This window comes from Apodemus sylvaticus, chromosome 20 (assembly GCF_947179515.1).
Source record: "Apodemus sylvaticus chromosome 20, mApoSyl1.1, whole genome shotgun sequence".
In the NCBI taxonomy this organism is placed as follows: Eukaryota; Metazoa; Chordata; class Mammalia; order Rodentia; family Muridae; genus Apodemus; species Apodemus sylvaticus.
Window position 1 is genome coordinate 55,488,769 of NC_067491.1, and position 144,179 is coordinate 55,632,947.

At 37.8% G+C, this 144,179-nt stretch overlaps 3 protein-coding genes across 3 annotated transcripts; all 3 read right to left on the minus strand.

Moving 5' to 3' along the window:
* Positions 1-17,045: 17,045 nt before the first annotated feature.
* LOC127670574 (vomeronasal type-2 receptor 116-like) lies at positions 17,046-34,439 on the minus strand. The gene is made up of 4 exons (XM_052165075.1): positions 34,017-34,439; positions 32,535-32,759; positions 22,867-22,990; positions 17,046-17,674 (listed from the first exon to the last, which is right to left on the minus strand). The coding sequence occupies exons 1-4, from the start codon at positions 34,437-34,439 to the stop codon at positions 17,046-17,048; spliced, it is 1,401 nt and encodes a 466-aa protein (XP_052021035.1).
* Positions 34,440-43,715: 9,276 nt separating this feature from the next.
* LOC127670575 (vomeronasal type-2 receptor 116-like) lies at positions 43,716-72,658 on the minus strand. Its single transcript, XM_052165076.1, has 6 exons — positions 72,453-72,658; positions 61,741-62,017; positions 60,548-61,354; positions 59,552-59,776; positions 49,697-49,820; positions 43,716-44,620 (listed from the first exon to the last, which is right to left on the minus strand). Exons 1-6 carry the CDS (start codon positions 72,656-72,658, stop codon positions 43,716-43,718), a joined length of 2,544 nt encoding a protein of 847 aa, XP_052021036.1.
* A 38,171-nt stretch (positions 72,659-110,829) lies between these two features.
* Positions 110,830-139,529, minus strand: LOC127670577 (vomeronasal type-2 receptor 116-like). Its single transcript, XM_052165077.1, has 6 exons — positions 139,324-139,529; positions 135,454-135,733; positions 134,269-135,075; positions 133,139-133,363; positions 120,060-120,183; positions 110,830-111,734 (listed from the first exon to the last, which is right to left on the minus strand). Exons 1-6 carry the CDS (start codon positions 139,527-139,529, stop codon positions 110,830-110,832), a joined length of 2,547 nt encoding a protein of 848 aa, XP_052021037.1.
* Positions 139,530-144,179: the final 4,650 nt, after the last annotated feature.

Below are 144,179 nucleotides of genomic sequence, written 5' to 3' on the forward strand. Positions count from 1 at the left end.
GAAGAGCAAGTTTTGTTTTGTATCCTTTTGTATTGTTAAAATATATTTTATTCACAACCATGTATATTGCAACATGAAATTTTTAAAAATAAAAAACCATCAATCTCCCCCAGAAATAAATTTGTAATTACTAGCACCTTTACTAATATTATTTGTCACCATGCTGTTTAAATATTCCTGAATTATCTTCAACTGCCGTGATTACGTGTTCATTAAACCCAGATAGGGTTCATGGCTTCCTGTTACATGTTCCCCCAAAGTCTTGTTCTCATGAATATATATATATATATATGTATATGTATATATACATATATATATGTATATATATATGTATATATACATATACATATATATATATATATTCATGTATATATATATGTACATATATATATGTGTAATGTGTAAATAGATTTATTCAGTTTGTAACCTAGTGTTGTGCTTATTAAAATTTATTTTTAAGGGTTATAAAAATGAAAACACAGAAATAAAACCACACACTTATGGACACTTGATCTTCAACAATGAAGCCAAAAATATAGAATGGAAAAAAGAAAGCATCTTCAATAAATGGTGCTGGTCTAACTGGCTGTTTGTATGTAGAAAAATGAAAATGAACCCATATTTGTCACCATACACAAAGCTCAAGTCCAGGTAGATTACGGACCCCAACAGAAAACCAGATACACAGAACCTATTAGAAGAGAAAGTGAGAAAGAGCCTTGAACTCATTGGCACAGGGGGAAACCTCCTAAACAGAACTCCAATGGCTCATGCTCTATGATCAAGAATTAATAAATGGGATCTCATGAAACTGGGAAGCATCTATAAGGCAAAGGATATAGTCAAGAAGACAAATTGGCAACCTAAAGAATGGGAAAAAATCTTCACTAACCCCACATCCTATAGAGGGCTAATATACAAAATATATAAAGATCTCAAGAAGCTAATCACCAGAAAACCAAACAACCCAATTTAAAAAATGGGGTATAGAACTAAACTGAGATTTCACAACTGAGGAATCTTGAATGGCTGAGAAGCACCTAAAAAAATGTTCTAAGTCCTTAGTGATCAGAGAAATGCAAATAAAAAAGACCCTGAGATTCCACCTTACACCAACCAGAATGGTCAAGATCCAAACCTTAGGTGACAACACATGTTGGAAAGATGTGGACAAAGAAGAACATTCTTCCACTGCTGGTGGGATTGCAAACTCTGGAAATCAATCTGGAGGTTCCTCAGAAAACTGAAAATAGATCTTCCTTAAGACCCATGTATACCACTCTTGGGAATATACCCAAAAGATTCCCTACCATGCCACAGGGGTGCATGTTCCACTATGTTCATTGCTGCCTCATTTGTGATAGCCAGAAGATGGAAAAAGTGTAGATGTCCCACAACAGAAGAATGGATACAGAAAATGTGGTTCATTTACCCAATGGAATACTACTAAGCTATTAAGAATAAGGACTTTCTTAGTTTTGCAGACAAATGGATGGAACTAGAAAATATCCTGAATGAGGTAACTCAGACCCAAAAATACATACATGGTATGTACTCACTAATAAGTGGATATTAGTCAAAAAAAGAAAAGTAGAGAATCCCCAAGATACAGACAGAACTCATAAGGTCAATAAGCTAAAGTCCCACTTGGGGGGAAGAACAAAGCAATGACAAGTGGGGAGGGAGGGAGGGATGTGGGATGGTAAATAAACAGGGTGGGGAGGGGGGAGAGGGCAACCTGATCTGAATTGGGGAAGGGAAAATGACTGACGTCCTGAGGGCCAGCCGAAAGAATGGAAACGGGCAGCCTCTAGAGACAAGAGGTTGGGGTGACTCTCCAGAATGCACCAGAGAGCTGGAAGGTGATTGACTCATAGGATTAAAGGGAAGGGCCTTAGATGAAATGCCTGACAGTAGGGAGAGGGACCTTAGAGAGCCTACCTCCAGCAGCAGCATCAAACGAGGGAGAGGGAGGTCTTCTCACAGTCATAACTCTGACCCATAATTATTTCTGACTGAAAGAATTACAGGGATGGAAGTGGAGAGGAGCCTGAGGAAAGAACGTCCAGTGACAGGCTCAAAGTGGGATCCAGTGCATGGGGATGTCCCAAAGCCTGACACTATTACTAAAGCTAGGAGCATTCAGAAAATGTAAACTAGCATGACAGCACTCAGGAAGTCCCAACAAGCAGCTGAAAGGGTCAGACACAGATATTTGCACCCAACCAATGAACAGAAGCAGCTGACCCCTGCTCTTCAATTAGGGAAGGCTGAATGAAGCTGAGAGTGACCCTGCAGGAGGACCAGCAATCTCAATTAATCTGGACCCCCAGAGATCTCTCAAAAACTGGACCACCAAACAGGCAGCATACACCAGCTGATATGAGGCCTCTAGGACACATACAATAGAGGACTGCCAGGTCTGTGTTCATTCTGAGATGAGGCACCTAACCCTCAAGAACCTGGAGGCCCCAGGGAGTTTAGCGATTAGGTGGTGTGGGGGGTAGGAACATCCACGTGGAGACAGGGAGGGGAGGAGGTATGGGACGTGGAACAATCAGAGTGTGGAAATAGTTTAGATGGGTGAGGAATAAAATATGGAGGATATAAAAATAATTAATAAAAATTTTATTCAAAATATCTCCCAACCAAAAAAAAAAAAAAAAAAAAAAGAAAAAAGAAACCCCAGGGCCAGGTATGTTTAATGCAGAATTTACCAGACCTTCACAGAAGATCTAATATTAATACTCCTCAAACTAGTCCACAAAATTGAAAGAGAAAGATCACTACCTAATTTATTCTCTGAAGACACAGGTACTCTGATATATAAACCACACAAAGACCCAACAAATAAAATGAACTTCAGACCAATTTTGCTTATAAATATTGATTCAAAAATCAACCCAAGCTGTGCCCACCCTTTCAGAGAAGAAGGGGAGGGAGAATAGAAGGAGAGACACTACTGTGAGGTGGGGACCAGGAGGGAGGTCAGAGATTGCCATGCAAAAAAATAAAATAAGGACAGATATTTAATTACAGATAATCTTGCTTAACAAGAAGTGCAATGAAGAGAGTGTGGACAAGAAAAAAGAAACTCAAATCATATATAGCATATATTAGATTGCTGTGGTCTGTAGAACCATGTAAGGATAGTTGGGTATATAAAAATAGCCATATCTCCATCAGTGTGAAAATAGATTTGGGATTATACAGATATATGGTATTTTTCTAGAGCTACATACTGATAAGAAAAATAACCGTGCCTAGAGACTAAAGAGACTTTATTCCTTAAATCAATTCTAGTTTACTGAAAACTTAGCAACTATACACAATGTTGTCAGAGTTTTCTAGAGAAACTGAACATGCATGTGGTAATATATTATATTATATTATATTATATTACATTATATTATATTATATTATATTAATATGTATTATATTATTAATTATATATGATATAAGTCTTTATGTATATTTGTAGTATAATGTATATATTATATATAATTGTATAGTTTATAAATATTTATTGTATATTGTAGATATTGTAAACATATTTATATTATATAAATATATAATACACTGTATATTATAATATATTGTTAAATACAATTTTATTCACATGTATATATCCAAGGTTCATTTTCTCTTTTGCTCCTACATGATATTAATGCAGCCCATCTAATTATAGTTAGTTACGATGCTGAAACATAACCATGAGGTAAAACCAATGTCTAGAAACCTATGATAGACATTTGTCCATTCTTCTTATTATTTGTGCAATCCAAACAAAAACAATCCAACCATAAATTTGCTGTTCTCCCACAAATGGGTCAGCAATATTGCTAATAAAGGCATTTCAAAAATATAGAGCCATAATTTTATCATACTTTAAAAAACATTATTGTCAATTACTTCATAGTATCAAATAACCAGGCCATGTTCTAGTTTCTCCTATCATCTCAAATGAACTTGCCCAGCTGATTTGAGTCAGGGTCAGAGCCACACCTGTATCCTGTACTTCTAATATCAGTATGGACTCAAGGATACTTACTTTATACTGTGAGCTACAGAAATGCCTCTTTATTTATTCTCTTCCTCCAAGTGTTCAAATTTTGGCTGTAAAGGGCATTATTTTGTTTGTAGTTGGATACTATTTCTCTTTTATATAACCTCACTGTTATTTTATTAAATGTGTTTTACAGGTTTTACATTCTGCCACCATAAGGCACTCCAGATTCATCTTAAATAATGTGTGTGCTGGTCCTAAAATCAGTTCTTTCCCAAGCCAAGCAGGTTTATTCAAAATACTCCAGGCATGCTCATTGTCTCTGAGTTGACATTGCTTCAAGGTCCCCATGGCTGACAAAGCAAGGAAACATTTGGGACACTAGAGAGATGGTTCAGTAGTTAAGAGTACTTACTAGTCTTCCAGAGGACCTGAGTTAAGTTCCTCACATCTACATGGTGGCTCACAACCCTATGTAACTCCAGCTCCAGAGAACTTAACACTAGTGATCTCTGCAGGCACTAGTACTCACATGTATACACACAGAAAGAAAGAAAGAAAGAAAGAAAGAAAGAAAGAAAAAAAGAAAGAAAGAAAGAAAGAAAGAAAGAAAGGAAGGAAGGAAGAAAGAAAAAGAAAGAAAGAGAGAGATAGAAAGAGAGAGAAAAAGAAAGAAACAGAAACAAAGAAACAAAGAGAAAGAAACATACATTAACATACATTTAAAACATAAATAAAATATATTGGTGTATACGCTGATATTATTACCAATAAATATAAAGAGTTACACTGTGGGAAAAAGTAAAAAAAAATAAAGTAAAATTACACAGTATACTTGATTCATTTATAAAGATGCATGCACAGAATCACAAAATTTCACAGTATATAACTAGTTACAAAACTTAATAGGCTAAAATTTTTTATACATGTTTTTGGAGTCTGAGGTAAGTTGCAATTGCCTTTAAGTGTCCATGGAAGTCAGAGGCACTGGATCTCCAATATCAGGACTTACACCAATTTGTGAAAATCAAACGTGGGTGCTTGACTCTGTCACAAGACATGAAGTTGTTCTCTAACCCACTAACCCATGACCCAATGCCACAAAATTATATAAAATAAACATGCAGAAAAGAATAAAATTTATAGTGTACACACCGGTGTTTCTCCCATGGCCCACTTCAAGTCTTCAGATATGTGCAGTTGTTGAGTCTGTGGGAAATAAGGGAAGTAACCTCCTATTTTCACCTTTAGTCCAAAGCCTTGTGGGAAATTCCAGATGTTGAAAATCTCATATTCTACACACAGGTTTTCTCTTAGATTCATGTTCACCAGTTCTCCAACGGGATTAGTAAATAAAGCAAGCTAAATGAGATGCATCATTAGATGATTACATATACCCACACACTAAGGCAAAGTGACACTGTGAATGTCCAATAATGTATAATATATTACAGGAAAGCAACTGTATTAAAGGTGTCCTACCTAGGGAAAAACAAGATACCTTATGGGTAAAAGAAAAAAATACTCTATATATATTTCATGACAGAAACTGACAGAATAAATGCTTACCAACTATTGAGTAGCATGACAGAGATGTGAACATTTAATAATTATATCAAAACAGTCACACAGAAGCCATAAGATTAGGAGATCTGGAAGTTGTTAAAAGGAAGACAGGGGGATTTAAAATCATGTAATACAGTACACATTTATTTAAAAAAATAAATGTAATAAAAACAGAGTCCATATAATTGTGTATATTATTAATTGACATGTCACAAAATAATTATGCATGACAATGACCAATGTGAATTCTATTTCTTAAGAAAAAATTCTACTTGTCACTTGAAGATTTTATTATAAAAAATTCGAGTTACTATTTTAAATATTAAACTAATTTGGCTTCTTTCCAGCATCTGGCAATTATAAATAGGGCTGCTATGAACATAGTAGAACATGTATCCTTATTACATGGTGGGGAGTCTTCTGGGTATATGCCCAGGAGTGGTATAGCAGGATCTTCTGGAAGTGAGGTACCCAGTTTTCGGAGGAACCGCCAGACTGATTTCCAGAGTGGTTGTACCAATTTCCAACCCCACCAGCAGTGGAGGAGTGTTCCTCTTTCTCCACACCCTCTCCAACACCTGCTGTCTCCTGAATTTTTAATCTTAGCCATTCTGACTGGTGTAAGGTGAAATCTCAGGGTTGTTTTGATTTGCATTTCCCCAATGATCAATGAAGTTGAGCATTTTTTAAGATGCTTCTCCGCCATCCGAAGTTCTTCAGGTGAGAATTCTTTGTTTAAATCTGTACCCCATTTTAATAGGGTTGTTTGGTTTTCTGGAGTCTAACTTCTTGAGTTCTTTATATATATTGGATATTAGCCCTCTATCTGATGTAGGATTGGTGAAGATCTTTTCCCAATTTGTTGGTTGCCGATTTGTCCTCTTGGTGGTGTCCTTTGCCTTACAGAAACTTTGTAATTTTATGAGGTCCCATTTGTCAATTCTTGATCTTAGAGCATACTCTATTGGTGTTCTGTTCAGAAACTTTCTCCCTGTACCGATGTCCTCAAGGGTCTTCCCCAGTTTCTTTTCTATTAGCTTCAGAGTGTCTGGCTTTATGTGGAGGTCCTTGATCCATTTGGATTTGAGCTTAGTACAAAGAGACAAGGATGGATCAATTCGCATTCTTCTGCATGCTGGCTTTCAGTAGAACCAGCACCATTTGTTGAAAAGGCTATGTTTTTTCCATTGGATGTTTTCAGCCTCTTTGTCGAGGATCAAGTGGCCATAGGTGTGTGGGTTCATTTCTGGATCTTCAATCCTGTTCCATTATTCCGCCTGCCTGTCACTGTACCAATACCATGCAGTTTTTTAACACTATAGCTCTGTAGTATTGCTTGAGGTCAGGGATACTGATTCCCCCAGACTTTCTTTTGTTGCTGAGAATAGTTTTAGCTATTCTGGGTTTTTTGTTATTCCAGATGAATTTGAGAATTGCTCTTTCTAACTCTGTGAAGAATTGAGTTGGGATTTTGATGGGTATTGCATTGAATCTGTATATTGCTTGTAGCAAAATGGCCATTTTAACTATATTGATCCTGACAATCCATGAGCATGGGAGGTTTTCCCATTTTTTGAGGTCTTCTTCCATTTCCTTCTTCAGAGTCTTGAAGTTCTTGTCAGACAGATCTTTCACGTGTTTGGTAAGAGTCACCCCAAGATACTTTATACTGTTTGTGGCTATTGTGAAGGGGGTCATTTCCCTAATTTCTTTCTCAGCCTGCTTATCCTTTGAGTATAGGAAGGCCACTGATTTGCTTGAGTTGATTTTATAACCTGCCACTTTGCTGAAGTTGTTTATCAGCTGTAGGAGTTCTCTTGTGGAGTTTTTTGAGTCACTAAGGTAGACTATCATGTCATCTGCAAATAATGATAGTTTGGCTTTTTCCTTTCCAATTTGTATCCCTTTGACCTCCTTATGTTTTCAAATTGCCTGAGCTAGTACCTCAAGTACAATATTGAAAAGATACGGAGAAAGGGGGCAGCCCTGTCTAGTCCCTGATTTTAGTGGGATTGCTTCAAGTTTCTCTCCATTTAGTTTGATGCTGGCTACTAGTTTGCTGCATATTGCTTTTACTATGTTTAGGTATGGGCCTTGAATTCCTGTTTTTTCCAAGACTTTAAGCATGAAAGGATGCTGAATTTTGTCAAAAGCTTTTTCAGCATCCAATTAAATGACCATGTGTTTTTTTCTTTGAGTTTGTTTAAGTAGTGAATAACATTGATGGATTTCCATATACTGAACCAGCCCTGCATCCCTGGGATAAAGCCTACTTGATCATGGTGGATGATCGTTTTGATGTGCTCTTGAATTCGGTTGGCAAGAATTTTATATTTTTGCATCGATGTTCATAAGGGAAATTGGTCTGAAGTTCTCTTTCTTTGTTGGATCTTTGTGTGGTTTTGGTATGAGCATAATTGTGGCTTCATAGAAGGAATTGGGTAGTGTTCCTTCTGTTTCTATTTTGTGGAATAGTATGAAGAGTATTGGTGTTAGGTCTTCTTTGAAGGTCTGATAGAATTCTGTACTGAAACCATCTGGTCCTGTGCTTTTTTTGGTTGGAAGACTTTCTATGACTCCTTCTATTTCTTTAGGCATGATGGGACTGTTTAGATGATCTATGTGGTCCTGATTTAATTTTGGTATTTGGTATCTGTCAAGGAAATTGTCCATTTCCTCCAGATTCTCCAGTTGTGTTGAGTATAGGCTCTTGTAGTAGGATCTGATGATTTTTTGGATTTCCTCAGTTTCTATTGTTATATCCCCCTTTTCATTTATAAGTTTGTTAATTTGGATACTTTCTCTGTGTCCTTTGGTCAGTCTGGCTAAGGGTTTATCTATCTTGTTGATTTTCTCAAGGAACCAGCTCCTGGATTCGTTGATTCTTTGTACGATTCTCTTTGTTTCCAATTGATTGATTTCAGCCCTGAGTTTGATGATTTCCTGTCTTCTACTCCTCCTGGGTGAATTGGCTTCTTTTTGTTCCAGGACTTTCAGGTGTGTCGTTAAGCTGCTAGTGTATGCTCTCTCCATTTTCTTTTTGGAGGCACACAGGGCTATGAGTTTTCCTCTTAGCACTGCTTTCATTGTGTCCCAAAGATTTGGGTATGTTGTGCCATCATTTTCATTAAATTCTAAAAAGTCTCTGATTTCTTTCTTTATTTCTTCTTTGGCCAGGTGTCATTGAATAGAGTATTATTCGGCCTCCATGTGTATGTGGGCTTTCTGTTGTTTTTCTTGCTATTGAAAACCACGCTTACACCATAGTGATCTGATAGGAGGCATGGGATTAGTTCGATTGTCTTATATTTGTTGAGGTCTTCCTTGTGACCAATTGTATGGTCGATTTTGGAGAAGGTACCATGAGGTGCTGAGAAAACGGTATATTCTTTTGCTTTAGGGTGAAATGTTCTATAAATATTAGTCAAATCCAATTGGTCCAAAGCTTCAATTAGTTTTTCTGTGTCCCTGTTTAGTTTCTGTTTTCTGGATCGGTCCATTGAGGAGAGTGGAGTGTTGAAGTCCCCCACAATTATTGTGTTAGGTGCAATGTGTGCTTTGAGCTTTAGTAAAGTTTCTTTCAGGAATGAGGGTGCCCTTGCATTTGGCTCATAGATGTTCAGCATTGAAAGTTCTTCTTGGTGGATTTTTCCTTTGACCAGCAAGAAGTGTCCTTCTGTGTCTCTTTTGATGACTTTAGGTTGAAAGTCAATTTTATCTGATATTAGAATGGCTACTCCTGCTCGTTTCCTGTGACCATTGGTTTGTAAGATTGTCTTCCAGCCTTTTACTCTAAGGTAGTTTTTATCTTTGACCCTTAGGTGTGTTTCCTGTAAGCAGCAAAATGTAGGGTGCTGTTTACGTATCCAGTCAGTTAGTCTATGTCTTTTTATTGGGGCATTGAGTCCATTGATGTTAAGAGATATTAAGGAATAGTGATTGTTACTTCCTGTCATTTTTGACGTTATTTTTTAAATTTGATTGGTTAACTTCTTTTGGGTTTGATGAAAGGTTACTATCCTGCTTTTTCCAGGGTGAAGTTTCCCTCCTTGTATTGGAGTTTTCCTCCTATTATTCTTTGCAGAGCTGGGTTAGTGGAAAGATATTGTGTAAGTTTGGTTTTGTCATGGAATATCTTGATTTCTCCATCTATGGTGAATGAAAGTTTTGCTGAGTATAGTAGTCTTGGCTGACATTTGTGTTCTCTTAGAGTCTGCATGAGATCTGCCCAGGATCTTCTAGCTTTCATGGTCTCTGGTGAGAAGTCTGGTGTGATTCTGATAGGTCTTCCTTTATATGTTACTTGGCCTTTTTCTCTTACTGCCTTTAATATTCTTTCTTTGTTTAGTGCATTTGGGGTTTTGATTATGTGACAGGAGGTATTTCTGCTCAGGTCCAGTCTGTTTGGAGTTCTGTAGGCTTCTTGTATATTCATAGGTATCTCTCTCTTTAAGTTAGGAAAGTTTTCTTCCATAATTTTGTTGAAGATATTTGCTGGCCCTTTCTGTTGTAAATCTTCACTCTCATCTATACCTATAATCCTGAGGTTTGGTTTTCTCATTGTATCCTGGATTTTCTGGATGTTCTGGGATACAACCTTTTTGCATTTTGCATTTTTTTTGACAGTTGAGTCAATGGTTTCTATGGTATCTTCAGCATCTGAGATTTTTTTCTTCCATCTCTTGTATTCTGTTGTTTATATTTGCATCTATGGCCCCTGATTTCTTCTCAAGGTTTTCTATCTCCAAAGTTGTCTCCCTTTGTGATTTCTTAGTTGTTTCTACTTCTGTTTTTAGATCCAGGATGGTTTTTCTCAGTTCCATCATTTGTTTGTTTATGTTTTCCTGTAATTCTTTAAGAGATTTTTTTTTCTTACATATATTATATTCTGTTTGACTTTACATATATTTTTCTTTTAGCAACATTTAACAATGTGTCCAAGCAGTTATACTTAAACTAATATAATTCAGTTACCTCTCCCAATAAGAATATGTGAATCATTTTAAAGGACTTTAAAATCACAGCTGACAATTCGAAGCCTATCTCAGCAATGACATGTTACATGCAAAGAAAATGAATTGAGTACTTGACACTTGGCACTTCTCAGCTTCTCTTGAAATGATTTTGCCAGAAAATGGCATAACATTGAATTCACTGATAAGGAAGGCCATGAATTTTCATAAAATAAGCATACTTAAATTTAAAATACATTTAAGCTTTCAAGTAACAAAGAGAAAATTTTCCTTGAAGGTTTAAAATTTAGTGAGAATTTAAAGTAAATGTCAACTAATCACAAAATAAACTAAGCCATATCTCAGATTCTATGTTCATATTTATATGATTATGTTTATATCACAGTTAAAATATTGTGTTCCTTCATTTCAAGAAAAATCTAATTTTTTTTATTCGATATAATTTATTTACATTTCAAATGATTTCCCTTTTCTAGCCCCCCCACTCCCCGAAAGTCCCGTAAGCCCCCTTCTCTTCCCCTGTTCTCCCACCCACCCCTTCCCACTTCCCCGTTCTGGTTTTGCCGAATACTGTTTCACTGAGTCTTTCCAGAACCAACACAAGAGATTTTGTGTTTCCTCTTTCATGACTTCTGCCTGTTGACTCAAGTTCTCCTGCATTTCTTTAAGTTTTTGTTTTTTTTGTTTTTTTTGTTTGTTTGTTTTTGTTTGTTTGTTTTTTTGCCTTTCTTTTTTATTGGCTTCTGTGTCTTGGGCCTTATTCTCCTGCATTTCTTTAAGTGATTTTTGTGTTTCCATTATATGGGTTTCTAGCTTATTCATGTTCCCCTGTATTTCTTTAAGAGATTCATTCATGTCCTTTTTGTGTTCTTCTAGCAGCAGCATGAACAGTGATTTTAAATCCAAATCTTGTTTCTCTGGTGTGTTGGCATAACCAGGACTTGCTGATGTTGGAGAGTTTGGTTCAGATGCTGCCATATTGCCTAGATTTCTGTTAGTAGAGTTCCTGTGTTTGCCCTTTGGCATCTTGTTCTCTGGAGCTGGTTGGTCTTGTCTCTGGCTGGTGTTTCGGCCTCCTGAGAGGCTCTAGGGCTATTTCTGCAACACTGGATGGCAGGGTTTTCCCTGTTGCAGATTGCTGATGTGCTGTCCTCCTCTTGGGTGCCCTTGCAGCCCTAGTGTTCTTTGCCCCAGATGTGTGTCTGTGAACCAATGGTGCCCGTTTGCTCCTTCGGGGAGTGCTGAGGGTACATGCTGCAGGGACCTTTTCTGTGTGCTGATCACTCTGCTGTGCAGCGGAACTCCCAACCAGGTTGGTGCACACAAGGCTAGCCTAGCTGCTCAGGCCTGAGTCTAGGCAAAAGCCTGGTAGGCCAATGTCCGAGCAAACTTCCTCTCAGCTGTGAGTGTTAATTGGGTCTGTCAGGTGGCCAGGATGGCGGCGTGCGCGTGCTCCCTGAGAGTGCTGGGAGAGTCTGCTGGGCTAACAACCTCCTGGCCAGGTTGGCACACAGATGGCCCACCGAGCAGCCCAGGGCCTGAGGGCAGTCCAGGGCCTGAGGGCAGTCCAGGGCCTGAGGGCAGTCCAGGGCCTGATTGTCTTAGACCACTGCTATGTCAGCCTCAGGCTATGCCTGTTAGCTGGTTTGGTTTTGCCTGCTAGGTCTCTCTGGCTTCCAGTAGGCAAAATGGCAGGGGTGCGGGAGCAGCCGGCCCGGCCCCGGCCCCCCCCCCCCCGACCAGCCCAGGGCCTGGGTGCAGGCCAACGCTCCTCAGGCTTAGACCCCCCCGCAATGTTGGTCTCTGGTTGCATTTGCATACCTCAGTTTGTCTGATCTCTCTGGTGTCCAAGAACCAATATGGAGGCCTTGTAACTGGCTGGCTGGAGGCAGAGTTCTGATGTGGCTTCTGAGTGGTGAAAGGCGCCATAAATCCTCTGCTGCTTGCAACAAGGCTAGCCAGAGATGGCCAGTGGTCATGGGTGCAGGGTCTGCCTGGACCCTGTCAGCTGGGTTCTACTGCTGCTAGCCCTTCCTCTGGACCAGCCACTGCTGCTGTTGCTGCTGCTGCCTCCGCTCCCATGTTCCTTTTATTGATATATTTTTATTTACATTTCAAATGATTTCCCACTTCCCGCAAGTCCCATAAGCCCTCTTCCCTCCCCCTGTTCCTCCATCTACCCCTTCCCGCTTCCCTGTTCTGGAATTCCCCTATACTATTGCACTGAGTCTTTCCAGAACCAGGGGCCACTCCTCCATTCTCTTTGGACATCATTTAATATGTGGATTATGTCTTGGGTATTCAAAGTTTCTAGGCTAATATCCACTTATCAATGAGTGCATACCATGATTGATCTTTTGAGACTGGGTTACCTCACTTAGTATGATGTTCTCCAGCTCCATCCATTTGTCTAAGAATTTCATGAATTCATTGTTTCTAATGGCTGAATAGTACTCCATTGTGTAAATATACCACATTTTTTGTATCCATTCTTCCATTGAAGGACACCTGGGTTCTTTCCAGCTTCTGGCTACTACAAATAGGGCTGCTATGAACATAGTGGAGCATGTGTCCTTATTGCATGCTGAAGAATCCTCTGGATATATGCCCAGGAGTGGTATAACCGGGTCCTCAGGAAGTGTCATGCCCAGTTTTCTGAGGAACCGCCAGACTGGTTTCCAAAGTGGTTGCACCATCTTGCAATGTACCTCTTTCTCCACATCCTCGCCAATACCTGCTGTCTCCTGAGTTTTTGACCTTAGCCATTCTGACTGGTGTGAGGTGAAATCTCAGGGTTGTTTTGATTTGCATTTCCCTAATGATTAATGATGTTGAACATTTCTTAAGGTGTTTCTCAGCTCTCTGAAGTTCTTCATGTGAAACTTCTTTGTTTAGCTCTGTACCCCATTTTTTAATGGGGTTATTTGGTTCTCTGGGTTCTACCGTCTTGAGTTCTTTGTATATATTAGATATTAGCCCTCTGTTGGATTTAGGGTTGGTGAAGATCCTTTCCCAATCTGTTGGTTGAAGTTTTGTCCTTTTGACAGTGTCCTTTGCCTTACAGAAACTTTGTAGTTTTATGAGGTCCCATTTGTCAATTCTTGATCTTAGAGCATAAGCTATTGGTGTTCTATTCAGGAACTTTCCCCCTGTGCCCATGTCCTCAAGGTCTTCCCAAGTTTCTTTTCTATTAGTTTCAGTGTGGGAGATTTCAACACCACCCTCACTAATGGACAGGTCATTGAAGCAAAAACTGAGCAGAGACACAGAGAAACTAAGTTTGAAGTTATGAACCAAATAAATGTATTTAAAAATACATACAAAAACATTTCACCCTTAAACAAAACAATACATCTTCTTCTCAGTACCTTATGGTACCTTCTCTGGTACTGACTATATAATCAATCAAAATAACTAGCCTCAACAATACAGGCAGATTGAAGTATTCCCATGCATCCTATCAGATCACCATAGATTAAGGATAGTCTTCAATAACAACTAAAACAATAGAAAGACCACATAGTTGTGGAAATTGAACAACTCTCTACTAAATAATAACTTGGTCAGAGAATAAATACAAAAAGAAATTAAAGACTTCTAGAGTTCAGTGAAATTGGTGACACAGCATACCCAAATATATAAGATACAATGAAGGCTGTGCTAAGAGACAAATTCATAGTGTGAAGGCCCCTGTAAAAAAGGGAGTTTCTACACTAGCAAATTATCAGTACACCTGACATCTCTAGAACAAAACAAAGCAAGCATGGTTCTCCTTCCCTAATTACTCTGAAATTCTCCTCACCTCTAGGACAAACCAAATCCACATCTTCACTCCCGCCTCTGGAAAATAAGCAGACATTAAAATAGAATACATTGTATTAACATACAAAGTGCTAAAGAAAAGCATAAGACACACATCTTTCTGTATAGGTATACACCTATAGGCGTGCACAGAAACTCCATAAAAGGAAAAAAATTGAAAATCCTGTTATAAGAGGAAAAGTACTACTGAGTTTGCTTTCTGTTGACCATCATCTACTGCTTGGCAGAAGACCTGGTCTCCTCAGTAGCTTGCATACTTAACAGGAATCAGAAAAACAAGCTGATTTTTTTAAATTTTTCTTTCTTTCCTCTCTCTCTCTTTCTCCATCTATCTATCTCTTTACCTATCACCTTAATTTTCATTTGGACATAGCTTCTTGATTAGGATCCAGGTTTTGTAATGACTTCCATACTTAACATTGGGAAGCCATCAACCTCAAATATATCCATGCTGTCATACTGTCTATAAATTCTTAACTGTAATTGTCCTACTATGTTTAGAAGGATGTGTTTCCTTGGTGTTCTCTATCCACTCTGAAACTTACATCTTCCTAACAACTCTCTTCAGGGTTCCCTGTGCTATGCAGAAAAGGAAATGATGGAATCATGCAATTCATTACTGAGCCTTCCAAGGTCTCTCAATATGTGCGCATGGAGAGTCACTGTAATTACATTCAGGCATTTACTGCAGAAGGCAATTTCTCTTACTATGTCTAAGCTTGAGAATGATCTATGACTATAGTAGAATGTTGTTAGGACTCATTTTGTGGCTATATTCCATAATAATATGTGATTGCCCAATATGTGAATGGCCGATCTAGTCTCAAAACAATATCCACCCCAAATGTATATATAACAGGTCCATCTCAGAGGGTAAACCTTAAACCAAATCCCATGGGATTTGTTCCAATTTTTCACTAGTGTATGTTGTAGGCAGGGTACTATAGGGGATTAAAGGGTTTTTACCTGATTTGATGTTTACCTTTTTCCTCTGGAAACATGCAAAATACCATTGATTACCATGAAGACTACTTAGTAAGAGTGAAGTTTTTATGTAGGTACTTGCTCAATAAATCCATGTTTCAGTGTTTTGTGTGCCTGTTGTCTTCAGCAAAACAGCAATACAACATTAACATAAGATTGTGTGAATCCAATTTTGTCTTAATTCTTTTCCATCTCTTAAAAAATGTTTATTTATTTATTTTTTATTCAATATATTCTTTATTTACATTTCAAAAGTCCCTGAAAGACCCATAAGCTCTTTTCCTTCCCCTTGTTCCCCCATGCACCCCTTCCCAGGCAACTATACAAACGTTTAAAATGGAAATTGTAATAAAAAAAAAAAACAGAATAAGATGAAACGATGCCTAAAGGAAACAAAGAAAAGTACCCCACAACATGAGCAAAAGAAAATTTGTATTGTGTTTTCCTTTTTTTTATTCGATGTATTCTTTATTTAATTTCAAATGATATCTCCTTTCCTGGATCCTCCATCCCTGAAAGTCCCACAAGACCTCTTTGCTCCACCTGCTCCCCAATCCACCCCTTCCTTCTTCCCTGTCCTGGTACTCCCCTACACTGCTGCACTGAGCCTTTCCAGGACCAGGGGCCACTCCTTCTTTCTTCTTGAGCACCATTTGATATGTGAATTGTGACTTGGGTATTCCAAGCTTCTAGGCTAATATACACTTATCAGTGAATGCATACCATGTGTGTTCTTTTGTGATTGGGCTACCTCACTCAGGATGATATCCTCCAGTTCCATCTATTTGTCTAAGAATTTCATGAATTAATTGTTTTTAATAGCTGAATAGTACTCCATTATGTATATATACCACATTTTCTGTATCTATTCCTCCACTGAGGGAAATCTGGGTTCTTTCCAGTTTCTGGCTATTATAAGTAAGGCTGCTATGAACATAGTGGAGCATGTATCCTTATTACATATGGGGAATCCTCTGGGTATATGCCCAGGAGTATTATGGTGTAGTCCTCTGAAAATATCATGCCTAGTTTTCTGAGGAACCACCAGACTGATTTCCAGACTGGTTTTACGATCTTGCAAACCCACCAGCAGTGGAGGAGTATTCCTCTTTCTCCACATCCTCACCACGACCTGTTAGCTCCTGAGTTTTTGATCTTAGCCATTCTGACTGTGTATTGTGTTTTTCAACTACAACACAAGACATGACCCGTCTCTGGAATGTGGGTGTCATGACCACAACAACTACACTGTAGAAAACTGATTTTCTCTTGTAAACAGATATGAATAGAAAATATTTGTTCAGGGATAGGACTTGGACTACTAGGATATTTTGTGGCTTGTACCTGTGCATATATTATTCATGCTTCCAAAATCTCAGAAATCCTTCTGAGTCTTCAGCTTCCAAAGCACTGGTGACACAGTTCTCTGACACACTGCAATGCATCCTCCATAGCAAGACTCAAACACTATTCTGTTTGCCCTAGTAAAACCTGTTTTGTCATCTCAAGTTCTAAGAGCTAAGAGACACTCCTTCCACTTGGTGTAATGGCCATTTACTTACAGTACAGGGGGCAATGTCTGAGTCATTTAGCTCAGCTGAGTCTGATTCCTACCCAGCTGTGGAACTGAGCATCTCCTTGTATAGGAGAATGAATGCTTTCTCTAGAACGGGAATATCTTGAGGGCCAATGGATTATAAAGCTTGGTGTGAGAATATGTTTTCAAGAAATAGAAGGAATGCAATGACTGAGCCTTTGTTGCACACAATGGTGATCTGCCCATGTTCAGACTGTGTATCTGTATCAATAAAAGGAGGTGATACTGCTAGCCAGATTCCACAGAGAACAAGTTGGATCAGGGTACAGAGGGGAATGACAAAGTTAGGTGCCCCTGATATCAACATTGATCTCATTCTTCTTCTTGGAGTAGTAATCTTGAAAGCCAGAACCACAGTAATTGTCTTGGCCAAGACAGTAGATAAAGCCACTGTGAAAAAGACACCAAATGTGATCTGCTGCAGTATGCAGGTACCCATGTTAGGATGCCCAATAAAAAGCAAAGCACAGAGGAAACAGAGTGTGATGGAGATTAGTAGGATGTAACTGAGATTGCGGTTGTTGGCCTTCACAATAGGAGTGTCACTGTATTTAACGAAAGTACCAAATAAAAGACTTGTGAGTACAGAGAAACACAGGGACATGCAAGCAAGAGCCATTCCCAATGGGTCTTCATAGGCCAGATAGGAGAGATGCCTTTTCAGGCAGTGTGTGTGCTCTGTGTTGGCATACTCATCAGGTAGACAGCTCACACACTGTTCCAGATCTGCTGGAGAACATTAACAACAAACCTTAAGAAAATTTCCTCATTATACACTCGATCATTTAGTATCTGTATTAATCAGAGGATATCACAATAAACATTTTGTTGTTCAGCAACAATTCTCTTGTTTGATGTTGTAGGGAGCAGTAAGATCATGCTGCTCTGAAGCAGTTCGTCCCTGGCAGTGTAACATACCACTTTCAGGATAAAGAGAGAAGACACTTACTTATAAGAATTATCTCTGATATTGATAAAAGTTTTTAAAAATCATAATTTAAAAGATCACAAATTGGTGAATTTCTTGGACACTAAATGTTTAAATGTATAATCTGCTTTCTGATTTTTATTTTAAAGTTTTGAAATTGATATATCATGAGCACTTATGAAGCTAGAATAACTTCATTTTTTGTTATGGTATAACAAAAACTGTAAGACACCAAAAGGAGGTTACATGGGTTGTTTGAATGAGAATGACACACATAGGGTCAGATTTATCTGCTTGTTATTTATTATTATTATTATTTATTTATTTATTTATTGAGTACCAAAATTTGAAAGAACTAGAAGCTGTGTCCTAGTTGAAGAAAGTGGGCCAATAAGCGTAGGCTATGAGATTTTAAAACCTCTACCAATCCAATGGATTTTTAAATCCTGCTGCCTGAAGATGCTGTATAAAACTCTCAGTTACCTCTCTAGAAACATGCCTTCTCTAAAAACATCAGCATACTCAACTCCCCAATAAATAGACACTGGCTGAGAGGCTGGGTTATGTAAAGAGGTTCCATCATTCTGTTTCATACAAAAAACATACTTAAAAAACAAAGACAAAAAAATGTCAATACTGAGTTGTATATTTTAAAATAAATTTCATTTGTTTGATTTTTGAAAAAAGCTTAAAAGGGAGTTAATTCCAGAAAAAATGGCTCAGCAGTAAAGAGCATTCATTGACAGCTCCTCCAGAGGACCAGGGTTCAAGTCCCAGATGCATTGTGGGAGCTCACAGATTCCTTTAATTCCTATTACAGTGGATCTGATATACTCACATAGACATACATGTAGGCAAAACAATAATGAGAATAAAATAAAATAATTACATATTTTTAACTTGAAAAAAAATGAAAAATAAAAATAAATAATAAATAAATAAAGTTTTGAACAGATCAGAAATTCATGGCACATGTGTAAACATAATAAAAAACATTATACACTGAGCCAACAGGCAACATCAAATTGGATGGAGAGAATGGTGAAGCAATCACATTAAAATCAGGGGCAAGACAAGGATGCTCACTATCTCTCTGCCTATCTTTGAAATATACTATTTGAAATTATTGCTAGAACAATTAGACAACAAATGGAGATCAATGGGATAAAAATTGGAAAGGAAGAAGTCAAGGTATTACTATTTGCAGAAATGATCATATATATAAGGGATCCACAAAATTCTACAAGAGAATTTCTAAAGCTAACAAACAACTTCACCAAAGTGGTAGATATAAAATTACACTCAAACCAGTCAGGAGCCTTCTTTGTAGAAATGCTTAGTTGCTGAGAAATAAATTAGAGAATCAAAACCAGTAACAATAAACACAAATAACATATATCATGGTATAAATACAACTAAGCAAGTGAAATATCTGTATGTCAAGAACTTCAATGCCCTGACAGAGGGCATAGAAGAAAAACTCAAGAGACAGAAAGATCCCCAATGTTCACAGAGCAGTAGGATTAACAGTGAAAATAACCATGTGACCAAAAGCAATCTGCATGTTCGATGCAATACCCACCAAAATTCCAACACAACTCTTCAAAGGCATGGAAAGAGCAATGCTCAACTTCATATGGAAAATAAAAATTGCAGGATAATCTCATAATTCTGTAAAATAACAGAACTTCTGGGGTGATCACCATCCCTGTATTGCAACTGTAATACAGAGAAATAGTGATAAATATCACATGCTATTGATACAGAGACAGACAGGTCAATGTATGGCATAGAATCAAAGACCCAGAAATAAATCCCGACAGGAATATACACTTGATATTTGACAAAGAATTCAAAACCATAAAGTGGAAAAAAGAAAACATCTTCAAAAAGTAGTGCTGGTCTAACTGGTGATTTACATGTAGAAAATTGGAAATCAATCCATATTTATCATCCTGCACATAACTCAAGTCCAAATGTGTCAACAACCAGAACATAAAACCAGATACACTGAATCTAACAGAAGAGAAAGTGGGGAAATAGCCTTGAACACATTATTGGCACAGGAGAAATTTTCCTGAACAGAACACCAATGCCTCAGAGTCTAAGTTCAATAATTCATAAGTGGGACTTCATAAAAAACCTGAAAGACTTTGGTAAGGCAAAGGATATCATCAATGGGAGAAAATAACATCCTGCATATTGGGAAAAGATCTTCCCTGAACAAGGATTATTATCCAAAAATACAAAGAACTCAAAAATTTAGACTCCAGAGAATCAAATAACCCTATTAAAATTGGGTTGCAGGCCTCAATAGAATTGTCAAGACAGGCGTCTTGAATGGCTGAGAAGCACTTACAGAAATGTTCAATATGCTAATCCATCAGGGTAATGCAGCACAAAACAACCATGAGATTTCACTTTACAGCAATCAGAATGGCTAAGATCAAAAACTCAAGTGACAGCACATGCAGGCCCCAGATATGGAGAAAAGTGAATACTCCTGCAAACCTGTACAACTGCTCTAAAAAACAACTTTATGGTTCTTTTAAAAGTTGGAAATAGTTTAACCTGAAGACACAATTATACCACTTCTGGACACATACCCAAAAAGGTGCTCTAGCAAAGATAGCAAGGGACCAGAAGGTTTTAGTGTAGAATTCTAGTAGACATTCAACAAAGAACTACTATTATGAACAGTCTTCGAAATATTCCACAAAAAATAAACAGAAGAAACACTACACAACTCATTCTATCAAGTCACAATTATGCTGATAACAAAACCATATGAAGATCCAACAAAGAAAGAGAACTTCAGAACAATTTCACTTATTAATATCTGTGCAAAAATACTCAAAAAATTCATGCCAACTAACTCCAAGAACACATTAATACAATCATTCACCACAATCATGTAGGCTTCATCCCAGGGATGCAAGAATGGTTCAACACATGGAAATCTATCAATGTAATCCACTACATAAACAAACTCAATGAAAAAACACATGGTCATTTCATTAGATGCTGAAAAACCATTTAACAAAATTCAGCATCCCTTCATGATAAAGTCTTGGAAAGATCAGGAATTCAACACCCATATCTAAAAATAGTAAAAGCAATATACAGCAAACCAATAGCCAACATCAAACTAAGTAGAGAGAAACTTGAAGCAATGCCACTAAAATCAGGGAATAGCTGCCCTCTTTCTCCATATCTATTCAATATAGTACTGCAAGTTAAGGCTAGAGCAATTAGGCAACAAAAGGAGGTCAAAGTGATACAGATTGGAAAGGAAGAAATCAAAGTATCACTATTTGCAAATGATATGATAGAACACTTAAGTGACCCCAAAAACTTTACCAGAGAAATTCTACAGCTGATTAACAACTTCAGCAAAGTGGCTGGGTATAAAATTATCTCAAAGAAATCAGTAGTATTCCTATACTCAAAAGATAAACAGGCTGAGAAAGAGAATAGGGAAATGATACCCTTTACAATTGTCTCAAACAATATGAAGTATATTGGTGTGACTCTAAGCAAACAAGTGAAACATCTGTATGACAAGAAGTTCAAGCCTCTGAAGAAAGAAATTGAAGAAGCCCTCAGAAGATAGAAAGACCTCCAAACTTGTGATTGGCAGGATTAATATAATAAAAACAGCCATCTAGCCACAAACAATCTACAGATTCAATGCAATCCCCATCAGAATCCCAAGTTACTTCTTCATAGTTAGAAAGAGCAATTCTCAACTTCATGTGGAATAACAAAAAACCAGGACATAAGAACTGGGGGAATCAGAATCCTGGGTCTCAAGCAGAACTACAGAGCAAGAGTGGTAAAATGTGAATGGTATTGGTACAGTGACAGGCAGGCAGATCAATGGAAGATACTTAAGACCCCAAAATGAACCCACACAGCTATGGTCTCTTGATCTTTGACAAAGAAACTAAAAACATTCAGTGGAAAAAGACAGCCTTATAAATGGTGCTGGTTCAACTGACAGTTAGCATGCAGAAGAATGGAAATCGATCCATTCGTATTCCCTTGTATTAAATTTATTCTTAATTAATGTATATATAGTATATCTCTATAGTATCCTTTTGCTACTAATCTGAGAACAGAGGAGACATATATAACAGTTTCAAGCAGGGTTAATATTTGGTCCTGAATAGAGAAATGGAAGGGGATGTAGTTACCTTTCAACTAAAATATACTTAGGTGAATTATTATGTGCATGATTGCATGATTGTACTGTGGTTGATTTTTGCATGTCAATATCGGAACACATATATTTTTTGCATATATTTGACATTTAGAAGACAATCATCAAATCAGATGTATTTCCTCAGTTTCCACTAGTTGAGGGAAACCCTTTTATTGTTCTCAACTACATATTCCAAATTATATGTGAAGCAACAAAATACATCTTATAAATCTTTCCTCTATCTCTCAGTAGGTCACAGAATAACACTACCACATCTTTGTGTGAATTTTTGGGTTTTATACTCTTACCCTAATTCTGTCATAGTAAGTGCTTCTATTCTGCAAGGAGCTCATATCTTAAATACATTTCATTAAATAATAACAAGAGCCTGAGCCTCTGGTCTCTCTCAGGAACCAATTTGGTTTTTAGGATAACAAGACGGTGTATTGTTCATATTGTCAATTTAAATTGTGCATAGAGTCAAGGACAAGAAGACATATGTATAGCAATACTACATACAATTTTTTCTGACAGAATAATAGCTAAAATATTTCCATTAAATATTCTTTGGAAAATATAAACTATGTAACCGACATAATATGAACAAAATGTGTGTTTATGGAGGACAGTACATGTTTCTTCCAGGGTTCAGAATATTCTTGATATAAGTAAAATGATTATATTGAAACACATGTCTTATATCTCCAGTTTCCATTCAGACTCATTTAAATTTCTATTTTGTAAAAGAGAAGATATCAACAAATTATTCTGCACACAAACACATACCTGTGTCATTGGATACCTCATTCTCTGGGCACTGAACACAATTAAAGCAGCAGTCTGGTGTCTGTTCCTGATGAAATCTCCTGAATCCAGGGGTACAGATCATACTGCATGTAGATGTGGGTACCTGATGTAAATAAATTATGTATTGGTACTTATGATGTCTTTAAATTCTTGGCCCAGGGAATGGCAGTATTAGAAGGTGAGGCCTTGTGGGAGTAGGTGTGGCCTTGCTGGAGGAAGTGTGTCATTGTGGGCATGGGCTTTATGACCTTCATCCTAGCTCCCAGGAAGCCAGGCTTCTCCCGTTTGCCTTTGGCACAAGATGTAAAACTCTTAGCTCTTCCTACATCATGCCTAACTGGATGCTGTGATGCTTTCCCCCTCGATAATAATAAGGTGAACCTCTGAACCTGTAAGTCAGCCCCAATTAAAGTTGCCTTAGTCATGGTGACTGTCCAGGGCATCAAAATAATAATTAAGAGAGTAAAATTTGTAGTGATAATAATCTTCTAGTTTCAGGCATTATTTTCCAAATTCAGGTCTCTGAGCATTTCGTATAAACCTGCAATTAAATTAAAGGCCATAAAATAGTATGAAAGTACTTTCACATCCCAAGTATAAATGTTTGGATGAAGAGATTAAAATTTGTTTCTTCTTAAATTCAAATGATTCACACAGATTACTTAGTAGAAAAATTTTGTGTTTGAAAAGTTTAGAAATCAAAAAGGGAAAACGAACATTTGTTGAATAAAATGTGGGATGGAATAGTGAAGGTTTGTTCAGTGTATAATCTTAGAGCAGGTGGTTAGAGACCCTTAGAGACATAATAAAATTAAAGTTACAATGAAAGACTAAGATATACAAAAATGTTTCACTAAAAAATTACATGGTGGCCCCATCTTCCTTCTGGCCCACACCTCTACTTGCAATCAGGATTGGCACCATTCTCCCCAGCCTGCAGCTCTGCCTGTCTCTCAGGAGGTCTGCTCTCACAGGTAACAGCCAGGTGAGACACCCATACCCCAATCCTCTGCCTGCAAGGATCCAGCAAACCCAGATCTCTTATGCCTACTCCATCTTTTCAGAACGCCACCTTTTTTCCGTCCCTACTTTTATCTGCAATCTTCAACTAATACCTTACTGCCTAGCCCATAGCTCTGCCTGGGAGGCCTGCGTCCACCCGAGAAATCCAGCTCCATCTTCTATTCCACACTTCTACGTGAATAATAAAAATATAATCGGGTAAAAATTCTCAGTTCAAAGGCACATAAAATATCCTCAAAAACCATAGAAGGAAACACAACTTACCTAAAGAAAGTGAAGGCTATAAACAAACAAGAAACCTACATAACACAAAATAGATTTGGCCAAAAATAATCTCTTCAACCACATAATAACTAAAACACAAAATGTTCAGAATAAAAAGAGTGTATTAAAAGCAGCAAGGAAAATGAAAAGCAAAATATGAAGGTAAACCTATTAGAATTACACCTGACTTCTCAAATGATACTCTATACCAGAAGATCCTAGAGAGATGTCTTGCAGACCCTAAGAGACCACAGATACCTCAGAGTAATATACCAAGTAAAACTTTCAATCACCATGGATGGAGAAATGAAGATATTCTTTGACAAAAACCAAATGTAGGCAATTCTCTTTCTATTAACCCAACTGAACAGAGGATGATGGAAGGACTATACCAACACAAGAAAAATAACTACACAAAAGAAACACAAAAAATTAATCATTTTGTAGCAAAACAACAATAAAGGAATCACAGGCACACAGTACCACCATAAACATCAAGAGGAATTAAAAATCACTTATCATTAATATATCTCAACATCAATGGAAGTTAAGGCTTTCCACTCTCTCCCTTCCTGTTCAATATAGTACTCGAATTCCTAACCAGAGCAATTAGACAACTAAAGGAGATCAAAGGATTTTAGATTGGAAAGGGAGAAGTCAAATATCACTATTTGCAGATGATAGGATAGTATAATTAAGTGAGGCCAAAAATTCCACCAGAGAACTCGTAAACCTGATAAACAACTTCAGCAAAGTGGCTGGATATAAAATTAACTCAAACAAATCAGTATCCTTCCTATACTCAAAGCATAAAGAGGCTAAGAAAGAAATTAAAGAAATGACACCATTTATAACAGTCACATATAATATAAAGTATCTTGGTGTGACTCTAAGCAAGCAAGTGAAAGATCTGTATGACAAGAACTTCAATTCTCTGAAGAAAGAAATTGAAGATCTCAGAAGATGGAAAGATCTCCCATGCTCATGTATTGACAGGGTTAAAATAGTAAAAATGTCCATCTTGCCTAAAGCAATCCACAGATTCAATGTAATAACCATTAAAATTCCAACTCAATTCTTCATAGAGTTAGAAAGAGCAACTCTCAAATTCATCTGGAATAACAAAAAACAAAGGTTAGGAAAAATGATTCTCAACACTAGAAGTAGTTCTGGAAGGATCACCATCCCTGACCTCAAGCTCTACTACAAAGCAATAGTGATAAAAGCTATATGGTATTGGTACAGAGACAGGCAGGAAGATCAATGGAATAGAACTGAAGACCCAGAAATGAACTCACATACCTATTGTCACTTGAACTTTGACAAAGGAGCAAAAACCATCCAGTGGAAAAAAGACAGCATTTTCAACAAATGGTGCTGGTTCACCTAACAGTCAACATGTAGAATGATGCAAAATTATACATTCTTATCTACCTGTACAAAGCTCACATCCAAGTGGATCAAGGATATCCACATAAAGCTGGATATGCTGAATCTAATAGAAGAGAAAGTGGGGTAGAGTTTGGAGTACATGGGCACAGGGGAAAAGTTCCTGATTAGAACACCAATAGCTTCTGCTATAAGATCAAGAATTGACAAATGGAACCTCATAAAATTGCAAAGCTTCTGTAAGGCAAAGGACACCATCAACACAAAACAACAACCAAAAGATTGGGAAAAGGTCTTTACCAATCCTACATGTGATAGAGGGCTAATATCCAGTACAAAGAACTCAAGATGTTAGACTCCAGAGAGCCAAGTAATCCTATTAAAAGTGGGGTACAGAGCTAAACAAAGCACTTTCACCTGAAGAATTTCAAATGGCCGAGAAGCACCTTAAGAAATGTTCAACATCATTAATCATTAGGGGAACGCAAATCAAAACAACTGTGAGATTTCATCTCAAATCAGTCAGAATGGCAAAGAATAAAAACTCAGGAGACAGCAGGTGTGTGCAAGAAAGAGGAACACTCCTCCACTGCTGGTGGGATTGCAAGCTGGTACAACCACTCTGGAAATCAGTCTGGCAATTCCTCAGAAAATTGGGGATGACACTTCCGGAGTACCCTGTTATACTACTCCTGGGTATATACCCAGAGGATTCACCAGCATGCAATAAGGACACATGCTCCATTATGTTCATAGCAGCCTTTTATAAGAGCCAAAGCTGAAAAGAACCCAGATGTCCCTCAATGAAGGAATGGATACAGAAAATGTGGTATATTTACACAATGGAGTACTACCCAGCAATTAAAAACAATGAATTCATGAAAATTTTAGGCAAATGGTTGGAATTAGAAAATATACAGAACTCGATCAATGTTATCCACTAACTAATATCAAAGAATAAAATCACACGGTCATCTCATTAGATGCTAAAAAAGTCTTTGACAAAATACAACACCCCTTCATTTAAAAAGTTTTGGAGAAATCAGGAATGCAAGGCACATATGTAAACATAATAAAAATCAATATACAGCAAACCAATAGGCAACATCCAATTAAATGGAGAGAATACTTAAGCACTCTTACTAAAATTGGAAACAAGACAAACCTGCCCACTCGCTCTCTATTTATGCAATATACTACTCAAAGATCTAGCTAGAGCAATTAGACAATAAAAGGAGATCAAGGGGATAAAAATTGCAGAGTAAAAGGTGAAGGTATCACTATGTGTAGGAGATATGACAATATGCATAAGCAATGCCCAAAATTCCACCAGAGAAATGATACAGCTTATAAACAACTTCACCAAAATGGCAGGACATAAAACTAACTCAAATAAATGAGTAGCCCTCCTTTATATAAGTGATAAACAGAATGAGAAAGAAAGTAAGGAAGTGATATCCTTCAAAGTAGACACAAATAATATAAAATATGTTGGTGTAACTCTAAAAATGCAAGCGAAAGAACTGTATGACAAGAATTTCAAGTGTCTCAAATAAGAAATCAAAGAAGACCTCAGAAGATGGAAAGATCTCCCACACTCATGGATCAGCAGGATCATATAATTAAATGACCTTCTTACTAAAACAAAACAAATCTACAGATTCAATATAATCCCCATCATAATACTAACTCAATTCTTCACAGAGATAGAAACAGTAATTGTCAACTTCATAGAGAATAACAAAAAAAAAAAAACCAAAAAAAAAAAAAAAAAACAGGACAGTGAAAATAATTCTCAACAATAAAAGAAGTTCTGGGGGAATCACCATCCTTGACCTCAAGCTGTAATACAGACCTATGGTCATAAAGAGTACATGGCTTTGGTAGAGACAGACATGTGGTTCAATGGAATAGAATCAAAGACCAAGAAATAAACTTGGACACCTATTGATACTTGATCTTTGACAAGGAAGCCAAACCATATAGTGGGGAAAGAAAGCATCTTCAAAGAATGGTATTGCTGGCCTAACTGGCGGTCTGCAAGTAAAAAAAGCAAATTGATCTATAATTATTTCCTTGTACAAAGGTCAAGTTCCAGTGCAACAGGGACATGCACATAAAACCAGATATCTGTTCTGAATATAACAGAACAGATAATGGGAGTAGCCTCGAACTTATTGGCACAGAGGAACTTTTCCAGAACAGAACACCAATGGCTCAGGCCTAAGATCAACAAATGACTAATAGGTCTTCATGGAAAAAAAGCTTTGGTAAAGCAAATGACACTGTCAGTAGGGAAAAATGGCAGTGTGCTGATTGTGAAAAGATCTTCCCTAATTCTAAACCAGACAGAGGGATAATATGTAAATATATAAAGGACTCAAAAAGTTAGACACCAACAAACCAAATAACCTAATTAAAACATGGAGTACAGAGCTAAACAGAGAATTCTCAACTGATAATCTCTAATGGCCAAGAAGCACAAAACGATGTGCTCTACATACTAAGTCATTGGGGAAATGCAAATCAAAACGGAAATTCTCCCTTACAATAATCTGAGTGAATAAGATTAAAAACTCAGATAATGGAAGATGCTGGCAAAGATATTAAGGAGAAAAATGCCTCCATTGCTAGTGAGATTGCAAACTAATGCAAGTACTATTGAAGTTAACCTCAAGGTTCCCCAAAAATTGAAAATAGAACTATCTTAAGACTCAGTTATACTACTCCTGGGCATATACCCAAAAGATGCCTCACCATGTCACAAGGACACATACTAAACTATGTCGGTAGCATCTTTATTTATAATGACTAGAAGCTGGAAACAACACTGAATGGCCTTCAACCAAAGAACTGATACAGAAAAGGTGGTATATTTACACAATGGAATACTACTCAGCTATTAAAAATGAAGACTTCACAAATTTTGCAGGCAAATGAATAGAACTAGAAAAAAATATCGTCCTGAGTGAGGTAACCTAGACCCAAAAGGTCATGCATGGTATTTACTCACTGATAAGTGGATATTAGCCAAAATGTTCCAGGATTCAATTCACAGACCATATGAAGCTTAACAAGAAGGAAGGCTCAAGTGTGGATGCCTCAGTTCAACTTAGAAGGGGGAGCAAAATCATCATGGGAAGCAGAGGGATGAGGGATCTTGGTGGGAGAGGTATGATAGGCAGAGGGGAAATTGAGGGCAGAATCATGTATACATGGAGACAGGAGAGAAGTGCAGAGGGTCTGGAGAATGCATAGAACTATACAGGAGTGTGGGATGGGAGATGGTGTATCGATTAGAAAGTCCCAGCCACCGGGGATGTGAAAGGATCCCAGGACCCAGTGGAGATAACATTAGCCCAAATTCACAACAGTGGGAATATGGAACCTGCAGATACCACCTCCAGTGCATTGACAAGGCCCAGAATTGAGGAATTGGGCCCCCACCCAGCTCAAAATTTTTAATTCAGAACTGTTCCTGTCTAACAGAAATGAAGGGACAAAAAATGAAGCAAATACTGAATGAAAGGCCATCCAGGAACCAGACCAAGTGGGGTCCATTACATGGGCAGGCCCCAAACCCCAACACTATTGCTAATGCTATGATGTGCTTGCAGACAGGAGCTGGGCATGGTTGTTCTCTGGAAGGTTCAACCAGCACCTGATTAAGACAGATGTAGAAACTTACACCCAACCATTGTACTGAGCCAATGGAAGAGTTAGGGTAAAGACTAATGGAGTAGAATGGGATTATAACCTCATAGGAAGAACATTAGTATCACTGGATACCTCAGAACTCTCAGGTACTAAGCCATCAATGAAAGAGTATATGTGGACTTGTCCATGACCCCACTACATATGTAGCAGAATACTGCCTTGTCTGTCCTCAGTGAGTTGGGATGTACTTGGTCCTGTGGAGGCTTGATGCCCCAGAAAAGAGAGATGCTGGAGGGATATGTGGGAGTTGGTGGGGGAACACCCACTTAGAAGTGAATGAGAAGGGGTATGCGGTTGTGTGCATATGGAGGAAGGACTTGGAAGGGGCCTACATTTGAAATGTAAATCAATAAAATTATAAAAATATAAATAAAACATAGAACCAATTTTTGTGTGATATTTCTGCATGTTATATAATTATAATATTAAGATTTTGAAATTATTTTTGCAATTTCTTTTTTTTCATTTCTCTCCTGAGTTTTTTTGTAATTTATTGATATATTTATTTACATTTCAAATGATTTCCCCTTTTCTGGACCCCCACTCCCCGAAAGTCCCATCAGTCCCCTTCCCTCCCCCTGTTTTCCCACCCAACCCTTCCCACTTCCCTGTTCTGATTTTGCTCTATACTGCTTCACTGAGTCTTTTCAGAACAAGGGGCCACTCCTCCATTCTTCTTCTACCTCATTTGATGTGTGGATTATGTTTTGGGTATTCCAGTTTTCTAGGTTAATATCCACTTATTAGTGAGTGCATACCATGATTCACCTTTTGAGTCTGGGTTACCTCACTTAGTATGATGTTCTCCAGCTCCATCCATTTGCCTAAGAATTTCATGAATTCATTGTTTCTAATGGCTGAATAGTACTCCATTGTGTATATATACCACATTTTTTGCATCCACTCTTCTGATGAGGGATACCTAGGTTCTTTCCAACTTCTGGCAATTATAAATAGGGCTGCTATGAACATAGTGGAACATGTATCCTTATTACATGCTGGGGAATCTTTTGGGTATATGCCCAGGAGTTGTATAGTAGGATCTTCTGGAAGTGAGGTGCCCAGTTTTTGGAGGAACCACCAGACTGATTTCCAGAGTGGCTGTACCAATTTGCAACCCCACCAGCAGTGGAGGAGTGTTCCTCTTTCTCCACATCCTCACCAACACCTGCTGTCTCCTGAATTTTTAATCTTAGCCATTCTGACTGGTGTAAGGTGAAATCTCAGGGTTGTTTTGATTTGCATTTCCCTAATGACTAATGAAGTTGAGCATTTTTTAAGATGTTTCTCTGCCATCTGAAGTTCTTCAGGTGAGAATTCTTTGTTTAACTCTGTACCCCATTTTTTAATAGGATTGTTTGGTTTTCTGCAGTCTAACTTTTTGAGTTCTTTATATATATTGGATATTAGCGCTCTATCTGATGTAGGATTGCAACAAATTGGCAATTTCTTAATGTTTTATTTATTTACATTTCAAATGTTATCCCCTTCCCTGGTTTTCTCTCCACAAATCCCCTATTCCATTCCCCCTCCCCCCAATTCTATGAGGGTGCTCACCCACCCACTCCCACTTCACTGAAGTAGCATTCCCCTAAACTGGGGCATCAAGCCTTCCCAGGACCAAGGGCCTCCCTTCCCACTAATGCCACATAAGGCCATCCTTGGCTACATATGCACCTACAGCTATGGGTTCCGCCATGTGAACTCTTTGGTTGGTGATTTAGTCCCTGGGAGCTCTCAGGGGTCTGGTTGGTTGTTTATGGGGTTGCAAATTCCTTCAGCTCCCTCATTCCTTCCCCTAACTCTTCCATTGGGGTTCCCAATGCTCATTCTAATAGTTGGCTACAAGCCAACAACTGGAGCAAAGGCTGACTCTAAAGCTGCTGCCTATCTGTGGAATCCATTCCCAACAGGGCTGCCATGTCTATCCTCAGTGGAAAAGAATGCCCATAACTGTGAGGAAACTGGACGTACCAGAGTGTGGGGGGTACCGAAGGGGTGCCCACCCTCTCAGAGAAAAAGGGGATGCAGAATGGAACGACAGACTACTGTGAGATGGAGACCAGTTGGGAGGTCAGAGATTGCCATGAAAAAAAGTAAAATAGATACAGATATATAATTACAAATAATCTTGCTTAACAAGAAGAGCAATAGAGTATGTACAAGAAAAGAGAAACTCAAATGCTATGCAGAATATATTAGTTTACTGTGGTCCGTAGAACCATGTAAGGATAGTCGGGAATATAAAAATAGTTACCCATATCTCCACCAGTGTCAAAATAGTTTAGGGTTATGTGGCTTGATCGCATCTTTTCTAAAGATATATACTAATAAGAAAAATAACTCTGTGTCTAGGAGTATATTTTTCATTTAAGAGACTTTATTCCTTAAATCAATTCTAGTTTATTGAATGCTTAGCAACTAGTTTAAAGATTTCATTACATAGTGTAGTCAGAGTTCTCTAAGGAAACATAACTGAATACATATGCTATAAAATATATTATATTAATATGAATTATATTATTAATTATATATTATATAACTACTTTATATTAATATAGTATAAATGATGCATATATTATATATCATTGTATAGTATATAAATATTACTTATAGTATATTGTAGATGTTTTAAATATATTTCTATTATATAAATATATAATATGCTGTATATTATAATATATTCTTAAATGCAGTTTTATTCATATATGTACACTATTTCTTTTTTACATAACCTCACTGTTATTTCGTTAAATGTGTTTTACAGGTTTTACTTTCTGACACCATAAGGTACTCCAGATTCATCTTAAATATTGTGTGCACCGGTCGTAAAATCAGTTCTTTTCCATGCCAAGCTGGTTGACTCAAAATACTCCAGGCATGCTCATTGCCTCTGAGTTGCCATTGCTTCAAGGTCCCCATGGCTAACAAAGCAAGGAAATATTTGGGACACTAGAGAGATGGTTCAATAGCTAAGAGTACTTACTAGTCTCACTACAAAATTTGATAGGCTAATCATTTTTATGATATTTTCAAGTTTTTATACATGTTTTTGCCGCCTGAGGTATTCCAAGGAAGCCAGAGCCACAGGATCTCCAATATCTAGATTTACAGCAACTTGTAAACGATAAAACATGGGTGCTTAAGTGTGTCACAAGACATGAAGTTGTTCTCTACCACTAACCCATTACCCAGTGCCACAAAATTTTATAAAATAAACATGCAGAAAAGAATAAAAATTACAGTGTACACACCGGTGTTTCTCCCATGGCCCACTTCAAGTCTTCAGATATGTGCAGTTGTTGACTCTTTGGGAAATAAGGGAAGTAACCTCCTATTTTCGTCTTTAGTCCAAAGCTTTGAGGGAAATTCCAAATGTTGAAAATCTCATATTCTGCACTCAGGTTTTCTCTTAGATTCATGTTCACCAGTTCTCCGACAGGATTAGTGAATACCCTCTTCTTCAGCAATGAAGCAATCTAAATGAGATGCATCATTAGATGATTACATATGCCAACTCACTAAGGCAAAGTGACACTGTGAATGTCCAATAATTTATAATATATTACAGGAAAGCAACTGTATTGAAGGTGTCCTACCTAATGGAACACAAGATATCTCGCAGGTAAAAAAAAAAAAAAAAAAAAAAAAAAAAAAAAAAAAAAAAAAAAAAAAAAAAAACAACTTCATATATATTTTATGACAGAAATTGACAGAACAAATGTTTTTGAACTATTGAGTAACATAATGACAGAGATGTGAACATTTATTAATTATATGAAAAGAGTCAGAAGCCATAAAATTCAGAAAGAGTGGAGGTTCTGGGAGTTGTTAACAGGAAGACGGGGTGTTTTAAAATCATGTAAATACAGCACAGATATAAAAAATAAATTTAATAAAAAAAAAGTCCATATAATTGTGTATATAATTAACTGACATTTCATAAAATAATTATGCATGAGTTTGATCAATGTGAATTCTATTTGTTAAGAAAAATGCTAGTTGTCACTTGAAGTTTTTATGATAAAAATTCCAGTTACTATTTCAAATATTAAACTAATTTGGCAAAATATTGAGAAATATTCTGACAAAAGTAACTAATCTTCATATAAAAATGTTGTCATACATTGAATGTTAGTGTTGTTCAATCTATTTATCCCCAAAGTTTACATTAGGGAGTTTTAAGTTATAGAAATCCTGGTATTGAGAGAAGTCTCTGCCAAATTTATAGCAGCATTTCTGAAGCCATTTAAAAATAACATAATTTAAGTATGATAGAAAGTAAGATACCTTACCTTCTGACAATCATAGAATATTCCAATGGATTTTTCTGTTTCCTGAGAGTCTACTTGTTGAAGAATGGCTTCATGGTAAGTGTGGGCCACAGCATACACAGCATTGTATAAATTGTAACCTTCTTCACTCAGGACCATATCAAAATTATGCTGGGATAACCATTCCAATGAAGTGTTGAAAGAATAATGATTCATTGAGCTATAGTTGGTATTGGAACCTGAACAATTAAAAGAATTCCACTTCTGTCTCATTTGAGAAATATCTACTGGATATTTTGAAGTGTTCATTGTTTCCATAAAGTTTCTAAATTTAGATATCTCAACATGATGCTGTGCAAAAGTGACAGTGCCATGGAAGGCATCATGGCTGAAATCTCTTTTATGTGTGATGACATCCCATTGTGAGGTGGTGACCCAGATTCTCTGTACACCTAAATATACCCATCTTCTGAAGCTGGCTTCTAGGTTAGAGTTCTTTTCACCATAAATGATAACAACCTTTGCTGAAGATGTCATGATTCGAGTATCATATATTTCAGCCCTGGTCATGTATGTCTGCATGCTATCAGGGATCACATTCACAAAGGCTAAACAGACTCCATTTCTATGCATCTCTTCTCTTAAATCCAAGAGAAACTGAGTTCCCTGGTCATTATCCAAAATGAGCAACCCTATCCAGTTCCATGTAAAATAAACCATTAAAGAAACCATGGCATGAGGTAAACATGGATCCTTGTGTGCTATCTGGTAGACATGGGGAAATCGGACATTATCACTCAGGATAGGATGAAATGGTCCAAAGAAAATCTGAAGAATGAAGAACAGAGGAACCAATGTGAGTAATATGATTGGCTGGAAGTCCATTCTCAGCTATGAGTTGTGTTACTTACCTTCCAGAACTCCTACAAAGGATGATAAGTCTACCCTGTAAATGTTCTGTATTATTCCTATTGGATCCTATATTTATCTGAATATAATATTTATCTGAATGTTCAATAAAACATTTGCTTATTTTTCCAGTTCATTCATTCTCATGATATAAACTTTACTGTCCTGTCAATATCTGATTCCTTAATACTTTAGAATATAAAGACAAGCACATCCAGACCCATGCTGCCCATTCATTCTCTGTGGGAACTTGGGATTGGCCCAGACCAACTGTTAACTCTTCTTTTCCCAGAGAGCCTCACCTTTGGAGAACTGGAAAAGAGTTCCAGTTTTAAAGACATAGTCCATGATGGTCCTGTAAGACCTATATCACATCCAGGAAATATACACACATAATTTGGAAAATTTTTATTTTTTTGTGGTAAATTTATTTCATCAATTATTTCCAATGTATCAAAACACATGTCAACAGGGAAGGTAAATATCAAAGACATGTTGGGTAAAAGATACGGGTTCCTGTTAATCTCATCAGTAGCAAAAAGCAGTATAAGAATAAACTCATATTTCCATGTTGGTATTCTAAAAAAAATAAATAAATAAAAAAATAAAAAAAGAGCACAGTAGCATTATGGAGGATGTTGCAGACATGAAATATTCAAATCAATTGAAGTAGTATTTACTCTATATCCCCTATATATTTCTGCTTAAATTCTATCTGCCCTAATATAAAGGCATAGAAGAAGAGATCTTTAAAGCTGAAATTATTTTCAGAATTCATCAAAATAGATGACTCTTATATGAGATATTTTGAGTTAATGAAAATTCATAAAGTGCTTGTTTGATCTCTGAATTCCATCCATGAACTAGAACACAACATAAGACATCCAGTTTACTATATATTAGTCTTTCAACTCTCATTCTAGAGAAAAATAAAAAAATCTATGACTTGAATCACAACTGTCTTTTCTTCAGAGATTAGTTTGATCATATATTCAAACTGCATGGATTCAAAACTCCATTCATATGAAAAGACTATTTGTAATTAGTTATGAGAATTTTGTAGCCAACAACATTTATTGGCCATATTAGCTGAAGTTCTGGCTGGGTACATATATATTTCAGAGTGGTTTCAAAAGAGGGTTTAGCACTAGTGCATTTGGTCCTTTTAATTTTCTCCTGTCTGCAACTGAGATCTTCAGGGAATCTTCATTTATCAAATCTGATCTTTGTTACTTTGGAAAAATTCCAAAGCCTTTTTCTTCTTTCCTGTTAACAAAAATATAGAGCCTCTCTTCCAAACAGCATATCCCTGGTTCAGCAATCTGATGTCACAAAAAGTATAGATTGATTCAATCCAGCAGTACCTGCTGCCCACACACCTTTTTTTTTTAAGGCCTACGCTATTTTGTTCTGATTAAAAGGGAATACACCATACAATTATAATCATTTCACTTATGAGAACCTTCATTTTGATAATATAAAACAATTAATATGATTTATTGAGACAGAGTTCCTTTGCATTGGCCAGACTGACTTGAATTTTTTCTGTAGGCTAGGCAAGCCTCGAACGCACAAGGAACCTACCTGTCTCTGCCGTTGTCTCCCAAGTATCAGATCGAAGGCCTGGATTTATTTCCTTATTTATTTATTTATTCATTTCCTTATTTATTTATTTATTTATTTATTTATTTATTTATTTATTTATTAACTATGTATGCTTCAAAATGTTTATATCAATTTCCATTTCATCCTTCTTTGGAAATTAAAATCTATGTGGATAAGTATCCTACATCCCCCATTCTCTTTGTATAAATTAATTTAATATTTTTCTTGTTATTTGACTTCATTCAAATTGCCTTTCATTCGCTGAGGGTTTTTGACTTGAGCCATGTGCCATTTGCTAGACTGAGCTGTCACCAGTTTCCCATGGGAGCCCACGTTCAAGGAAACCAGCTGCTTAAGGTAGCATTGACACCTTAATTCAGGTTATTCTCTATCATTCTCTTGACTGCAGGATGTATGAAGCCCCACTCTCTGCTCTCTGCACAGAAGGACTTTGCCTGCTTCACTGCACAGCTAGGGCTTTCCACATTTGCAAGATTAGGCTGCATCTCTACAGCAACACACAGTAGCACCATGGAAGAGCCCAGGCTGGCATTTGAGTCTGACAATTTGTAGCTTATGAGTTCTGACATTTGCCAATCGGTTTGGGGTTGGAGACATAGCTGTATTTTAGTCTACTCTTCACCGCCAGGAATCACCTCCTGGAATCATGTGTACCAAACCAGCATACATAATATTCCCAGACTCTCCCCTACCACCTCACAAGACTTAGAAAAACCCAACCTCTCAAATGAACTACTTCTCCCCATCTTCCTAGTCTTAAAGAGACAGCACATATTTTAATTGGAGTATCTGAAATCAATTTTGTTAAATGTGAGTTCTTAATAGCTTCTCAGCCTTTTGGCTAAGATCAAGTGTAAATGTGAGTTCTTGCCCCCACAATGTTTTGGGAATTTGCTGTAGTTCATATTTAATATCGAGCTGGGGGGGTTCTATGCAGCCTTTGAACATTCAGTTCCCAGATGAAAGACACACACCTTTAGTTTTACAATAACTGTTTATACCACTAGAGCTGGGAGGATATCTATGCTCTAAACTGTTAGAATTTACTTTCCCACCAATAATCATGTTCCATCTGGGCATATCTTAGATCCAAATGTCTGGCACTCATGGTCAATTTCAGTCCTACGTCATGTAACATTGTCCTCTCAACACCTTCTCTCTATTCTTCTCATGATCTCTCTTTATGCCCCCAAACACAGGAACTCAAATCTGGCCTATCTCTCTTCTGCTATAAGTATCCTTATTCACCAGTCAGGTCTAAATTAGGAGGCAAGGTTACCTAGAATCCCTTGGGTCTACTTTAGGATTCTCTCATCCCTGTAGGACAACCAGGCCTTGGGAGCTAGTATTTAGCGTCACAATACACTATTAGAAGACGAAATCTGAACAGAACTCCATGACAAATCAAGCCTCAGCAGATACCAGAAGATCAAAAAAAAAAAACAAAAAACAAAAACAAACAAACAAACAAACAAAAAAAAAAAAACCCTTGCATCTTATCAGAACACCATGAATTAAAGGTGGACAGAAACAGCAGAAAGCAGAAAGCACACAAACTCAGGGAAATTATGTAAGTTTTTTTTGTTGTTGTTGTTTCCTTGTTTGCTTTTCTTTTTTTTTTAATTTTTTTATTCAATATAATTTATTTACATTTCAAATGATTTCCCCTTTTCTAGCACCCCCCCCACTCCCCGAAAGTCCTGTAAGCCCCCTTCTCTTCCCCTGTCCTCCCTCCCACCCCTTCCCAGTTCCCCGTTCTGGTTTTGCTGAATACTGTTTCACTGAGTCTTTCCAGAACCAGGGACCACTCCTCCTTTCTTCTTGTATCTCATTTGATGTGTGGATTATGTTTTGGGTATTCCAGTTTTCTAGGTTAATAACCACTTATTAGTGAGTGCATACCATGATTCACCTTTTGAGTCTGGGTTACCTCACTTAGTATGATGTTCTCTAGCTCCATCCATTTGCCTAAGAATTTCATGAATTCATTAAGGCACAAAATACCCAAACTTATGGGTAAAAATGAAACACTGCTAAGAGAAAAGTTCACATCACTAAATGCCTTCACAAAGAAATTAGACAGCTCTCATACTAGCAATTTAAAAGAACACCTGAAATCTCTAGAAAAAAAGAAGTAAACACACCAAGAAAGAGCAGACAGGGGTTTCCATCAGTCCCTGAGCTGATCCTCTGACACAGGGCTCCATACCCAAATAGCAGCTGGAGAGAAGGAGTGCAGACAAGCCTGTGAACTGAGGAAAAACTACCACTGCTGCTCAGAGGGACCCGCCAAGAACTGTCAGGACACAGGAACCTAGAAGCAGCCTGGGACAGGAGACTTCTAGTTTCTGTCTACACCCAGAGATGATCCTGTGTCACAGCACTACACACACAAATACAAGCATGGAACACCTGGCCTCCCAGGAGAACTGACACACCAATGAACACAGGTAAGACCACCACTTCTGTTCAAATTCCTGGCCCAAGAGGCATCCTCCCAGAGCCATCAGTACACAGGTATCAAGGAACAGCTGAGGACAGGATCCCTCTGGTTTCTCTCTGAACCCCAGAGCTGACTCTGTACCACAGCATTTCATACTCAAATTCCTCTCAGAGATAGATGGTCTCCAAGGAGCTCTGACACAGAGGTTTGCAAGAGGGACAAGCCACAGTCAGAGACAAGAAGAACAGCTAACACCAGAGATAACCAGATGGAGAGAGGGAAGGAGAAGTACCTAAAGAATAGAAACCAAGGCTACTCAGCATCATCAGAACCCAGTTCTCCCACCACAATGATCCCTGGATGCCCCAGGGATCCAGAAAAGCAGAACTCTGATTTAAAATCACATCTGGTATAGGGGAATACTAGGACAGGGAAGCAGGAGTGGGTGGGTTGGTGAGCCTTGGGAGGATGGATTGGATAGAGGGCTTCCAGTGGGGAAACAAGGAAAGGAATTTTTATTTGAAATGTAAATAAATAAAATAGCCAATGAAAAATAAATAAATAAAATCACATCTCATGGTGGTGAGAGAGGACTTTAAGAAGTACATAAATTACACCCTTAAAGAAATACATGAGAACACAGGTCACAGGTAGAGAAGCCCTTAAAGAGAAATCACAAAAATCCCTTAAAGAATTGAAGGAAAACAAAATGTACCAGGTAAAGGAATTGAACAAAACCATCCGCAATCTAAAAATGGAAATAGAAACAATAAAGAAATACAAGCATCACCAACAGAATACAAGAGATAGAAGAGAGAATCTCAGGCACAGGAGATACCATAGAAAACATTGACACAGCAGTCAAAGAAAATGCAAAATGCCAAAAGCTCCTAACCCAAAACATCCAGGAGATCCAGGACACAAGGAGAAGACCAAACCTAAGGTTAATAGGTATAGAAGAGAATAGCCATTCCCAACTTGAAGAGCCAGTAAATATCTTCAACAAAATTATAGAAGAAAACTTCCCTAACCTAAAGAAAGAGATGCACATGAACATAAAAGAAGCCTACAGAATTTCAAATGGATTGTACTAGAAAAGAACGTCCTCCCATAATATAATATTAAAAGCACCATATGCACAAAACCCAGAAAGAATATTAAAATCAATAAGGGGAAATGTCAAGTAATATATAAAGGCAGTCCTATCAGAATTACACCTGACATCTGACCAGAGATTATGAAAGCTAGAAGATGCTGGGCAGATTGCATACAGACCTCAGAGAACACAAATGCATTCAAAATCTACTATACCCTGCAAAACTCTCAATTACCATAAATGATAAAGCCTAGATATTCCATGACAAAATCAAATTTACACAATATCTTTTCCACAAATCCAGCCCTACCAAGGATAATAGATGAAAAACACAAATACAAGGAGAGAAACTACACCCTAGAAAAAGTAAGAAAGTAAGATTCTTTCAACAAATCCAAAAGGAGATAGTAACACAAACTTAAAAATAGCATCAAAAATAACAGGAAGCAACAATCACTGTTCCTTAATATCTCTTAACATCAATGGACTCACTTCCCCAATAAAAAGGCATAGACTAACAGACTGGATACTTAAACAGGACCCAGCATTTTGCTGCTTTCAGAAAATGCATCTCAGTGTCAAACACAAACACTAGCTCACAGTAGAGGGCTAAAAAACAATGTTCCAAGCAAATGGTCCCACGAAACAAGCTGGAGAAGCCATTCTAATATCAGATAAAATTGAATTTCAACCAAAAGTCATCAAAAAAAATAAGGAAGGACACTTCATATCTATCAAAGGAAAAATCTACCCATTCATCAAAGGAAAATTCTGACCATCTATGCTCCAAATATAAAGGCACCCACATTTATAAAAGAAACTTTACTAAAGTTCAAAGCACACATTTTACCTCAACACAATAATAGTGGGAGATTTCCACACCCCACTTTCATCAAAGGAAAGATCGTGGAAACAAAAACTAAACAGAGACACAGTGAAACTACCAGAAATTATGAACCAAGTGGATTTAACAAATATCTATACATTTCATCCTAAATAATAGAATATACCTTCTTTCAGTACCTTATGGTACCTTCTCCAAAATGAACTAAATAATTGGTCACAAAACAGACCTCAACATATATAAGAGATTGAAATAATCCCATGCATCCTATCAAATCACCACTAACTAAGGCTGGTTGTCAATAGTAACAAAAACAACAGAAAGCCCATATACACATGGAAGCTGAACAATACTCTACTCAATGATAACTTAGTCAAGAGAGAAATAAAAAAAGAAATAAAAGACTTTTTTATAATTTAATCAAAATGAAGGTAAAACATAAAAACTTATAGGACAGAATGAAAGCAGTGCTAAGAAGAAAACTCATAGCTCTGAGTGCCTCCAAAAAGAAACTGGAGAGAGCATACACTAGCAGCTTCACAGCACATCTGAAAGCCCGAGAAGAAAAAGAAGCAAATGCACCCCAGAGGAGTAGATGTCAGGAGATAATCAACCAAGTAGAAACAAAAACAACTATACAAAGAATCAACAAAACCAGAAGCTGGGTCTGTGAGAAAATCAACAAGATACATAAACCTCTAGCCAGACTAACCAGAGGGCACAGAGACAATATCCAAATTAATAAAATCAGAAAGCAAAAAAGAGATATAAAAAACAGAAACTGAGGAAATCCAAAAAAATCATCAGACCCTACCACAAAAGCCTATACTCAACACAACTGGCAAATCAGGATGAAAGGGACAATTTCTAGACAGATACCAAATACCAAAGTTAAGTCAGGAACAGAGAAACCATCTAAACAGTCCCATAACCCCTAAATAAAGAAAAGTAGTAATTAAAAGTCTCCTAACCAAAAAAGCCCAGCACCAGTTGGGTATAGTGCAGAACTGATCACACACTTGGTATGTACTCACTGATAAGTAGATATTAGCCCCAAAACTCCAAATACCCAGACACAACTTACAGAACACATGAAGTTCAAGTAGAGAGAAGTCCAAAGTATCCAGTCAGTTAGTCTGTGTCTTTTTATTGGGGCATTGAGTCCATTGATGTTAAGAGATATTAAGGAATAGTGATTGTTACTTCCTGTCATTTTTGATGTTATTTTTAAAATTTGATTGTTTAACTTCTTTTGGGTTTGATTAAAAGGTTACTATCTTGCTTTTTCCAGGGTGAAGTTTCCCTCCTTGTGTTGGTGTTTTCCTCCTATTATCCTTTGTAGGGCTGGGTTTGTGGATACATATTGGATAAACTTGGTTTTGTCATGGAATATCTTAGTTTCTCCATCTACGGTGATTGAGAGTTTTGCTGGATATAGTAGTTTTGGCTGGCATTTGTGTTCCTTTAGAGTCTGCATGAGATCTGCCCAGGATCTTCTAGCCTTCATAGTCTCAGGTGAAAAGTCTGCTGTGATTCTGATAAGTCTTCCTTTATATGTTACTTGGCCTTTTTCTCTTACTGCCTTTAATATTCTTTCTTTGTTTAGTATGGACTCGAGCCTAAGCTCTGTGCCACAGGAGCAAGCTGTGCTGTGAGCTCCCAGACTGCCTCTGGGTACACACCAGGTCTCCCGCACTTCCTGGAGACCAAGTGCTTTGGCCCAGGCTGTTCAGATCCCAAAGCAGGCACCTGAAGGCTCCTGCTGGGGCCCGCTGGACTCACCGGAGCACCCCAACTTCTCCCCGCTGGCCGCACAGAAGTCCCTCTTGCCTCTTGCAGGACCTGGAGATGTGGTGTTGCCACCCAGGCTGACCTGGATCCGGAAGCAGAGAGGTCTGAAGGCTACCACCAGAGGCCTCCAGACTGGAGCCTAAGCTCAGAGCACACCAACTTCTCCCCGCTGGCCGCCCGGAAGCCCCTCTTGCCTCTTGCAGGACCTGGAGATGTGGTGTTGCTGCCCAGGCTGACCGGAGCACACCAACTTCTCCCCGCTGGCCGCCCGGAAGCCCCCAAATTCATTGTTTTTAATGGCTGAATAGTACTCCATTGTGTATATATACCACATTTTCTGTATCCATTCCTCCATTGAGGGAAATCTGGGTTCTTTACAGGTTCTGGCTATTATAAGTAAGGCTGCTATGAATATAGTGGAGCATGTATCCTTATTACATACTGGGGATTCCTCTGGGTATATGCCCAGGAGTATTATGGTGTAGTATTCTGGTAATATCATGCCTAGTTTTCTGAGGAACCACCAGACTGATTTCCAGACTGGTTTTACGATCTTGCAAACCCACCAGCAGTGGAGGAGTATTCCTCTTTCTCCACATCCTCACCAGGACCTGTTATCTCCTGAGATTTTGATCTTAGCCATTCTGGCTGTGTGTTGTGTTTTTCAACTACAACACAAGACATGACCAATCTCTGAATGTGGATGGCATGACCACTATAACTACACTGTAGAAACTGATTTTCTCTTGTCAACAGATATGAATAGAAAAATATCTGTTTAGGGACAGGGCTTGGAGTCCATGTCCACTTGCACTACTAGGATATTTTATGGCTTGTACCTGGGCATATATTATTCATGCTTCCAAAATCTCAGAAATCCTTCTGAGTCTTCAGCTTCCAAAGCACTGGTGACACAGTTTTCTGACACACTGCAATGTATCCTCCATAGCAAGACTCAAACACTACTCTGTTTGCCCTAGTAAAACCTGTTTTGTCATCTCAAGTTCTAAGAGCTAAGAGACACTCCTTCCACTTGGTGTAATGGCCATTTACTTACAGTACAGGGGGCAATGTCTGAGTCATTTAGCTCAGCTGAGTCTAATTAATACCCAGCTGTGGAACTGAGCATCTCCTTGTACAGGAGAATGAATGCTTTCTCTAGAACGGGAATATCTTGAGGGCCAATGGATTATAAAGCTTGTTGTGAGAATATATTTTCAAGAAATAGAAGGTATAATGTACAATCTGACCCACATGTCCACAAAATGTGAGGTAAACAAGAAAGACATAAAAGAACATGCTAAACTGCATGGGGGAAATATCAAAACGACTCAAGGCTACAAAAGTATTACAGGAAAGTAATTAAATCTAAAAATGGAAGAAGTAGTTATTCACAGGAAAATAAATATAGGTATTTAAAGTATAATTTTAAAATGTAACACTATGCAAGTTTTAATATCGTAATTTATTCCTGTAATTTTGAAGACAGTTTGAATCTGGCCTTATCAAAATAACATAACACTTTGGAACAAAGATGCAGACTAAAAGCCCTGCACTGGAAGCCAAAATGGAGAAGACCTCCACAGCCACCATGTCCTTCCCTTTGGTGCTATGGTAGACAGGAAGGAAGGTGACCCACACACTGCAGAACACCAGCATGCTGAAGGTTAGGAATTTGGCTTCATTGAATCTATCAGGCAGATTCCTTGCCAAGAAAGCCACAGTGAAGCTACCCAGAGCCAAGGATCCCAAATATGACAGCACAAGGTTGAATGCAATGACTGAGCCTTTGTTGCACACAATGGTGATCTGCCCATGTTCAGACTGTGTATCTGTATCAATAAAAGGAGGTGACACTGCTAGCCAGATTCCACAGAGAACAAGTTGGATCAGGGTACAGAGGGGAATGACAAAGTTAGGTGCCCCTGATATCAACATTGATCTCATTCTTCTTCTTGGAGTGGTAATCTTGAAAGCCAGAACCACAGTAATTGTCTTGGCCAAGACAGTAGATAAAGCCACTGTGAAAAAGACACCAAATGTGATCTGCTGCAGGATGCAGGTACCCATGTTAGGATGCCCAATAAAAAGCAATGAGCAGAGGAAACAGAGTGTGATGGAGATTAGTAAGATGTAACTGAGATTGCGGTTGTTGGCCTTCACAATGGGAGTGTCACTGTATTTCACAAAAGTACCAAATACAAGACTTGCAAGTACAGAGAAACACAGGGACATGCAAGCAAGAGCCATTCCCAGTGGGTCTTCATAGGCCAGATAGGAGAGATGCCTTTTCAGGCAGTGTGTGTGCTCTGTGTTGGCATACTCATCAGGTAGACAGCTCACACACTGTTCCAGATCTGCTGGAGAACATTAACAAGAAACCTTAATAAATTTCCTCATTATACACTCGATCATTTAGTATCTGTATTAATCAGAGGATATCACAATAAACATTTTGTTGTTCAGCAACAATTCTCTTGTTTGATGTTGTAGGGGACAGTAAGATCATGATGCGCTGGAGCAGTTTGTCCCTGGTAGTATAACATACCACTTTCAAGATAAAGAGAGAAGACACTTACTTATAAGAATTATCTCTGATATTGATAAAAGTTTTTAAAAATCATAATTTAAAAGATCACAAATTGGTGAATTTCTTGGACATTTAATGTTGAAATGTATAATCTTTCTGATTTTTATTTTAAAGTTTTGAAACTGGTACATCATGAGTACTTATGAAGCTAGAATAACTTCATTTTTTGTTATGGTATGACAAAAACTGTAAGACACCAAAAGGAGGTTACATGGGGTTGTTTGAATGAGAATGACACACATGGGGTCATATTTATCTGCTTGTTATTTATTATTTATTATTATTATTATTATTTATTATTTATTGAGTACCAAAATTTGAAAGGAGTAGAAGCTGTGTCATAGTTGAAGAAAGTGGGCCAATAAGCGTAGGCTATGAGATTTTAAAACCTCCAACAATCCAATGTTTTTTTTAAATCCTGCTGCCTGAAGATGCTGTATAAAACTCTCAGTTACCTCTCTAGAAACATGCCTTCTCTAAAAACATCAGCATACTCAACTCCCCAATAAATAGACACAGGCTGAGAGGCTGGGTTGTGTAAAGAGGTTCCATCATTCTGTTTCATACAAGAAACATACTTAAAAAACAAAGACAAAAATATGTCAATACTGAGTTGTATATTTTAAAATAAATTTCATTTGTTTGATTTTTTTTAAAAAAAGCTTAAAAGGGAGTGAATTCCAGAAAAAATGGCTCAGTGGTAAAGAGTAGTCATTGACAGCTCCTCCAGAGGACCAGGGTTCAATCCCAGATGCATTGTGGGAGTTCACAGATTCCTTTAATTCCTATTACAGTGGATCTGATATACTCACATAGACATACATGCAGGCAAAACAATAATGAGCATAAAATACAATAATTATATATTTTAACTTGAAAATAATGAAAAAGAAAAATAAATAATAAATAAATAAAATTTTGAAGAGATCAGAAATTCATGGCACATGTGTAAACATAATAAAAAATATTACACACTGAGACAATGGGCAACATCAAATTGAATGGAGAGAATGGTGAAGCAATCACATTAAAATCAGGGGCAAGACAAGGATGCTCACTATCTCTCTCCCTATCTTTGAAATATACTATATGAAATTATTGCTAGAACAGTCAGACAACAAATGGAGATCAATGGGATAAAAATTGGAAAGGAAGACGCCAAGGTATTACTATTTGCAGAAATGATCATATGTATAAGTGATCCCCAAAATTCTACAAGAGAACTTCTAAAGCTAACGAACAACTTCACCAAAGTGGTGAATATAAAATTACTCTCAAACCAGTCAGTAGCCTTCCTTTGTAGAAATGCTTAGTTGCTGAGAATGAAATTAGAGAAACAAAACCAGTAACAGTAGCCTGGTTCCTGAGCAGTAGGATTAACAATGAAAATAACCATGTGACCAAAGGCAATCTGCAGGTTCAATGCAATTCCCACCAAAATTCCAACACAACTCTTCAAAGGCATGGAAAGAGCAATGCTCAACTTCATATGGAAAATAAAAGTTGCAGGATAATCTCAACAATTCTGCAAAATAAAAGAACTTCTGGGGTGATCACCTTCCCTGTCTTGCAAGGGTACTACAGATAAATAGTGATAAAGATCACATGCTATTGAAACAGAGACAGTCAGGTCAATGTATTGCATAGAATCAAAGACCCAGAAATAAATCCCCACAGGAATATACACTTGATCTTTGACAAAGAATTAAAAACCATAAAATGGAAAAAGAAAACATCTTCAAAAAGTAGTGCTGGTCTAACTTGTGATTCGCATGTAGAAAATTGGAAATCAATCCATATTTATCATCCTGCACATAACTCAAGTCCAAATGTGTCAACGACCAGAACATAAAACCAGAAACACTAAAGCTAATGGAAGAGAAAGTGAAGAAATAGCCTTGAACACATTATTGGCACAGGAGAAATTTTCCTGAACAGAACACCAATGTCTCAGAGTCTAAGTTCAATACTTGATAAGTGGGACTTCATAAAAAACCGGAAAGACTTCGATAAGGCAAAGGATATCATCAATGGGAGAAAAGGACATCCTGCATATTGGCAAAAGATCTTCCCCTGAGCAAGGGTTATTATCCAAAAAACACAAAGAACTCAAAAATTTAGACTCCAGAGAACCAAATAACCCTATTAATATTGGGTTGCAGGCCTCAATAGGATTTTCAAGACAGGCGTCTTGAATGGCTGAGAAGCTCTTACAGAAATGTTCAGTATGCTAATCCATCAGGGTAATGCAGCCCAAAAGAACCCTGAGATTTCACTTTACAGCAACCAGAATGGCTAAGATCAAAAGCTCAAGTGACAACACATGCAGGCCCCAGATATGGAGAAAAGTGAACACTCCTGCAAACCTGTACAATTGCTCTAAAAAACAACTTTATGGTTCTTTAAAAAGTTGGAAATAGTTCAACCTGAAGACACAACTATACCACTTCTGGACACATACCAAAAAAAAATGCTCTAGCACAGATAGCACAGGACCAGAAGGTTTTAGTGCAGAATTCTAGTAGACCTTCAACAAAAAACTAATATGAACAGTCTTCGAAATATTCTACAAAAAATACAGAGAAGAAACACTACACAACTCATTCTACCAAGTCACAATTATGCTGATACCAAAACCATATGAAGATCTAACAAAGAAAGAGAACTTCAGAAAAATTTCACTTATGAATATATCTGTGCAAAAATACTCAAAAAAATTCATGCCAAATAAATCCAAGAGCACATCAATACAATCAATCACCACAATCCTGTAGGCTTCATCCCAGGGATGCAAGAATGGTTCAACATATGGAAATCCATCAATGTAATACACTACATAAACAAACTCAATGAAAAAACACATGGTCATTTCATTAGATGCTAAAAAGCCATTTGACAAAATTCACCATCCCTTCATGTTAAAAGTCTTGGAAAGATCAGGAATTCAACACCCATATCTAAAAATAGTAAAAGCAATATACAGCAAACCAATAGCCAACATCAAACTAAGTAGAGAGAAACTTGAAGCAATGCCACTAAAATCAGGGAATAGCTGCCCTCTTTCTCCATATCTATTCAATATAGTACTTCAAGTTAAGGCTAGAACAATTAGGCAACAAAAGGTGGTCAAAGTGATACAAATTGGAAAGGAAGAAATCAAAGTATCACTATTTGCAGATGATATGATAGAACACTTAAGTGACTCCAAAAACTTTACCAGAGAAATTCTACAGCTGATTAGCAACTTCAGCAAAGTGGCTGGATATAAAATTATCTCAAACAAATCAGTAGTATTCCTATACTCAAAAGATAAACAGGCTGAGATAGAGAATAGGGAAATGATACCCTTTACAATTGTCTCAAACAATATGAAGTATATTGGTGTGACTCTAAGCAAACAAGTGAAACATCTGTATGACAAGAACTTCAAGCCTCTGAAGAAAGAAATTGAAGAAGCCCTCAGAAGATAGAAAGACCTCCAAACTTGTGATTGGCAGGATTAATATAATAAAAACAGCCATCTTGCCACAAACAGTCTACAGATTCAATGCAATCCCCATCAAAATCCCAACGTACTTCTTCATAGAGTTAGAAAGAACAATTCTCAACATCATGTGGAATAACAAAAAACCAGGATATAAGAACTGGGGGAATCAGAATCCTGGGCCTCAAGCAGAACTACAGAGCAAAAGTGGTAAAAAGTGAATGGTCATGGTACAGTGACAGGCAGGCAGATCAATGGAATAGACTGAAGACCCAAAAATGAACCCACACAGCTAGGGTTACTTGATCTTTGACAAAAGAAACTAAAAACATCCAGTGGAAAAAGACAGCCTTTCAAATGGTGCTGGTGCTACTGACAGCATGCAGAAGAATGCAAATCAATCCATTCTTATCCTCTTGTATTAAATTTATTCTTAATTAATGTATATATAGTGTATCTCTATAGTGTCCTTTTGCTACTAATCTGAGAACAGAGGAGGCATATATAACAGTTTCAAGCAGGGTTAATAGTTGGTGCTGAATAGAGAATTGGAAGGGGATGTAGTTACCTTTCAACTAAAATATACTTAGGTGAATTATTATGTGCATGATTGCATGATTGTACTGTGGTTGATTTTTGCATGTCAATATTGGAACACATATATTTTTTGCATATATTTGACATTCAGAAGACAATCATCAAATCAGATGTATTTCCTCAGTTTCCACTAGTTGAGGGAAACCCTTTTATTGTTCTCAACTACGTATTCCAAGCTATATGTGAAGCAACAAAATACATCTTACAAATCTTCCCTCTATCTCTCCATAGGTCGCAGAATAACACTACCACATCTTTGTGTGAATTTTTGATTTTATACTCTTACCCTAATTCTGTCATAGTAAGTGCTGCTATTCTCCAAGGAGCTCACATCTTAAATACATTTCATTAAATAATAACAAGAGCCTGAGCCCCTGGTCTCTCTCAGGAACCAATTTGGTTTTTAGGATAACAAGACAGTGTACTGTTCATGTTGTCAATTTAAATTGTGCATATAGTCAAGGACAAGTAGACATATGTATAGCAATACTATGTACAAATTTTTCTGACAGAATAATAGCTAAAATATTTCCATTAAATATTCTTTGGAAACTATAAACTGTGTAACCAACATAATATGAACAAAATGTGTGTTTATGGAGGACAGTGCATTTCCTTCCAGGGTTCAGAATATTGTTGATATAAGTAAAATGATTATATTGAAACGCGTGTCTTATATCTTCAGCTTCTTTCAGACTCATTTAAATTTCTATTTTGTAAAAGAGAAGATATCAACAAATTATTCTGCACACAAACACATACCTGTGTCATTGGATACCTCATTCTCTGGGCACTGAACACAATTAAAGCAGCAGTCTGGTGTCTGTTCCTGATGAAATCTCCTGAATCCAGGGGTACAGATCACACTGCATGTAGAGGTGGGAACCTGATGTAAATAAAATATGTATTGGTACTTATGATGTCTTTAAATTCTTGGCCCAGGGAATAGCAATATTAGAAGGTGAGGCCTTGTGGGAGTAAGTGTGGCCTTGCTGGAGGAAGTGTGTCACTGTGGGCATGGGCTTTATGACCTTCATCCTAGCTCCCAGGAAGCCAGTCTTCTCCTGTTTGCCTTCGGCACAAGATGAAAAATTCTTAGCTCTTCCTACATCATGCCTGACTGGATGCTGTGATGCTTTCCCCCTTGATAATAATGAGTTGAACCTCTGAACCTGTAAGCCAACCCCAATTAAATGTTTTTCTTATAAGAGTTGCCTTAGTAATGGTGACTGTCCAGAGCATCAAAATAATAATTAAGAGAGTAAAATTTGTGTGATAATAATCTTCTAGCTTCATGCATTATTTGCCAAATTCAGGTCTCTGAGCATTTTGTATAAACCTGCAATTAAATTAAAGGCCATAAAATAGTATGAAAGTACTTTCACATCCCAAGTATAAATGTTTGGATGAAGAGATTAAAATTCGTTTCTTATTACATTCAAATGATTCACACAGATTACTTAGTAGAAAAATTTTATGTTTGAAAAGTTTAGAAATCAAAAAGGGAAAACGAACCTTTGGTGAATAAAATGTGGGATGGAATAGTGAAGGGTTTGTTCAGTGTATAATCTTAGAGCAGGTGGTTAGAGACCCTTAGAGACATAATAAAATTACAGTTACAATGAAAGGCTAAGATCTACAAAAATGTTTCACTAAAAAATTACATGGTGGCTCCATCTTCCTTCTGGCCCACACCTCTACTTGCAATCAGGATTGGCACCATTCTCCCCAGCCCACAGCTCTGCCTGCCCCTCAGGAGGTCTTCTCGCACAGGGAACAGCCGGGTGAGACACCCATACCCCAATCCTCTGCCTGCCAGGAGTCCAGCAAACCCAGATCTCTATGCCTACTCCATCTTTTCAGAACGCCACCTTTTTTCTGTCCCTACTTTTATCTGCAATCTTCAACTAATACCTTACTGCCTAGCCCATAGCTCTGCCTGGGAGGCCTGCGCCCACCTGAGAAATCCAGCTCCATCTTCTATTCCACACTGCTACCTGAATAATAGAAATATAATCAGGTAAAAAATTCTCAATTCAAAGGCACATAAAATATCCTCAAAAATCATAGAAGGAAACACCACTTACCTAAAGAAAGTGAAGGCCATAAACAAAGAAACCTACAGAACACAAAATTGATTTGGCCAAAAAAAGAATCTCTTCAACCACATAATAACTAAAACACAAAATGTTCAGAATAAAAAGAGTGTATTAAAAGCAGCAAGGAAAGTGCAGTGTTGAAGTCACCCACAATTATTGTGTTAGGTGCAATGTGTGCTGTGAGTTTTAATAAAGTTTCTTTTATGAAAGAAGGTGCCCTTGCATTTGGAGCATAGATGTTCAGGATTGAGAGTTCTTCTTGTTGTATTTTGCCTTTGACCAGCAAGAAGTGTCCCTCAGAGTCTCTTTTGATGACTTTGGGTTGAAAGTCAATTTTATCTGATATTAAAATGGCTACTCCAGCTTGTTTCCTGAGACCATTTGCTTGTAAAATTGTCTTCCAGCCTTTTACTCTAAGGTAGTGTTTGTCTTTGACCCTGAGGTGTGTTTCCTGTAAGCAGCAAAATGTAGGGTCCTGTTTACGTATCCAGTCAGTTAGTCTGTGTCTTTTTATTGGGGCATTAAGTCCATTGATGTTAAGAGATATTAAGGAATAGTGATTGTTACTTCCTATCATTTTTGACGTTATTTTTTAAATTTGAATGCTTAACTTCTTTTGGGTTTGATGAAAGGTTACTATCTTGCTTTTTCCAGGGTGAAGTTTCCCTCCTTGTATTGGTGTTGTCCTCCTATTATCTTTTTAGGGCTGGGTTTGTGGATAGATATTGGGTAAACTTGGTTTTGTCGTGAAATATCTTAGTTTCTCCGTCTATGGTAATTGAGAGTTTTGCTGGATATAGTAGTTTTGGTTGGCAGTTGTGTTCTCTTAGTGTCTGCATGAGATCTGCCCAGGACCTTCTAGCCTTCATAGTCTCAGGTGAAAAGTCTGCTGTGATTCTGATAGGTCTTCCTTTATATGTTACATGGCCTTTTTCTCTTACTGCCTTTAATATTCTTTCTTTGTTTAGAACATTTGGTGTTTTGATTATTATGTGTCGGGAAGTATTTCTGTTCTGGTCCAGTCTGTTTGGAGTTGTGTAGGCTTCTTGTATATTCATGGCCATCTCTCTCTTTAGGTTAGGGAAGTTTTCTTCCATAATTTTATTGAAGATATTTGCTGGCCCTTTAAGTTGTAAATCTTCACTCTCATCTATGCCTATAATGCTTCTTAGGTTTGGTCTTCTCATTGTGCCCTGGATTTCCTGGATATTTTGGGTTACAAGCTTTTTGCATTTTGCATTTTCTTTAACTGTTGAGTCCATGGTTTCTATGGAATCTTCAGCATCTGAGATTCTTTCTTCTATTTCTTGTATTCTGTTATTGATATTTGCATCTCTGTCCCCTGATTTCTTCCCAAGGCTTTCTATCTCCAAAGTTGTCTCCCTTTGAGTTTTCTTAGTTGTTTCTACTTCTGATTTTAGATCCTGGATGGTTTTGCTTAGCTCCTTCACTTGCTTGTCTGTGCTTTCCTGTAATTCTTTAAGAGATTTTTGTGTTTTCTCTTTCATGACCTCAGCCTGTTGACCAAAGTTCTCCTGTATTTCTTTAAGAGATTTTTGTGTTTCGTCTTTCATGACCTCAGCCTGTTGACCAAAGTTCTCCTGTATTTCTTTAAGTGTTTTTTGCATTTCCTCCTTGTTGGCTTTTGTATTCTCCTGGATTTCTTTCAATGATTTTTGTGTTTCCCTTGCAAGGGCTTCTAACTTTTGATCCATTTTCTCCTGAATTTCTTTAAGTATGTCCTTCATGTGTTCCTGTACCAGACTCAGTGAAACAGTATTCGGCAAAACCAGAACGAGGAACTGGGAAGGGGTGGGAGGGAGGACAGGGGAAGAGAAGGGGGCTTACGGGACTTTCGGGGAGTGAGGGGGGGCTAGAAAAGGGGAAATCACTTGAAATGTAAATAAATTATATCGAATAAAAAAAATTAAAAAAAAATGCTCAACTTCACTAGTCATCAGGGAAATGCAAATCAAAACAACCCTGAGAGTTCACCTTATACCAGTAAAATGGCTAAGATTAAAAACTCAGGAGACAGCAGGTGTTGCCAAGGATGTGGAGAAAGAGGAACACTCCTCCACTGCTGGTGGGGTTGCAAATTGGTACAACCACTCTGGAAATCATTCTGGTGGTTCCTCAGAAAACTGGGCACCTCACTTCCAGAAGTTCCTGCTGTACCACTCCTGGGCATATACCCAGAGGATTCCCCAGCATGTAATAAGGATATATGCTCCACTATGTTCATAGCAGCCCTATTTATAATAGCCAGAAACTGGAAAGAACCCAGGTATCCCTCAACAGAAGAATGGATGCAAAAAATGTGGTACATCTACACAATGGAGTACTATTCAGCCATTAGAAACAATGAATTCATGAAATTCTTAGGCAAATGGATGGAGCTGGAGAACATCATACTAAGTGAGGTAACCCAGTCTCAAAAGATCAATCATGGTATGCACTCACTAATAAGTGGATACTAGCCTGGAAAACTGGACTACCCTAAACATAATCCACACATCAAATGAGGTACAAGAAGAATGGAGGAGTGTCCCCTAGTTCTGGAAAGACTCAGTGTAGCAGTATAAGACAGAACCAGAACAGGAAAGTGGAAAGGGATGGGTGGGTGAGCAGAGGGAGGGAAGGGGGCTTATGTGACTTTCGGGGAGTAGGGGACCAGAAAAGGGGAAATCATTTGAAATGTAAATAAAAAATATATCGAATAAAATTTAAAAAAATTAAAAAATGTGTGCTTAGGTTGATATGAAGCAAAATATCTCTACAGAAAATATACTTTTAAATAATTAAAAAAGAAAAATAAATAACTAAATGATTGATAGCTGTGTTCTCATTTAATTAACAGAAAAGTTTGGCCAAATGAGTTCAGGGATAGCAAAAAAAAAAAAGCAGCCAGGAAAAATGAAAAGTAAAATATGAAGGTAAACCTACTAGAATTACACCTGACTTCTCAACTGAGACTCTATACCAGAAGATTCTAGAGAGAGGTCTTGCAGACCGCAAGAGACCACAGATACATCAGTGTAATATACCAAGTAAAACTTTCAATCACCATGGATGGAGAAATGAAGATATTCTTGACAAAATCAAATGTAGGCAATTCTCTTTCTATTAACCCAACTGAACACAGGATGATGAAAGGAAAATACCAACACAAGAAAGGTAACTACACAAAAGAAACACAAAAAATTAATCATTTTGTAGCAAAACAACAATAAAGGAATAACAGACACACAGTACCACCATAAATATCAAGAGGAATTAAAAATCATTTATCATTAATATATCTCAACATCAATGGAAGTTAAGGCTTTCCACTCTCTCCCTTCCTGTTCAATATAGTACTCGAATTCCTAACCAGAGCAATTAGACAACTAAAGGAGGTCAAAGGATTTTAGATTGGAAAGGGAGAAGTCAGAGTATCACTATTTGCAGATGATAGGATAGTATAACTAAATGAGCCCAAAAATTCCACCAGAGAACTCATAAACCTGATAAACAACTTCAGCAAAGTGGCTGGATATAAAATTAACTCAAACAAATCAGTATCCTTCCTATACTCAAAGGATACAGAGGCTAAGAAAGAAATTAAAGATGACACCATTTATAACAGTCACATATAATATAAAGTATCTTGGTGTGACTCTAAGAAAGCAAGTGAAAGATCTGTATGACAAGAACTTCAATTCTCTGAAGAAAGAAATTGAAGATCTTCGAAGATGGTAAGATCTCCCATGCTCATGTACTGGCAGGATTAATATAGTAAAAATGTCCATCTTGCCTAAAGCAATCTACAGATTCAATGCAATAACCATCAAAATTCCAACTCAATTCTTCATAAAGTTAGAAAGAGCAACTCTCAAATTCATCTGGAATAACAGAAAACTAAGGATAGCAAAAAAGATTCTCAACACTAAAAGTAGTTCTGGAAGAATCACCATCCCTGACCTCAAGCTCCACTACAAAGCAGTAGTGATAAAAGCTATATGGTATATGGTATTGGTACAGAGATAGGCAGGGCGATCAGTGCAATAGAATTGAAGACCCAGAAATTAACCCACATACCTATGGTCACTTGAACTTTGACAAAGGAGCAAAAACCCTCCAGTGGAAAAAAGACAGCATTTTCTACAAATGGTGCTGGTTCACCTAACACTCAACATGTAGAATGATGCAAATTTATCCATTCTTATCTACCTGTAAAAAGGTCACGTCCAAGTGGATCAAGGACATCCACATAAAGCTAGATATGCTGAATCTAATAGAAGAGAACGTGGGGAAGAGTTTGGAGTGCATGGGCACAGGGGAAAAGTTCCTGATTAGAACAACAATAGCTTATGCTGTAAGATCAATAATTGACAAATGGGACCTCATAAAATTGCAAAGCTTCTGTAAGGCAAAGGACACTATCAACACAAAACAACAACCAAAAGATGATTGGGAAAAGATCTTTACCAATCCTACATGTGATAGATGTCTAATATCCAGTACAAAGAACTCAAGAAGTTAGACTCCAGAGAGCCAAATAACCCTATTAAAAGTGGGGTACAGAGCTAAACAAAGAACTTTCACCTGAAGAATTGATCTATAATTATTTCCTTGTACAAAGGTCAAGTTCCAGTGCAACAGGGACATGCACATAAAACCAGATATCTGTTCTGAATATAACAGAAGAGATAATGGGAATAGCCTCAAATTCATTGGCACAGAGGAACTTTTCCAGAACAGAACACCAATGGCTCAGACCTAAGATCAACAATTGACTAATAGCAGTTCATGGAAAAAAAGCTTTGGTAAAGCAAATGACACTGTCAGTAGGACAAAATGGCTGTCTGCTGATTGTGAAAAGATCTTCCCTAATTCTAAACCAGACAGAGGGCTAATATGTAAATATATAAAGAACTCAAAAAGTTAGACACCAACAAACCAAATAACCTAATTAAAACATGGGATACAGAGCTAAACAGAGAATTCTCAACTGAGAATCTCTAATGGCCAAGAAGCACATAAGGATGTGCTCAACATCCTAAGTTATTGGGGAAATGCAAATCAAAACGGAAATTCTCCCTTACAACAATCTGAATGAATAAGTTTAAAAACTCAGATAATGGAAGATGCTGGCAACGATATGAAGGAGAAAAACTCCTCCATTTCTAGTGAGATTGCAAACTAATGCAACTATTATTGACGTTAACTTCAAGGTTCTCCAAAAAATTGAAAATAGTACTACCTTAAGACTCAGTTATACTACTCCTGGGCATATACCCAAAAGATGCCTCACCATGTCACAAGGACACATACTAAACTATGAAGGTAGCATCTTTATTTATAATGACTAGAAGCTGGAAACAACACTGATGGCCTTCAACCAAAGAACTGATACAGAAAATGTGGTATATTTACACAATGGAATACTACTCAGCTATCAAAAATGAACACTTCACAAATTTTGAAAACAAATGAATAAAACTAGAAAATATCGTCCTGAGTGAGGTAACCTAGACCCAAAAGGTCATACATGGTATTTACTCACTGATAAGTGGATATTAGCCAAAATGTTCCAGGATTCAATTCACAGACCATATGAAGCTTAACAAGGAGGAAGGCTCAAGTGTGGATGCCTCAGTTCAACTTAGAAGGAGGAACAAAATCATCATGGGAAGTAGAGGGATGAGGGATCTTGGTGGGAGAGGTATGATAGGCAGAAGTGAAATTGAGGGCAGAATCATGTATACATGCAGACAGGAGAGAAGTACAGAGGGTCCTGAGAATCATAGAACTATACAGGAGTGTGGGATGGGAGATGGGGTATCGATTAGAAAGTCCCAGCAACCAGGGATGTGAGAGGATCCCAGGACCCAGTGGAGATGACATTAACCAAAATTCACAACAATGGGAATATGGAACCTGCAGATACCACCTCCAGTACATTGACAAGGCCCAGAATTGAGGAATTGGGCCACCCACCTAGCTCAAAATTTTTAATTCAGAACTGTTCCTGTCTAAAGGAAATGAAGGGACAAAAAAATGAAGCAAATACTGAATGAAAGACCATCCAGAGACCAGACCAAGTGGGGTTCATTACATGGGCAGGCACCAAACCCCAACACTATTGCTGATGCCATGATGTGCTTGCAGACAGGAGCTGGGCATGGCTGTTCTCTGGAAGGGTCGACCAGCACCTGATTAAGACAGATGTAGAAACTTATAGCCAACCATTGTACTGAGTCAATGGAAGAGTTAGGGTAACGACTAAAGGAATAGAATGGGATTGTAAACTCATAGGAAGAACATTAGTATCACTGGACACCTCAGAACTCTCAGGAACTAAGCCATCAATGAAAGAGTCTATGTGGACTTGTCTATGACCCCACTACATATGTAGCAGAAGTCTGCCTTGTCTGTCCTCAGTGGGTTGTGATGTACTTGGACCTGTGGAGGCTTGATGCCCCAGAAAAGAGAGATGCTAGAGGGATATGTGGGAGTTGGTGGGGGAACACCCACTTAGAGGTGAATGGGAAGGGGTATGCGGTTGTGTGCTTATGGAGGAAGGACCGGGAAGGGGGCAACATTTGAAATGTAAATCAATAAAATAATAAAAAATATAAAGAAAACATTGAACCAATTTTTGTGTGATATTTCTGCATGTTATATAATTATAATATTAATATTTTGAAACTATTTTTGCATATTTTAATGTTTTATTTATTTACATTTCAAATGTTATCCTTTTCCCTGGTTTTCTCTCCACAAATCCCCTATCCCATTCCCCCTCCCCCCAATTCTATGAGGGTGCTCACCCAGCCACTCCCACTTCACTCAAGTAGCATTCCCCTAAACTGGGGCATCAAGCCTTCCCAGGACCAAGGGCCTCCCCTCCCACTGATGCCACGGAAGGCCATCCTCTGCTACATATGCACCTGGAGCTATGGGTTCCGCCATGTGAACTCTTTGGTTGGTGATTTAGTCCCTGGGAGCTCTCAGGAGTCTGGTTGGTTGATACTGTTGTTTATGGCATTGCAAATTCCTTCATCTCCCTCATTCCTTCCCCTAACTCTTCCATTGGGGTTCCTATCCTTATTCTGATAGTAGGCTACAAGCCAACAACTGGAGCAAAGGCTGACTCTAAAGCTGCTGCCTATCAGAGGAATCCATTCCCAACAGGGCTGCCATATCTATCCTCAGTGGAAAAGAATGCCCATAACTGTGCAGAAACTGGACGCACCAGAGTGTGGGGGGTACCCAAGGGGTACCCACCCTCTCAGAGAAGAAGGGGATGGAGAATGGAATGACAAACACTACTGTGAGGTGGGGACCAGGTGGGAGGTCAGAGATTGCCATGAAAAGAGTAAAATAAGGACAGATATATAATTACAAATAATCTTGCTTAATAAGAAGAGCAATAGAGTGTGTACAAGAAAACAGAAAGTCAAATCCTATGCAGAATATATGAGTTTACTGTGGTCCGTAGAACCATGTAAGAATAGTTGGGAATATAAAAATAGTTACCCATATCTCCATCAGTGTCAAAATAGTTTAGGGTTATGTGGTTTGATAGCATCTTTTCTAATGCTATATACTGATAAGAAAAATGACTCTGGGTGTAGGAGTATACTTTTTATTTAGAGACTTTATTCCTTAAATCAATTCTAGTTTATTGAATGCTTAGCAACTAGTTCAAAGATTTCATTACATAGTGTAGTAAGAGTTCTCTAAGGGAACAGAACTGAATATATATGTTGTAATATATATTATATTAATATGCATTATATTATTAATTATATATTATATAACTAATTTATATTAATATAGTATAAATAATGCATATATTATATATAATTGTATAGTATATAAATATAATTTATAGTATATTGTAGATATTTTATATATATTTCCATTATATAAATATATAATATGCTATATTTTATAATATATTGTTAAATGCAGTTTTATTCATATATGTATACTATTTCATTTTATATCCCCTTACTGTTATTTTGCTAAATGTGTTTTACAGGTTTTACTTTGTGCCACCATAAGGCACTCCAGATTCATCTTAAATATTGTGTGCACTGGTCTTAAAATCAGTTCTTTCCCATGCCAAGCTGTTTGACTCAAAATACTCCAGGCATGCTCATTGCCTCTGAGGTGCCATTGCTTCAAGGTCCCCACAGCTGACAAAGCAAGCAAATATTATGACACTAGAGAGATGGTTCAATAGTTAAGAATACTTACTATTCTTACTACAAAATTTAATAGGCTAAACATCTTTATGGTATTTTCAAGTTTTTATACATGTTTTTGCCACCTGAGGTAATCCAAGGAAGTCAGAGCCCCTAGATCTCCAATAGCTAGATTTACAGCAATTTGTAAACGATCATATGTGGGTGCTTTACTCTGTCACAAGACATGAAGTTGTTCTCTACCACTAACCCATTACCCAGTGCCACAAAATTTTATAAAACAAACATGCAGAAAAGAATAAAAATTACAGTGTACACACCGGTGTTTCTCCCATGGCCCACTTCAAGTCTTCAGATATGTGCAATTGTTGATGCTTTGGGAAATAAGGGAAGTAACCTCCTATTTTCATCTTTAGTCCAAAGCCTTGAGGGAAATTCCAAATGTTGAAAATCTCATATTCTGCACACAGGTTTTCTCTTAGATTCATGTTCACCAGTTCTCCGACAGGATTAGTAAATACCCTCTTCTTCAGCAATGAAGCAATCTAAATGAGATGCATCATTAGATGATTACATATGCCAACTCACTAAGGCAAAGTGACACTGTGAATTCCAATAATTTATAATATATTACAGGAAAGCAACTGTATTGAAGGTGTCCTACCTAATGGAATACAAGATATTTCACAGGTTTAAAAAAAAGCAACTTTATATATATTTTATGACAGAAATTGACAGAAAAAATGTTTTTGAACTATTGAGTAACATAATGACAGAGATGTGAACATTTATTAATTACATGAAAAGAGTCAGAAGCCATAAAATTCAGAAAGAGTGGAGGTTCTAGGAGTTGTTAAAAGGAAGACAGGGTGTTTTAAAATCATGTAAATACAGCACAGATATAAAAATAAGTTTAATAAAAACAAAGTCCATATAATTGTGTATATAATTAATTGACATTTCATAAAATAATTATGCATGACTTTTACCAATGTGAATTCTATTTCTTAAGAAAAATGCTAGTTGTCACTTGAAGATTTTATGATAAAAATTCCAGTTACTATTTGAAATATTAAACTAATTTGGCAAAATATTGAGAAATATTCTGACAAAAGTAACTAATCTTCATATAAAAATGTTGTCATACATTGAATGTTAATGTTGTTCAATCTATTTATCCCCAAAGTTTACATTAGGGAGTTTTAAGTTGTAGAAATCCTGGTATTGAGAGAAGCCTCTGCCAAATTTATAGCAGCATTTCTGGAGCCATTTAAAAATAACATAATTTAAGTATGATAGAAAGTAAGATACCTTACCTTTTGACAACCAGAGAATATTCCAATGGATTCTTCTGTTTCCTGAGACTCTACTTGTTGAAGAATGGCTTCATGGTAAGTGTGGGCCACAGCATACACAGCATTGTATAAATTGTAACCTTCTTCACTCAGGACCATATCAAAATTATGCTGGGATAACCATTCCAATGAAGTGTTGAAAGAATAATGATTCATTGAGCTATAGTTGGTATTGGAACCTGAACAATTAAAAGAATTCCACTTCTGTCTCATTTGAGAAATATCTACTGGGTATTTAGAAGTGTTCATTGTTTCCATAAAGTTTCTAAATTTAGATATCTCAACATGATGCTGTGCAAAAGTGACAGTGCCATGGAAGGCATCAAGGCTGAAATCTCTTTTACGTGTGATGACATCCCATTGTGAGGTGGTGACCCAGATTCTCTGTACACCTAAATATACCCATCTTCTGAAGCTGGCTTCTAGGGTAGAGTTCATTTCACCATAAATGATAACAACCTTTGCTGAAGATGTTATGATTCGAGTATCATATATTTCAGCCCTTGTCATGTATGTCTGCACGCTATCAGGGATCACATTCACAAAGGCTAAACAGACTCCATTTCTATGCATCTCTTTTCTTAAATCCAAGAGAAACTGAGTTCCCTGGTCATTATCCAAAATGAGCAGCCCTATCCAGTTCCATGTAAAATAAACCATTAAAGAGACCATGGCATGAGGTAAACATGTATCCTTGTGTGCTATCTGGTAGACATGGGGAAATCGGACATTGTCACTCAGGATAGGATGAAACGGTCCAAAGAAAATCTGAAGGATGAAGAACAGAGGAACCAATGTGAGTAATATGATTGGCTGGAAGTCCATTCTCAGCTATGAGTTATGTTACTTACCTTCCAGAACTCCTACAAAGGACGATAAGTTTACCCTGTAAATGTTCTGTATTATTCCTATTGGATTCTATATTATTTATCTGAATATAATATTTATCTGAATGTTCAATAAAACTTTTGCTTATTTTTCCAGTTCATTAATTCTCATGATATAAACTTTACTGTCCTGTCAATATCTGATTCCTTAGTACTTTAGAATATAAAGACAAGCACATCCAGACCCATGCTGCCAATTCGTTCTCTGTGGGAACCTGGGATTGGCACAGACCAACTGTTAACTCTTCTTTTCCCAGAGAGCCTCACCTTTGGAGAACTGGAAAAGAGTTCCAATTTTAAAGATGTAGTCCATGATGGTCCTGTAAGTCCTATGTCACATCCAGGCAAGTTACACACATAATTTGAAATTTTTTTATTTTTTTGTGGTAAATTTATTTCATCAATTATTTCCAATTTATCAAAACACATGTCAACAGGGAAGGTAAATATCAAAGACATGTTGGGTAAAAGGTAGGGGTTCCTGTTAATCTCATCAGTAGCAAAAAGCAGTATAAGAATAAACTCATATTTCCATGTTGGTATTCTAAAAAAAAAAAAAAGCACAGTAGCATTATGGAAGATGTTGCAGACATGAAATATTCAAATCAATTGAAGTAATATTTACACTATATCCCCTAAATATTTCTTCTTAAATTCTATCAGCCATAATATAAAGGCATAGAAGAAGAGATCTTTAAAGCTGAAATTATTTTCAGAATTCATCAAAATAGATGACTCTTATATGAGATATTTTGAGTTAATGAAAATTCATAAAGTACTTGTTTGATCTCTGAATTCCATCCATGAACTAGAACACAACATAAGACATCCAGTTTGCTATATATTATTCTTTCAATTCTCATTGTAGAGAAAAATAAAAAAAGTGTGACTTGAATCACAACTGTCTTTTCTTCAGAGATTAGTTTGATCATATATTCAAACTGCATGGATTCAAAACTCCATTCATATGAAAAGACTATTTGTAATTAGTTATGAGAATTTTGTAGTCAACAACATTTATTGGCCATATTAGCTGAAGTTCTGGTTGGGTACATATATATTTCAGAGTGGTTTCAAAAGAGGGTTTATTAGCACTATACATTACTAGTGCATTTGGTCCTTTTAATTTTCTCCTGTCTGCAACTGAGATCTTCAGGGAATCTCCATTTATCAAATCTGATCTTTGTTACTTTGGAAAAATTCCAAAGCCTTTTTCTTCTTTCCTGTTAACAAAAACATAGAGCCTCTCTTCCAAACAGCATATCCTTAATTCAGCAATCTGATGTCACAAAAAGTATGGATCGATTAAATCCAACACCCCCCCAGGCCATTTTTTAAGTCCTGAGCTATTTTGTCGTGTTTAAAAGTGAGTACACCATACTATTATAATCATTTCACTTATGAGTACCTTCATTTTGATAATATAAAACAATTAATATTATTTTTTGAGACAGAGTTCCTTTGCATAGGGCAGACTGACTTGAATTTGTTCTGTAGGTTAGGCAAGCCTCGAACTCTCAAGGAACCTACCTGTCCCTGCCTTTGTCTCCCAAGTATTCAGATCGAAGGCCTGGATTTATTTCCTTATTTATTTATTTATTTATTTATTTATTTATTTATTTATTTATTTAGGTATACATTTATTATCTATGTATGCTTTAAAATATTTATATCAATTTCCATTTCTTTCATCTTTTGGAAATTAAAATCTATGTAAATAAATATCCTACATCCTCTGTTCCCTTTCTATAAATTAATTTAATATTTTTCTCTTTATTTGACTTCATTCAAATTGTCTTTCATTTGTTGAGGGTTTTTGACTTGAACCATGTGCCATTTGCTAGACTGAGCTGTCACCAGTTTCCACATGGGAGTCCACGTTCAAGGAAACCAGCTGCTTAAGGTAGCATTGACACCTTAATTCATGTTATTCTCTATAATTCTTTTGACTGCAGGGTGTATGAAGCCCCACTCTCTGCTCTCTGTGCAGAAGGACTTTGCCTGCTTCACTGCACAGCTAGGGCTTTCCACATTTGCAGGACTACAGCAACACATAGCAGCACCATGGAAGAGCCCAGGCTGGCTTTTGAGTCTGACAATTTGAAGCTTAAGAGTTCTGACATTTGCTAATCGGTTTGGGGTTGGAGACATAGCTGTATTTTAGTCTACTCTTCAACGCCAGTAATCACTTCCTGGAATCATGTGTACGAAACCAGCATACATAATATTCCCGGACTCTCCCTTACCACCTCACAAGATTTAGGAAAAACCCAACCTTTCAAATGAACTATTTCTCCCCATCTTCCTAGTCTTACAGAGACAGCACACATTTTAATTGGAGTATCTGAAAACAATTTTGTTAAATGTGAGTTCTTAATAGCTTAATAGCTTCAAGTGTAAATGTGAGTTCTTGCCCCCACAATGTTTTGGGAATTTGCTGTAGTTCATATTTAATATCAAGCTGGGGGGGTGGGTTCTATGCAGCCTTTGAACATTCAGTTCCCAGATGAAAGACACACACCTTTAGTTTTACAATAACTGTTTATACCACTAGAGCTGGGAGGATATCTATGCTCTAAACTGTTAGAATTTACTTTCCCATCAATAATCCTGTTCCATCTGGGCATATCTTAGATCCAAATGACTGGCACTCATGGTCAATTTCAGTCCCATGCCATGTAACATTGTCCTCTCAACACCTTCTCGCTATTCTTCTCATGATCTCTCTTTATGCCCCCAAACCCAGGAACTCAAATCTGGCCTATCTCTCTTCTGCTATAAGTACCCTTATTCACCAGTCAGGTCTAAATTAGGAGGCAGGGTTACCTAGAATCCCTTGGGTCTACTTTAGGATTATCTCATTCCTGTAGGACAACCAGGCCTTGGGAGCTAGTATTTAGCATCACAATACACTATTAGAAGACCAAATCTGAACAGAACTCCATGACAAATCAAGCCTCAGCAGATACCAGAAGTTCAAAAAAAAAAAAAAAAAAAAAAAAACCCTTGCATCTTATCAGAACACCATGAATTAAAGGTGGACAGAAACAGCAGAAAGCACACAAACTCATGGAAATTAAATAACTTTATACTCATTGAAAAATTTATCAAGGAAAAATTAAATGAAAGAGTTTCAAAAATTCAATGAAAATTAAGGCACAAATACCCAAACTTATGGGAAAAAATGAAAGCACTGCTAAGAGAAAAGGTCACTAAATGCCTTCACAAAGAAATTAGACAGCTCTCATACTAGCAATTTAATAGAACAATTGAAATCTCTAGAAAAAAGAAGTGAACACACCAAGAAAGAGTAGACAGGGGTTTTCATCAGTCCCTGAGCTGACCCTCTGACACAAGGCCATACCCAAATATCCCCTGGAGAGAAGGAGTGCAGACAAGTCTGTGAACTGAGGAAAAACTACCACTGCTACTCAGAGGGACCCGCCAAGAACCATCAGGACACAGGAACCTAGGAGCAGCCTGGGACAGGAGACTTCCAGTTTCTGTTTACACCCAGAGCTGATCCTGTGTCACAGCACTAAACACACAAATACAATCATGGAACACCTGGCCTCCCAGGAGAACTGACACACCAATGAGCACAGGTAAGACCACCGCTTCTCTTCAAATTCCTGGCCCAAGAGGCATCCTCCCAGAGCCATCAGAACACAGGTACCAAGAAACAGCTGAGGACAGGATCCTTCTGGTTTCTCTCTGAACCCCAGAGCTGACTCTGTACCACAGCACTTCATACTCAAATTCCTCTCAGAGATAGCTGGTCTCCAAGGAGCACTGACACAGAGGCTTGCAAGAGGGACAAGCCACAGTCAGAGACAAGAAGAACAGCTAACACCAGAGATAACCAGATGGAGAGAGGGAAGGAGAAGTACCTACAGAATAGAAACCAAGGCTACTCAGCATCATCAGAACCAAGTTCTCACACCACAGTGATCCCTGGATACCCCAACACACCAGAAAAGCAAAACTCTGATTTAAAATCACATCTGATATAGGGGAATACTAGGACAGGGATGCAGAAGTGGGTGGGTTGGTGAGCCTTGGGAGGATGGATTGGATAGAGGTCTTTCAGTGGGGAAACAAGGAAAGGAATTTTTATTTAAAATGTAAATAAATAAAATAGCCAATGAAAAATAAATAAATAAAATCACATCTCATGATGCTGATAGAGGACTTTAAGAAGGACATAAATTATACCCTTAAAGAAATACATGAGAACACGGGTCACAGAAAGAGAAGCTCTTAAAGAGGAATCACAAAAATCCCTTAAAGAATTGAAGGAAAACAAAATGTACCAGGTAAAGGAATTGAACAAAACTATCCACAATCTAAAATTGGAAATAGAAACAATAAAGAAATACAAGCATCACCAACAGAATACAAGAGAGAGAAGAGAGAATCTCAGGCACAGAAGATACCATAGAAAACATGGGCAAAGCAGTCAAAGAAAATGCAAAATGCCAAAAGCTCCTAACCCAAAACATCCAGGAGATCCAGGACACAATGAGAAGATCAAACCTAAGATTAATAGGTATAGAAGAGAATAGCCATTCCCAACTTGAAGGGCCAGTAAATATCTTCAACAAAATTATAGAAGAAAACTTCCCTAACCTAAAGAAAGAGATGCACATGAACATAAAAGAAGCCTACAGAATTCCAAATGGATTGTACTAGGAAAGAACGTCCTCCCATAACATAATATTAAAAGTACCATATGCACAAAAACCAGAAAGAATATTAAAATCAATAAGGGGAAATATCAAGTAATATATAAAGGCAGTCCTATCAGAATTACACCTGACTTCTGACCAGAGACTATGAAAGCTAGAAGATGCTGGGCAGATTGCATACAGACTTCAGAGAACACAAATGCATACGAAATCTACTATACCTGCAAAACTCTCAATTACCGTAGATGATAAAGCCTAGATATTCCATGACAAAATCAAATTTACACAATATCTTTTCCACAAATCCAGCCCTACCAAGGATAATAGATGAAAAACACAAATACAAGGAGAGAAACTACACCCTAGAAAAAGTAAGAAAGTAAGATTCTTTCAACAAACCCAAAAGGAGATAGTAACACAAACTTAAAAATAACATCAAAAATAACAGGAAGCAACAATCACTGTTCCTTATTATCTCTTAACATCAATGGACTCACTTCCCCAATAAAAAGGCATAGACTAACAGACTGGATACTTAAACAGGACCCAGCATTTTGCTGCTTTCAGAAAATGCACCTCAGTGTCAAACACAATCACTAGCTCAGAGTAGAGGGCTAAAAAACAATGTTCCAGGCAAATGGTCCCACGAAACAAGCTGGAGAAGCCATTCTAATATCAGATAAAATTGAATTTCAACCAAAAGTCATCAAAAAAAGATAAGGAAGGACACTTCATATCTATCAAAGGAAAAATCTACCCATTCATCAAGGGAAAATTCTGACCATCTATGCTCCAAATATAAGGGCACCCACATTCATAAAAGAAACTTTACTAAAGTTCAAAGCACACATTTTACCTCAAACAATAATAGTGGGAGATTTCCACACCCTACTTTCATTAAAGGACAGATCGTGGAAACAAACACTAAACAGAGACACAGTGAAACTAACAGAAATTATGAACCAATTGGATTTAACAAATATCTATACATTTCATCCTAAATAATAGAATATACCTTCTTTCAGTACCTTTTGGTACCTTCTACAAAATGAACTAAATAATTGGTCACAAAACAGACCTCAACATATATAAGAAGATTGAAATAATCCCATTCAAACTATCAAATCACCACTAACTAAGGCTGGTTGTTAATAGTAACAAAAACAACAGAAAGCCCATATACACATGGAAGCTGAACAATACTCTACTCAATGATAACTTAGTCAAGAGAGAAATAAAAAAGAAATTAAAGACTTTTTTATAATTTAATCAAAATGAAGGTAAAACATACAAACTTATAGGACAGAATGAAAGCAGTGCTAAGAAGAAAACTCATAGTTCTGAGTGCCTCCAAAAAGAAACTGGAGAGAGCATACACTAGCAGCTTTACAGCACATCTGAAAGCCCGAGAAGAAATAGAAGCAAATGCACCCCAGAGGAGATGTCAGGAGATAATCAACCAAGTAGAAACAAAAACAACTATACAAAGAATCAACAAAACCAGGAGCTGGGTCTGAGAGCAAATCAACAAGATAGATAAACCTCTAGCCAGACTAACCAGAGGGCACAGAGACAATATCCAAATAAATAAAATCAGAAAGCAAAAGAGAGATATAAAAAATAGACACTGAGGAAATCCAAAAAAAAAATCATCAGATCCTACTTCAAAAGCCTATACTCAACACAACGGGCAAATCAGGATGAAAGGGGTAATTTTCTAGACAGATACCAAATACCAAAGTTAAATCAGGAACAGAGAAACCATCTAAACAGTCCCATAACCCCTAAATAAAGAAAAGTAGTAATTAAAAGTCTCCTAACCAAAAAAGCCCAGCACCAGTTGTGTATAGTTCAGAACTGATCACACACTTGGTACTCACTGATAAGTAGATATTAGCCCCAAAACTCCAAATACCCAGATACAACTTACAGACCACATGAAGCTCAAGTAGAGAGAAGACCAAAGTGTAGGTACTTTGGTCCTTCTTAGAAAGGGGAACAAAATACTCACAGGAGCCAATATGGGGACAAAGTACAGAGCAGATACTGAAGGAAAGGCCATCCAGAGACTGCCCCACCTGGGGTTTCATCCCAGACACAGTCCCAAACACTGACACTATTGTGGATCCTAGAAAGGCTTTCTGAAAGGAGCCTGACACAGATGCCCCTGAGAGGCCCTGCCAGAGCTGTACAAATGCAGACTTGGATGCTCACAACCAACCATTTCCCTGAGGGTGGGGTCCCCAGGGGAGGAGTTAGAGAAAGGACTGTAGGAACCTCATAGGAAGAACAATAGCGTCAATCAACCGGACCCCCCAGAGCTCCCAGGGACTAAGCCACACATGGCTCTGGCTGCATATGTATCAGTGTATGGCCTTGCAGGCATCATTGGGAGGAGAGGTCCTTGGTTCTATGAAGGATCAATAGATGCTCCAGTGTAGGTGAATAGAGGGCAGGGAGGCAGGAGTGGATGGGTGGGTGGGTAGATGAAAACCCTTACAGAAGCAGGGGAAGGGGGAATGGGATAGGGGGGTTCTGGGAGGGGAAACAGGGGTAAGGGGATAACAGTTGAAATGTCAATAAATTTAAAATTAAATTTGATAAAATTGTAGGCAGCAGGAAGTAATCAAAGGACATAAATCAATCAAATAGGAACAAAGAGAACAATACAAAGAATCAACAAAAGGAAGAGTGGGTCCATTGAGAAAATTAAAACAATAGATAAGCCCTTAGCAAAACTAAATAAAAGGCACAGAGATAGTATCCAAATTAAGAAAATTAAAATGAAAAGGGAGAGATAACAACAGAAAGTGTGGAAATTAAAAAACCCATTAGGTCTTACTTCTGAAGCTTGAACTCCACCAAATTGGAAAATCTAAATGAAAGGGGTGATTTGCTACACAGAAACCACTTAACAAAGTTAAATCAAGATCAGGTAAACTATATAAACTGTCCTATAACACCTAAGGAAACAGAATGAGTAATAAAGTCTCCCATCCAAGAAAAGCCCAGGAACAGATAGTTTTAGCCCACAATTCTACCAAATGTTCAAAGAAGTGCTAATGCAAATATTCCTCAAATGATTCCACAAAATAGAAACAGAGATAAAATTTTCAAATTCATTCTATGAGGCCAGGGTCACACTGATACCTTAACAAACAAGCACAAAAAAAGAATCAACAAAGAGAAAATTTCAGACTAATCTCACTTATCAATATTGATGCAAAATTACTCGATAAAATATTTGCAAACAAAATACAAGAACACATACATAACATCATCTACCATGATCAAATAGGCTTCATTTCAGTGATGTGGGGTGGATCAATATATGCAAATCCATCACTGTAACTCACTATAAAACAAATTGAAATAAAATGGACTTCAAAGCAGCAAAAACAGCACAAAGTTCACATACATATGGGTGATGAACAACGCTGTACTGGATGATCACTTGGTCAAGGAAGAAATAAACAAAGAAACTTAAGACATTTTAGAATTTAAGGAAAATAAAGACACAACATACCCAAACCTAGGGGATACAATGAAATCAGGGATAATAGGAAAACTCATAGTTTTGAATGCCCCAAAAAGAAATTGGAGAAAGCATACACTAACAGCTTGGTAGCACAAGAGGCGAATGGACAAAAAAGGAGTAGATGGCAGAAAAAAAAAAAAAAAAGAAAACTCCAGGCTGAATTCAATCAAATAGAAACAAAAAGAACTATGCAAAGAATCAACTAAACCAGGATCTGGTTCTTTGAGAAAATCAACAAGATAGATAAACCCCTTAGCCAGACTAGACAAGCTGCCATCTTTCCCTATTCATTTAATATAGTATAGAACTTGACGTTCTATCTAGAGCAATTAGACAACAAAAGGGGAGCAAAGGGATAGAAATTTAAAAGTAAGAAGTCAAAATATCACTATTCTCAGATGATATGATAGTCTACTGAAGTGTCCTAAAAAAAATTGCACGAGAGAACTCTGAAAGCTGATAAATAACTGAACCAAAGTAGCTGAATATAAAATTAACTCAAACAAATCAGAAGTCTTCCTATACTCAAAGGGTAAATGTGCTGAGAAAAAAATTAGAGAAACAACACCCTTCACAATAGCCACAAACAATACAAAGTATCTTGGTGTGACTCTTACCAAACAAGTGAAAGAAAGGTCTGTACAACAATAACTTCACGTCTCCGAAGAAAGAAATGACAGAAACCTCAGAAGACGGAAAGAAGATGGGTTATTAGGAATAATACAGCAAAAAATGGCTATCTTGTCAAAGTTAATAGAAAGATTCAATGAAATTCCCATCAAAATTCCAACCCAATTCATAGAGTTAGAAAGAGTAATTCTTAAATTCACTTGGAATAACAAAAGAAACCAGGATAGTGAAAACTAAATTCAACAATTAAAAAGCTTCTGGGGGAATCACTATCCCTGATGTCAAGCTGAAATACAGAGAGATAGTGATTAAAAACTGCATAGTATTTATTTTATATAGTTTATTTTGGCTAATATCCAAAATAAACAAAGAACTCAAGAAGTTAGATTCTAGAGAACCATGTAAGCCAATTTTTAAAAATGGGGTACAGAGCTAAACAAATAATTCACAGCTAAAGAATCCCAAATGGCTGAGAAGCACCTAAAGAAATGTCCAACATCTTTAGTCATCTTGGTAATGCAAATCCAAACAACCTTGAGATTGTACAGTGACTACCAGGTAGATCAAGAAAATAGAATTTAAGACCCAGAAATGAACCCACACACCTATGGTCACTTGTTCTTTGACAAAGGTGCTAAAACCATCCAGTGGGGGAAAAAAAGACAGCATTTTCAAGAAATGATGTTAGTTCAACTGGCGATCAAAATGTAGAAGAATGCAAACTGATTCATTCTTATCACCCTGTACAAAGCTCAAGTCCAAGTGGATCAAGGACTTCCACATAAAAACAGATACACCAAATTTAATCAAAAAGAAAGGGAGGAAGAGCCTCCAGCACATGGGACAGGGGAAAAGTTCCTGAACAGAACACCAATCAACAATCTGATCAACAATCAACAAACAGGACCTCATAAATATGTAACGATTCAGTAAGGCAAAGGACACTGTCAATAGGACAAAATGGCAAGCCACAGATTGGAAAAAGATCTCTACCAATCCTACTTCTGATAGAGGGCTAATATCCAAAATAAACAAAGAACTCAAGAAGTTAGATTCCAGAGAACCATGTAACCCAATTTTTAAAAATGGGGTACAGAGCTAAACAGAGAATTCACAGCTAAAGAATCCCAAATGGCTGAGAAGCACCTAAAGAAATGTTCAACATCTTTAGTCATCTGGGTAATGCAAATCCAAACAACCTTGAGATTCCACCCTATACCAGTCAGAATGGCTAAGTTCAAAAACTCAGGTGACAGCAGATGCTGGCAAGGATATGGAGAAACAGGAATACTCTCCATTGCTAGTGGGACTACAAGCTAGTAAAATCAGTCTGAAAATCAGTCTGGCAGTTCCTGAGAAAATTGGAAATTTTTATTCTGAAGACCCAAATATACATCAATGCAATCCACCATATAAACAAACTAAAAAAACCATAATCAGCTCATGCTAAAAATTATTTTATAAAATTTAACACATTTTCTCATAAATGTTTTAGAGCAATTATGGAAATAAGGGACATATGTAAAAAGTAATAAAGCCAAATTAGACTAAGCCTATAGCCAACATCATGTTAAAAGGAATCACAAAGCAATTCCAGTAAAATCAGGAACAAGACAATGCTTCTCACTTCTATCATATTTATGCATCATACTTCTTGAAGTTTTAACTAGAGAAATAAGACAATAAATCAAGGAGAAAAATGATGGAAAGAATGAAGTCAAAGTATCTCTATTTGCAGATGATATGATACTGCATCTCAGTGACTCAAAAAAATACAATTAGGGAATCCTTTCCAGAAACGTGAAGATACTGTGATGCAGCCTCTTTATACTAATCTCTTGCTAGTGGTGTGGATTCTGTTTTCATGTCAGATGATCAGACACTGTGCAATGACAACACTCAACATAAGGAGATTCATGAGGAGGCAGGCTCTCTTACCTTATATCTCAGTGAACTGGCGTCTAATATAACAAATACACACTACAATGAAATGCATTTGAAAATATTAAAATAATGATTTTAAAGAGAGAAAATTTTCTGTAGTTTATAATTTCAGAGGAAAGAACATAACAGTTTTCTTATTCATGACATTTAGGCAGGAAGTGGAGAAGGTAATGATTTACCTAAAATCAATGAGAGAGTTATAAAAATCTTCCTCTACAAATTCCCGAGACAGGAAAAGAAAAAAGTAACAGTCAGTTCTCATATCTCCATCATCATCTGCATTGTACTTTATTCTCCAAAAGCAACTGATGTCTGTCAAACCGCACAAGATGTGAGAAATCTTCAGAAGCAATAAGGACACAATGAGAGCACACTGCTCCCTCATGTCATCCAGTATCTAAGACTGAGCAGAGGTGAAAACAGTTCCTCATGCAGACAAACATAACACACACACACCTATGTGCCTCTTTTATGACAGTGAATGACTGGGTGGAGGAGGGCACAATTATACTCCCTATTTCCCTCATGCAAAGGTTGTGTCATACTCCCTAGATACATCTGAACTATTCTGGCCTCGGGATCTGGATATGAGGTCTGCAGTATTTTTCAAGACTAGTAAGAAAACATGTTATGAAGGCCATGCACTCCAGCCCTGGGTTCCATAATTTCTTCCATGTCCATGACATGAATGCCCCAAGGACAATATTCTCTTGAGCAACATTGGTCCCCAGCCTGTGTCAACATCCATTTGCATGAATAACATTTTCAAAGATTCTAGACAAATGGGATCTCGTAAAATTACAAAGTTTTTGTAAGGCAAAGGACACTGTCAAAAGGACAAATAGGCAACCAAAAAATTGGGAAAAGATCTTCACCAACCCTACATCTGACAGAGGGATAATATCCAGTATATACAAAGAACTCAAGAAGTTACACCCCAGAAAACAAAATGACCTTATTAAAAAACGCGGTACCGAGCTAAACAAAGAATTTTCACCTGAAGAATATCAAATGGATTAGGAGCACCTTAATAAATGTTCAACATCATTAGATATTAGGGAAATGCAAATCAAAACAACCCTGAGATTTCACCTCACACCACCCAGAATGGCTAATATTAAAAACTCAGGAGATATCAAGTGTTGGCGAGGATGTGGAGAAAGAGGGACACTCCTCCACTGCTGGTGGGACTGCAAGCTGGAACAACCACTCTGGAAATCAGTCTGGTTCTGGCAGTTCCTCAGAAAACTGGGGATGATGCTTCTAGAGGACCCTGCTTTACCACTCCTGGGCATATACCCAGAGGATTCCACAGCATGTAATAAGGATACAAGCTCCACTATGTTCATAGCAGCCCTATTTAAAATAGCCAGAAGCTGGAAAGAACCCATATGTCCCTCAACAGAGGATTGGATACAAAGAATGTGGTATATATACACAATGAAGTACTATTCAGCCATTAAAAAAAACAATGAATTCCAAGATTTTAATCATGAAAGGATGTTGAATTTTGTCAAATGCTTTTTCTGCATCCAATGAAATGACCATGTGGTTTTTTTCTTTGAGTTTGTTTATGTAGTGGATTGTATTGATGGATTTCCGTATATTGAACCAACCCTGCATTCCCGGGATAAAGCCTACTTGATCATGGTGGATGATCGTTTTGATGTGTTCTTGGATTCGGTTGGCAAGAATTTTATTGAGTATTTTTGCATCGATGTTCATAAGGGAGATTGGTTTGAAGTTTTCTTTCTTTGTTGGATCTTTGTGTGGTTGTGGTATCAGCGTAATTTTGGCTTCATAGAAGGAATTGAGTAGGGTTCCTTCTGTTTCTATTTTGTGGAATAGTTTGAAGAGTATTGGTGTTAGGTCTTCTTTGAAGGTCTGATAGAATTCTGCACTGAAACCATCTGGTCCTGTGCTTTTTTTTTTTGGTTGGAAGACTTTCTATGACCCCTTCTATTTCTTTAGGGGTTATGGGACTGTTTAGATGATCTATTTGGTCCTGATTTAATTTTGGTATTTGGTATCTGTCAAGGAAATTGTCCATTTCCTCCAGATTCTCCAGTTGTGTTGAGTATAGGCTTTTGTAGTAGGATCTGATGATTTTTTGGATTTCCTCAGTTTCTGTTGTAATATCTCCCTTTTCATTTCTAAGTTTGTTAATTTGGATACTTTCTCTGTGCCCTTTGGTCAGTCTGGCTAAGGGTTTATCTATCTTGTTGATTTTCTCAAAGAACCAGCTCCTGGAATCGTTGATTCTTTGTATGGTTCTCTTTGTTTCCACTTGATTGATTTCAACCCTGAGTTTGATGATTTCCTGTCTTTAACTCCTCCTGGGTGAAATAGCTTCTTTTTGTTCCAGGGCTTTCAGGTGTGTCATTCAGCTGCTAGTATATGCTCTCTCCATTTTCTTTTTGGAGGCACTCAGGGCTATGAGTTTTCCTCTTAGCACTGCTTTCATTGTGTCCCAAAGATTTGGGTATGTTGTGCCTTCATTTCCATTAAATTCTAAAAAGTCTCTGATTTCTTTCTTTATTTCTTCTTTGGCCAAGGTGTCATTGAGTAGAGTATTGTTCATCCTCCATGTGTATGTGGGCTTTCTGTTGTTTTTGTTGCTATTGAAAACCACTCTTATTCCATAGTGATCTGATAGGAGGCATGGGATTAGTTCGATCTTTTGGATTTGTTGAAGTCTGTCTTGTGACCAATTATATGGTCGATTTTGGAGAAGGTACCATGAGGTCCTGAGGAAAAGGTATATTCTTTTGCTTTAGGGTGAAATGTTCTATAAATATCAGTCAAATCCAATTGGTCCAAAGCTTCAATTAGTTTTACTGTGTCCCTGTTTAGTTTCTGTTTTCCTGATTGGTCCATTGAGGAGAGTGGAGTGTTGAAGTCCCCCACAATTATTGTGTTAGGTGCAATGTGTGCTTTGAGCTTTAGTAAAGTTTCTTTTATGAATGAGAGTGCCCTTGCATTTGGCACAGGGATGTTCAGAATTGAAAGTTCTTCTTAGTGGATTTTTCCTTGGACCAGCAAGAAGTGTCCCTCAGTGTCTCTTTTGATGACTTTAGGTTGAAAGTCAATTTTATCTGATATTAGAATGGCTACTCTCGCTCGTTTCCTGAGACCATTGGCTTGTAAAATTGTCTTCCAGCCTTTTACTCTAAGATAGTTTTTGTCTTTGACGTTTAGGTGTGTTTCCTGTATGCAGCAAAATGTAGGGTCCTATTTCTTTATCCAGTCTGTTAGTCTATGTCTTTTTATTGGGGAATTCAGTCCATTGAGGTTAAGAGATATTAAGGAATAGAGATTATTACTTCCTGTCATTTTTTATGTTATTTTTATATTTGAGTGATTATCTTCTTTTGGGTTTGATGAAGGAAGGTTACTATCTTACTTTTTCCAGGGTGTAGTTTCTCAATATATATATATATATTGGCCAATATATATAAAGAACTCAAGAAGTTAGACCCCAGAAAACCAAACAACCCTATTAAAAAATTGGGTACAGAGTTAAACAAAGAATTCTCACCTGAAGATTTTCGGATGGCGGAGAAACATCTTAAAAAATGCTCAACTTCATTAGTCATTAGGGAAATGCAAATCAAAACAACCCTGAGATTTCACCTTACACCAGTCAGAATGGCTAAGATTAAAAATTCAGGAGACAGCAGGTGTTGGCAAGGATGTGGAGAAAGAGGAACACTCCTCCACTGCTGGTGGGGTTGCAAATTGGTACAACCACTCTGGAAATCAGTCTGGCGGTTCCTCCGAAAACTGGGCACCTCACTTCCAGAAGATCCTGCTATACCACTCCTGGACATATACCCAAAAGATTCCCCAGCATGTAATAAGAATACATGTTCTACTACGTTCATAGCAGCCCTATTTATAATTGCCAGAAGTTGGAAAGAACCCAGGTATCCCTCAACAGAAGAGTGGATGCAGAAAATGTGGTATATATACACAATGGAGTACTATTCAGCCATTAGAACGAATGAATTCATGAAATTCTTAGGCAAATGTATGGAGCTAGAGAACATCATACTAAGTGAGGTAACCCAGACACAAAAGATGAATCATGGTATGCACTCACTAATAAGTGGATATTAACCTAGAAAACTGGAATACCCAAAACATAATCCACACACCAAATGAGGTACAAGAAGTACGGAGGAGTGGCCCCTTGTTCTGGAAAGACTCAGTGAAGCAGTATAGAACAAAATCAGAAGAGGGAAGTGGGAAGGGTTAGGTGGGAAAACAGGGGGAGAAAAGGGGACTGATGGGACTTTCGGGGAGTGGGGGTCCTGAAAAGGGGAAATCATTTGAAATGTAAATAAATATATCAATAAATTTTAAAAAAAAACAATTAATTCAGGAAATTCTTGGACAGATGGATGGAGCTGGAGAACATCATTCTAGTACATTTCATTAGAGTTTCCACAATAAAATGAGAGGTGAGAAGGTCACCATGAAATTTCCAGAAAATTTATGACTTATAGTGACTCAACAGGCACCTAGTCCAATACCCACACTGATACAGATGTTCACAAACAAACTGAATTCAGAAAACCTGATCACTTTGTAATTCAATTCTTATCTTTATTGTCTTCTAATGAAATATTTCTTTATCCAGAATGGGGATTTCCTCCAGACTTGTTTCTATTACTGGGTAATAGCTAGGTTTCATATCTAGTTTCAATATTCACTCTTTTTTTAAAAAAAAACCTTTGCCTACAAAAAGAACCTTTGTTTAGTTAGCATGTAGAAAATCATTGCCTAATACAGAGTCTCTGAATTAATGTGAATTGGCTTCTTTCATGAATCATTATGGATGTCAGAGAAAACATATTCAAACATTACATTAAATGACTGAATCTCACAGTTGCTTTGGCAGAATATTTATCTCCTATTAGTCGTTCATCCATCTAATGATGACACTTCTGTGATTTTTATATCTTGACTATCCTGGATTATAGGGTCATAAATGTGGGTGAAACTGTAGGATGGTGAGTTACACAGGTTGGTTACAGGCCCTAGAGTAATAATGAGGGACCACATAGTTTGAATTGTAATTTTTTGGTGGAATCTTATACTAATTTCCATAATGGCCACAGTAGGTAGATTCGAATTCCTCTTGAAGAGGATTCTGTTGCTATAAATGCTGAGCTACTTTGTTGCAATTATTTTCTGCATGTTTTCTGTCCTTAGTTTGTTGGTATGGAATCCCATGTGGATATAAGTTGTGCTTTTTCTGTCAGTAGAAGTTGGAACCTTTTAAATAAAAGACTTTGAATTCTATGTTTGTTATTTTTCATATCTTCTCAGTACTTTTGCAAGCTTAATGAATGGGTGAATACAGCACAGTTCAAACTTTGCCTAAGTGAACCAGGGGGTATAAATGTGCTCTCCTCCAACACCCAGTCATTCACAGCCATAAAAGAGGCACATAGGTGTGTGTTATGTTTGTCTGTGTGAGGAACTGTTTTCACCTCTGCTCGTCTTAGATACTGGAAGACATGAGGAAGTAGTGTGCTCTTGTTATGCCCCATCTTTATGTATTCTGGATGCTAATCACTTGTAAAAGGAAGAGCAGACAGACTCGTTTTGCATTTTTGAGGCTGTCTTACCACTGGGTTCTTGTTGTGAATACACTTTCTAACTGCAGTGTTTCGTGTGGCAGCTCGTAAAGGTTCTTCAAAGCTGTTGACAGACAGCAGGGATGCCACTGACTTCACATATGCTCAGAAGAAGAATCATACAATATATTAAGTCTATTTCAAACCTACAGGTCATATATTCACCTTTAATGTATTTTTCCCCATAGAGTAAGAGACAAAGTTCCATATTGTTTTGGAACACAAGGATTTAACTTATACTTAATTTGTTTTCTGCCTTGATACCTAATTACTGGACTCATATACTAATGGGAGAGACAAGTAGGCGGAACAGACATTTCTTGAAGTGAGAAATGAAAGCATAGCAATGAAGGATTTGATCAGAAATAATGACTTGTTAAACATGGCTGGGACCATTGCCTGAGAATGTTATTTGTCATTGACACAGTCCTGAAAAGAAAGATTTAAGTAATAAGAGATTAAATGGCTAGGACATATGGTCCTAAAGACTCGTGAATATTCTGCTTATTATGCCATATGAGCTTACTTTGAAGTACAGCATTTTATATATTGTCTTTAAAGGTGACATAGGTCAACAATTACAAAAATTACACAATGGAACTAAGTCAGCAGTAGTTAATTAAACCATGTTGTACCATAAAAACACAGGATTTCTCAAGACATTTACAGACCAAACACACAGGGGCTTTAGGACTAACAACCATACCTGGCCACCATCTTCACTCCTGTTACTGAGCAGGCTGCTATAGCCAGGAATGCAGAGACACCCAAGTGGAAGATTACTTGGGACTTGGTTTGCCAGGGCCCCACCTACACCCAGGAGTTGGGCAGCCCCACTGCAAACTGTTCCATGGGGAAAACAGTCACACAGGGGTGCTAAAATAGATTTTCAGGCACACAGGAGGGACAAGCACCAGCCAGTGACAGCAGGACCAACTAATACCAAAGATAAACAGATGTCAAAAGGCAAATGTAGGAACATGGCTAACAGAAATCAAGGCAATATGGTACAATCTGAACCCAATTCTCTCACAACAGCAAGTCCTGGATACCTCAACACACCAGAAAAGCAAGATTTGGATTTAAAATCACAGCTCATGATGCTAATAGAGGGCTACAAGAAGGACATAAATAACTCCCTTAAAGAAATACAGGAGAACACAAGTAAACAGGGAGAAGCCCTTAAAGAACTAAAGGAAAGCACAACAAAACATGTGAAGGAAATGAACAAAACCATTCAGGATCTAAAAATGGAGGCAGAAACAATAAAGAAATCACAAAGGGAAACAACTCTGGACATAAAAAAGCAAGGAAAGAAGTCAGGAGTCATGGATCCAAGCATCAACAACAGAATACAAAGAAAGAAGAGAAAATCTCAGATGCAGAAGATACCATAGAAAGCATTGATACAACAATCAAAGAAAATGAAAATTGCAAAAAGCTTCTGACCCAAACATCCAGGAAATCCAAGACAAAAATGAAAAGACCAAACCTAAGGATTATAGGTATAGAAGAGAGTGAAGATTTCCAACTTAAAGAGCCAGTAAATGTCTTCAACAAAATTATAGAAGAGTTTCCCTAACCTAAAGAAAGAGATGCCCATGAACATACAAGAAGCCTACAGAACTCCAAACAGACTGGACCCAATCAGAAATTTCTACCAGCACATAATAGCCAAAACACCAAATGTATTAAACAAAGAAAGAATATTAAAATCAGTGTGGGAAAAACATCAAGTAATATATAAAGGTAGACCTACCAGAATTACACAGGACTTCACACCAGAGACTATGAAAGCCAGAAGAGCTGGGCAGATGTCATAGAGACCTTAAAGGAACACAAATGCCAACCCAAGGTGCTATACCCAGCAAATCTCTCAATTACCATAGATGGAGAAACCAAGGTATTCCGTGACAAAAACAAATTTACACAGTATCTTTCCACAAATCCAAACCTTCAAAGGATAATGAATGGAAAACACCAACATGATCCTAAGCTACATAACAAAGCAGACTGAGTAAGGCAGTATAGGCAGGTCAAACAAAATCTTCCCCCCACGGATTCAACTTCAGTTGCTGCCTCCATATCCTACCTTGAGTTCCTGTCTGATTTCATCAGTGATATATTTACATGCTGTAATGTGAACACCCTTCCTCCATAATTTGCTTTTGCTCATGGCGTTTTAGGAAAGGAGCATAAACCTTATGAGTATTCACCTTAGAATACTCATTTATTTATACCTAAATTAACAAGTGAACATGGTTGTAATAACAATGCAATGAATTGAAACTGTAAAATGTATCAGGGAAAAGGAAATTTTCGCCATCCCTTCATGACAAATTTCTATTACCTACGGATATGGATCAGTGTGTGAAGTGTCCAGAAACTTATTATGCAAATGTAGAAAAGAGACACTGCCTCAAGAAAACAGTAACTATTTCTGTCCTATAGCGATCTCTTGTGGATGGGACTCACAATCATGTCTGTGAGATTCTCTGCACTCACAGCTCTTGTTATTTGGATATTTGTCAACCACAAAGGCACTCTAATTGTGAAGGCCAATAATAGATCTCTCAGATACACCCTGCTCACCACTCTGACACTCTGTTTCCTCTGTCCTTTGCTCTTCATTGGCCTTCCAAACACTGCCTCATGTATCCTTCAGCAGAACTTATTTAGACTCCTGTTCACAGGGGCTCTATCTAGCGTGTTGGACAAAACCCTCACTGTTGTTATGGCCTTTGAGATTTCTGCTTCTGGGATAAAGGCAAGATGGTTGCTTATATTACCGGTAGTGAATTTCATCATTCCAGTTGGTACCCTGAACTTTTTTCTGGTGTATGGCTGGTTATAGCACCTCCATTTGTTGACATGAATGTACCCTCTGAACAAGGACACATCATCATTTTGCGCAACAAGATCTCAAATCTTGCCTTCCATGGCACTCTGGCCTATTTGGGTGTCTTGGCCTTTAGTAGCTACTTCATGGCTTTTTTTGTCCAGGAATCTGCCTGACATATTTAATGAGGTAAAGTTCCTGGCTTTCAGCATCTTGGTGTTTTTTAGTGTCTGGATCACCTTCCTTCCTGTCTACCACAGCAACATAGGGAAGGCCATGGTGGTTATGGTAACTGTCTTTATCTTGGCTTCCAGTGCAAGCATTTTCAGCCTAATCTTTGCTCCAAAGTGCTATGTTATTTTGTTCAAATCATCAAATCAGGAATAAAAGACATCAAAGGAGCAAAAATTTGCTTAAAAGATAGTTCACATGATTCTTCAAGTAAACTGAATATTACTAGTTATCTACCACACTAATAGTCATATATAAGGTTATAAGATGGTGTCCCAAAAATAGTTTTGAGGGATTCTTCTTACCAAATCTTATATTCTGAGCTTGATTCTTTTGAAGCACATGATAAACTAAGGAACAACCAATTTTCTGTGGTTGAACTAGTGTTTGTCTAGAATCCAAAATCAGTCTGTTCTTTTTTAACTTTTAACGAATTATCTTATCTATTCACAACCCATATGTTGTTGCCCCCTCTGAGTTGCCTACTCCAAGAATTCTTCACCCCAACACTGTTCTTTTATATGCATAGCCCATCTCTGCATCATCAAGTCTGTACTACACTTTGTACATCGACTCCTTCTGAGGCCATACAAGGCATTCAGACCTCTGATATATACATTCCAGGGACCTCAGACCAGCCAGTGTATCATTGGTTTGTGGATTTATCTCTGTAAGCACCCAAGGGTCAGGGTACTTGAAATTTTGGTCTTCCTATGGGATTGCCATCCCCTTCAGTTCTTTCAATCCTTCCCCTAACTCTTCATTAGAGGGTCCCTGAAATCAGTCTAATGTTTGACTGTAAGTACATGCATCTATCTTTGTCAGCTACTGGTAAAGCCTCTCAGAGGATAGCCAAGCTAGGCTCCTGTCTACAGGAACACCGTAGCCTCATTAATATGGTAAGGGTTGGGTGCATGCCCATGGGATCAATCTCTGTTTGGGTCTGTCACTGGCCAGCCATTCCTTCAGTCACTGGCCCATTTTTTGCTTGTGTCTCTTTTAGATAGGAACAATTCTGGGCAAAACGATTGGACCAGAACAGAAATTCCTCCCATCACATAATAATCAAAACAGCAAATAAACTAAACAAAAAAAGAATATTAAAAGCAGTAATGGAAAAATTTCAAGTAACTTATAAAGGCAGGACTATCAGAATTACACCAGACTTCTCGCCTGAGAAGATGAAAGCTAGAAGATCCTAGGCAGATCTCAGACAGACCCTGAGAGAACAAAAATGCCAGCCCAGACTACTATACCCAACAAAACCCTTAATCATGATAGATGGAGAAACCAAGATATTCTGTGATAAAATCAAATTTACACAATATCTTTCCACAAACCCAGCCCCACAAAGGAAAATATATGGAAAATGCCAACACAAGGAGGGAAACTACACCATTGAAAAAGCAAGAAACTGGCGGCGGCGGCGGCAGAGGCAGTGCAGCAGTGGCTGGTCCAGCTGAAGGGCCATCAGCAGTGGAACCAAGGCGACACAGGGTCCAGTTAGGCCCTGCGCTCACGACCACGGACCTTCGCTGACCAGCCGGGCTGCAAGCAGCTGCAGTTTTGCAGCGCCTTTCATTGCACGGAAGCCACTTCAGAACTCGGCCTCCCGCCAGTCAGGAGAGGCTCACCTCCATCTTGGTTTCAGACTCCAGAGAGATCAGACAGACTGAGGTACACAAACATAATCCGAGGCCAACACCGCAGGGGTCTGAGCCCAACGGGCGTTGGCCTGCACCCAGGCCCTGGGCTGTTCGGGGGGGCCATCGGGCTGCCAACCCAGCCAGGAGGTTTTTTGCCCTGGCATGCGCACACGCTGCCATTTTGCCTACAGGATGCCAGAGAGCTCTGGCAGGCAGAGCCTTAACAGGCATAGCCTGAGGCTAACAAAGCAGGGGTCTAGGCCCCAAAAGGCACAGGCCTGACCCCAAGAACTGGGTGGCTTGGTGGGCCATCTGTGTGTCAACCCGCCCAGGAGGTTGTTAGCACAGCAGACTCTCCAGGCGCTTTCAGGGAGTGTGAGCACGCACGCCCGCCATCCTGGTCACCTGACAGACCCAATTAACAGTCATAGCCCTAGGGGAACTTTGCTCGGACCTTGGCCTCCCAGGCTTTTGCCTGGACTGAGGGCCTGGGCGGCCAGGCTAACCTTGTGTGCACCAGCCCGGTTGGGGGATCGGCTGCCCATCAGAGTGATCAGAACACAGGGGAGGTCCTGGCAGCATACACCGTCGGCGCTCCCTGAGGGTGCACATGGGCTCCATCTGGTTCACAGACACAATCTGGGGCAAGGCCTCAGGCGGGAGCCCTCAGCTCAACTCTCTCCGCTTCTGGATCCAGATCAGCCTGGGCGGCAGCACCACATCTCCAGGTCCTGCAAGAGGCTAGAGGGGCTTCCGGGCGGCCAGCTGGGAGAAGTTGGTGTGCTCCGGTGAATCCAACGGGCCCCAGCAGGAGCCTTCGTGTGCCTGATTCGGGATCTGAACAGCCTGGGCAGCAGCACCCTGTCTACAGGCAGTGCAGGAGGTAAGCTGTGCACCAGAGGCCAACTGGGAAGGGGCAGCTTGCACTGGTGAGTCCAGCACTTACAAGACCAGCTAACACCAGTGAGAACTAGATGGAAAAAGGCAAACGCAGGAACGTCACTAACAGAAATCAAGGCAATATGGCAACATCTGAACCCAATTCTCCTCTACCAACATGTCCTGGGTACCCCATCACACCAGTAAAACAAGATTTGGATTTAAAATCACTGGTCATGATGCTGGTACAGGAACACATGAAGGACATACTTAAAGAAATTCAGGAGAAAATGGATCAGAAGTTAGAAGGCCTTGCAAGGGAAACACAAAAATCATTGAAAGAAATCCAGGAGAATACAAAAGCCAACAATGAGGAAACGCAAAAAAACACTTAAAGAAATACAGGAGAACTTTGGTCAGCAGGCTGAGGTCATGAAAGAGGAAACACAAAAATCTCTTAAAGAATTACAGGAAAGCACAAACAAGCAAGTGAAGGAGCTAAGCAAAACCATCCAGGATCTAAAATCAGAAGTAGAAACAACTAAGAAAACTCAAAGGGAGACAACTTTGGAGATAGAAAGCCTTGGGAAGAAATCAGGGGACAGAGATGCAAATATCAACAACAGAATACAAGAGATAGAAGAAAGAATCTCAGATGCTGAAGATTCCATAGAAACCATGGACTCAACAGTTAAAGAAAATGCAAAATGTAAAAAGCTTGTAACCCAAAATATCCAGGAAATCCAGGACACAATGAGAAGACCAAACCTAAGGCTTATAGGCATAGATGAGAGTGAAGATTTACAACTTAAAGGGCCAGCAAATATCTTCAATAAAATTATGGAAGAAAACTTCCCTAACCTAAAGAGAGAGATGCCCATGAATATACAAGAAGCCTACAGAACTCCAAACAGACTGGACCAGAACAGAAATACTTCCCGTCACATAATAATCAAAACACCAAATGTTCTAAACAAAGAAAGAATATTAAAGGCAGTAAGTGAAAAAGGCCAAGTAACATATAAAGGAAGACCTATCAGAATCACAGCAGACTTTTCACCTGAGACTATGAAGGCTAGAAGGTCCTGGGCAGATCTCATGCAGACTCTAAGAGAACACAACTGCCAACCAAAACTACTATATCCAGCAAAACTCTCAATCACCATAGATGGAGAAACTAAGATATTTCATGGCAAAACCAAGTTTACCCAATATCTATCCACAAACCCAGCCCTACAAAGGATAATAGGAGGAAAACACCAATACAAGGAGGGAAACTTCACCCTGGAAAAAGCAAGATAGTAACCTTTCATCAAACCCAAAAGAAGTTAAGCAATCAAATTTAAAAAATAACGTCAAAAATGATAGGAAGTAACAATCAATATTCCTTAATATACCTTAACATCAATGGACTTAATGCCCCAATAAAAAGACACAGACTAACTGAATGGATACGTAAACAGGACCCTACATTTTTCTGCTTACAGGAAACACACCTCAGGGTCAAAGACAAACACTACCTTAGAGTAAAAGGCTGGAAGACAATTTTACAAGCAAATGGTCTCAGGAAACAAGCTGGAGTAGCCATTCTAATATCAGACGAAATTGACTTTCAACCCAAAGTCATCAAAAGAGACTCTGAGGGACACTTCTTGCTGGTCAAAGGAAAAATACAACAAGAAGAACTCTCAATCCTGAACATCTATGCTCCAAAGGCAAGGGCACCCTCTTTCATAAAAGAAACTTTATTAAATCTCAAAGCACACATTGCACCTAACACAATAATTGTGGGTGACTTCAATACTGCACTTTCCTCAATGGACCGATCAGGAAAACAGAAACTAAACAGGGACACAATGAAACTAATTGAAGCTTTGGACCAATTATATTTAACAGATATATATAAAACATTCTATCCTTTTTTTTTTCTTTTCTTTTTTTTTTTTTACTTTTTTTTAATTCGATATAATTTTTTATTTACATTTCAAATGATTACCCCTTTTCTAGCCCCCCACTCCCCCAAAGTCCCATAAGCCCCTTTCTCTTCCCCTGTCCTCCCACCCACCCCTTCCCACTTCCCCGTTCTGGTTTTGCGGAATACTGCTTCACTGAGTCTTTCCAGAGCAAGGGGCCACTCCTCCTTTCTTCTTTTTTTTTTCTTTTTTTTTTATTCAATATAATTTATTTACGTTTCAAATGATTTCCCCTTTTCTAGCCCCCCCACTCCCTGATAGTCCCGTAAGCCCCCTTCTCTTCCCCTGTCCTCCCTCCCACCCCTTCCCACTTCCCCGTTCTGGTTTTGCCGAATACTGTTTCACTGAGTCTTTCCAGAACCAGGGGTCCTCCTTTCTTCTTGTACCTCATTTGATGTGTGGGTTATGTTTTGGGTATTCCCGTTTTCTAGGTTAATATCCACTTATTAGTGAGTGCATACCATGATTCACCTTTTGAGTCTGGGTTACCTCACTTAGTATGATGTTCTCTAGCTCCATCCATTTGCCTAAGAATTTCATGAATTCATTGTTTCTAATGGCTGAATAGTACTCCATTGTGTACATATACCACATTTTTGGCACCTTTCACCTTACACCTGTCAGAATGGCTAAGATTAAATATTCAGGAGACAGCAGGTGTTGGTGAGGATGTGGAGAAAGAGGAACACTCCTTCACTGCTGATAGGGTTGCAAATTGGTGCAAGCACTCTGGAAATCAGTCTGGTGGTTCCTCACAAAACTGGGCTTGTCACTTCCGCAGGATCCTTCTATACCACTCCTGGACATATACCCAGAGGATTTCCCAGCGTGTAATAAGGATATGTGCTCCACTATGTTCATAGCAGCCCTATTTATAATAGCCAGAAGCTGGAAAGAACCCAGGTATCCCTCAACGGAAGAATGGATGCAAAAAAATGTGGTATATATACACAATGGAGTACTATTCAGCCATTAGAAACAATCAATTCATGAAATTCTTAGACGGATGGAGCTGGAGAACATCATACTAAGTGAGGTAACCCAATCTCAAAAGATCAATCATGGTATGCACTCACTAATAAGTGGATATTAGCCTAGAATATTGGAATACCCAAAACCTAATCCACACATCAAATGAGGTACAAGAAGAATGGAGGAGTGGCCCCTGGTTCTGGAAAGACTCAGTGTAGCAATATAGGGAAAAACCAGAACAGGGAAGTGGGAAGGGGTCGATGGGAGAACAGTGGGAGGGAAGGGGGCTAATGTGACTTTCAGGGAGCGGGGGCCCAGAAAAGGGGAAATCATTTGAAGTGTAAATAAAAAATATGTTGAATAAAAATAAATAAATAAATAAATAAATCTTTTTAAAAAAATAGTTACCCATATCTCCACCAGTGTGAAAATAGTTTCGGGTTATGTGGTTTGATGGCATCTTTTCTAGAGCTACATACTGATAAGAAAAATAACTCTGTGCCTAAGAGTATACTTTTCATTTAAGAGACTTTATTCCTTAAACCAATTCCAGTTTATTTAAAACTTAGGAGCTACTTCAAAGATTTCCTATACATACTGTAGTCAGAGTTCTCTAGAGAAACAGAATTGAATATATATGTTGTAATATTTTATATTATATTAATATGTATTATATAAATATATAATATGATTTATATTATATTTTAAAATATAATTTAATTATATATATATATATATATATATCTCCAAGGTTCATTTACTCTTTTGCTACATCATAGTATTAATCCAGCCCATCTAATTACAGTTTGTTACCATGCTGAAACAGAACCATTAGGTAAAACTAATGTCCAGAAACCTATGATAGACCTTTGTCCTTTCTTCTTCATCTATTTATTTATACATTCCAAACAAAAACAATCCAACCATAAATATACTGTTCTCCAATAAATGTGTCAGTAATATTGCTAATAACGACAGTTCAAAATACAGAGCCATAAATTTCTACTTTTAACGACCTTAGAGTCAAGTACTTCATAGTATCACATAATCAGCCCATGTTCTAGTTTCTCCTATCATCTCAAATGTATTTGTACAGTTGACTTGAGTCAAGGTCAGACCCATACCTGTACCTTGTACTTCTAAAATCAGTATGGTCTCAAGGATACTTATTTTATACTGGGAGTTACAGAAATGCCTCTTTATTCACTCCCTCCAAGTGTTCAAGCTTTGGTTGCTAATGGATTTCTTTTGTTTATAGTTGGGTACTGTTTCTTTTTTACATACCCTCACTGTAATTTTGTTAAATGTGTTTTAAAGGTTTTACTTTCTGCCACCATAATGCACTCCAGATTCATCTTAAAAATTGTGTGTACCGGTCCTAAAATCAGTTCTTTTCCAAGCCAAGCTGGTTGATTCAAAATACTCTAGACATGCTCATTGCCTCTGAGGTGCCATTTCTTCAAGGTGCCCATGGCTGACAAAGCAAGGAAATGTTTGGGACACTAGAGAGATGGTTCAGAAGTTAAGAGTACTTACTAGTCTTCCAGAGGACCTGAGTTAGTTCCTTATATCTATATGGTGGCTTACAGCCCTGTGTAACTCCAGCTCCAGAGAATATAACCCCAGCTTTCTCTGCAGGCACTGGTACTCACATGTACACACACACACACACACACACACACACATACACACACACACACACACACACACACACAAGTAAATGAATAAGAAATAAATAAATAAACATTTAAAAGCAGAAATAAAATATATTGGTGTATACTCTGATAATGTAATTACCAATAAATATAAAGAGTTACATTGTGGAAAAAATAAGATAAAATTAGGGAGTATTCCTGATCCATTTATAAAGATGCATGCACAGAATCACAAAATTTCACAGTTTATAACTATTTACAAAATTTAATGGACTAAACATTTTTATGAGAATTTTTATACATGTTTTTGCAGTCTGAGGTAAGTTGGAATTAAGTGTCCATGGAAGCCAGAGGTGCTGGATCTCCAATATCAGGACTTACATCAATTTCTGAACAATCAAACGTGGGTGCTTGACTCTGTCACAAGACATGAAGTTGTTCTCTAACCCACTAACCCATGACCCAATGCCACAAAATTTTATAAAATAAACATGCAGAAAAGAATAAAATTTATAGTGTACACACTGGTGATTCTCCAATGGCCCACTTCAAGTCTTCAGATATGTGCAGTTGTTGAGTCTGTGGGAAATAAGGGAGGTAACCTCCTATTTTAACCTTTAGTCCAAAGCCTTGTGGGAAATTCCAGATGTTGAAAATCTCATATTCTACGCACAGGTTTTCTCTTAGATTCATGTTCACAAGTTCTCCAACAGGATTAGTAAATACCCTCTTCTTCAGCAATGAAGTAATCTAAATGATATGCATCATTAGATGATTATATATGTCAACTCACTAAGGCAAAATGACACTGTGAATATCCAATAATTTATAGTATATTACAGGAACGCAACTGTATTGAAGGTGTTCTAGTGAAACACAGATAACTCACGGGTAAAAACATATTTATTTCATACATATTTCATATGTATTTCATGACAGAAAGTGACAGAACAAATGCTTACCAACTATTGAGTAACATAATGGCAGAGATGTGCACATTTATTAATTATATGAAAACAGTCAGATAGAAGCCATGAGATCGAGAAAGAGTGGGAGATCTGGAAGTTGTTAAAAGGAAGACAGGGGCTTTTAAAATCATGTGAACACAGCACACATAAAAAAATAAATTTAATAAAAACAAATTCCATATAATTGTGTATATAATTAATTGACATTTCATAAAATAATTATGCATGACATTGACCAATGTGAATTCTATTTAAGATAAAAATTCTACTTGTGACCTGAAGATTTTATAATAAAAAATCTAGTTATTATTTCAAATATTAAACAAATTTGGCAAAAAAATGAGAAATATTCTAACAAAAGTAACTAACCTTCATATAAAAATGTTGTCATACATTGAATGTTAATGTTGTCCAATCTATTTATCCATAAAAAATTACATTACGGAGTTTTAAATTATAGAAATCCCGGTAGTGAGAGAAGTCTCTGACAAATTTATAGCAGCATTTCTGGAACCATTTAAAAATAACAAAGTATGATAGAAAGTAAGATACTTTACCTTCTGACAATCATAGAATACTCCCATGGGCTCTTCTGTTTCCTGAGACTCTACTTGTTGAAGAATGGCTTCATGGTAAGTGTGGGCCACAGCATACACAACATTGTATAAATTGTAACCTTCTTCACTCAGGAACATATCAAAATTATGCTGGGATAACCATTCCAATGAAGTGTTGAAAGAATAATGATTCATTGAGCTATAGTTGGTATTGGAACCTGAACAATTAAAAGAATTTCACTTCTGTCTCATTTGAGAAATATCTACTGGGTATTTAGAAGTGTTCATTGTTTCCATAAAGTTTCTAAATTTAGAAATCCCAACATGATGCTGTGCAAAAATGAGAGTCCCATGGAAGGCATCAAGGCTGAAATCTCTTTTACTTGTGATGACATCCCATTGTGAGGTGGTGACCCAGATTCTCTGTACACCTAAATATACCCATCTTCTGAAGCTGGCTTCTAGGGTAGACCCCATTTCACCATAAATGATAACAACCTTTGCTGACTATGTTATGATTCGAGTATCATATATTCCAGCCCTGGTCATGTATGTCTGTACGCTATCAGGGATCACAATCACAAAAGCTAAACAGACTCCATGACTATGCATCTCTTCTCTTAAATCTGAGAGAAACTGATTTCCCTGGTCATTATCCAAAATGAGCAACCCTATCCAGTTCCATGTAAAATAAACCATTAAAGAAACCATGGCATGAGGTAAACATGTATCCTTGTGTGCTATCTGGTAGATATTGGGAAACTGGACATTGTCATTCAGGATAGGATGAAATGGTGCAAAGAAAATCTGAAGGATGAAGAACAGAGGAACCAATGTGAGTAATATGATTGGCTGGAAATCCATTCTCAGCTATGAGTTGGGTTACTTACCTTCCAGAACTCTTACAAAGGACGATAAGTTTACCCTGTAAATGTTCTGTATTATTCCTATTGGATTCTATAATATTTATGACAATCTGAATGTTCAACAAAATTTTTGCTTATTTTTCCAGCGCATCCATTCTTGTGATATAATGAAAAGTTACTGCCTGACAATATCTGATTCCTTAATACTTTAGAATATAAAGATCAGCACATCCAAACCATTGCTTCCCATTCGTTCTCCATGGGAACCTGGGATTGGCACAGATCAACTGTTAAGTCTTCTTTTCCCAGAGAGCCTCACCTTTGGATAACTGGTAATGAATTCCAGTTTTGAAGACATAGTCCATTATGGTCCTGTAAGTCCTATGTCACATGCGGACAATCTACACACATAATTTGGAAATTTTTGATTATTGTTTTGTGGTAAAATTAGTTCATCAATTATTTTCAATATATCAAAACACATGCCAACTGGGAAGGTAAATATCAAAGACATGTTAGGTAAAAGGTAGGGGTTCCTGTTAATCTCATCAGTAGCAAAAAGCAGTATAAGAATAAACTCACATTTCCTTGATGGTATTCTAAAAGAAAGCACAGTAGCATTATGGAGAATGTTGCAGACATGAAATATTCAAATCAATTGAAGTATTATTTATAATATGTATCCTATATATTTCTGTTTAAAATCTATCTATCTCAATATAAAGGTATAGAAGAAGAGATCTTTAAAACTGAAATTATTTTCAGAATTCATCAAAATAGATCACTCTTATATGAGATATTTAGACTTAGTTAAAATTCATAAAGTACTTTTTTGATCTCTGTATTCCAGCCATGAAATAGAACACCACACAAAACAACCAGTTTGCTATATATTTGTCTTTCAATTCTCATTTTAGAGAAACATAAAAAACCTGGTAACTTGAACCACAGCTGTCTTTTCTTCAGAGATTAGTTTGATCATATATTCAACAAACTGCAATATAAATCTCCATTTATATGAAAAGATGATATGTAAGTTGTCTTGAGAATTTTGTAGCCGACAAGATTTATTGGTTTTGTAAGCTGAAATTTTGATTGGGTACATATATATTTCAGAGTTGTTTCAAAAGAGGGTTTAGAACTATATATTACTGGTGCATTTGATCCTTTTAGTATTCTCCTGTCTGCAACTGAGATCTTCACGGAATCTCCATCTATGAAATCTGATCTTTATTACTTTGGAAAAATTCCAAAGCCTTTTTCTTCTTTCCTGTTAAGAAAAACATAGAGCCTCTCTTCCAAACACCATATCCTTAATTCAGCAATATGATGTCACAAAAAGTATGGATCGATTAAATCCAACAGCCCCCCCCCCAGGCCATTTTTTAAGTCCCTAGCTATTTTATCGTGTTTAAAAGCGAGTACACCATACTATTATAATCATTTTACTTATGAGTACCTTCATTTTGATAATATAAAACAATTAATATTATTTTTTGAGACAGGGTTCCTTTGCATAGGCCAGACTGACTTGAATTTGTTCTGTAGGTTAGGCAAGCCTAGAACTCTCAAGGAACCTACCTGTCCCTGCCTTTGTCTCCCAAGTATTGAGATCGAAGGCCTGAATTTATTTCCTTATTTATTTATTTATTTATTTATTTATTTATTTATTTATTTATTTATACATTTATTATCTATGTATGCTTTAAAATATTTATATCAATTTCCATTTCTTTAATCTTTTAGAAATTAAAATCTATGTAAATAAATATCCTACATCCTCTGTTCCCTTTGTATAAATTAATTAAACATTTTTCTCTTTATTTGACTTCATTCAAATTGTCTTTCATTCACTGAGGGTTTTTGACTTGAACCATGTGCCATTTGCTAGACTGAGCTGTCACCCGTTTCCACATGTGAGCCCACGTTCAAGGAAACCAGCTGCTTAAGGTAGCATTGACACCTTAATTCAGGTTATTCTCTATCATTCTTTTGACTGCAGGATGTATGAAGCCCCACTCTCTGCTCTCTGCACAGCAGGGCTTTGCCTGCCTCACTGCACAGCTAGGGCTTTCCACATTTGCAGGACTACAGCAACACACAGCAGCACCATGGAAGAGCCCAGGCTGGCTTTTGAGTCTGCCAGTTTGTAGCTTATGAGTTCTGACATTTGCCAATCAGTTTTGGGTAGGAGACATAGTTGTATTTTAGTCTACTCTTTAACCCCAGGAATCACCTCCTGGAATCATGTGTGCCAAAGCAGCATACATAATAATTCCAGACTCTCCCTTACCATCTCACAAGGTTGAGGAAACAAAACAACCTTTCAAAGGAACCATTTTTCCCTGCCTTCCTAGTCTTAAAGGAACAGCACACACTTTTAATTCTGGTACCTGAAATCAATTGTGTTAAATGTGAGTTCTTGCCCCTTTGGTTTGTCAATTTGTTGTAGTTCATATTGAATATCAAGCTGGGGGGTTCTATGCAGCCTCTGATCATTCAGTTCCAAGATGAAAGAGACACAACCTTTAGTTTTATAATAACCCTTTATACCACTATAGCTGGGAGGATATATACCCTCTAACCTGTTAGAATTTACTTTCCCATCAATAACTCTGAGTTATAATTTGTCATGTTCCATCTGGGCATATCTTAGATCCAAATGACCGGCACTCATGGTTAATTTCAGTCTTACTCCATGTCATGTTGTCCTCTCAACACCTTCTCTCTATTCTTCTCATGATCTCTCTTCATACCCCCAAACCCAGGAACCCAAATACCTGGCCTATCTCTCTTCTGCTTAAGCATCCTTATTCACCAATATGGGATAACTTAGGGGGCAAAGGTACATAGAATCTCTTGGGTCTACATTAGGATTCTCTCATTCCTGTGGGTAACCAGGCCTTGGTGGCTACTATTTAGCATCACAATACATTATCAGAAGATCCAGTCTCAACAGAACTTCACAACAAATCAAGCCTCAGCAGGTACAAGAAGATCTAAACAACCCCTTGCATCTTATCAAAACACATGGATTAAAGCTGGATAGAAACAACAGAAAGCACACAAACTCAGGGAAATTAAATAACTTTATACTTATTGACAAATTTATCAAAGAAGAAATAAATGAAAAAGTTTCTAAAATTCAATGAAAATGAAGGCAGAACATACCCTAACTTGTGGGGAAAAAATGAGATCACTGCTAAGAGAAAAGTTCACACCACTAAATGCCTTCACAAAGAAATTAGTGAGTTCTCATACTAGCAATTTAAAAGCACACCAGAAATCTCTAGAAAAAAAGAAGTGAACACACCAAGAAATAGTAGACAGGGGTTTCCATGTGGCCCTGTGCTGATTCTCTGACACAGGGCTCCATATCTAAATAGGCCCTGGAGAGAAGGATTGCAGACAAGCCTGTGAACTGAGGAAAAACTACCACTGTTGCTTAGAGGAACCTGCCAAGAACCCTTAGGACACAGGAACCTAGGAGCAGCCTGGGACAAGAGACTTCCAGTTTCTGTCTGGACCAAGAGCTGACCTTGTGTCACAGCACTACATATGCAAATACAAGCAATGGATTCCTGGCCTCCCAGGAGAGCTGACACACCTATGAGCACAGGTAAGACCAGCACTTCTGTTTAAATTCCTGGCCCAAGAGGGATCCTCCCAGAGCTATCAGGGCACAGGTACCAAAGAACAGCTGAGGACAGGATCCGTCTGGTTTAGCTCTGAACCCCAGAGCTGACACTTTACCACAGCTCTTCATACCCAAATTGCTCCCAGAGATAGCTTGTCTGACACAGAGGCTTGAAGGTCAGAAAAGCCACAGTCAGAGACAACAGAAACAGCTAACTCTAGAGATAAACAGGTGGCAAAAGGCAAGGACAAGAACAAAAGCAACAGAAACCAAGGCTACTCGGCACCATCAGAACCCACCTCTCCCAGCACAGCTAGCCCGGGATACCACAACACAACAAAAAAGGAAAACTATGATTTAAAATCACATCTGGTATAGTAGAATACCAGGACAGGGAAGGAGAAGGGGGTAGGTTGGTAAGAAGGGGATAGAGAGATGGGAAAGAGGGCTTTCAGCAGGGAAACCAGGAAAGGATTTTTTTTTTACTTGAAATGTAAATAAAGAAAATAGCCAATAAAAAGTAAAATGACTTCTCATGATGCTGATAGAGGACTTTAAGAAGGACATAAATAACTCCCTTAAGGAAATACATGAGATCACAGGTATACAGCTAGAAGCCCTTAAAGAGGAATCACAAAAACCCCTTAAAGAATTACAGGATAACAAAACCTACCAGGTAAAGGTATTGAACAAAATCATCCACAATCTAAAAATGGAAATAGAAACAATAAAGAAGTGCAAGCATCACCAACAGAATACAAGAGATAGAAGAGAGAATCTCAGGCACAGAAGATACCATAGAAAACATTGACACAGCAGTCAAAGAAAATACATAATTCCAAAAGCTTCTAACCCAAAACATCCAGGAGATCCAGGACACAATGAGAAGACCAAACCTAAGGATAATAGGTATAGAAGAGAATAGCCATTCCCAACTTGAAGGGCCAGTAAATATCTTCAACAAAAGTATAGAAGAAAACTTCCCTAACCTAAAGAAAGAGATGCACATGAACATAAAAGAAGCCTAGAGAACTCCAAATAGATTGGATCAAAAATAACTTCCTCCCATAACATAATATTAAAAGCACCAAATGCACAAAATAAGGAAAGAATATTAAAAAGCAGTAAGGGGTAAAGGTCAAATAACATATAAAGGCTGACATACCAGAATTATACCTGACTTCTGACCAGAGAATCTGAAAGCTAGAAGTTGCTGGGCAGATCTCGTACAGACCCTCAGAGAACACAAATGCAAGCCCAATCTATTATACCCAAGAAAACTCTCAATTACCATAAATGATGAAATGAAAATATTCTATGACAAAATCAAATTTACACAATATCTTTCCAAAAATCCAGTCCTACAAAGGATAATAGATGGAAAACACCAACACAAGGAGAGAAACTACACCTAGAAAAAGCAAGAGAGTTAGATTCTTTCAACAAATTCAAAAGAACATAACCACACAAATTTAAAAATAACATCAAAAATAACAGGAAGCAACAATAACTGTTCCTTAATATCTCTTAACATCAATGGACTTAATTTCCCAATAAAAAGGCAGAGACTAACAGACTGGATACGTAAACAGGACCCAGCATTTTGCTGCATTCAGGAAATGCACCTCAGTGTCAAAGACAAACACTAGCTCACAGTAGAGAACTGAAAAAAATGTTCCAAGCAAATGGTCCCAAGAAACAAGCTGGAGTAGCCAGCCATTCTAATATTAGATAAAATTGAATTTCAACAAAAAGTCATCAAAAAAGATAAAGAAGGACACTTCATAATCATCAAAGAAAAAAATCTACACAGAATAACTTTCAATTTTGACCATCGATGCTCCAAATATAAGGGCACCCACATTCATAAAAGAAATTTGGCTAAAGTTCAAAATGCACATTGTATCTCACACAATAATAGCAGGAGACTTCAACACCCCACTTTTATCAAAGGACAGATCATGGAAACAAAAACTAGACAGAGACACAGTGAAACTAATAGAAATTATGGACCAAGTGGATTTAACAAATATCAATACATTTCATCCTAAATAAAAGAATATACCTTCTTCTCAGCACCTCATGGTATCTTCTCCATAATGGACTATATAATTGGTCACAAAACAGATGTCAATTTATATAAGGAGATTGAAATAATCCCGTGCATCCTATCAGATCACCACTGACTAAGGCTGGTCGTCAATAGTAACAAAAACAACAGAAAGCCCACATACACATGGAAGCTGAACAACACTCTTCTCAATCATAACTTGGTCAAAGGAGAAATAAAGAAAGAAACTAAAGACTTTTTTTAGAATTTAATGAAAATGAAGGTACAACATAAGAACTTAGGGTCAAAATGAAAGCAGTGATAAGAGGAAAGCTCATAGCTCTGAGTGCCTCCAAAAAGAAACTGGAGAGAGCATACACTAGCAGCTTCACAGCACATCTGAAAGCTCGAGAACAAGAGGAAACAAATGCACCCCAGAGGAGTAGATGTCAGGAGATAATCAACCAAGTAGAAACAAAAACTACTATACAAAGAATCAACAAAACCAGGAGCTGGGACCATGAGAAAATCAATAAGATAGATAAACCTCTAGCCAGACAAACCAGAGGTCAGAGAGACAGTATCTAAATTAACAAAATCAGAAAACAAAAGAGAGATATAAAAACAGAAACTGAGGAAATCCAAAAAATAATCAGATCCTACTACAAAAGACTATACTCAACACAACTGGCAAATCAGGATGAAAGGGATGATTTTTCTAGACAGATACCAAATATCAAAGTTAAATCAGGAGCAGAGAAACCATCTAAACAGTCCCATAACCCCTAAATAAACAAAAGTAGTAATTAAAAGTCTCCTAACCAAAAAAGCCCAGGACCAGATGGGTATACTGCAGAACTGATCACACACTTGGTACCCACTGATAAGTAGATATTAGCCCCAAAACTTCAAATACCCAGACACAAAATACAGACCACATGAAGCTCAGAAGGCCAAAGTGTAGGTACTATGGTCCTTCTTAGAAAGGGGAACAAAATACCCACAGGAGCAAATATGGGGACAAAGCAAAGAGCAGATACTGAAGGAAAGGCCATCCAGAGACTGCCCCACCTGGGGTTTCATCCCAGACACAGTCCCAAACACTGACACTATTGTGGATCCTAGAAAGGCTTTCTGAAAGGAGCCTGACACAGATGCCCCTGAGAGGCCCTGCCAGAGCTTTACAAATGCAGACTTGGATGCTCACAACCAACCATTTCCCTGAGGGTGGGGTCCCCAGGGGAGGAGTTAGAGAAAGGACTGAAGGAATCTCATAGGAAGAACAATGGTGTCAATCAACCGGACCCCCCAGAGCTCCCAGGGACTAAGCCACACATTGCTCTGGCTGCATATGTATCAGTGTATGGCCTTGCAGGCATCAATGGGAGGAGAGGTCCTTGGTCCTATGAAGGATCAATAGATGCTCCAGTGTAGGTGAATAGAGGGCAGGGGGGCAGGAGTGGATGGGTGGGTGGGTAGATGAAAACCCTTAGAGAAGCAGGGGAAGAGGGAATGGGATAAGGGGTTTCTGGGAGGGGAAACAGGGGTAAGGGGATAACAGTTGAAATGTCAATAAATTTAAAATTAAATTTGATAAAATGGTAGGCAGCAGGAAGTAATCAAAAGGCATAAATCAATCAAATAGGAACAAAGAGAACAATACAAAGAATCAACAAAAGGAAGAGTGGGTTCATTGAGAAAATTAAAATAGATAAGCCCTTAGCAAAACTAACTCAAAGGCACAGAGACAGTATCCAAATAATCAAAATTAGAAATGAAAATGGAGAGATAACAACAGAAACTGTGGAAATTAAAAATCTCATTAAGTCTTACTTCTGAAGCCTGTACTCCACCAAATTAGAAAATCTAAATGAAATGGGTGATTTGCTACACAGAAATCAGTTACCAGGACTTCCGGCGGCGGCGGCAGTGCAGCAGTGGCTGGTCCAGCTGAAGGGCCATCAGCAGTGGAACCAAGGCGACACAGGGACCAGTTAGGCCCTGCGCCCACGGCCACTGACCTTCGCTGACCAGCCGGGCGGCAAGCAGCTGCAGTTGTGCGGCGCCTTTCCTGCACGGAAGTCACTTCAGAACTCCCACCTGTCAGGAGAGGTGCATCCATCTTGGTTTCGGACTCCAGGGATTGGACAGACTGAGGTACACAAACATAATCCAAGGCCAACAACGTGGTGGTCTAAGCCCGACGGGCGTTGGCCTGCATCCAGGCCCTGGGCTGGTCGGGGGGCCATCGGGGTGCCAACCCAGCCAGGAGGTTTTTTGCCCAGGCCTACGCGCACGCTGACATTTTGCCTGCAGGACGACAGAGAGCTATGGCGGGCAGACCTGTAACAAGCATAGCCTGAGGCTAACAAAGCGGGGGTCTAGGCCCCAAAAGGCACAGGACTGACCCCAAGAACTGGGCGGCTCGGTGGGCCATCTGTGAGTCAACCCGCCCAGGAGGTTGTTAGCACAGCAGACTCTCGCGGTGCTTTCAGGGAGCGCGGGCGCACACGCCCACCATCCTAGTCACCTGGCGGACCCAATTAACAGTCATAGCCCTAGGGGAACTTTGCTCGGACCTTGGCCTCCCAGGCTTTTGCCTGGACTCAGGGACTGGGCGGCCAGGCTAACCTTGTGTGCGCCACCCCGGTTGGCAGATCTGCTGCCCAGCGGAGTGAGCGGAACACAGGGGAGGTCACAGCAGCATACACTGTCGGCACTCCCTGGGGGTGCACACGGGCTCCATCTGGTCCACAGACAAAATCTGGGGCAAGGCCTCAGGCGGAAGCCCTCAGCTCTACTCTCTCCGCTTCTGGATCCAGATCAGCCTGGGCGGCAGCACCACATCTCCAAGTCCTGCAAGAGGCTAGCTGGGCTTCCGGGCGGCCAGCTGGGAGAAGTCAGTGTGCTCCAGTGAATCCAGGGGGCCCCAGCGGGAGCCTTCGGGTGCCTGCTTTGGGATCTGAACAGCCTGGGCAGCAGCACCCTGTCTACAAGCAGTGCAGGAGGTAAGCTGTGCACCAGAGGCCAACTGGGAAGGGGCAGCTTGCACTGGTGAGTCCAGCACTGACAAGACAAACTAACACCAGTGAGAACTAGATGGCAAAAGGCAAACGCAGGAACGTCACTAACAGAAATCAAGGCAATATGGCAACATCTGAACCCAATTCTCCTCTACCAACATGTCCTGGATACCCCATCACACCAGTAAAATAAGATCTGGATTTAAAATCACTGGTCATGATGCTGGTACAGGAACACATGAAGGACATACTTAAAGAAATTCAGGAGAAAGTGGATCAAAAGTTAGAAGCCCTTGCAAGGGAAACACAAAAATCATTGAAAGAAATCCAGGAGAATACAAAAGCCAACAAGGAGGAAATGCAAAAAACACTTAAAGAAATACAGGAGAACCTTGGTCAACAGGCTGAGGTCATGAAAGAGGAAACACAAAAATCTCTTAAAGAATTACAGGAAAGCACAAACAAGCAAGTGAAGGAGCTAAGCAAAACCATCCAGGATCTAAAATCAGAAGTAGAAACAACTAAGAAAGCTCAAAGGGAGACAACTTTGGAGATAGAAAGCCTTGGGAAGAAATCAGGGGACAGAGATGCAAATATCAACAACAGAATACAAGAGATAGAAGAAAGAATCTCAGATGCTGAAGATTCCATAAAAACCATGGACTCAACAGTTAAAGAAAATGCAAAATGCAAAAAGCTTGTAACCCAAAATATCCAGGAAATCCAGGACCAGACCAATCCAATGAGAAGACCAAACCTAAGGCTTATAGGCATAAATGAGAGTGAAGATTTACAACTTAAAGGGCCAGCAAATATCTTCAATAAAATTATGGAAGGAAACTTCCCTAACCTAAAGAGAGAGATGCCCATGAATATACAAGAAGCCTACAGAACTCCAAACAGACTGGACCAGAACAGAAATACTTCCCGTCACATAATAATCAAAACACCAAATGTTCTAAACAAAGAAATAATACTAAAGGCAGTAAGAGAAAAAGGCCAAGTAACATATAAAGGAAGACCTATCAACATCACAGCAGACTTTTCACCTGAGACTATGAAGGCTAGAAGGTCCTGGGCAGATCTCATGCAGACTCTAAGAGAACACAAATGCCAACCAAAACTACTATATCCAGCAAAACTCTCAATCACCATAGATGGAGAAACTAAGATATTTCAGGACAAAACCAAGTTTACCCAATATCTATCCACAAACCCAGTCCTAAAAAGGATAATAGGAGGACAACACCAATACAAGGAGGGAAACTTCACCCTGGAAAAAGAAAGATAGTAACCTTTCATCAAACCCAAAAGAAGTTAAGCATTCAAATTTAAAAAATAACGTCAAAAATGATAGGAAGTAACAATCACTATTCCTTAATATCTCTTAAAATCAATGGACTTAATGCCCCAATAAAAAGACACAGACTAACTGAATGGATACGTAAACAGGACCCTACATTTTGCTGCTTACAGGAAACACACCTCAGGGTCAAAGACAAACACTACCTTAGAGTAAAAGGCTGGAAGACAATTTTACAAGCAAATGGTCTCAGGAAACAAGCTGGAGTAGCCATTTTAATATCAGATAAAATTGACTTTCAACCCAAAGTCATCAAAAGAGACCCTGAGGGACACTTCTTGCTGGTCAAAGGATAAATACAAAAAGAAGAACTGTCAATCCTGAACATCTATGCCCCAAATGCAAGGGCACCCTCTTTCGTAAAAGAAACTTTATTAAAACTAAAAGCACACATTGCACCTAACACAATAATTGTGGGTGACTTCAACACTGCACTTTCCTCAATGGACCGATCAGGAAAACAAAAACTAAACAGGGACACAATGAAACTAATTGAAGCTTTGGACCAATTAGATTTAACAGACATATATAGAACATTCTATCCTAAAACAAAAGAATATACCTTTTTCTCAGCACCTCATGGTACCTTCTCCAAAATCGACCATATAATTGGTCACAAGACAGACCTCAACAAATATAAGAAGATAGAACTAATCCCATGCCTCCTATCTGATCACTATGGAGTAAAAGTGGTCTTCAATAGCAACAGAAACAACAGAAAACCCACATACACGTGGAAACTGAACAATACTCTACTCAATGATATCTTGGTCAAGGAAGAAATAATGGAAGAAATTAAAGACTTTTTAGAACACAATGAAAATGAAAACACAACATACCCAAATCTATGGGACACAATGAAAGCAGTGCTAAGAGGAAAACTCATAGCCCTGAGTGCCTCCAAAAAGAAAATGGAGAGAGCATACATTACCAACTTAATGACACATCTGAAAGCCCTAGAACAAAAAGAAGCTATTTCGCCCAGGAGGAGTAGAAGGCAGGAAATCATCAAACTCAGGGCCGAAATCAATCAAGTAGAAACAAAGAGAACAATACAAAGAATCAACAAAACCAAGAGCTGGTTCTTTGAGAAAATCAACAAGATAGATAAACCCTTAGCCAGACTGACCAAAGGGCACAGAGAAAGTATCCAAATTAACAAACTTAGAAATGAAAAGGGAGATATAACAACGGAAACTGAGGAAATCCAAAAAATCATCAGATCCTACTACAAGAGCCTGTACTCAACACAACTGGAGAATCTGGAGGAAATGGACAATTTCCTTGACAGATACCAAATACCAAAATTAAATCAGGACGAACTAGACCATCTAAACAGTCACATAATGCCTAAAGAAATAGAAGGACTCATAGAAAGTCTTCCAACCAAAAAAAGCACAGGACCAGATGGCTTCAGTGCAGAATTCTACCAGACCTTCAAAGAAGAGTTAACACCAATACTCTTCAAATTATTCCACAAAATAGAAACAGAAGGAACACTACCCAATTCCTTCTACGAAGCCACAATTACGCTGATACCAAAGCCACAAAAAGATCCAACAAAGAAAGAGAACTTCAGACCAATTTCCCTTATGAACAGCGATGCAAAAATACTCAATAAAATTCTTGCCAAACGAATCCAAGAACACATCAAAACGATCATCCACCATGATCAAGTAGGCTTTATCCCGGGAATGCAGGGTTGGTTCAATATATGGAAATCCATCAATACAATCCACTACATAAAAAAACTCAAAGAACAAAACCACATGGTCATTTCATTGGATGCTGAAAAAGCATTTGACAAAATTCAGCATCCTTTCATGCTTAAAGTCTTGGAGAGAACAGGAATTCAAGGCCCATTTTAAACATAGTAAAAGCAATATACAGCAAACCGGTAGCCAGCATCAAACTAAATGGAGAGAAACTTGAAGCAATCCCACTGAAATCAGGGACCAGACAAGGCTGCCCCCTTTCTCCTTATCTTTTCAATATTGTACTTGAGGTACTAGCTCGGGCAATTCGACAACATAAGGAGGTCAAAGGGATACAAATTGGAAAGGAAGAAGTCAAACTATCATTATTTGCAGATGACATGATCATCTACCTAAGTGACCCAAAGAACTCCACTAGAGAGCTCCTACAGCTGATAAACAACTTCAGCAAAGTGGCAGGTTATAAAATCAACTCAAGCAAATCAGTGGCCTTCCTATACTCAAAGGATAAGCAGGCTGAGAAAGAAATTAGGGAAATGACCCCCTTCACAATAGCCACAAACAGTATAAAGTATCTTGGGGTGACTCTTACCAAACATGTGAAAGATCTGTATGACAAGAACTTCAAGACTCTGAAAAAGGAAATGGAAGAAGACCTCAAAAAATGGGAAAACCTCCCATGCTCATGGATCGGTAGAATCAATATAGTTAAAATGGCCATTTTCCCTAAAGCACTATACAGATTCAATGCAATACCCATCAAAATCCCAACTCAATTCTTCACAGAGTTAGAAAGAGCAATTATCAAATTCATCTGGAACAACAAAAAACCCAGGATAGCTAAAACTATTCTCAGCAACAAAAGAAATTCTGGGGGAATCAGTATCCCTGACCTCAAGCAATACTACAGAGCAATAGTGTTAAAAACTGCATGGTATTGGTACAGTGACAGGCAGGAGGATCAATGGAACAGGATTGAAGATCCAGAAATGAACCCACACACCTATGGCCACTTGATCCTCGACAAAGAGGCTGAAAACATCCAATGGAAAAAAGATAGCCTTTTCAACAAATGGTGCTGGTTCAACTGGAGGTCAGCATGCAGAAGAATGCGAATTGATCCATCCTTGTCTCCTTGTACTAAGCTCAAATCCAAATGGATCAAGGACCTCCACATAAAGCCAGACACTCTGAAGCTAATAGAAAAGAAACTGGGGAAGACCCTTGAGGACATCGGTACAGGGAGAAAGTTTCTGAACAGAACACCAATAGCGTATGCTCTAAGAGCAAGAATTGACAAATGGGACCTCATAAAATTACAAAGTTTCTGTAAGGCAAAGGACACCATCAAGAGGATAAATTGTCAACCAACAAATTGGGAAAAGATGTTCACCAATCCTACATCAGATAGAGGGCTCTTATCCAATATATATAAAGAACTCAAGAAGTTAGACTCCAGAAAATCAAACAACCCTATTAAAAATGGGGTACAGAGTTAAACAAAGAATTGTCACCTGAAGAACTTCAGATGGCGGAGAAGCATCTTAAAAAATGCTCAACTTCATTAGTCATTAGGGAAATGCAAATCAAAACAACCCTGAGATTTCACCTTACACCAGTCAGAATGGCTAAGATTAAAAATTCAGGAGATAGCAGGTGTTGGAGAGGGTTTGGAGAAAGAGGAACACTCCTCCACTGCTGGTGGGGTTGCAAATTGGTACAACCACTCTGGAAATCAGTCTGGCGCTTCCTCCAAAAACTGGGCACCTCACTTCCAGAAGATCCTGCTATACCACTCCTGGGCATATACCCAGAGGATTCCCCACCCTGTAATAAGGATACATGCTCTACTATGTTCATAGCAGCCCTATTTATAATTGCCAGATGCTGGAAAGAACCCCGGTATCCCTCAACAGAAGAGTGGATGCAAAAAATGTGGTATATCTACACAATGGAGTACTATTCAGCCATTAGAAACAATAATTCATGAAATTCTTAGGCAAATGGATGGAGCTAGAGAACATCATACTAAGTGAGGTAACCCAGACTCAAAAGGTGAATCATGATATGCACTCACTAATAAGTGGATATTAACCTAAAAACCTGGAATACCCAAAACATAATCTGTACATCAAATGAGGTACAAGAAGAAAGGAAGAGTGGCCCCTTGTTCTGGAAAGACTCAATGAAGCAGTATTCAGCAAAACCAGAACAGAGAAGTGGGAAGGGGTGGGTGGGAGGACAGGGGGAGAGAAGGGGGCTTACGGGACTTTCTGGGAGTGGGGGGGATAGGAAAGGGGAAATCATTTGAAATGTAAATAAAAAATATATCGAATAAAAAAATAAGTTAAAAAAATAATACAAATAAATAATTTGTATCCAGAAAAAAAAAGCATCTAAGTCTACATACTCAGTAGTGATTATCACCATAAAACTTTGACAAATAGTTCTGTGTTAAGACTACTGAGATTGAAGCTGTGACCGTCAGAGTCACTGGCAACATTTAAGATGAAAGTCAAAATTCTCATAAGTTTTAAAAATGTGACTCCAAACTTGACCCTGTCCAATTACTTCCCTGCATTGGAAGTGATTGCAATTCTGTGCCACGTCTAGACTGCTCAGTGTAGGTAAGATTTAAAAGTCTTTTTTTCTTTAAAAATAAAATGTTACCTTAGCAAGATAAATAGTTTGATCATTTCTTTTGTTTTCTTTTTTTTTTTTTTTTGGATATTTTATTTACATTTCAAACGGATCATTTCTTTACAATTGGTTTGCCAGCACATTTCATTAGTATTGAAATAGAAGCAATGAAACATTCTGTTGTCTTTTACTTTTTAGAGCCCAAAAATGATAAATGTAGATCCTTGTATCATCTGAAATAAAACTATTTTAGAGTATATCTCTCCATATTATAAACAGACATACCAGAAATAATCTCTTGTATAAATGCTTTTTATATATCCAGATTGTAATACAACAGAATGTACAAAAATATCTGGCACCTTAATATAAAGCTTTGATAAAGAAAACAAAGGACATCGACTTGGACATTCATTAGATATCTATCAATTAGATAGAAAACAAAAAACCAACTTGAATCAGAAATTTCTAACTATGGTGCTAGAAAGATATCACAAGATTAAGAGCACTTGCTGATCTTCTAGATGACCCAGGTTTAGGTCCCAAATCATGATACCTATACCACAGAACATTTTGCAACTCCAAGAAAAAAGACTGGCTCTTCTTTTTTCCATTGGCAATAGACATAACATCGGTTTACCTATCAACAAGTGGATATGCTCAAGTATGTGAAATAAAAATATATACATCTTTAAAAATAAAAAAAATGCACACTGAACCTCACACAATAATGGTGGGAGACTGCAACACCCCACTCTCACTAATGGACAGGTCATTGAAGTAGTAATGGTAACTAAGCAGAGACAGAGTGAAACTAAAAGAAGTTATGAACCAAATAAATGTATTTAAAGATACATACAAAAACATTTCACCCTAAAACAAAAGAATACATCTTCTCAATACTTCATGGTACCATGAATATAAACATGGTACCGTGTTTATATTTTATCATGTGAAATAGGAATGAAATTATTCATAACTACTGCCTATAACATTCAGTTGTTACTACTATGATTATATTTACTTGCTACAATCAAGGAAAATGTTCATCCAGGGCAAAGCTGCTAGATTTCTGGACCAGCTTTCATTGATCTTTTCGTCCATCAATCACTGTTTATTTTTACTTAAGCTAACTGGAGCTAAGGTTTAAAAATTTGTCAGTGGAAGCATAAACATAGTTATACATAAGTAATAAACTCAGGATTCTGGATAAAAAAAAGATACATACAAAAACATTTCACCCTAAAACAAAAGAATAAATCTTCTCAGCACTTCATGGCACCTTCTCTGAAACTGCCTACATAAGCAATCAAAATAACTAGCTTCAACAAATATGAGAAGATTGAAATATTCCCATGCATCCTATCAGATCTCCATACACTAGGGTTAGTCTTCAATAACAACTAAAACAATAGAAAGACCATATAGTTGGGGAAATTGAACAACTCTCTACTAAATAATAACTTGGTCAGAGAATAAATACAGAAAGAAATTAAAGACTTTCTAGATTTCTATGAAAATGATGACAAAGCATGCTCAAACATATAACATACAATGAAAGCAGTGCTAAGAGACAAATTCATAGTGTGAAGGCCCCTGTAAAGAAGAGAGTTTCCACACTAGCAAATTATCAGCACACCTGACATCTCTAGAACAAAACAAAGCAAACATGTTTCCCCTTCCCTAACTACTCCGAAATTGTCCTCACCTCCCTGCCAAACCAAATCAACATCTTAGCCCCAACCTCTAAAAATAAGCAGGCATTCAAATACAAAGCATTGCATTCAAATACAAAGTGCTAAAGAAAAAAACATAAGAAAAACATCTTTATGTATAGGTATGCACCTATAGGCGTGCACAGAAACTCACTAAAAGGAAAATTCAAAAGTCCTCTTATGAGAAGAGAAGTACTACTTGAGTTTACCTTGTGTTAGCCATCTACTGCTTGGCAGAAGATCTGGCCTTCTCGGTAGTTTCTGTACCTAATAGAACTCAGAAAAATGCAAATTGAATTTTAAATTTTCTTTCTTCCTTCTCTCTCTCCTCTCTCCTCTCTTCTCTCTCTCTCTCTCTCTCTCTCTCTCTCTCTCTCTCTCTCTCTCTCTCTCCCTCTGTCTGTCTCTCTCTCTGTCTCTGTCTCTCTGTCTCTCTGTCTCTATCTATCTATCTATCCATCTATCTATCTATCTATCTATCTATCTATCTATCTATCTATCTATCTATCTGCTCTGTACCTCTCACATTAATTTTCATTTGGACATAGCTTCTTGATTAGATATCCCATACTTAACATTGGGAGCCATAAACTTCAAATCTATCCATGCTGACAAACTGTCTATAAATTCATACAGGTAATTGTCCTACTGTGTTTAGAGGGATGTGTTTCCTTGGTGTTCTCTATCCACTCTGAAACTTACATCTTCCTAACTACTCTCTGCAGGGTTCCCTGCGCTATGCAGAGAAGGAAATGATGGAATCATGCAATTCATTACTGAGCCTTCCAAGCTCTCTCAATATGTGCACATGGAGAGTCACTGTAATTATATTCAGGCATTTACTGCAGAAGACAATTTCTCTTATTATGTCTAAGCTTGAGAATTATCTATGACTATAGTAGAATGTTGTTAGGAGTTATTTTATGGCTACATTCTGTAACAGTATTTGATTTCCCACTATGTGTATGGCCGATCTAGTCTCAAAACCATATCCACCCTAACTGTATATATAACGGGCCCATCTCAGAGGGTAAACCTTAAATCAAATCCCATGGGATTTGTAATAATTTTTCACTAGTGCATCTTGCAGGCAGGCACTATGGAAGATTAAAGGTTTTTTACCTGATTTGGTGTTTACCTTTTTCCTCTGGAAACATGCAAAGTACCATTGAGTACCATGAGACTACTCAGTAAGAGTGAGGTTTTTAAGTAGGCACTTGCTCAATAAATCCATGTTTCAGTGTTTTGTGTACCTGTTGTCTTCAGCAAAACAGCAATACAACATTAATATAAGATTGTGTAAAGTAAAAAATACACTGGGATATGTAGTGCAGTTTGAAATCAGGATTGGTAAACACCACAAGTTCTTTTAATGATCAGGATTGTTTTGGCCATCTTGAGTATTTGTTTTTTTCCACATGAAATTAATCATTTACATTTTGAGGTACACAAAAAAGTTGGGAAGGGGATTTTGATGGGGATTTCTCTGAATCATGTTTTTGGTAGCAGGGCCATTTTACTATGTTAATTGACATGGGAGATTTGTCCAAATTCTGATACCTTTTTCAATTTTTTTCTTCAAAGACTTAAAGTTTTTGTCAAACAAGGCTTTCACTTTCTTGATTAGGAGTGGGTCAAGATGTTTTATGCTGTTTGTGGCTATTGTAAATAATTTTGTTTCCCTGACTTCATAGGAGTTACGTGTGAATATGACGGATTTGTTTTTCTCTTCGAAGTTTTATAGAACCTTTAGATATTCTGAACAATAATTCTTTAGGGAAGAAGCTTCTTTGTCATTTTCAGCTCAGTACTTTCATATCTTATATCTGAAAGGTGTGGTGTCTTAAGGAATATGGGATAATTTCAAATCCTGGGAAGCAACAAATTGAATATTCATATTTATTATTTGAGAGCCTTAAGAATTACACTGAATATATCATGTTTGATATTGGGGCTCTTGTAACATGTCTGTGGATCTTGGAGAACTGTAATCAATGCATGAATTACAAATGTCCTTACTGTTTATATATGAATGTATACCCACTTAGATATACTATATTTACATATGTCTAATTAAATTTTCATTAAATTTTTCAAATATACATTTGATACTATTTCCCAATCCACTTGTAAATGGCATGCCAATCCTCCTCAACTATCTATGAATCCAATTAGGTGTTAATTTTTTCCATCTTGTAAAAACACCAAAGTTTAAAATGGAAATTTTCACAAACAAACACAAAATAATAAGATGAAACAATGCATAAAGGAAACAAAATAAAAGTACCGCACTAAATACACAAAAAGAAAAATACATGAAATGTGAATTTTGTTTTTCTTTTTTTTATTGATATATTCTTTATTTACATTTCAAATGATTTCCCCTTTCCGGGATCCCCCCTCTGTGAATATCCCATAAGCCCCCTTCACTCCCCCTGTTCCCCAATCCAACCTTTCCTACTTCCCTGTCCTAGTATTCCCCTACATTGCTGCGCTGAAGCTTTCCAGGACCAGGGACCATTCCTTCCTTCTTCTTGGGCATCATTTGATATGTGAATTGTGTCTTGGGTATTCCAAGCTTCTAGGCTAATATCCACTTATCAGTGCTCTTTGTGAGCACCATGAGTGCTCTTTTGTGATTGGGTTACCTCACTCTAGTTCCATCCATTTGCCTAAGAATTTCATAAATTCATTGTTTTTAATGGCTGAAAAGTACTCTATTGTGTATATATATATATAACATTTTCTGTATCCATTCCTCTGTTGAGGGACATCTGGGTTCTTTCCAGCTTCTGGCTATTATAAATAGGGCTGCTATGAACATAATGGAGCATATATCCTTATAATATACTGGGGAACCCTCTAGGTATATACCCAGGAAAGGTATAGTGGGGTCCTCCAGTAGTATCATGCCCATTTTTTCTGAGGAACCACCAGACTGATTTCCAGAGTTGTTGTACCAGCTTGCAACCCCACCAGCAGTGGAGGAGTGTTCCTTTTTCTCCACATCCTCACCAGCACCTGTTTTCTCCCGAGTTTTTGATCTTAGCTTTTCTGACTGTATATTGTGTTTTTCAACAACAACACATGACATGACCCTTCTCTGAAATGTGGATGGCATGACCAGTACAACTGCATTGTACAAAACTGATTTTCTATTGTCAACAGAGATGAATAGAAAAATATTTGTTTAAGGATAGGACTTAGAGTCAATGTCCACTTGCACTACTAGGATATTTTATGGCTTGTACCTGTGCATATATTATCCATGCTTCCAAAATCTATGTTTTCATACACTCATCTTTCATACACTTTGCTTCTGGATAACAATGCCTCTGTGAAGTAACCCATTACCTCTGTCTCTTGCAATCAAGCATTCCATCTCCTTCTCACATCCATCACTTAGGCTTCAATGGTGTTGTTGATCTATAATACTTGGTGCTAAAAGAATATCCCAGGTCTTAACATTTACTTATGTCCCCAATTATGGAAAAGTCAAACTGATACTCAAATCATTCTGGTAATAGGAACCTAGAAATGACCACACGTTAAATGCAAACTTTTCACTCGAGTGTGTTCACATTATTCTGATTAAAAACAATTCAGAAAGCCTTCTGAGCATTCAACTTCCAATGCATTAGTGACAGTTCTCTGACACACTGCAGCCCATCGTCCACAGCAAGACTCTAGCACTATTCTATTTGCCCAAGAGGAAACTGTTTGTCATCTCAAGTTCTAAGACCAGGCTTGCAAACAGACACCCCTTTCACTTGGTGTAATGTCCATTGACTTACAGTAGAGGGGGCAAGGTCTGGGTCACTTAGCTCAGCTGAGTCTGGCTCCTACCTAGCTGAGGATCTCCTTGTATAAGAGAATGATTTCTTTCTCTAGAAAAGAAATATCTTGAGGGTCAATGGATTATAGAGATTGTTGTGAGAATATGTTTTCTGGAAATAGAAGCTATAACATAAATTCTCACCCACCTGTCCCCTAAATGTGAGCTCAACAAGAAAGACATAAAAGAACATGCTAAACTGCATGGGGGAAATATCAAAAGGACTCAAGCCTTCAATAAGTAAGACAGGCAACTAATTAAATCTGAAAATGGAAGAGGTGGCTATTCCCAGGAAAATGAATACAGATATTTTAAGTATAATCTAAAAATGTAGTACTATCCAAGTTTTAATATCGTAATTTATTCCTGTAATTTTGAGGACAGTTTGAATCAGGCTTTATCAAAATAACATAACACTTTGGAACAAAGATGCAGACTAAAAGCCCTGCACTGGAAGCCAAAATGGAGAAGACCTCCACAGCCACCATGTCCTTCCCTTTGGTGCTGTGGTAAACAGGAAGGAAGGTGATCCACACACTGCAGAACACCAGCATGCTGAAGGTTAGGAATTTGGCTTCATTGAATCTATCAGGCAGATTCCTGGCCAAGAAAGCCACAGTGAAGCTACCCAGAGCCAAGGATCCCAAATATCCCAGGACAACGTGGAATGCAATGACTGAGCCTTTGTTGCACACAATGGTGATCTGCCCATGTTCAGACTGCGTATCTGTATCAATAAAAGGAGGTGATACTACTAGCCAGATTCCACAGAGAACAAGTTGGAACAGGGTACAGAGGGGAATGACAAAGTTAGGTGCCCCTGATATCAACATTGATCTCATTCTTCTTCTTGGAGTAGTAATCTTGAAAGCCAGAACCACAGTAATTGTCTTGGCCAAGACAGTAGATAAAGCCACTGTGAAAAAGACACCAAATATGATCTGCTGCAGGATGCAGGTACTCATGTGAGGATGCCCAATAAAAAGCAAAGCACAGAAGAAACAGAGTGTGATGGAGATTAGTAGGATGTAACTGAGATTGCGGTTGTTGGCCTTCACAATGGGAGTGTCACTGTATCTCACAAAAGTACCAAATACAAGACTTGTGAGTACAGAGAAACACAGGGACATGCAAGCAAGAGCCATTCCCAATGGGTCTTCATAGGCCAGATAGGAGAGATGCCTTTTCAGACAGTGTGTGTGCTCTGTGTTGGCATACTCATCAGGTAGACAGCTCACACACTGTTCCAGATCTGCTGGAGAACATTAACAACAAACCTTAAGAAAATTTCCTCATTATACACTCGATCATTTAGTATCTGTATTAATCAGAGGATATCACAATAAACATTTTGTTGTTCAGCAACAATTCTCTTGTTTGATGTTGTAGGAAGCGATAATATCATGCTGCTCTGGAGCAGTTCATCCCTGGTAGTGTAACATACCACTTTCAAGATAGAGAAGAGAGAAGATACTTATTCATAAGAATTATACCTGATATTGACAAAAGTTTTTAAAAATCATAATGTAAAAGATCTCAAACTGGTGAATTTCTAGGGCATTAAATGTTTAAGTATATAATTTGCTTTCTGATTTTGATTTTAAAAGTTTTGAAACTGATAGATCATGAGTACTTATGAAAAGAGAATAAATTCATTTTATTATGAATTTCATCATTATTATTATAACAAAAACTGTAAGGATCCAAAAGGGTTGTTTGGATGAAAATGACACACATAGTGTTAGATTTGTCTGCTTAGCCACTATTGAGTTCCACATTTGAAAGGACTAGAAGCTATGGCTGAGTTGAAGAAAGTGGGCCAATAAGGGTAGGCTCCAAGATTTTAAAACCTCTAACAATCCAATGTTTGTGTTTGTTTATTTTGTTTTGTTTTTTTTTGTTGTTGTTGTTGTTTTTTGTAATCCTGCTGCCTGAAGGTGCAGTATTATACTCTGTCACTTCTCTAGAAATGTGCCTTCTCTAGAAAAATCAGCAAACTCAACTTCCCAATAAAAAGAGAGAGGCTGACAGGCTGGATATGTAGAGATACATCATTCTGTTTCATAAAACAAACATACCTCAAAAACAAAGACTTAAAAGATGGTGATGCTGAGTTCTATATTTTAAAATAAATTTCATTAGTTTAGTTTAAAAAGACTAAAAAAAGTAGTAAATCATAAAGAGATGACTCAGCAGTTAAGAGCATTCTTTGACAGCTCTTTCAGAGGACCAGGGTTCAAGTACCTGAACCCATGGGGGAGTTCACAGATGTCTTCAACTCCTATTCCAAGGGATCTGATATACTCACACAAAATGCATGCAAGCAAAGCAGCAATGAACATGAAATAAAAAATGATATATTTTTACTTAAAAAATAAAAAATAAAAAAAAATTAAATAAATAAAGTTTTGAAGAAATCAGAAATTCATGACACATGTATAAACATAATAAAAAACAGTATACATTGAGACAACAGGCAATATCAAATTAAATGGAGAGAACATTGAAGCAATCACATTAAAATCAGGGGCAAGACAAAGATGCTCATTCTATCCATATCTTCTAAATACACTATGTGAAATTATTGCTAGAACAATTAGACAACAAAGGGAGATCAATGTGATAAAAATTAGAAAGGAATAAGTCAAGGTATTACTATTTGAAGAAATGATCATATACATAAGTGATCCCCAATATTCTACTAGAGAATTTCTAAAGCTGATAAACAACTTCAGCAAAATGTCTGGATATAAAATTACACTAAAACAAGTCAATAGCAATCCTTTGTAGAAATGCTTAACTGCTGAGAAACAAATTAGAGAAACAAAAACAGTCACAATATCTACAAATATAAGATATCATGGTGTAAGTACAACTAAGCAAGTGAGAGATATGTATGTCATGAACTTAGTCCCTGTCAAAGGGCATAGAAGAACTCAGAAGACAGAAAGATCCCCAGTGTTGACAGAACAATAGGATTAACAGTGAAAATAACCATGGGACCAAAAGCAATCAGCAGGTTCAATGTAATTCCCATCAAATCTGCAATGCAATTCTTCAAAGGCATGTAAAGAGCAATTCTCAACTTCATATGGAAAAGGATTGCAGGATAATAACAATAATTTTATAAAATAAAAGAAAATCTGGGGTGATAACCATCCCTGACTTGCAACTGTACTACAGAGAAATAGTGATGAAGACCACATGATATTGATACAGAGACAGACAGGTCAATCAATAGCATAGAATCAAAGACCCAGAAATAAATCCCCACAGCAACATACACTTGATTGTTGACAAAGAATCCAAAACCATAAAGTGGAAAATGAAAGCATCTTCAAAAAGTAGTGCTGGTCTACCTGGTGACTTACATGTAGAAAGGTGGAAATCAATCCATATTTATCATCCTGCACAAAACTAAAGTCCAAATGTATCAACGACCAGAACATAAAACCAGATACATTGAATCTAATGGAAGAGAAGGTGGGGAAATAGCCTTGACCATGTTATTGGAACAGGAGAAAATATCCTGAACAGAACACCAATGTCTCAGAGTCTAAATTCAACAATTCAAAAGTAGGACTTCATAAAAAACCTGAAATGCTTTGGTAAGGGAAAGGATACCATCAATGGGACAAATTATATATATATATATATGTATGTATGTATGTATGTATGTATATCTCCTGCATATTGAGAAAATATCTTCCCTGAACAAGGGATATTATCCACAAAATACAAAGAACTAAAAAATTTAGACTCCAGAGGACCAAATAACCCTATTAAAATGGGGTACAGAGCTAAATAGAATTCTCAAGATGGGCATCTTGAATGGCTGAGAAATGTTCAATATGCTGAGTGATCACGGAAATGCAGCTCAAAACAACCATGAGATTTCACTTTACAGCAATCAGAATGGCAAAGATAAAAAACTCAAGTGACAGCACAGGTCGGATCCAGAAATGGAGAAAAGTGAACACTCCAGCAAGCCTGTACAACTGCTCTAGAAAACAATTTTATAGTTCTTCAAAAAGTTGGAAATAGTTCAACCTGAAGACACAACTATACCACTCCTAGACACATACGCAAAAAGATGCTCTACCAAAGATAGCACAGGGCCAGATGGTTTTAGTGCAGAATTCTAGCAGCTTTCAAAGAAGAACTGATATGAACACTCTCCAAAATATTCCACAAAATAGAAACAGAAGGAACACAAAACAACTCGTTCTATGAAGTCACAATTTCACTGATACCAAAATCATATAAAGATTCAACAAAGAAAGAGAACTTCAGACCAATTTCACTTATGAATGCAAAAATACTCAAAAAATTCATGCCAACTGAATTCAAGAACACATAAAAATAATCATTCACTACAATCAAGTAGGCTTCATCCCAGGGATACAAGAATGTTTCAACATAACGAAATCCATCAATGTAATACACAGCATAAAGAAACTCAATGAAAAAAACACATGGCCATATCATTAGATCCTAAAATATCATTTGACAAAATTCAGCATCCCTTCATGTTAAAAGTCTTGGAAAGATCAGGAATTCAACACCAATATCAAAACATAGTAAAAGGAATATACAAAAGTTATCTCACTGTTGAGAATAGTCTTAGCTATCTTTGTTTTTCCAGATTAATTTGAGAATTGCTCTTTCTAAATCTAAAAAAACTGAGTTGGAATATTGATGGGGATTGCATTGAATCTTTATATAGCTTTTGGCAAGATGGCCATTTTTACTTTATTAATCCTGCCGATCCACAAGCATGGAAGTTTTTCCATTTTCTGAGCTCTTCTTCAATTTCCTTCTTCAGAGACCTGAAGTTCTTGTCATACAGATCTTTCACTTCTTTGGTTAGACTCATACCAACATACTTTATATTGTTTGTGGCTATTATGAAAGGTGTTATTTCTCTAATTTCATTCTCAGCCTGCTTCTCCTTTGAGTATAAGAAGGCTACTGATTTGCTTGAGTTGATTTTATATCCAGTCACTTGCTGAAGTTGTTTATCAGCTGTAGGAGTTCTCTGGTGGAGGTTTTTAAGTCACTTAAGTATACTATCATATGAACTGCGAATAATGATAGTTTGATTCTTTCTTTCCAATTTGTATCCCTTTGACCTCATTATGTTGTCTAATTGCTCTATCTAGGACTTCAAGTACTATATTGAAAAGATTTGGAGAGGGGGGGCAGCCTTGTCTAGTGCCTGATTTTAGTGGGATTGCTTCAATCTTCTCTCCATTTAGTTTGATGTTGGCTACCGGTTTGCTGAATATTGATTTTACTATGTTTAGGTATTGGCCTTGAATTCCTGTTCTTTCCAAGACTTTGTGCATGAAAGGATGCTGAATTTTGTCAAAGGATTTTTCAGCATCTAATGAAATGACAATGTGTTTTTTTTCTTTAGGTTTGTTTATGTAGATGACTGCATTGATGCATTTCCATCTATCGAATCTTCACTGCATCCCTGGGATGAATCCTACTTGATCATGGTGAATGATCATTTTGATGTGTTCTTGGAATCGGATAGCAAGAATTTTATTGGGTATTTTTGCATCAATATTCATTCAAGAAATTGCTCTGAAGTTCTCTTTCTTTGTTGGATATTTGTGTGGTACTGGTATCAGGGTAATTGGGGCAAGAGTTAAAAGAACTTCTGGGGAATCAGTATCCCCGACCTCAAGCAGTACTATAGAGCAATAATGTTAAAAACTGCATGGTATTGGTGCAGTGACAGACAGATAGATCAATGGAATAGAACTGAAGACACAGAAATGAACCTATGTCAAGTGACACCTATGGTCACTTGATCTTCAATGAAGGAGCTAAAACCATCCAGTGGGAAAAAAGATAGACTTTTCAACAAATGGTGCTGGTTCAACTGGAGGTCAGCATGCATAAGAATGCGAATTGATCCATTCTTATCTCCTTGTACTAAGCACAACTCCTAGTGGATCAAGGACATCCACATAAAAACAGACACACTGAAACTAAAAGAAACTGGGGAAGACCCTTGAGGAGATGGGCACAGGGGAAAAGTTCCTGAACAGAACACCAATAAGTTATGGTCTAAGATCAAGATTGACAAATGGGACCTCATAAAATTACAAAGTTTCTGTAAGACAGGGAAGGGGAAAGGGGTGGATTAGGGAACATGGGAAGGGAAGAGGGCTTATAAAATTTTCAGGGAGGGGGGATCCAGGAAAGGGAAAATTACTTAAAATGTAAATAAAGAATATACCAAATAAAAAAAGAACAAGCAAGATTAAAAGAAAAAGAAACTAATAGAAAAGAAACTGTGTAAGAACCTTGAGGACATGGGCACAGGGGAAAAGTTCCTGAACAGAACATCAATAGCTTATGCTCTAAGATCAAGAATTGACAAATGGAACCTCATAAAATTACAAAGTTTCTGTAAGGCAAAGGACACTGTCAAAAAGGACAAAATGGCAACCAAGAAATTGGGAAAAGATCTTCACCAACCCTACATCTGACAGAGGGCTAATATCCAATATATACAAAGAACTCAAGAAGGGTACAGAGCTAAACAAAGAGTTTTCATCTGGAAAATTTTGAATGGCTGAGAAGCACCTTAAGAAGGAACTTATGGGGAGAGAGAACCAGGAAATGGAAAATCATTTTGAATGCAAACAAAGAATATTGAAAATAAAAAGTAAAAAAAAATGCAATGTTCAACATCATTAGTCATTAGGGAAATTCAAATCAAAACAACGTTGAGATTTCACCTCTCACCAGTCAGAATGGCTAAGATTAAAAACTCAGGGGACAGCAGGTGTTGACGAGGATGTGGAGAAAGAGGAACACTCCTCCACTGCTGGTAGGATTGCAAGATGGTACAACCACTCTGGAAATCAGTCTGGCGGTTCCTCAGAAAACTGGGCATGACACTACCAGAAGATCCTGCTATACCACTCCTGTTCATATACTCAGAGGATTCCCCGGCATGCAATAAGGACACATGCTCCACCATGCTCATAGCAGCTTTATTTATAATAGCCAGAAGCTGTAAAGAACCCAGATGTCCCTCAATGGAGGAATGGATACAGAAAATGTGGTATATTTACACAATTGAATACTACTCAGCAATTAAAAACAATGAATTCATGAAGTTTTAGGCAAATCGTTGGAACTGTAAAATATCATCCTAAGTTAGGTAACCCAATCGCAAAAGAATACACATGGAATGCAATCACTGGTAAGTGGACATTAATTAGCCCAGAAACTCTGAATACTCAAGACACAATTAGCATATCAAATGATTCCCAAAAAGGAAGAAGAAAACCCTGGTCCTGGAATGGCTTGATCCAGAATTGTAGGGGAATACCAGGAGAAAGAAATTGGAGGGGCTGATTGGGGAAATAGTGGAGGGAAGAGGGCTTATGGGACTTATGGAGAGGGGGGTGGGGAACCAGGAAACGGGAAAGCATTTGGAATGTAAACAAAGAATATAGAAAATTTTTTTAAAAAGTAAGATACAGCAAACTAGTAGACAACATCAAACTAAATGGAGAGAAACTTGAAGCAATACCACTACAATCAGGGACTAGCTGCCCTCTCTCTTCATATCTATTCAATATAGTGCTTGAGGTTCTAGCTAGAGCAATTGGGAAACAAAAAGAGGTCAAACAGATACGGATTGGAAAGGAAGAAGTCAAACTATTACTATTTGCAGATGATAGGATAGTATGCTTAAGTGACCCCAAAAACTTTATCAGAGAAATCCTACAGCTGATAAGCAACTTCAGCAAAGTGACCAGATATAAAATTAACTTAAGCAAATCAGTAGCCCGCCTATCCTCAAAGGATAAACAGGCTGAGAAAGAAACGACACCCTTCACAATAGCCACAAACAATATAAAGTATCTTGGTGTGACTCTAACCAAACAAGTAAAAGATCTGAATGCCAGGAACTTCAAGTCTCTGAAAAAATAAATCAAAGAAGACCTCAGAAGATGGAAAAATATCCCATGCTCATGGATTGGCAAGATTAATGAAGTAAAAATGGCCATTGTGCCAAAAGCAATATAAAAATTTAATGCAATCCCCATCAAAATCCCAACTCAATTCTTCATAGAGTTAGAAAGACCAATTTGCAAATTCATCTGGAATAATAAAAAACCCAAGATAGCTAAAACTATTCTTAACAGTAAAAGAACTTCAGGGGAATCAGTATCTTAGACACTAAGCAGTACTACAGAGCAATAATATTAAAAACTGCATGGTATTGGTTCAGTGACAGGCAGGTAGATCAATAGAATAGAACTGAAGACCCAGAAATAAACCCGCACACCTACAGTCACTTGATCTTTGACAAAGAAGTTAAAATCATCCAGTGGAAAAGAGATAGTCTTTTCAACAAATGGTGCTGGTTCAACTGATGGTCAGCATATAGAAGAAAGCAAATCCATCCATTCTTATCTCTTTGTACTGAATTTATTCTTAATTAATGTATATACAGTGTATCTCTTGTCCTTTTGCTACTAATCTTAGAATAGAGGGGACATATATAACAGTTAGAAGCAAGGCTAATAGTGCTGAATCGAGAAATAGAACGGGATGTAATCGCCTTTCAACTAAAATATACTTAGGAGAATATTATGTATATGTGGTATGCATAAAAGTGTATCCATGATTGCATGATTGTACGTGTGAGTGATTTTTGCATGTCAAAATCAGAATACATACATTTTTGTATATTTTTGATATTAAGAAGACAGTCATCAAATCAGATGTATTTCCTCACTTTCCACTATTTGAGGTAAAGTCTTCTATTGTTCTCAACTACATATTCCAAGCTATATGTCAAGCAACAAAATACATATTACAAATCTTTCCTCTATCTCTCAGTAGGCCAAAGAATAACACTAACACATCTTTGTGTGAATTTTTGGGTTTTGCACTCTTACCCTAATTCTGTCATAGTAAGTACTTCTTTTCTACAAGCAAGTTCATAACTTAAATACATTTCATTAAATAATAACAAGAGCTGGAGGCTCTGGCCTCTCTCAGGAACCAATGTGGTTTTCAGGATAACAAGACTGTGTACTGATCATGTTGTCAATTTAAATTGTACATAGGATCCTATGTATAGCAATAGTATGTACAAATGTTTCTGACAGAATAACAGCTAAAATATTCCCATTAAATATTCTGTGGACTGCCGGGCGGTGGTGGCGCACGCCTGTAATCCTAGCACTCTGGGAGGCAGAGGCAGGTGAATTTCTGAGTTCGATGCCAGCCTGGTCTACAAAGTGAGTTCCAGGATAGCCAGGGCTATACAGAGAAACCCTGTTTCAAAAAAATCAAATCCAAAAAAAAATATTCTGTGGAAAATATAAATTATGTAACCATGATAATATGAACAAAATATGTGTTTATGGAAGACAGCGCATGTTCATTTCAGGCTTCAGAATATTTTTGATTTAAGTAAAACAGTTATATTGAAACACATGTCTTATGTCTCCAGTTTCCTTTCAGACTCATTTAAATTTCTATTTTGTAAAAGACAAGATATCAACAAATTCTTCTACACACAAACTCATACCTGTCTCATTGGAAACCTCATTCTCTGAGCACTGAACACAATCAAAGCAGCAGTCTGCTGTCTGTTCCTGATGAAATCTTCTGAATCCAGGATTACAGATCACACTGCATGTAGAGGTGGGAACCTGATGTAAATAAAGTATGTATAGATAACTGTGATAGCTTGAGATGTTTGACCCAGGGAATGGCACTATTAGAAGGTGTGGCCTTGTGGGAGTAGGTGTGACATTGCTAGAGGAAGTGTGTCATTGTGGGCATGGGCTTTAAGACCCTCATCCTAGCTCCCATGAACCAGTCTTCTCCTGTTTGCCTTCAGAACAAGATGTAAAACTCGTGGCTCTTCCTATGTCATGCCTGACTGGATGCTGCCGTGCTTCCCCCTTGGTAATAATGGGCTGAACCTCTGAACCTGTAAGTCAACCCCAATTAAAGGTTTTTCTCATAAGAGGTGCCTTGGCCATGGTGTTGTCCACAGCATCAAAACCATAACTAAGACAGTAACAATTGTGTGATGATACTCTTCTATGTTCATGCAATATTTGCCAAATTAGGGTATCTGAGCATTTCATATAAACCTGCAATTAAATTAAAGGCCATAAAATATTTGGACGTATTTTCATATTCTAACTGTAAATGTTTGGATAAAGAGATTAAAATTTATTTCTTCTTAAATTTAAGTGATCCACACAAACTATGTAGTAGAAAATTTTTGTTTTGAAAAGTTTAGAAATCAAAAAGGGAAAAAAAGAACATTTAGTGAATAAAATTGGGATGGAATAGTGAAGGCTTATTCAATGTATATGCTCATAGAAGGTGGCTAGAGACCCTTAGAGACATAATAAAATTAAAGTTACAATGAAAGGCTAAGATATACAAAAATGTTTCACTAAAAAAATTACATGGTGGCCCCATCTTCCTTCTGGTCCACACCTCTACTTGCAATCAGGATTGGCACCATTCTCCCCAGCCCACAGCTCTGCCTGCCCCTCAGGAGGTCTGCTCTCACAGGGAACAGCCAGGTGAGACACCCAGACCCCAATCCTCTGCCTGCTAGGACCCCAGCAAACCCAGATCTCTTATGCCTACTCCATCTTCTCAGAGCTCCATCTTTTTGCTGGCTCATACTTCTACCTGCAGTCTTGAACCTTGCTGCCTAACCCAGAGCTCTGCCTGGGAGTCCTGCTCTCACGTAAGAAAACCAACTCCATCTTTTAGTCTACAGTGCTACCTGCAAACTAAGATCTACACTCACAACCAAGCCAACAGCTCTCCTTGTGTTTGGGTGGCCTGCTTCTACCCAAGACTATAAATCCCAGCAGGTAACTACTCCCAGTAGGACTACAGGGCCAGCCAACCCCAGTGACAACCAGATGACTGAAGGTAAGAGCAAGAATAAAATTAACACAAACCAGTGCATCAACAGAACCCAGATCTCCTTCTATAGCCAATTGCTTTTTATCCTAATAAATCAGAATCACAAAAAGATAACATTAAATAAAATATTAGGAAGATTATAGAGGCCTTTAAAAGGTGGATAAATAAACCCCTTACAAAAATAAAGGGAAATGGAATCCAGTCTCTGGAAGAAATGAATAAAACTGCTCAAGACCTAAAAACAGAAATGGAAGCAATAGGGACAGCAAGAATGGACACAACCCTGGAAATGCAAAACCTAGGGAAGAGAACAATAATCATAGGCCCCAGAGTCAACAACACAATATAAGACCTGGAAGAGAGAATCGCAGGTATAAACAATTCAATAGAAGAAAATGATTCATACAAACAAAACTCCTAAAGTAAAACATTCCTAACTCAAAATATCCAGGAACTCTGGGACACTATGAAAAGACCAAACCTAAGAATAATAGGAATATAATAGGGTAAAAATTCCCAGTTCAAAGGCATATAAAATATTTTCAAAAATCATAAAAGAAAACACCCCTAAACTGAAAAAAGTGAAGGCTATAAACATACAAGAAACTTACAGAACACAAAATAGTTTGGACCGAAAAAGGAAACTCTTCAACCACATAATAACTAAAACATAAAATGTTCAGAATAAAAAGGGTATATTAAAAATAGCAAGGAAAAAGGAAATGTAACATATGAAGGTAAAACTATTAGAAATACACCACACTTCTCACCAGAGACTCTAAAAATCCTAAACAGATGTCTTGAAGACCCTAAGAGACCACAGATGTCTCAGACTACTATACCCTGTAAAACTTTCAATCACCATGGATGGAGAAATGAAGATATTATTTGACGAAACCAAATGTAAGCAATTATCATTCTAATAACTCAACTGAACAGAGAATGATAAAAAGAAAACACAAACACAAGAAAGTAATTACACCAAAGAAACCCAAAATATTAATCATTTTAAGGCAAAAAAAAAGAGAAAGAAATCACATGCACCCATTAGCACCATAAACATCAAAATAACAGGAACTAGCAATCATTAGTCATTAATATCTCTCAACATCAATGGAAGCAATTCACTAATAAAAAATAGGATAAACAGAATAGATATGTAAACAGTATACACCATAGTGCTGTATACAAGAAACATACTTTAGGAACAAAGAAAAATTCTAACAAAGGACTCCTAAACCTGATAAACAACTTCAGCAAAGTGGCTGGATATAAAATTAACTCAAACAAATCAGTAACCTTCCTTTACTCAAAGGATGAACAGACTGAGAAAGAAATTAGGGAAATGATACCCTTCTCAATAGCCACAAACAATATAAAGGACCTTGGTGTGACTCTAACCAAACAAGTGAAAGATCTGTATTACAGGAACTTCAACTCTTTGAAGAAAAAAATTGAAGAAGACATCAGAAGATGGAAAAATCTTCCATGCTCTTGAATTGGCAGGATTAATATAGTAATGATGAGAAGCGTGTACTAAAAGGAGCATGCCATGCCTGTCTCCAGAAGGGCCCTGCCAGAGCCTTACACATACAGAGGCTACCTGTATATGACTAGCAACAACTATTGGACTGAGCTTGGGGTTCCCAACGGAGGATCTGGAGGGAGGCCCGGAGGAGCTGAAGGGGTATATAGCCCCATGGAAAGAACAATGACTTCGGACACCCAGACACCCCAAGACTCCCAGGGATTGAAGCATCAACCAAGGGGCACAGATAGTTCCAGCCAAAAATGTGGCAGAGGAATGCCTTCATGAGCATTAATGGGAGTGGTCTTTGGTAAGGTAAAGGCTCAATAGAGGCCCCAATAAAGGGAAACTGATGGGGGGGATTTGGGGGAGGAGAGAGTGTGTCAGGTAGAGGGACATATAATGTAGTCAGGGGGTGGGAGGAGGAGTAGGGAATCAGTGGGGAGGGGGGCTTTTGGGAGGGTGGAAATTGGGAAAGGTTTTAAAATTGGCAATGTAAATGAATATACTCAATTAAAAAATTCTCAAATTCATTTGGAATAACAAAAAACTCAGGATAGCTAAAAGTATTCTCAACAACAAAAGAAATTCTGGGGGAATCAGTATCCCTGACCTCAAACAATATTACCGAGCAATAGTGTTAAAAAACTGCATGGTATTTGTACAGTGATAGGCAGGCAGATCAATGGAACAGGATTGAAGATCCAGAAATGAACCCACACACCTATGGCCACTTGATCCTCAACAAAGGGGCTGAAAACATCCAATGGAAAAAAAGATAGCCTTTTCAACAAATGGTGCTGGTTCAACTGTAGGAAAGCATGCAGAAGAATGCGAATTTATCCATCCTTGTCTCCTTGTACTAAGTTCAACTCCAAATGGATCAAGGACCTCCATATAAAGCCAAACACTCTGAAGCTAATAGAAAAGAAAAAGAAACCCTTGAGGACATCGGTACAGGGGGAAAGTTCCTGAACAGAACACCAATAGCTTATGCTCTGATCAAGAATTGACAAATGGGACCTCATAAAATTACAAAGATTCTGTAAAGCAAAGGACACCATCAAAAGGACAAATCGGCAACCAACAAATTGGGAAAAGATCTTCACCAACCCTACATCATATACAGGGCTAATATCCAATATATACAAAGAACTCAAGAAGTAAGACCCCAGAAAACCAGATAACCCTATTTAAAAATGGGGTACAGAGTTAAACAAAGAATTCTCACCTGAAGAACTTCAGATGGCGGAGAAACATCTTAAAAAATGCTCAACTTCACTAGTCATCAGGGAAATGAAAATCAAAACAACCCTGAGATTTCACCTTACACCAGTCAGAATGGCTAAGAGTAAAAACTCAGGAGACAGCAGATGTTGGCGAGGATGTGGAGAAAGAGGAACACTCCTCCACTGCTGGTGGGGTTGCAAATTAGCACAACCACTCTGGAAATCAGTCTGGCAGTCCCTCAGAAAACTGGGCATGTCACTTCTGACAGATCCTGCTATACCACTCCTGGGCATATACCCAGAGGATTCCCCAGCATATAATAAAGACAAATGCTCCATTGTGTTCATAGCAGCCTTATTTATAATAGCCAGAAGCTGGAAAGAACCAGATGCCCCTCAAAGGAGGAATGGATGCAAAAAATGTGGTATATCTACACAATGTAGTACTATTCAGCCATTAGTACTACAACAATGAATTCACAAAATTTTTAGGCAAATGGTTTGATCTGGAAAATATCATCCTAAGTGAGGTAACCCAATCACAAAAGAATACACATGGAATGCAATCTCTCATAAGTGGATATTAATTAGCCCAGAAGCCCTGAATACCCAAGGCACAAATTGCATAACAAATGACTCCCATGAAGAAGTATGGAGAGGGACCTGATCCTGGAAAGGATTGATCTAGCATTGGAAGGGAATATAAGGACAGAGAAAAAGGAGGGAGGTGATTGGAGAAGGGATGGAGAGAAGAAGTTTTATGGGACATATGGGGAGGGAGGATCCGGGAAAGGGAAAATCATTTGGAATGTAAACAAAGAATATAGAAAATAAAAAAAAGAAATGTGCAACATTCTTAATCATGAGGGAAATGCAAAATTTTCCTCAGAAAATTGGAAATAGATCTTCCTTAAGACCCAGCTATACCACTCTTGAGAATATACCCAAAAAAAAATTCCCCACCATGCCACAGGGGTATGTGTTCCATGATGTTCACAGCAGCCTTATTTGTGGTAGCCAGAAGCTGGAAACAACCTAGAAGTCTCATGACAGAAAAATGGATACAGAAAATGTGGTTCATTTACACAATGAAATACTACTCAGCTATTAGGAACAAGGGCTTCCTGAATTTTGCAGGCAAATGGATGGAACTAGAAAATATCATCCTGAGTGAGGTAACTCAGACACAAAATACATGCATGGTTTGTATTCACTAATAAGTGGATATTTTCTTAGTCAAAAGAAGAAGAAGAAGAAAAGTACAGAATATTTAAGATACAATGCACAAAACTCAAAAAGGTCAACAAGCTGAAGTCCCACTTGGGAGGGAGAACAAAGCAACCATAAGTGAAGAGGGAGGGAGGGACCTTGCAGCACAAGTGGACAGGGCAGGGGAGAGGGGGGAAGGGAACCTGATCTGACACTGAGGGAGGGAAAAGGACTGAAGTCCTGGGGCCCAGCAGAAAAATGGAAACAGGCAACCTCAGGAGATAGGAGGATGGGGAGACCTCCAGAATGCACCAGAGACCTGGGACGTGAGAGAGTCACAGGACTAAAGGGGAGTGACCCAGATGAAATGCCTGACAGTAGGGAGAGGGAACTTACACAGCCTAGCTCCAGCAGAAAGACAGGGCTTCAAATGAGGGAGAGGGAGGTCTTCTCACAGTCATAACTCTGACCCATAATTGTTCGGGTCTGAAAGAATTACAGGGATGGAAATGGAGAGGAGCCTGAGGAAAAGAAGGTCCAGTGACAGGCTCAAAGTGGGATCCAGTGCATGGGGATGTCCTGAGGCCTGACACTATTACTGAAGCTAAGAGCATTCACAAAAAGTGACCTAGTATGACAGCACTCAGGAAGTGCCAACAAGCCTCTGAAAGAGTCAGGAGCAAATATTTACACCCAACCAATAAACAGAAGCAGCTGACACCTGCTCTTCAATTAGGGAAGGCTGAATGAACCTGAGAGTGACCCTGCAGGAGGACCAGCAATCTCAATTAATCTGGACCCCTAGGATCTCTGAAACACTGGACCACCAGACAGGCAGCATACACTAGCTGATATGAGGCCTCTAGGACACATATAATAGAGGACTGCCAGGTCTGTGTTCATTCTGAGATGAGGCACCTAACCCTCAAGAACCTGGAGACACCAGGGAGTTTAGCGGTCAGGTGTGGTAAGGGGTAGGGACATCCATGTGGAGACAGGGGGAGGGGAAGAGGTGTGGAATGTGGAACAGTCGGAGGGCGGACAGGGTTTTGATGGGTGGGGAATAAAATATGGAGTGTATAAAAATGACTAATAAAAAATTTAAAAAGTATCCCAACCAAAGAAAGAAAGGAAGGAAGGAAGGAAGGAAGGAAGGAAGGAAGGAAGGAAGGAAAGAAGGGAGGAAGAAAGGAGGGAGGGAAGGAGGGAAGGAAGGAGGGAGGGAAGAAGGGAGGGAAGGAAGGAAGGAGGGAAGGAGGGAAGGAGGGAAGGAGGGAAGGAGGGAAGGAAGGAAGGAAGGAAGGAAGGAAGGAAGGAAGGAAGGAAGGAAGGAAGGAAGGAAGGAAGGAAGGAAGGAAGGAAGCCCAGGGCCAGGTATGTTTACTGCAGAATTCTCCCAGACCTTCACAGAAGATCTAATATTAACACTCCTCAAACTAGTCCACAAAATTGAAAGAGAAGGATCACTACCTAATTTATTCTCTGAAGACATGGTTACTCTGATACATAAACCAAAGACCCAACAAAGAAAAAGAACTTAAGAACAATTTTGCTTATAAATATTGATTTGAAAATATTCAATAAAATTCTTTCAAAGAGAATCCAAAAACACATCAAAACAATCATCCATCATGATCAACTATGTTTCATCCCAGGCATGCACTGATGGTTCAATATACAGAAATCCATCAATGTAATCCACTAGATAAAATCAAAGAAAAAAATCACAGGATCATGTCATTAGATGCTGAAAAGGTCTTTGACAAAAACCAACACCCCATCATATTAAAAGTCTTGGAGAAATCAGGAATTCAAGGCACACATCTAAACATAATAAAAATCAGTACACACCAAACGAATAGGCAACATCAACATAAATGGAGAGAATATTTAAGCAATCTCACTAAAATCAGGAACAAGACATGGCTGCCAACTCTCTCCCTATTTATTCAATATAGTACTCAAAGTTCTAGCTAGAGCACTTAGACAACAAAAGGAGGTTAAGGGGATAAAAATTGGAGAGGAAAAAGTGAAGGTATTACTATTTGCATTATGTGATACATATGTGTGATATGGCAAAATACATAAGCAATGCCCAAAATTCCACCAGAGAAATTCTACAGCTCATAAACAACTTCAAAAAATGCCAGGACATAAAACTTACTCAAACAAATGACTAGACCTCCTTTACATAAATGATAAACACTGAGAAAGAAAGTATGGAAATGATATCCTTCACAGTAGCCACAAATAATATAAAATATGTTGGTGTAACTCTAACCAAGCAAGTGAAAGAACTATATGACAAGAATTTCAAGTGTCTCAAGGAAGAAATCAAAAAAGACCTCAGAAAATGGAAAGATTGCCCATGTACATGGATCAGCAGGATCGTATGCTAAAATACCTTCTTACTGAAACAAATCTACAGATTCAATATAATCCCCATCAAAATCCTAACTCAATTATTCACAGACATAGAAACAATTGTCAATTTCATACAGAATAACAAAAAAAAACAGGACAGTGAAAATAATTCTCAACAATAAAAGAACATCTGAGGGAATCACCATCCTTGACCTAAAGCTGTAATACAGAACTATGGTGATAAAGACCACATGGATTTGGTGGAGACAGACATGTGGATCGATGGAATAGAATCAAAGACCAAGAAATAAACTCAGACACCTGTTGATACTTGTTCTTTGTCAAAGAAGCCAAACCATACAGTGGGGAAAGGAAGCATCTTCAAAGAATGGCGCTGCTGGCCTAAGTGGCGGTCTGCAAGTAAAAGAAAGCAAATTGAGCTATAATTATTTCCTTGTACAAAGGACAAGTTCCAGTGAAACAAGAACATGAACATAAAACCAGATACACTGAATCTAACAGAACAGATAGTGGGAACAGGCAAACACACTGGCACAAAGGAACTTTTCCTGAACAGAACACCAATGGCTCAGGCCTAAGATCAACAATTCTCTAATGGGACCTCATGAAATAGAAAAGCTTCTGTAAAGCAAATGACACTGTCAGTAGGAGAAAATGTTAGCCTGTTGTGAAAAGCTCTTCCCTAATTCTACATCAGACAGAGGGATAATGTATAAAGAACTAGAAAAGTTAGACACCAACAAACAAATACCCCGATTAAAAATGGGGTACAGAGTTAAACAGAATTCTCAACTGAGAATCTCTAATGACCAAGAAGCACATGAAAATGTGCTCAACATCCTTAATTATTAGGGAAATGGAAATCAAAATGAAGATTCTCCCTTGCAACAATCAGAATGACTAAGACCGAAAACTCAGATGACAACAGATGCTGGCAAAGATGTGAAGGAGAAAAACTCCTTCCTTGCTACTGAGATTGCAAATTAATGCAACTGATATTGAAGTTAACCTCAAGGTACCCCCAAAAATTAAAAATAGTTCTACCTTAAGATTCAGCTATACCACTCCTAGGCATATACCCAAAAGATGCTTCACCATGTCACAAGAACACATGCTACACTATGTTGGTAGCATCCTTATTTATAATTACTAGAAGCTGGAAACAACCCAGATTTCCCTCAACCAAAGAGTTGATACAGAAAATGTGGTATATTTACACAATGGAATATTACTCAGCTATTAAAAATGAGGACTTCACAAATTTTGCAGGCAAATGAATGGAACTAGAAAATATCATCCTGAGTGAGGTAACCTAGACCCAAAAGGACATACATGGTATTTACTCACTGATGAGTGCATATTAGCCAAAATGTTCCAGGATTCAATTCACAGACCATATGAAGCTTAACAAGAAGGAAGGCTCAAGTGTGGATGCCTCAGTTCAACTTAGAAGGGGGAGCAAAATAATCATGGGAAGCAGAGGGATGAGGGATCTGGGTGGGAGGGGAATAGGCAGGGGGGAAATTGAGGACAGGGTCAGGTATACAGGGAGACAGGAGAGAAGTGCACAGGGCCAGGAGACTGCATAGAACTGTACAGGAGTGTGGGATGGGAGATGCGGTAAGCACTAGAAAGTCCCAGCCACCAGGGATGTGAGAGTATCCCAGGACACAGTGGAGATGACATTAGCCCAAATTCCCAACAGTGGGAAGATGGAACCTGCAGATACCACGTCCAGTGCATTGACAAGGCCCAGAATTGAGGAATTGGGCCACCACCAGCTCAAAATTTTTAATTCAGAACTGTTCCTGTCTAAAGGAAATGAAGGGACAAAAAATGAAAAAAAAAAAATGACTGAATGAAAGGCCATCCAGGAACCAGCCCAAGTGAGATCCATTACATGGGCAGGCACCAAACCCCAACACTATTGCTGATGCCATGATGTGCTTGCAGACAGGAGCTGGGCGTGGCTGTTCTCTGGAAGGGTCGACCAGCACCTGATTAAGACAGATGTAGAAACTTATAGCCAACCATTGTACTGAGCCAATGGAAGAGTTAGGGTAACGACTAATGGAGTAGAATGGGATTATAACCTCATAGGAAGAACATTAGTATCACTGGACACCTCAGAACTCTCAGGTACTAAGCCATTAATGAAAGAGTATATGTGGACTGGTCTATGACCCCACTACATATACAGCAGAAGACTGCCTTGTCTGTCCTCAGTGGGAGGGGATGCACTTGGTCCTATGGAGGCGTGAGGCCCCAGAAAAAAGGGATGCTAGAGGGATAGGTGGGAGTTGGTGGGGGAACACTCACTTAGAGGTGAACAGGAAGCAGTGTGGAGTTGGGTGCTTATGGAGGAGGGACTGGGAAGGGGACAACATTTGAAATCTAAATCAATAAAATAATAAAAAATAAAGAAAACATCAAAACAATTTTGTGTATGATATGTTTGCATGTTATATACTTGCAATATTAATATTTTGAAACTATATATTTTTGCAATTTTTAATGTATTATTTATTTTCAAATGATCACCTTTCCTGGTTTTCCATCCAAAATGCCCCTATCCCATTCCCTCTCCGCCAATTCTATGAGGGTGCTCACCAACCCACCTCACTGATATAGCATTCTCCTAAACTGGGGCATCAAGCCTTCACAAGACCAAGGGTCTCCCCTCCCACTGATGCCACATAAGGCCATCCTCTGCTACATATGCAGCTGGAGCTATGGGTTCCTCCATGTGTATGTACCCTTTGGTTGGTGATTTAGTCCCTGGGAGCTCTCAGGGGTCTGATTGGTTGATATTGTTGTTCTTCCTATGGGGTTGCAAACTCCTTCAGCTCCCTCATTCCTTCCCCTATCTCTTCCATTGGGGTTCCCATGCTCATTCTGATAGTTGGCTACAAGCCAACAACTGGAACAAAGGCTGACTCTAATGCTGCTGCCTATCTGTAGAATTAATTCCCAACAGAGCTGCCATGTCTGGCCTTAGTGGAAAAGAATGCACATAATTGTGCAGAAACTGGACACACCAGAGTGTGGGGGGTACCCAAGGGGTGCCCACCCTCTCAGAGAAGAAGGGAATGGAGAATGGAATGACAAACACTACTGTGAGGTGGGGACCAGGTGGGAGGTCAGAGATTGCCATGCAAAAATGTAAAATACAGACAGATATATAATTACAGATAATCTTGCTTAACAAGAAGAGCAATAGAGTGTGTACAAGAAAAGAGAAACTCAAATCATATGTAGAATATATTAGATTGCTATGGACCATAGAACCATGTAAGGATAGCTGGGAATGTAAAAATAGTTACCCATATATCCATCAGTGTGAAAATAGTTTAGGGTTATGTGGTTTGATGGCATCTTTTCTAGAGCTACAAACTGATAAGAAAAATAACTCTATGCATAGGAGTATATTTTTCATTTAAGAGACTTTATTCCTTAAATCGATCCTAGTTATTGAAAACTTAGCAACTAGTTCGAAAATTTCCTGTCAGTACTGTAGTCAGAGTTCTCTAGAGAAACAGAACTGAATATATTTGTTGTAATATATTAGATTATAATCATATGTATTATATTATTAATTGTATAAGACATAGCTAATTTATATCAGAGTAGTATAAATAATGTATATATTATATATAGTTGCATAGTATATAAATATTTTTAGTATATTGTGAAATATATTTACATTATATAAATATATAATATGCTGTGTATTATAATATATTGTTAAATACAATTTTATTCATATATATATATATATATATATATATATATATATATGTCCAAGGTTCATTTACTGTGCTGCTCCTGTATGATATTGATGCAGCCCATCTATTGCAGTTAGTTACCACGCTGAAACACAACCATTAGTTAAACCCAATGTTCAGAAACCTATAATAGACATTTGTCCATTCTTCTTCATCTATTTATTTACACAATCCAAACAAAAATAATACAAACATAAATATACTGCTCTCCCATAAATGTATCAGTAATATTGCTAATAAAGACATTTCAAAATTACAAAGCCATAATTTTATCATACTTTAAAAAACATTATTGGCAATTACTTCATAATATCAAATAACCAGCCCATGCTCTAGTTTCTCCAATCACCTCCAATGTATTTGCACAGCTGATTTGAGTCAGGGTCAGAGCCAAACCTGTACCTTATACTTCTAATATCTGTATGGACTCAAGGATACTTATTTTATACTTTGAGTTACAGAAATGCCTCTTTATTCTCTCCCTCCAAGTTTTCAAGCTTTGGCTGTTAAACATTTTCTTTTGTTTGTAGTTGGGTACTATTTAATTTTTACATAACCTCACTGTTATTTTACTAAATGTGTTTTACAAGTTTTACTTTCTGCCACCATACAGCACTCAAGATTCATTTTAAATATTGTGTGCGCTGGTCCTAAAATCAGTTCTTTCCCAAGCCAAGCTGGTTGATTCAAAATATTCCGGGCATGTTCATTGTCTCTGAGGTGCCATTGCTTCAAGGTCCCCACAGCTGATAAAGCAAGGAAGTGTTTGGGACACTAGAGAGATGGTTCAGTACTTAAGAGTACTTACTAGTCTTCCAGAGGACCTGAGTTAAGTTCCTCACATCTACATGGTGGCTCACAACCCTATGTAACTCCAGCTCCAGAGAACTTAACACCAGTGATTGCTACAGGAACAGGCACTCACATATATACACAGAGAAAGAAAGAAAGAAAGAAAGAAAGAAAGAAAGAAAGAAAGAAAGAAAGAAAGAAAGAAAGAAAGAAAGAAAGAAAGAAGAAAGAAAGAAAGAAAGAAAGAAAGAAAGAAAGAAAGAAAGAAAGAAAGAGAGAGAGAGAAAGAGAGAGAGACAAAGAAACAAAGAAACAAAGAGAAAGAAACATATGTTAAAAAACAGAAATAAAATATATTGGTTTATACTCTGATAATGTAATTACCAATAAATATAAAGAGTTACATTGTTGGAAAAATAAAATAAAAAATTACACAATATTCATGATTCAGTTATAAAGATATATGCACAGAATCACAAAATTTCAGTCTATAACTAGTTATAAATTTAAATAGGCTAAACATTTTATTATATTTTAATTTTTTATACATGTTTTTGCAGTCTGAGGTAAGTTGAAATTAAGTGTCCATGGAAGCCAGAGGCACTGGATCTCCAATATCTCCAATATCAGGGCTTACAGCAGTTTGTGAACAATCAAACATGGGTGCTTGACTCTGAAACAAGACATGAAGTTGTTCTCTACCTCTAGCCCATGACCCAATTCCAATTTTTTTTTAAAATAAACATGCAGAAAAGAATAAAAATTATAGTGTACACACCGGTGTTTCTCCCATGGCCCACTTCAAGTCTTCAGATATGTGCAGTTGTTGACTCTTTGGGAAATGGGGGAAGTAACCTCCTATTTTCACTTTTAGTCCAAAGCCTTGAGGGAAATTCCAAATGTTGAAAATCTCATATTCTGCACACAGGTTTTCTCTTAGATTCATGTTCACCATTTCTCCGACGGGATTAGTAAATACCCTCTTCTTCAGCAATGAAGCAATCTAAATGAGATACATCATTAGATGATTACATATGCCAACCCACTAAGGCAAAATGACATGTTGAATGTCCAATAATTCATAATATATTACAGGAATGCAACAGTATTGAAGGTGTGCTACCTAGTGAAATACAAGATATCTCATGGGTAAAAACATATTTATACTTCATTTGTATTTCATGGCAGAAATTGACAGAACAAATGCTTACCAACTATTGAGTAACATAGTGACAGAGATGTGAACATTTATTACTTATATAAAAACAGCCAGATAGAAGCCATCAAATCGAAAAAGAGGGTGAGTTCTGGACGTTATTGAAAGGAAGACAGGTGCTTTTAAAATCATGTAAATACAGGACACATATAAAAAATAAATTTAATAAAAACAAAGTTTGTATAATTGTTTATTTTTTTATTCAATGTATTCTTTATTTACACATCAAATGGCTTATCCTTTTCTGGGTCCCTACTTCCCTCAAGTCCCATAAGCCCTCTTCCCTCCCACTGTTCCTCCATCTACTCTTCCCACTTCCCTGTTCTGGCATTTCCCTATACTGTTGTATTGAGTCTTTCCAGAACCAGGGGCCACTCCTCTGTTCCTTTTGGAAAAAAAGCTACTTGTCACTGAAAGATTTTATGATAAAAAATCCAGCTATTATTTCAAATATTAAATTAATTTGGCAAAAAATTGAGAAATATTCTAACAAAAGTAACTAATCTTCCTATAAAAATGTTGTCATATGCTGAATGTTAATATTGTCCAGTTTATATGGCCACAAAAAATTATGTTAGGGAGTTTTAATTTACAGAAATTCCAGTAATGAGAGGAGTCTCTGACAAATTTATAGCATCATTTCTGGAGCCATTTAAAAATAACAAAGTATGATAGAAAGTAAGATACTTTACCTTCTGACAATCAGAGAATATTCCAATGGATTCTTCTGTTTCCTGAGACTCTACTTGTTGAAGAATGGCTTCATGGTAAGTGTGGGCCACAGCATACACAGCATTGTATAAATTGTAACCTTCTTCACTCAGGACCATATCAAAATTATGCTGGGATAACCATTCCAATGAAGTGTTGAAAGAATAATGATTCATTGAGCTATAGTTGGTATTGGAACCTGAACAATTAAAAGAATTCCACTTCTGTCTCATTTGAGAAATATCTACTGGATATTTAGAAGTATTCATTGTTTCCATAAAGTTTCTAAATTTAGAAATCTCAACATGATGCTGTGCAAAAGTGACAGTGCCATGGAAGGCATCAAGGGTGAAATCTCTTTTACGTATGATGACATCCCATTGTGAGGTGGTGACCCAGATTCTCTGTACACCTAAATATACCCATCTTCTGAAGCTGGCTTCTAGGGTAGACCCCATTTCACCATAAATGATAACAACCTTTGCTGAAGATGTCATGATTCGAGTATCATATATTCCAGCCCTGGTCATGTATGTCTGCATGCTATCAGGGATCACATTCACAAAGGCTAAACAGACTCCATTTCTATGCATCTCTTCTCTTAAATCTGAGAGAAACTGAGTTCCCTGGTCATTATCCAAAATGAGCAACCCTATCCAGTTCCATGTAAAATAAACCATTAAAGAAACCATGGCATGAGGTAAACATGTATCCTTGTGTGCTATCTGGTAGACATGGGGAAATCGGACATTGTCACTCAGGATAGGATGAAATGGTCCAAAGAAAATCTGAAGGATGAAGAACAGAGGAATCAATGTGAGTAATATGATTGGCTGGAAGTCCATTCTCAGCTATGAGTTGTGTTACTTACCTTCCAGAACTCCTACAAAGGACAATAAGTTTACCCTGTAAATGTTCTGTATTATACTTATTGACTTCTATAATACTTATGACAATCTGAATGTTCAGCAAAACTTTGCTTATTTTTCCAGTTCATTCATTCTTGTGATATAAGGAAATGTTACTTTCCTGTCAATATCTGATTCCTTAATACTTTAGAATATAAAGATCACCACATCTAAACTCCTGCTGCCCCTTCATTCTCTGTGGGAACCTGAGATTGGCAAAGACTAACTGTTAACTCTTCCTTTCCCAGAGAGCCTCACCTTTGGATAACTGGTAGCAATTTCCAGTTTTGAAGACATAGTCCATAATGGTCCTGTAAGTCCTATATCACATGAAGTCAATATACACTCATAATTTGGAAATTTTTGATTATTGTTTTGTGGTAAAATTAGTTCATCAATTATTTTCAATGTATCAAAACACATGCCAATAGGGAAGGTAAATATCAAAGACATGTTGGGTAAAAGGTAGGAGTTCCTGTTAATCTCATCAGTAGCAAAAAGCAGTATGAGAATAAACTCATATTTCCATGATGGTATTCTAAAAGAAATCACAGTAGCATGTAAAATGTTGCCCAGATGAAATATTAAAATCAATTGAAGTAATATTTATAATATGTCCCCTATATATTTCTGTTTAAAATCTATCTATCCTAATATAAAGGTATAGAAGAAGAGATCTTTAAAGCTGAAATTATTTTCAGAATTCATCAAAATAGATCACTCTTATGAGATATTTTAACTTAGTGAAAATTCATAAAGTACTTGTTTGATCTCTGAATTCCATCCATGAACTAGAACACAACACAAGACAGTTTGCTATATATTTGTCTTTCAATTCTCATTTTAGAAAAACATAAAAAAGTGACTTGAACAACAGCTGTCTTTTTTCAGAGATTAGTTTGATCATATATTCAACAAACTGCAATATAAATCTCCATTCATATGAAAAGATGTGTAACTAGTCATGAGAATTTTGTAGCCAACAAGATTTATTGGTTATGTAAGCTGAAATTCTGACTGGGTATGTATATATTTAAGAGTTGTTTCAAACGAGGGTTTAGCACTATACATTACTAGTGCATTTGGTCTTTTTAATTTTCTCCTGTCTGCAACTGAAATTTTCAAGGAATCTCCATCTATCAAAACTGATTTGTATTACTTTGGAAAAATTCCAAAGCCTATTCCTTCTTTCCTGTTAACAAAAACATAGAGCCTCTCTTCCAAACACCATATCCTTAATTCAGCAATCTGATATCACAAAAAGAATGGATTGATTCAGTCCAGCAGTTCTCCCTCATACACACACACACACACACACACACACACATACACACACACCATTTTTAAGGTCTGAGCTATTTTGTCTAATCTAAAAGGAAGTACACCATACTATTATAATCATTTGGCTTATGAGTGCCTTTATTTTGATAATATAAAACAATTAATATGATTTATTGAGACACGGTTACTTTCCATAGGCCATTCTGACTTGAATTCTGTAGGTTAGGCAAGTCTGGAACTTACAAGGAACCTACATATCCCTACTTTTGTCTCCCAGGTATTCAGATCAAAGGCCTGAATTTATTTCCTTATTTATTTATTATCTATATATGCTTCAAAATATTTATATCAATTTCCATTTCTTTCATCCTTCTTTGGAAATTAAAATCTATTCAAAATCTATTTAAATGAAGATCCTACAACCCTGAGATTTCACCTTACACCAGTTAGAATGACTAAGATTAAAAACTCAGGAAACAGCAGGTTTGACAAGGATGTGGAGAAAGAGGAGCACTCCGCCACTGCTGATGGAAATGCAAGTTGGTACAACCAGTCTGGAAATCAGTCTGGCTGTTCCTCAGAGAACTGGGCATAACACTTTGGAAAAACTCTGCAATACCACTCCTGAGCATATACCCAGAGGATTCCCCAGCATGCAATAAGGACACATGTTCCACTATGTTCATAGAAGCCCTATTTATAATAGCCAGAAGCTGGAAAGAACCCAGAGGTCCCTCAATGGAGGAATGGATACAAAAATGTGGTATATTTACACAATGGAATACTACTCAGCAATTAAAAACAATGAATTCATGAAATTCTTAGGCAAATGGTTGGATCTGGAAAATATCATCCTACGTGAGGTAACCCAGTCACAAAAGAACACACATGGAATACATTCACTGATAAGTGGATATTAACTCAGGAACTCTGAATAACCAAGACATAATTCACATATCAAATGACTCCCAAGAAGAAGGAAGGAGAAGTCCCAGATCCTGAAAAGGCTTGATCCAGCACTGTAGGGGAGCACCAGGACAGAGAAGTAGGAGGGGGGTGATAGGAGAATGGGAAGATGGAAAAGGGCTTAGGGAACTTATGGAGAGGGGGAACATGGAAGGGGAAAATCATTCGGAATATAAACATAGAATATAGAAAATTTTTTTAAAAAATTAAAAAAGAAATACTGTTTAGTCTTGCCCAACCAGTGATAAAATCTTTAATAAAATATGCTAAAAAAAAAAAAAACAAAAGAATTGTAAGAATACAAAATCTACCAGGTAAAAGAATTGAACAAAACAATCCATAATCTAAAAATGGAAATAGAAACAATAAAGAAATGCAAGCATCACCAACAGAATACAAGAGATAGAAGAGAGAATCTCAGGCACAGAAGATACCATAGAAAACATGGGTACAGCAGTCAAAGAAAATGCAAAATGACAAAAGCTCTTAACCCAAAGCATCCAGGAAATACAGGACACAATGAGAAGACCAAACCTATGGATAATAGCTATAGAAGAGAGTGGAGACTCCCAATTTGAAGGACGAGTAAATATCTTCAACAAAATTATAGAAGAAAACTTCCCTAGCCGGAAGAAAGAGATTCGCATAAACATAAAAGAAGCCTATGGAACTCCAAATAGATTGGACCAGAAAATAACTTCCTCTTTTAACATAATATTAAAAACACCAAATGCACATAAAAAGGAAAGAATATTAAAAGCAGTAGGGGGGAAAGGTCAAGTAACATATAAAAGCAGTCCTATCAGAATTATACCTGACTTCTGACCAGAGACTCTGAACGCCAGAAGATGCTGGACAGATCTCATACAGACCCTCAGAGAACACAAATGCCAGACCAATCTACTTTGCACTGCAAAAATCTCAATTACCATAGATGATGAAACAAAAATATTCCATGACAAAACCAAATTTACACAATATCTTTCCACAAATCCAGGCCTTCAAAGAATAATAGATGGAAAACACCAACACAAGGAGGGAAACTACACCCTAGATAAAGCAAAAAAGTAAGATTATTTCAACAAAGCTGGGTGGTAGTGGCACACGCCTGTAATCCCAGCACTTGGGAGGCAGAAGCAGGTGGATTGCTGAGTTCGAGGCCAGCCTGGTCTACAGAGTGAGTTCAAGGACAGCCAAGGGTATTCAGAGAAACCCTGTCTCAAAAAAAAAATAATAACAACAAAAATATTCTGTCAACAAACCCAAAAAAGATAACCACACAAATTTTTAAAATAACATCAAAAATATCAGGAAGTAACAATCACTGTTCCTTGATATCTATTAACATCAATGGACTAATTCGCCAATAAAAAGAAAATCAGTAAAATCAGGAACAAGACAATGCTTCTCACTTCCATCATATTTATGCAATTTGGAACTTGAAGTTTAGCTAGAGAAATAAGACAATAAATCAAGGACATACATAATGGAAAGAAATAAGTCAAAATATCTCTATTTGCAGATGATACGATAGTTTATATAAGTGACTCAAAAAATACAATTAGGGAATCCTTGCCAGAAACGTGAAGATACTGTGATGCAGGCTCTTTATACTAATCTCGTGCCAGTGGTGTGGATTCTGTTTTCATGTCAGATCATCAGACACTGTGCAATGACAACACTCAGCATAAGGAGATTCATGAGGAGACAGTCTCTCTTATCTTATATCTCAGTGAACTGCAGTCTAACATAACAAATACACACAATGAAATGCATTTGAAAATATTAAATTAATAATTTTAAAATGAGAACAGAGAGAAGAACATGACAGTTTTCATATTCTTGACATTTATGGAGGAAATGGAGAAGCTAATGATTTACCTAAAACCAAGGAGAACTTTATAAAAATTTTCCTCTATAAATTCCGGAGACAGGAAAAGAAAAAAATAACAGTCAGTTCTCATATCTCCATCATCATCTTCATTGTACTTTATTCTCCAAAAGCAGCTGATGTCTGTCAAACCGCACAAGATGAGAGAAAGCTTCAGAAGCAATAAGAATATAATCAGAGCACACTGCTCCCTCATGTCTTCAATTATCTAAGACCGAGCAGAGGTGAAAACAGTTCCTCGTGCAGACAAACATAACACACACACCTATGTGCCTCTTTTATGACTGTGAATGACTGGGTGGAGGAGAGTACATTTATATCCCCTAGTTCCCTTATACAATATTGTGTCATACTCCCTAGATACATCTGAACTATTCTGGCCTCGGGATCTGGATATGAGGTCTGCAGTATTTTTCAAGACTAGTAAGAAAACATGTTATGAAGGCAATGCACTCCAGCCCTGGGTGCCATAATTTCTTCCATGTCCATGACGTGAATGCCCCAAGGACAATATTCTCTTAAGCAACTTTGGTCCCCAGCCTGTGTCAACATCCATTTGCATGAATACCATTTTCAAAGATTCTAGTAGATTTCATTACAGTTTCCACAACAAAAAGAGGGGTGAGAAGGCCACCATGAAATTTCCAGAAAATTCATGACTTAGAGTGACTCAACAGCCACCCAGTCCAATACCCATACTGATATAGACATTCACAATAAATTGAGTTCAGAAAACTTGATCACTCTGTCATTTAATTCCTATGTTTAGTGTCTTCTAATGAAATATTTATTTATCCAGAACTGGGATTTCCTCCAGACTTGTTTCTATTGCTGTGTAATACCTAGATTTCATATCTAGTTTCCATATACAGTCTCTTCTTTAAAAAAAAAAAAACTTTGCCTCTAAAAAGAAACTTTGTTTGGTTAGAGTGTAGAAAACCGTTGCCTAATACAGAGTCTCTGGATGTATGGAAATTGGCTTCTTTCATGAATTGTTATAGATGTCAGAGAAAACATATTCAAACAATACATTAAATGAGTGAATCCCACAGTTGCTTTGGCAGAATACATGTCTCCTATTTGTTGTTCATCCATCTAATGATGCCACTTGTGTGATTTCATATCTTAACTATCCTGGATATATATGTATGGATATATGACTATCCTGGTCATAAATGTACATGAATATGTATGATGGTGAATTACACAGGTTGGTTACATGCCCAGGAGTGATAAAGAGGGACCACATAGTTTGAATTGTAATTTTTGATCAAATCTTATACTAATTTCCATAATGGCCACAGAAGGTAGATTTGAATTCCTCTTGAAGAGGATTCTGTCGCTATAAATGCTACCATGTCGCATTTATTTTCTGCATGTTTTCTGTCCTTAGTTTGTTGGAATGGAATCACATGTGTATGTAAGTTGTGCTTTCTCTGTCAGTAAAAGTTTGAACTTTTGGAAAAAAACTTTGAATTCTATGTTTTCTAATCTTCATATTTTCTCAGTACTTGAGTAAGCTTACTGATTGGGTGAATATACCACAGCACAACCTTTGCAGAAGGGAACTAGGGGATATAAATGTGCCCTTCTCCTCCATCCAGTCATTCACAGACATAAAAAAGGCACATACAAGTGTGTGTTTTGTTTGTTTGAGGAAATATTTTCACCTCTGCTAGGTCTTAGATACTGGAACACATGAGGAAGCAGTGTGCTTTCATTACCTCCTTTCTTTGTGTATTCTGGATTATAATCACTTGTAAAATGAAGAGAAGACAGACTTTCTTTTGCATGTTGGAGGATGTCTTACCACTGTGTGCTCATTGTGAAGACACTTTCCTACTGCAGTGTTTCATGCAGCAGCCCTTAAATGTTCTTCAAAGCTGTTTACGGGCATAAGGGATGCCACAGACTTCACATGTGCTTGGAAGAAGAATCATACAATATATTTCAAACTTACAGGTCATATATTCACCTTGAATGTATAGAGTAAGAGACAAAGTTCCATGTTGTTTCAGAACACAAGGATTTAACTTATACTTAATTTGTTTTCTGCCTTGATACTTAATTACTGGAGTCATATAGTAATGGGAGGGACAGGTAAGCAGAGCAGACATTTCTTGAAGTGAGAAATGAAAGCATAGCAATGAGGGATTTGATCAGAAATAATGACTCGTTAAATATGGCTGGGACCATTCCCTCAGAATGTTATTCCTCAGGGACAGGGTCCTGAGAAGGAAAATTCCAGTAATCAGAGATTAAATGGATATCACATATGGTCTCAGAGTCTTGCATATTCTGGTTATTATGTCACATAAGCTTACTTTAAAGTACGGCATTTTATATATTATCTTTAAAGGTTAAATAGGTCAATGATTACAAAAATCAAACTATGGAACTAAGTCAGCAGTAGTTAATTAAACCATGTTGTGCCATTAAAAACACAGGACTTCTCAAGACCATTACAGAACAAACACACAGTGGCTTTAGGACTAACAATAATAACTTGGCCACCATCTTTGCTCCTGTGACTAAGCAGACACGTCCAGTCAGCTACACATAGATCACCTGTGTATAAGATAGCTTGGGACATGGCTTTCCAGGGCTCCACCTATACGCAAAATCTGAGCAGCACTACCACAGCCATCTGTGCACCTAGTCTACTAGGGGATATCTGTCCTGCATTGATTACCCTGATTAGATGTGAGGTCAACATCTTCACTCCTGTGAATGAGCAGGCTGCTACAGCTAGGACCGTAGAGAACACCCAAGTGTAAGATCACTTGGGACTTTTGCCAGGGCCTAACCTGCACCCAGGAGCTGGGCAGCCCCACAGCAAACTGTGTATGGGAAAAACGGTCACCCAGGGGTGCTGAGGTAGGTTTGCAGGCACACAGGAGGGACAAGCACCAGCCAGTGACAGCAGGACATACTAACACCAGAGATAACCAAATGGCAAAAGGCAAATGTAGGAACATTACAAATAGAAATCAAGGCAACATGGTACCACCTAAACCCAATTCTTCCACAACAGCAAGTCCTGGATACCCCCAACACACTGGAAAAGCAAGAACTGGATTTAAAATCACAGCTAATGTTGCTGATGGAGGGCTTCATGGAGGGCTTCAAGAAGGAAATAAATAACTCCCTTAAAGAAATACAGAAGAATTTTTAAAAAAGGGGGAGAAGTCCTTAAATAACTAAAGGAAAACACAACAAATCAGGGGAAAGAAGTGAACAAAACCATCCAGGATCTAAAATTGAAGGTAGAAACAATAAGAAATCACAAAAAGAAACAACTCTGGACATAGAAAACCTAGTAAAAAAAAATTCAGGAGTCATGAATCCAAGCATCACCAAGAGAATACAAGAGCTAGAAAAGAGAATCTCAGATGCAGAAGATACCATAGAAAGCATTGATACAACAGTCAAAGAAAATGAAAAATGCAAAAAGCTCCTGACCCAAAACATCAAGGAAATCCAAGACAAAATGAGAAGACCAAACCTAAGGATTATAAAAGAGAATGAAGATTTCCAACTTAAAGGGCCAGTTAATGTCTTCAACAAAATTATAGAAGAAAACTTCCCTAACCTAAAGAAAGAGATGCCCATGAACATACAAGCCTATAGAACTCCAAATAGATTTGACCAGAAAAGAAATTCCTCCTATCACATAATAATTATAACACCAAATGTACTAAAGAAAGATTATTAAAAGCAGTAAGGGAAAAAGGTCAAGTAACAGTAGACCTATCAGAATTACACAGGACTTTGTACCAGAGTCTATGAAAGCCAGAAGATCTGGGTAGATGTCATACAGACTCTAAGGGAACACAAATGCCAACTCAGGCTGCTGTACCCAGCAAATCTCTCAATTACCGTAGATGGAGAAACCAAGGTATTCCATGACAAAAACAAATTTACAAAGTATCTTTCCACAAATCCAGCCCTTCAAAGGATAATGGATGGAAAACACCAACATGATCCTGAGCTACATAACAAAACAGACTGAGTAAGGCAGTACAAGCAGGTCAAACATAAATTCACCCCAGTGGACTCAGCTTCAGTGGCTGCCCCCATATCCTACCTTGAGATCCTGCCTGATGTCCTTGGTGATATGTTTAATGTGTGATGTATTACATTAATAGTGTAATATGAACGCCCTTCCTACGTAATTTTCTTTTGCTCATAGGGTTTTAGGTAAGGAGCATAAACCTTATCCTGTAGGATTAGGTCACCTTAGGATACTCATTTATTTATACCTAAAATAACAAGTGAACATGGTTGTAATAATGCAATGAATTGAAACTGTAAAATGTATCAGGGTAAAAGGAAATCTTGACCATCCCTTCATGACCGGTTTGTATTACCCATGGATATGGATCAGTGTGCAAAGTGTCCAGAAACATATTATGCCATACAGAAAAGAGACACTGCCTCAAGACAAAAAGTAATATTTCTGTCTTATAACAATCCTGTGGGGATGGGACTCACAATCATGTCTGTGGGATTCTCTGCACTCACAGCTCTTGTTATTTGGGTATTTGTCAACCACAAAGACACTCCAATTGTGAAGGCCAATAATAGATCTTTCAGCTACACCCTGCTCATCACTCTGACACTCTGTTTCCTCTGTCCATTGCTCTTCATTGGCCTTCCAAACACTGCCGCATGTATCCTTCAGCAGAACTTATTTAGCCTTCTGTTCACAGGGGCTCTATCTACTGTGTTGGCCAAAACCGTCACTGTTGTTATGGCCTTTGAGATTACTGCTTCTGGGAAAAAAAGGCAAGATGGTTGCTGATATCACAGGTACTGAATTTCATCATTCCAGTTGGTACCCTGA

Excerpts from the sequence above, each read along its gene's own strand:
- LOC127670574 (XM_052165075.1), bottom strand. The coding sequence starts at position 34,439 with ATGGACTTCCAGCCAATCATATTACTCACATTGGTTCCTCTGTTCTTC. Across the intron at positions 32,760-34,016 it reads AAGCCAGCTTCAGAAGATGG|ATTGCTTCATTGCTGAAGAA; the intron begins GTATATTTAGGT and ends CATCTCATTTAG. Across the intron at positions 22,991-32,534 it reads GGGCCATGGGAGAAACACCG|GTACCCACATCTACATGCAG; the intron begins GTGTGTACACTG and ends TATTTACATCAG.
- LOC127670575 (XM_052165076.1), bottom strand. The coding sequence starts at position 72,658 with ATGAGGGAGCAGTGTGCTCTCATTGTGTCCTTATTGCTTCTGAAGATT. Across the intron at positions 59,777-60,547 it reads TATTCTCTGGTTGTCAAAAG|ATTGCTTCATTGCTGAAGAA; the intron begins GTAAGGTATCTT and ends CATCTCATTTAG. Across the intron at positions 49,821-59,551 it reads GGGCCATGGGAGAAACACCG|GTTCCCACCTCTACATGCAG; the intron begins GTGTGTACACTG and ends TATTTACATCAG.
- LOC127670577 (XM_052165077.1), bottom strand. The coding sequence starts at position 139,529 with ATGAGGGAGCAGTGTGCTCTGATTATATTCTTATTGCTTCTGAAGCTT. Across the intron at positions 135,734-139,323 it reads AAAGTTCTCCTTGGTTTTAG|AATACCATCATGGAAATATG; the intron begins GTAAATCATTAG and ends GATTTCTTTTAG. Across the intron at positions 120,184-133,138 it reads GGGCCATGGGAGAAACACCG|GTTCCCACCTCTACATGCAG; the intron begins GTGTGTACACTA and ends TATTTACATCAG.